Source organism: Watersipora subatra, chromosome 8, assembly GCF_963576615.1.
Source record: "Watersipora subatra chromosome 8, tzWatSuba1.1, whole genome shotgun sequence".
NCBI classification, from domain to species: domain Eukaryota; kingdom Metazoa; phylum Bryozoa; class Gymnolaemata; order Cheilostomatida; family Watersiporidae; genus Watersipora; species Watersipora subatra.
In genome coordinates, this window is record NC_088715.1 from 12619027 (window position 1) to 12763205 (window position 144179).

The following is a 144179-nucleotide window of genomic DNA, read 5'->3' on the forward strand; positions in this document are numbered from 1 at the left end:
TATAATCTTAATATTAAGGTTGTCTTTAAACTGAACAATATATTTCTAACTTAAAGATGAACTTGCACTAAATATTAGTACATCTCATCCAAAGTATCGGTATGTTATATAATCTTAATATTAAGGTTGTCTTTAAACTGAACAATATATTTCTAACTTAAAGATGAACTTGCACTGAATATTAGTACATCTCATCCAAAGTATCGGTATGTTATATAATCTTAATATTAAGGTTGTCTTTAAACTGAACAATATATTTCTAACTTAAAGATGAACTAGCACTTAATATTAGTACATCTCATCCAATGTATCGGTATGTTATATAATCTTAATATTAAGGTTGTCTTTAAACTGAACAATATATTTCTAATTTAAAAATGAACTTGAACTGAATATTAGTACATCTCATCCAAAGTATTGGTATGTTATATAATCTTAATATTAAGGTTGTCTTTAAACTGAACAATATATTTCTAACTTAAAGATGAACTTGCACTAAATATTAGTACATCTCATCCAAAGTATCGGTATGTTATATAATCTTAATATTAAGGATGTCTTTAAACTGAACAATATATTTCTAACTTAAAGATAAACTAGCACTAAATATTAGTACATCTCATCCAAAGTATCGGTATGTTATATAATCTTAATATTAAGGTTGTCTTTAAACTGAACAATATATTTCTAACTTAAAGATGAACTTGCACTAAATATTAGTACATCTCATCCAAAGTATCGGTATGTTATATAATCTTAATATTAAGGTTGTCTTTAAACTGAACAATATATTTCTAACTTAAAGATGAACTTGCACTAAATATTAGTACATCTCATCCAAAGTATCGGTATGTTATATAATCTTAATATTAAGGATGTCTTTAAACTGAACAATATATTTCTAACTTAAAGATAAACTAGCACTAAATATTAGTACATCTCATCCAAAGTATCGGTATGTTATATAATCTTAATATTAAGGTTGTCTTTAAACTGAACAATATATTTCTAACTTAAAGATGAACTTGCACTAAATATTAGTACATCTCATCCAAAGTATCGGTATGTTATATAATCTTAATATTAAGGTTGTCTTTAAACTGAACAATATATTTCTAACTTAAAGATGAACTTGCACTAAATATTAGTACATCTCATCCAAAGTATCGGTATGTTATATAATCTTAATATTAAGGATGTCTTTAAACTGAACAATATATTTCTAACTTAAAGATAAACTAGCACTAAATATTAGTACATCTCATCCAAAGTATCGGTATGTTATATAATCTTAATATTAAGGTTGTCTTTAAACTGAACAATATATTTCTAACTTATAGATGAACTTGCACTAAATATTAGTACATCTCATCCAAAGTATCGGTATGTTATATAATCTTAATATTAAGGTTGTCTTTAAACTGAACAATATATTTCTAACTTAAAGATGAACTTGCACTAAATATTAGTAAATCTCATCCAAAGTATCGGTATGTTATATAATCTTAATATTAAGGATGTCTTTAAACTGAACAATATATTTCTAACTTAAAGATGAACTTGCACTAAATATTAGTACATCTCATCCAAAGTATCGGTATGTTATATAATCTTAATATTAAGGTTGTCTTTAAACTGAACAATATATTTCTAACTTAAAGATAAACTAGCACTAAATATTAGTACATCTCATCCAAAGTATAGGTATGTTATATAATCTTAATATTAAGGTTGTCTTTAAACTGAACAACATATTTCTATCTTAAAGATGAACTAGCACTAAATATTAGTACATCTCATCCAAAGTATCGGTATGTTATATAATCTTATTATTAAGGTTGTCTTTAAACTGAACAATATATTTCTAACTTAAAGATAAACTAGCACTAAATATTAGTACATCTCATCCAAAGTATCGGTATGTTATATAATCTTAATATTAAGGTTGTCTTTAAACTGAACAATATATTTCTAACTTAAAGATGAACTTGCACTAAATATTAGTACATCTCATCCAAAGTATCGGTATGTTATATAATCTTAATATTAAGGTTGCCTTTAAACTGAACAATATATTTCTAACTTAAAGACGAACTAGCACTAAATATTAGTACATCTCATCCAAAGTATTGGTATGTTATATAATCTTAATATTAAGGTTGCCTTTAAACTGAACAATATATTTCTATCTTAAAGATAAACTAGCACTGAATATTAGTGCATCTCATCCAAAGTATCGGTATGTTATATAAGCTTTATATTAAGGTTGTCTTTAAACCGAACAATATATTTCTAACTTAAAGATGAACTTGCACTGAATATTAGTACATCTCATCCAAAGTATCGGTATGTTATATAATCTTAATATTAAGGTTGTCTTTAAACTGAACAATATATTTCTAACTTAAAGATGAACTTGCACTAAATATTAGTACATCTCATCCAAAGTATCGGTATGTTATATAATCTTAATATTAAGGTTGTCTTTAAACTGAACAATATATTTCTAACTTAAAGATGAACTTGCACTGAATATTAGTACATCTCATCCAAAGTATCGGTATGTTATATAATCTTAATATTAAGGTTGTCTTTAAACTGAACAATATATTTCTAACTTAAAGATGAACTTGCACTAAATATTAGTACATCTCATCCAAAGTATCGGTATGTTATATAATCTTAATATTAAGGTTGTCTTTAAACTGAACAATATATTTCTAACTTAAAGATGAACTTGCACTAAATATTAGTACATCTCATCCAAAGTATCGGTATGTTATATAATCTTAATATTAAGGTTGTCTTTAAACTGAACAATATATTTCTAACTTAAAGATAAACTAGCACTAAATATTAGTACATCTCATCCAAAGTATCGGTATGTTATATAATCTTAATATTAAGGTTGTCTTTAAACTGAACAATATATTTCTAACTTAAAGATGAACTTGCACTAAATATTAGTACATCTCATCCAAAGTATCGGTATGTTATATAATCTTAATATTAAGGTTGCCTTTAAACTGAACAATATATTTCTAACTTAAAGACGAACTAGCACTAAATATTAGTACATCTCATCCAAAGTATTGGTATGTTATATAATCTTAATATTAAGGTTGCCTTTAAACTGAACAATATATTTCTATCTTAAAGATGAACTAGCACTAAATATTAGTACATCTCATCCAAAGTATCGTTATGTTATATAATCTTAATATTAAGGTTGCCTTTAAACTGAACAATATATTTCTATCTTAAAGATGAACTAGCACTAAATATTAGTACATCTCATCCAAAGTATCGGTATGTTATATAATCTTAATATTAAGGTTGTCTTTAAACTGAACAATATATTTCTAACTTAAAGATGAACTAGCACTTAATATTAGTACATCTCATCCAATGTATCGGTATGTTATATAATCTTAATATTAAGGTTGTCTTTAAACTGAACAATATATTTCTAATTTAAAAATGAACTTGCACTGAATATTAGTACATCTCATCCAAAGTATTGGTATGTTATATAATCTTAATATTAAGGTTGTCTTTAAACTGAACAATATATTTCTAACTTAAAGATGAACTAGCACTAAATATTAGTACATCTCATCCAAAGTATCGGTATGTTATATAATCCTAATATTAAGGATGTCTTTAAACTGAACAATATATTTCTAACTTAAAGATAAACTAGCACTAAATATTAGTACATCTCATCCAAAGTATCGGTATGTTATATAATCTTAATATTAAGGTTGTCTTTAAACTGAACAATATATTTCTAACTTAAAGATGAACTTGCACTAAATATTAGTACATCTCATCCAAAGTATCGGTATGTTATATAATCTTAATATTAAGGTTGTCTTTAAACTGAACAATATATTTCTAACTTAAAGATGAACTTGCACTAAATATTAGTACATCTCATCCAAAGTATCGGTATGTTATATAATCTTAATATTAAGGTTGTCTTTAAACTGAACAATATATTTCTAACTTAAAGATGAACTTGCACTGAATATTAGTACATCTCATCCAAAGTATCGGTATGTTATATAATCTTAATATTAAGGTTGTCTTTAAACTGAACAATATATTTCTAACTTAAAGATGAACTAGCACTTAATATTAGTACATCTCATCCAATGTATCGGTATGTTATATAATCTTAATATTAAGGTTGTCTTTAAACTGAACAATATATTTCTAATTTAAAAATGAACTTGAACTGAATATTAGTACATCTCATCCAAAGTATTGGTATGTTATATAATCTTAATATTAAGGTTGTCTTTAAACTGAACAATATATTTCTAACTTAAAGATGAACTTGCACTAAATATTAGTACATCTCATCCAAAGTATCGGTATGTTATATAATCTTAATATTAAGGATGTCTTTAAACTGAACAATATATTTCTAACTTAAAGATAAACTAGCACTAAATATTAGTACATCTCATCCAAAGTATCGGTATGTTATATAATCTTAATATTAAGGTTGTCTTTAAACTGAACAATATATTTCTAACTTAAAGATGAACTTGCACTAAATATTAGTACATCTCATCCAAAGTATCGGTATGTTATATAATCTTAATATTAAGGTTGTCTTTAAACTGAACAATATATTTCTAACTTAAAGATGAACTTGCACTAAATATTAGTACATCTCATCCAAAGTATCGGTATGTTATATAATCTTAATATTAAGGATGTCTTTAAACTGAACAATATATTTCTAACTTAAAGATAAACTAGCACTAAATATTAGTACATCTCATCCAAAGTATCGGTATGTTATATAATCTTAATATTAAGGTTGTCTTTAAACTGAACAATATATTTCTAACTTAAAGATGAACTTGCACTAAATATTAGTACATCTCATCCAAAGTATCGGTATGTTATATAATCTTAATATTAAGGTTGTCTTTAAACTGAACAATATATTTCTAACTTAAAGATGAACTTGCACTAAATATTAGTACATCTCATCCAAAGTATCGGTATGTTATATAATCTTAATATTAAGGATGTCTTTAAACTGAACAATATATTTCTAACTTAAAGATAAACTAGCACTAAATATTAGTACATCTCATCCAAAGTATCGGTATGTTATATAATCTTAATATTAAGGTTGTCTTTAAACTGAACAATATATTTCTAACTTATAGATGAACTTGCACTAAATATTAGTACATCTCATCCAAAGTATCGGTATGTTATATAATCTTAATATTAAGGTTGTCTTTAAACTGAACAATATATTTCTAACTTAAAGATGAACTTGCACTAAATATTAGTAAATCTCATCCAAAGTATCGGTATGTTATATAATCTTAATATTAAGGATGTCTTTAAACTGAACAATATATTTCTAACTTAAAGATGAACTTGCACTAAATATTAGTACATCTCATCCAAAGTATCGGTATGTTATATAATCTTAATATTAAGGTTGTCTTTAAACTGAACAATATATTTCTAACTTAAAGATAAACTAGCACTAAATATTAGTACATCTCATCCAAAGTATAGGTATGTTATATAATCTTAATATTAAGGTTGTCTTTAAACTGAACAACATATTTCTATCTTAAAGATGAACTAGCACTAAATATTAGTACATCTCATCCAAAGTATCGGTATGTTATATAATCTTATTATTAAGGTTGTCTTTAAACTGAACAATATATTTCTAACTTAAAGATAAACTAGCACTAAATATTAGTACATCTCATCCAAAGTATCGGTATGTTATATAATCTTAATATTAAGGTTGTCTTTAAACTGAACAATATATTTCTAACTTAAAGATGAACTTGCACTAAATATTAGTACATCTCATCCAAAGTATCGGTATGTTATATAATCTTAATATTAAGGTTGCCTTTAAACTGAACAATATATTTCTAACTTAAAGACGAACTAGCACTAAATATTAGTACATCTCATCCAAAGTATTGGTATGTTATATAATCTTAATATTAAGGTTGCCTTTAAACTGAACAATATATTTCTATCTTAAAGATAAACTAGCACTGAATATTAGTGCATCTCATCCAAAGTATCGGTATGTTATATAAGCTTTATATTAAGGTTGTCTTTAAACCGAACAATATATTTCTAACTTAAAGATGAACTTGCACTGAATATTAGTACATCTCATCCAAAGTATCGGTATGTTATATAATCTTAATATTAAGGTTGTCTTTAAACTGAACAATATATTTCTAACTTAAAGATGAACTTGCACTAAATATTAGTACATCTCATCCAAAGTATCGGTATGTTATATAATCTTAATATTAAGGTTGTCTTTAAACTGAACAATATATTTCTAACTTAAAGATGAACTTGCACTGAATATTAGTACATCTCATCCAAAGTATCGGTATGTTATATAATCTTAATATTAAGGTTGTCTTTAAACTGAACAATATATTTCTAACTTAAAGATGAACTTGCACTAAATATTAGTACATCTCATCCAAAGTATCGGTATGTTATATAATCTTAATATTAAGGTTGTCTTTAAACTGAACAATATATTTCTAACTTAAAGATGAACTTGCACTAAATATTAGTACATCTCATCCAAAGTATCGGTATGTTATATAATCTTAATATTAAGGTTGTCTTTAAACTGAACAATATATTTCTAACTTAAAGATAAACTAGCACTAAATATTAGTACATCTCATCCAAAGTATAGGTATGTTATATAATCTTAATATTAAGGTTGTCTTTAAACTGAACAACATATTTCTATCTTAAAGATGAACTAGCACTGAATATTAGTACATCTCATCCAAAGTATCGGTATGTTATATAATCTTAATATTAAGGTTGTCTTTAAACTGAACAATATATTTCTAACTTAAAGATGAACTTGCACTAAATATTAGTACATATCATCCAAAGTATCGGTATGTTATATAATCTTAATATTAAGGTTGTCTTTAAACTGAACAATATATTTCTAACTTAAAGATAAACTAGCACTAAATATTAGTACATCTCATCCAAAGTATAGGTATGTTATATAATCTTAATATTAAGGTTGTCTTTAAACTGAACAACATATTTCTATCTTAAAGATGAACTAGCACTAAATATTAGTACATCTCAACCAAAATATCGGTATGTTATATAATCTTATTATTAAGGTTGTCTTTAAACTGAACAATATATTTCTAACTTAAAGATAAACTAGCACTAAATATTAGTACATCTCATCCAAAGTATCGGTATGTTATATAATCTTAATATTAAGGTTGTCTTTAAACTGAACAATATATTTCTAACTTAAAGATGAACTTGCACTAAATATTAGTACATCTCATCCAAAGTATCGGTATGTTATATAATCTTAATATTAAGGTTGTCTTTAAACTGAACAATATATTTCTAACTTAAAGATAAACTAGCACTAAATATTAGTACATCTCATCCAAAGTATAGGTATGTTATATAATCTTAATATTAAGGTTGTCTTTAAACTGAACAACATATTTCTATCTTAAAGATGAACTAGCACTAAATATTAGTACATCTCATCCAAAGTATCGGTATGTTATATAATCTTATTATTAAGGTTGTCTTTAAACTGAACAATATATTTCTAACTTAAAGATAAACTAGCACTAAATATTAGTACATCTCATCCAAAGTATCGGTATGTTATATAATCTTAATATTAAGGTTGTCTTTAAACTGAACAATATATTTCTAACTTAAAGATGAACTTGCACTAAATATTAGTACATCTCATCCAAAGTATCGGTATGTTATATAATCTTAATATTAAGGTTGCCTTTAAACTGAACAATATATTTCTAACTTAAAGACGAACTAGCACTAAATATTAGTACATCTCATCCAAAGTATTGGTATGTTATATAATCTTAATATTAAGGTTGCCTTTAAACTGAACAATATATTTCTATCTTAAAGATGAACTAGCACTAAATATTAGTACATCTCATCCAAAGTATCGGTATGTTATATAAGCTTTATATTAAGGTTGTCTTTAAACCGAACAATATATTTCTAACTTAAAGATGAACTTGCACTGAATATTAGTACATCTCATCCAAAGTATCGGTATGTTATATAATCTTAATATTAAGGTTGTCTTTAAACTGAACAATATATTTCTAACTTAAAGATGAACTTGCACTAAATATTAGTACATCTCATCCAAAGTATCGGTATGTTATATAATCTTAATATTAAGGTTGTCTTTAAACTGAACAATATATTTCTAACTTAAAGATAAACTTGCACTAAATATTAGTACATCTCATCCAAAGTATCGGTATGTTATATAATCTTAATATTAAGGTTGTCTTTAAACTGAACAATATATTTCTAACTTAAAGATGAACTTGCACTAAATATTAGTACATCTCATCCAAAGTATCGGTATGTTATATAATCTTAATATTAAGGATGTCTTTAAACTGAACAATATATTTCTAACTTAAAGATAAACTAGCACTAAATATTAGTACATCTCATCCAAAGTATCGGTATGTTATATAATCTTAATATTAAGGTTGTCTTTAAACTGAACAATATATTTCTAGCTTAAAGATGAACTTGCACTAAATATTAGTACATCTCATCCAAAGTATCGGTATGTTATATAATCTTAATATTAAGGTTGTCTTTAAACTGAACAATATATTTCTAACTTAAAGATGAACTTGCACTAAATATTAGTAAATCTCATCCAAAGTATCGGTATGTTATATAATCTTAATATTAAGGATGTCTTTAAACTGAACAATATATTTCTAACTTAAAGATGAACTTGCACTAAATATTAGTACATCTCATCCAAAGTATCGGTATGTTATATAATCTTAATATTAAGGTTGTCTTTAAACTGAACAATATATTTCTAACTTAAAGATAAACTAGCACTAAATATTAGTACATCTCATCCAAAGTATAGGTATGTTATATAATCTTAATATTAAGGTTGTCTTTAAACTGAACAACATATTTCTATCTTAAAGATGAACTAGCACTAAATATTAGTACATCTCATCCAAAGTATCGGTATGTTATATAATCTTATTATTAAGGTTGTCTTTAAACTGAACAATATATTTCTAACTTAAAGATAAACTAGCACTAAATATTAGTACATCTCATCCAAAGTATCGGTATGTTATATAATCTTAATATTAAGGTTGTCTTTAAACTGAACAATATATTTCTAACTTAAAGATGAACTTGCACTAAATATTAGTACATCTCATCCAAAGTATCGGTATGTTATATAATCTTAATATTAAGGTTGCCTTTAAACTGAACAATATATTTCTAACTTAAAGACGAACTAGCACTAAATATTAGTACATCTCATCCAAAGTATTGGTATGTTATATAATCTTAATATTAAGGTTGCCTTTAAACTGAACAATATATTTCTATCTTAAAGATGAACTAGCACTAAATATTAGTGCATCTCATCCAAAGTATCGGTATGTTATATAAGCTTTATATTAAGGTTGTCTTTAAACCGAACAATATATTTCTAACTTAAAGATGAACTTGCACTGAATATTAGTACATCTCATCCAAAGTATCGGTATGTTATATAATCTTAATATTAAGGTTGTCTTTAAACTGAACAATATATTTCTAACTTAAAGATGAACTTGCACTAAATATTAGTACATCTCATCCAAAGTATCGGTATGTTATATAATCTTAATATTAAGGTTGTCTTTAAACTGAACAATATATTTCTAACTTAAAGATGAACTTGCACTGAATATTAGTACATCTCATCCAAAGTATCGGTATGTTATATAATCTTAATATTAAGGTTGTCTTTAAACTGAACAATATATTTCTAACTTAAAGATGAACTTGCACTAAATATTAGTACATCTCATCCAAAGTATCGGTATGTTATATAATCTTAATATTAAGGTTGTCTTTAAACTGAACAATATATTTCTAACTTAAAGATGAACTTGCACTAAATATTAGTACATCTCATCCAAAGTATCGGTATGTTATATAATCTTAATATTAAGGTTGTCTTTAAACTGAACAATATATTTCTAACTTAAAGATAAACTAGCACTAAATATTAGTACATCTCATCCAAAGTATAGGTATGTTATATAATCTTAATATTAAGGTTGTCTTTAAACTGAACAACATATTTCTATCTTAAAGATGAACTAGCACTGAATATTAGTACATCTCATCCAAAGTATCGGTATGTTATATAATCTTAATATTAAGGTTGTCTTTAAACTGAACAATATATTTCTAACTTAAAGATGAACTTGCACTAAATATTAGTACATCTCATCCAAAGTATCGGTATGTTATATAATCTTAATATTAAGGTTGTCTTTAAACTGAACAATATATTTCTAACTTAAAGATAAACTAGCACTAAATATTAGTACATCTCATCCAAAGTATAGGTATGTTATATAATCTTAATATTAAGGTTGTCTTTAAACTGAACAACATATTTCTATCTTAAAGATGAACTAGCACTAAATATTAGTACATCTCATCCAAAGTATCGGTATGTTATATAATCTTATTATTAAGGTTGTCTTTAAACTGAACAATATATTTCTAACTTAAAGATAAACTAGCACTAAATATTAGTACATCTCATCCAAAGTATCGGTATGTTATATAATCTTAATATTAAGGTTGTCTTTAAACTGAACAATATATTTCTAACTTAAAGATGAACTTGCACTAAATATTAGTACATCTCATCCAAAGTATCGGTATGTTATATAATCTTAATATTAAGGTTGCCTTTAAACTGAACAATATATTTCTAACTTAAAGACGAACTAGCACTAAATATTAGTACATCTCATCCAAAGTATTGGTATGTTATATAATCTTAATATTAAGGTTGCCTTTAAACTGAACAATATATTTCTATCTTAAAGATGAACTAGCACTAAATATTAGTACATCTCATCCAAAGTATCGGTATGTTATATAAGCTTTATATTAAGGTTGTCTTTAAACCGAACAATATATTTCTAACTTAAAGATGAACTTGCACTGAATATTAGTACATCTCATCCAAAGTATCGGTATGTTATATAATCTTAATATTAAGGTTGTCTTTAAACTGAACAATATATTTCTAACTTAAAGATGAACTTGCACTAAATATTAGTACATCTCATCCAAAGTATCGGTATGTTATATAATCTTAATATTAAGGTTGTCTTTAAACTGAACAATATATTTCTAACTTAAAGATAAACTTGCACTAAATATTAGTACATCTCATCCAAAGTATCGGTATGTTATATAATCTTAATATTAAGGTTGTCTTTAAACTGAACAATATATTTCTAACTTAAAGATGAACTTGCACTAAATATTAGTACATCTCATCCAAAGTATCGGTATGTTATATAATCTTAATATTAAGGTTGTCTTTAAACTGAACAATATATTTCTAACTTAAAGATGAACTTGCACTAAATATTAGTACATCTCATCCAAAGTATCGGTATGTTATATAATCTTAATATTAAGGTTGTCTTTAAACTGAACAATATATTTCTAACTTAAAGATGAACTTGCACTAAATATTAGTACATCTCATCCAAAGTATCGGTATGTTATATAATCTTAATATTAAGGTTGTCTTTAAACTGAACAATATATTTCTAACTTAAAGATAAACTAGCACTAAATATTAGTACATCTCATCAAAAGTATCGGTATGTTATATAATCTTAATATTAAGGTTGTCTTTAAACTGAACAATATATTTCTAACTTAAAGATGAACTTGCACTAAATATTAGTACATCTCATCCAAAGTATCGGTATGTTATATAATCTTAATATTAAGGTTGCCTTTAAACTGAACAATATATTTCTAACTTAAAGACGAACTAGCACTAAATATTAGTACATCTCATCCAAAGTATTGGTATGTTATATAATCTTAATATTAAGGTTGCCTTTAAACTGAACAATATATTTCTATCTTAAAGATGAACTATCACTAAATATTAGTACATCTCATCCAAAGTATCGGTATGTTATATAATCTTAATATTAAGGTTGCCTTTAAACTGAACAATATATTTCTATCTTAAAGATGAACTAGCACTAAATATTAGTACATCTCATCCAAAGTATCGGTATGTTATATAATCTTAATATTAAGGTTGTCTTTAAACTGAACAATATATTTCTAACTTAAAGATGAACTAGCACTTAATATTAGTACATCTCATCCAATGTATCGGTATGTTATATAATCTTAATATTAAGGTTGTCTTTAAACTGAACAATATATTTCTAATTTAAAAATGAACTTGCACTGAATATTAGTACATCTCATCCAAAGTATTGGTATGTTATATAATCTTAATATTAAGGTTGTCTTTAAACTGAACAATATATTTCTAACTTAAAGATGAACTTGCACTAAATATTAGTACATCTCATCCAAAGTATCGGTATGTTATATAATCTTAATATTAAGGATGTCTTTAAACTGAACAATATATTTCTAACTTAAAGATAAACTAGCACTAAATATTAGTACATCTCATCCAAAGTATCGGTATGTTATATAATCTTAATATTAAGGTTGTCTTTAAACTGAACAATATATTTCTAACTTAAAGATGAACTTGCACTAAATATTAGTACATCTCATCCAAAGTATCGGTATGTTATATAATCTTAATATTAAGGTTGTCTTTAAACTGAACAATATATTTCTAACTTAAAGATGAACTTGCACTAAATATTAGTACATCTCATCCAAAGTATCGGTATGTTATATAATCTTAATATTAAGGTTGTCTCTAAACTGAACAATATATTTCTAACTTAAAGATGAACTTGCACTGAATATTAGTACATCTCATCCAAAGTATCGGTATGTTATATAATCTTAATATTAAGGTTGTCTTTAAACTGAACAATATATTTCTAACTTAAAGATGAACTAGCACTTAATATTAGTACATCTCATCCAATGTATCGGTATGTTATATAATCTTAATATTAAGGTTGTCTTTAAACTGAACAATATATTTCTAATTTAAAAATGAACTTGCACTGAATATTAGTACATCTCATCCAAAGTATTGGTATGTTATATAATCTTAATATTAAGGTTGTCTTTAAACTGAACAATATATTTCTAACTTAAAGATGAACTTGCACTAAATATTAGTACATCTCATCCAAAGTATCGGTATGTTATATAATCTTAATATTAAGGATGTCTTTAAACTGAACAATATATTTCTAACTTAAAGATAAACTAGCACGAAATATTAGTACATCTCATCCAAAGTATCGGTATGTTATATAATCTTAATATTAAGGTTGTCTTTAAACTGAACAATATATTTCTAACTTAAAGATGAACTTGCACTAAATATTAGTACATCTCATCCAAAGTATCGGTATGTTATATAATCTTAATATTAAGGTTGTCTTTAAACTGAACAATATATTTCTAACTTAAAGATGAACTTGCACTAAATATTAGTACATCTCATCCAAAGTATCGGTATGTTATATAATCTTAATATTAAGGATGTCTTTAAACTGAACAATATATTTCTAACTTAAAGATAAACTTGCACTAAATATTAGTACATCTCATCCAAAGTATCGGTATGTTATATAATCTTAATATTAAGGTTGTCTTTAAACTGAACAATATATTTCTAACTTAAAGATGAACTTGCACTAAATATTAGTACATCTCATCCAAAGTATCGGTATGTTATATAATCTTAATATTAAGGTTGTCTTTAAACTGAACAATATATTTCTAACTTAAAGATGAACTTGCACTAAATATTAGTACATCTCATCCAAAGTATCGGTATGTTATATAATCTTAATATTAAGGATGTCTTTAAACTGAACAATATATTTCTAACTTAAAGATAAACTAGCACTAAATATTAGTACATCTCATCCAAAGTATCGGTATGTTATATAATCTTAATATTAAGGTTGTCTTTAAACTGAACAATATATTTCTAACTTAAAGATGAACTTGCACTAAATATTAGTACATCTCATCCAAAGTATCGGTATGTTATATAATCTTAATATTAAGGTTGTCTTTAAACTGAACAATATATTTCTAACTTAAAGATGAACTTGCACTAAATATTAGTACATCTCATCCAAAGTATCGGTATGTTATATAATCTTAATATTAAGGTTGTCTTTAAACTGAACAATATATTTCTAACTTAAAGATGAACTTGCACTGAATATTAGTACATCTCATCCAAGGTATCGGTATGTTATATAATCTTAATATTAAGGTTGTCTTTAAACTGAACAATACATTTCTAACTTAAAGATGAACTAGCACTTAATATTAGTACATCTCATCCAATGTATCGGTATGTTATATAATCTTAATATTAAGGTTGTCTTTAAACTGAACAATATATTTCTAATTTAAAAATGAACTTGCACTGAATATTAGTACATCTCATCCAAAGTATCGGTATGTTATATAATCTTAATATTAAGGTTGTCTTTAAACTGAACAATATATTTCTAACTTAAAGATGAACTTGCACTAAATATTAGTACATCTCATCCAAAGTATCGGTATGTTATATAATCTTAATATTAAGGATGTCTTTAAACTGAACAATATATTTCTAACTTAAAGATAAACTAGCACTAAATATTAGTACATCTCATCCAAAGTATCGGTATGTTATATAATCTTAATATTAAGGTTGTCTTTAAACTGAACAATATATTTCTAACTTATAGATGAACTTGCACTAAATATTAGTACATCTCATCCAAAGTATCGGTATGTTATATAATCTTAATATTAAGGTTGTCTTTAAACTGAACAATATATTTCTAACTTAAAGATGAACTTGCACTAAATATTAGTAAATCTCATCCAAAGTATCGGTATGTTATATAATCTTAATATTAAGGATGTCTTTAAACTGAACAATATATTTCTAACTTAAAGATGAACTTGCACTAAATATTAGTACATCTGATCCAAAGTATTGGTATGTTATATAATCTTAATATTAAGGTTGTCTTTAAACTGAACAATATATTTCTAACTTAAAGATAAACTAGCACTAAATATTAGTACATCTCATCCAAAGTATAGGTATGTTATATAATCTTAATATTAAGGTTGTCTTTAAACTGAACAACATATTTCTATCTTAAAGATGAACTAGCACTAAATATTAGTACATCTCATCCAAAGTATCGGTATGTTATATAATCTTATTATTACGGTTGTCTTTAAACTGAACAATATATTTCTAACTTAAAGATAAACTAGCACTAAATATTAGTACATCTCATCCAAAGTATCGGTATGTTATATAATCTTAATATTAAGGTTGTCTTTAAACTGAACAATATATTTCTAACTTAAAGATGAACTTGCACTAAATATTAGTACATCTCATCCAAAGTATCGGTATGTTATATAATCTTAATATTAAGGTTGCCTTTAAACTGAACAATATATTTCTAACTTAAAGACGAACTAGCACTAAATATTAGTACATCTCATCCAAAGTATTGGTATGTTATATAATCTTAATATTAAGGTTGCCTTTAAACTGAACAATATATTTCTATCTTAAAGATGAACTAGCACTAAATATTAGTGCATCTCATCCAAAGTATCGGTATGTTATATAAGCTTTATATTAAGGTTGTCTTTAAACCGAACAATATATTTCTAACTTAAAGATGAACTTGCACTGAATATTAGTACATCTCATCCAAAGTATCGGTATGTTATATAATCTTAATATTAAGGTTGTCTTTAAACTGAACAATATATTTCTAACTTAAAGATGAACTTGCACTAAATATTAGTACATCTCATCCAAAGTATCGGTATGTTATATAATCTTAATATTAAGGTTGTCTTTAAACCGAACAATATATTTCTAACTTAAAGATGAACTTGCACTGAATATTAGTACATCTCATCCAAAGTATCGGTATGTTATATAATCTTAATATTAAGGTTGTCTTTAAACTGAACAATATATTTCTAACTTAAAGATGAACTTGCACTAAATATTAGTACATCTCATCCAAAGTATCGGTATGTTATATAATCTTAATATTAAGGTTGTCTTTAAACTGAACAATATATTTCTAACTTAAAGATGAACTTGCACTAAATATTAGTACATCTCATCCAAAGTATCGGTATGTTATATAATCTTAATATTAAGGTTGTCTTTAAACTGAACAATATATTTCTAACTTAAAGATAAACTAGCACTAAATATTAGTACATCTCATCCAAAGTATAGGTATGTTATATAATCTTAATATTAAGGTTGTCTTTAAACTGAACAACATATTTCTATCTTAAAGATGAACTAGCACTGAATATTAGTACATCTCATCCAAAGTATCGGTATGTTATATAATCTTAATATTAAGGTTGTCTTTAAACTGAACAATATATTTCTAACTTAAAGATGAACTTGCACTAAATATTAGTACATCTCATCCAAAGTATCGGTATGTTATATAATCTTAATATTAAGGTTGTCTTTAAACTGAACAATATATTTCTAACTTAAAGATAAACTAGCACTAAATATTAGTACATCTCATCCAAAGTATAGGTATGTTATATAATCTTAATATTAAGGTTGTCTTTAAACTGAACAAAATATTTCTATCTTAAAGATGAACTAGCACTAAATATTAGTACATCTCATCCAAAATATCGGTATGTTATATAATCTTATTATTAAGGTTGTCTTTAAACTGAACAATATATTTCTAACTTAAAGATAAACTAGCACTAAATATTAGTACATCTCATCCAAAGTATCGGTATGTTATATAATCTTAATATTAAGGTTGTCTTTAAACTGAACAATATATTTCTAACTTAAAGATGAACTTGCACTAAATATTAGTACATCTCATCCAAAGTATCGGTATGTTATATAATCTTAATATTAAGGTTGCCTTTAAACTGAACAATATTATTCTAACTTAAAGACGAACTAGCACTAAATATTAGTACATCTCATCCAAAGTATTGGTATGTTATATAATCTTAATATTAAGGTTGCCTTTAAACTGAACAATATATTTCTATCTTAAAGATGAACTAGCACTAAATACTAGTACATCTCATCCAAAGTATCGGTATGTTATATAAGCTTTATATTAAGGTTGTCTTTAAACCGAACAATATATTTCTAACTTAAAGATGAACTTGCACTGAATATTAGTACATCTCATCCAAAGTATCGGTATGTTATATAATCTTAATATTAAGGTTGTCTTTAAACTGAACAATATATTTCTAACTTAAAGATGAACTTGCACTAAATATTAGTACATCTCATCCAAAGTATCTGTATGTTATATAATCTTAATATTAAGGTTGTCTTTAAACTGAACAATATATTTCTAACTTAAAGATGAACTTGCACTGAATATTAGTACATCTCATCCAAAGTATCGGTATGTTATATAATCTTAATATTAAGGTTGTCTTTAAACTGAACAATATATTTCTAACTTAAAGATGAACTTGCACTAAATATTAGTACATCTCATCCAAAGTATCGGTATGTTATATAATCTTAATATTAAGGTTGTCTTTAAACTGAACAATATATTTCTAACTTAAAGATGAACTTGCACTAAATATTAGTACATCTCATCCAAAGTATCGGTATGTTATATAATCTTAATATTAAGGTTGTCTTTAAACTGAACAATATATTTCTAACTTAAAGATAAACTAGCACTAAATATTAGTACATCTCATCCAAAGTATCGGTATGTTATATAATCTTAATATTAAGGTTGTCTTTAAACTGAACAATATATTTCTAACTTAAAGATGAACTTGCACTAAATATTAGTACATCTCATCCAAAGTATCGGTATGTTATATAATCTTAATATTAAGGTTGCCTTTAAACTGAACAATATATTTCTAACTTAAAGACGAACTAGCACTAAATATTAGTACATCTCATCCAAAGTATTGGTATGTTATATAATCTTAATATTAAGGTTGCCTTTAAACTGAACAATATATTTCTATCTTAAAGATGAACTAGCACTAAATATTAGTACATCTCATCCAAAGTATCGGTATGTTATATAAGCTTTATATTAAGGTTGTCTTTAAACCGAACAATATATTTCTAACTTAAAGATGAACTTGCACTGAATATTAGTACATCTCATCCAAAGTATCGGTATGTTATATAATCTTAATATTAAGGTTGTCTTTAAACTGAACAATATATTTCTAACTTAAAGATGAACTTGCACTAAATATTAGTACATCTCATCCAAAGTATTGGTATGTTATATAATCTTAATATTAAGGTTGTCTTTAAACTGAACAATATATTTCTAACTTGAAGATGAACTAGCACTAAATATTAGTACATCTCATCCAAAGTATCGGTATGTTATATAATCTTAATATTAAGGTTGTCTTTAAACTGAACAATATATTTCTAACTTATAGATGAACTTGCACTAAATATTAGTACATCTCATCCAAAGTATCGGTGTGTTATATAATCTTAATATTAAGGTTGCCTTTAAACTGAACAATATATATCTAACTTAAAGATAAACTTGCACTGAATATTAGTACATCTCATCCAAAGTATCGGTATGTTATATAATCTTAATATTAATGTTGTCTTTAAACTGAACAATATATATCTAACTTAAAGATGAACTTTCACTGAATATTAGTACATCTCATCCAAAGTATCGGTATGTTATATAATCTTAATATTAAGGTTGTCTTTAAACTGAACAATATATTTCTAACTTAAAGATGAACTTGCACTAAATATTAGTACATCTCATCCAAAGTATCGGTATGTTATATAATCTTAATATTAAGGTTGTCTTTAAACTGAACAATATATTTCTAACTTAAAGATGAACTTGCACTAAATATTAGTACATCTCATCCAAAGTATCGGTATGTTATATAATCTTAATATTAAGGTTGTCTTTAAACTGAACAATATATTTCTAACTTAAAGATGAACTAGCACTGAATATTAGTACATCTCATCCAAAGTATCGGTATGTTATATAATCTTAATATTAAGGTTGTCTTTAAACTGAACAATATATTTCTAACTTAAAGATGAACTTGCACTAAATATTAGTACATCTCATCCAAAGTATCGGTATGTTATATAATCTTAATATTAAGGTTGTCTTTAAACTGAACAATATATTTCTAACTTAAAGATGAACTTGCACTAAATATTAGTACATCTCATCCAAAGTATCGGTATGTTATATAATCTTAATATTAAGGTTGTCTTTAAACTGAACAATATATTTCTAACTTAAAGATGAACTTGCACTAAATATTAGTACATCTCATCCAAAGTATCGGTATGTTATATAATCTTAATATTAAGGTTGTCTTTAAACTGAACAATATATTTCTAACTTAAAGATGAACTTGCACTAAATATTAGTACATCTCATCCAAAGTATCGGTATGTTATATAATCTTAATATTAAGGTTGTCTTTAAACTGAACAATATATTTCTAACTTAAAGATGAACTTGCACTAAATATTAGTACATCTCATCCAAAGTATCGGTATGTTATATAATCTTAATATTAAGGTTGTCTTTAAACTGAACAATATATTTCTAACTTAAAGATGAACTAGCACTGAATATTAGTACATCTCATCCAAAGTATCGGTATGTTATATAATCTTAATATTAAGGTTGTCTTTAAACTGAACAATATATTTCTAACTTAAAGATGAACTTGCACTAAATATTAGTACATCTCATCCAAAGTATCGGTATGTTATATAATCTTAATATTAAGGATGTCTTTAAACTGAACAATATATTTCTAACTTAAAGATGAACTTGCACTAAATATTAGTACATCTCATCCAAAGTATCGGTGTGTTATATAATCTTAATATTAAGGTTGTCTTTAAACTGAACAATATATATCTAACTTAAAGATAAACTTGCACTGAATATTAGTACATCTCATCCAAAGTATCGGTATGTTATATAATCTTAATATTAAGGTTGTCTTTAAACTGAACAATATATTTCTAACTTAAAGATGAACTAGCACTAAATATTAGTACATCTCATCCAAAGTATCGGTATGTTATATAATCTTAATATTAAGGTTGTCTTTAAACTGAACAATATATTTCTAACTTAAAGATGAACTTGCACTGAATATTAGTACATCTCATCCAAAGTGTCGGTATGTTATATAATCTTAATATTAAGGTTGTCTTTAAACTGAACAATATATTTCTAGCTTAAAGATGAACTAGCACTAAATATTAGTACATCTCATCTAAAGTATCGGTATGTTATATAATCTTAATATTAAGGTTGTCTTTAAACTGAACAATATATTTCTAGCTTAAAGATGAACTAGCACTAAATATTAGTACATCTCATCCAAAGTATCGGTATGTTATATAATCTTAATATTAAGGTTTTCTCTAAACTGAACAATATATTTCTAACTTAAAGATGAACTTGCACTAAATATTAGTACATCTCATCCAAAGTATCGGTATGTTATTTAATCTTAATATTAAGGTTGCCTTTAAACTGAACAATATATTTCTAACTTAAAAATAAACTAGCACTAAATATTAGTACATCTCATCCAAAGTATCGGTATGTTATATAATCTTAATATTAAGGTTGCCTTTAAACTGAACAATATATTTCTAACTTAAAGATGAACTTGCACTAAATATTAGTACATCTCAACCAAAGTATTGGTATGTTATATAATCTTAATATTAAGGTTGTCTTTAAACTGAACAATATATTTCTAACTTAAAGATGAACTAGCACTAAATATTAGTACATCTCATCCAAAGTATCGGTATGTTATATAATCTTAATATTAAGGTTTTCTCTAGACTGAACAATATTTTTCTAACTTAAAGATGAACTAGCACTAAATATTAGTACATCTCATCCAAAGTATCGGTATGTTATATAATCTTAATATTAAGGTTGTCTTTAAACTGAACAATATATTTCTAACTTAAAGATGAACTAGCACTGAATATTAGTACATCTCATCCAAAGTATCGGTATGTTATATAATCTTAATATTAAGGTTGTCTTTAAACTGAACAATATATTTCTAACTTAAAGATGAACTTGCACTAAATATTAGTACATCTCATCCAAAGTATCGGTATGTTATATAATCTTAATATTAATGTTGTCTTTAAACTGAACAATATATATCTAACTTAAAGATGAACTTGCACTGAATATTAGTACATCTCATCCAAAGTATCGGTATGTTATATAATCTTAATATTAAGGTTGTCTTTAAACTGAACAATATATTTCTAACTTAAAGATGAACTTGCACTAAATATTAGTACATCTCATCCAAAGTATCGGTATGTTATATAATCTTAATATTAAGGTTGTCTTTAAACTGAACAATATATTTCTAACTTAAAGATGAACTTGCACTAAATATTAGTACATCTCATCCAAAGTATCGGTATGTTATATAATCTTAATATTAAGGTTGTCTTTAAACTGAACAATATATTTCTAACTTAAAGATGAACTTGCACTAAATATTAGTACATCTCATCCAAAGTATCGGTATGTTATATAATCTTAATATTAAGGTTGTCTTTAAACTGAACAATATATTTCTAACTTAAAGATGAACTTGCACTAAATATTAGTACATCTCATCCAAAGTATCGGTATGTTATATAATCTTAATATTAAGGTTGTCTTTAAACTGAACAATATATTTCTAACTTAAAGATGAACTTGCACTAAATATTAGTACATCTCATCCAAAGTATCGGTATGTTATATAATCTTAATATTAAGGTTGTCTTTAAACTGAACAATATATTTCTAACTTAAAGATGAACTAGCACTGAATATTAGTACATCTCATCCAAAGTATCGGTATGTTATATAATCTTAATATTAAGGTTGTCTTTAAACTGAACAATATATTTCTAACTTAAAGATGAACTTGCACTAAATATTAGTACATCTCATCCAAAGTATCGGTATGTTATATAATCTTAATATTAAGGATGTCTTTAAACTGAACAATATATTTCTAACTTAAAGATGAACTTGCACTAAATATTAGTACATCTCATCCAAAGTATCGGTATGTTATATAATCTTAATATTAAGGTTGTCTTTAAACTGAACAATATATTTCTAACTTATAGATGAACTTGCACTAAATATTAGTACATCTCATCCAAAGTATCGGTGTGTTATATAATCTTAATATTAAGGTTGCCTTTAAACTGAACAATATATATCTAACTTAAAGATAAACTTGCACTGAATATTAGTACATCTCATCCAAAGTATCGGTATGTTATATAATCTTAATATTAATGTTGTCTTTAAACTGAACAATATATTTCTAACTTATAGATGAACTTGCACTAAATATTAGTACATCTCATCCAAAGTATCGGTATGTTATATAATCTTAATATTAAGGATGTCTTTAAACTGAACAATATATTTCTAACTTAAAGATGAACTTGCACTAAATATTAGTACATCTCATCCAAAGTATCGGTATGCTATATAATCTTAATATTAAGGTTGTCTTTAAACTGAACAATATATTTCTAACTTATAGATGAACTTGCACTAAATATTAGTACATCTCATCCAAAGTATCGGTGTGTTATATAATCTTAATATTAAGGTTGCCTTTAAACTGAACAATATATATCTAACTTAAAGATAAACTTGCACTGAATATTAGTACATCTCATCCAAAGTATCGGTATGTTATATAATCTTAATATTAAGGTTGTCTTTAAACTGAACAATATATTTCTAACTTGAAGATGAACTAGCACTAAATATTAGTACATCTCATCCAAAGTATCGGTATGTTATATAATCTTAATATTAAGGTTGTCTTTAAACTGAACAATATATTTCTAACTTAAAGATGAACTAGCACTGAATATTAGTACATCTCATCCAAAGTATCGGTATGTTATATAATCTTAATATTAAGGTTGTCTTTAAACTGAACAATATATTTCTAACTTAAAGATGAACTAGCACTAAATATTAGTACATCTCATCCAAAGTATCGGTATGTTATATAATCTTAATATTAAGGTTGTCTTTAAACTGAACAATATATTTCTAACTTAAAGATGAACTTGCACTAAATATTAGTACATCTCATCCAAAGTATCGGTATGTTATATAATCTTAATATTAAGGTTGTCTTTAAACTGAACAATATATTTCTAGCTTAAAGATGAACTAGCACTAAATATTAGTACATCTCATCTAAAGTATCGGTATGTTATATAATCTTAATATTAAGGTTGCCTTTAAACTGAACAATATATTTCTAGCTTAAAGATGAACTAGCACTAAATATTAGTACATCTCATCCAAAGTATCGGTATGTTATATAATCTTAATATTAAGGTTTTCTCTAAACTGAACAATATATTTCTAACTTAAAGATGAACTTGCACTAAATATTAGTACATCTCATCCAAAGTATCGGTATGTTATATAATCTTAATATTAAGGTTGCCTTTAAACTGAACAATATATTTCTAACTTAAAAATAAACTAGCACTAAATATTAGTACATCTCATCCAAAGTATCGGTATGTTATATAATCTTAATATTAAGGTTGCCTTTAAACTGAACAATATATTTCTAACTTAAAGATGAACTTGCACTAAATATTAGTACATCTCAACCAAAGTATTGGTATGTTATATAATCTTAATATTAAGGTTGTCTTTAAACTGAACAATATATTTCTAACTTAAAGATGAACTAGCACTAAATATTAGTACATCTCATCCAAAGTATCGGTATGTTATATAATCTTAATATTAAGGTTTTCTCTAAACTGAACAATATATTTCTAACTTAAAGATGAACTAGCACTAAATATTAGTACATCTCATCCAAAGTATCGGTATGTTATATAATCTTAATATTAAGGTTTTCTTTAAACTGAACAATATATTTCTAACTTAAAGATGAACTTGCACTAAATATTAGTACATCTCATCCAAAGTATCGGTATGTTATATAATCTTAATATTAAGGTTGTCTTTAAACTGAACAATATATTTCTAACTTAAAGATGAACTAGCACTGAATATTAGTACATCTCATCCAAAGTATCGGTATGTTATATAATCTTAATATTAAGGTTGTCTTTAAACTGAACAATATATTTCTAACTTAAAGATGAACTAGCACTAAATATTAGTACATCTCATCCAAAGTATCGGTATGTTATATAATCTTAATATTAAGGTTGTCTTTAAACTGAACAATATATTTCTAACTTAAAGATGAACTTGCACTAAATATTAGTAAATCTCATCCAAAGTATCGGTATGTTATATAATCTTAATATTAAGGATGTCTTTAAACTGAACAATATATTTCTAACTTAAAGATGAACTTGCACTAAATATTAGTACATCTCATCCAAAGTATCGGTATGTTATATAATCTTAATATTAAGGTTGCCTTTAAACTGAACAATATATTTCTAACTTAAAGATAAACTAGCACTAAATATTAGTACATCTCATCCAAAGTATCGGTATGTTATATAATCTTAATATTAAGGTTGCCTTTAAACTGAACAATATATTTCTAACTTAAAGATGAACTTGCACTAAATATTAGTACATCTCATCCAAAGTATCGGTATGTTATATAATCTTAATACTAAGGATGTCTTTAAACTGAACAATATATTTCTAACTTAAAGATGAACTTGCACTAAATATTAGTACATCTCATCCAAAGTATCGGTATGTTATATAATCTTAATATTAAGGTTGTCTTTAAACTGAACAATATATTTCTAACTTATAGATGAACTTGCACTAAATATTAGTACATCTCATCCAAAGTATCGGTGTGTTATATAATCTTAATATTAAGGTTGCCTTTAAACTGAACAATATATATCTAACATAAAGATAAACTTGCACTGAATATTAGTACATCTCATCCAAAGTATCGGTATGTTATATAATCTTAATATTAATGTTGTCTTTAAACTGAACAATATATTTCTAACTTATAGATGAACTTGCACTAAATATTAGTACATCTCATCCAAAGTATCGGTATGTTATATAATCTTAATATTAAGGATGTCTTTAAACTGAACAATATATTTCTAACTTAAAGATGAACTTGCACTAAATATTAGTACATCTCATCCAAAGTATCGGTATGTTATATAATCTTAATATTAAGGTTGTCTTTAAACTGAACAATATATTTCTAACTTAAAGATGAACTTGCACTAAATATTAGTACATCTCAACCAAAGTATTGGTATGTTATATAATCTTAATATTAAGGTTGTCTTTAAACTGAACAATATATTTCTAACTTAAAGATGAACTAGCACTGAATATTAGTACATCTCATCCAAAGTATCGGTATGTTATATAATCTTAATATTAAGGTTGTCTTTAAACTGAACAATATATTTCTAACTTAAAGATGAACTTGCACTAAATATTAGTACATCTCATCCAAAGTATCGGTATGTTATATAATCTTAATATTAATGTTGTCTTTAAACTGAACAATATATATCTAACTTAAAGATGAACTTGCACTGAATATTAGTACATCTCATCCAAAGTATCGGTATGTTATATAATCTTAATATTAAGGTTGTCTTTAAACTGAACAATATATTTCTAACTTAAAGATGAACTTGCACTAAATATTAGTACATCTCATCCAAAGTATCGGTATGTTATATAATCTTAATATTAAGGTTGTCTTTAAACTGAACAATATATTTCTAACTTAAAGATGAACTTGCACTAAATATTAGTACATCTCATCCAAAGTATCGGTATGTTATATAATCTTAATATTAAGGTTGTCTTTAAACTGAACAATATATTTCTAACTTAAAGATGAACTTGCACTAAATATTAGTACCTCTCATCCAAAGTATCGGTATGTTATATAATCTTAATATTAAGGTTGTCTTTAAACTGAACAATATATTTCTAACTTAAAGATGAACTAGCACTGAATATTAGTACATCTCATCCAAAGTATCGGTATGTTATATAATCTTAATATTAAGGTTGTCTTTAAACTGAACAATATATTTCTAACTTAAAGATGAACTTGCACTAAATATTAGTACATCTCATCCAAAGTATCGGTATGTTATATAATCTTAATATTAAGGATGTCTTTAAACTGAACAATATATTTCTAACTTAAAGATGAACTTGCACTAAATATTAGTACATCTCATCCAAAGTATCGGTATGTTATATAATCTTAATATTAAGGTTGTCTTTAAACTGAACAATATATTTCTAACTTATAGATGAACTTGCACTAAATATTAGTACATCTCATCCAAAGTATCGGTGTGTTATATAATCTTAATATTAAGGTTGCCTTTAAACTGAACAATATATATCTAACTTAAAGATAAACTTGCACTGAATATTAGTACATCTCATCCAAAGTATCGGTATGTTATATAATCTTAATATTAATGTTGTCTTTAAACTGAACAATATATTTCTAACTTATAGATGAACTTGCACTAAATATTAGTACATCTCATCCAAAGTATCGGTATGTTATATAATCTTAATATTAAGGATGTCTTTAAACTGAACAATATATTTCTAACTTAAAGATGAACTTGCACTAAATATTAGTACATCTCATCCAAAGTATCGGTATGCTATATAATCTTAATATTAAGGTTGTCTTTAAACTGAACAATATATTTCTAACTTATAGATGAACTTGCACTAAATATTAGTACATCTCATCCAAAGTATCGGTGTGTTATATAATCTTAATATTAAGGTTGCCTTTAAACTGAACAATATATATCTAACTTAAAGATAAACTTGCACTGAATATTAGTACATCTCATCCAAAGTATCGGTATGTTATATAATCTTAATATTAAGGTTGTCTTTAAACTGAACAATATATTTCTAACTTGAAGATGAACTAGCACTAAATATTAGTACATCTCATCCAAAGTATCGGTATGTTATATAATCTTAATATTAAGGTTGTCTTTAAACTGAACAATATATTTCCAACTTAAAGATGAACTAGCACTGAATATTAGTACATCTCATCCAAAGTATCGGTATGTTATATAATCTTAATATTAAGGTTGTCTTTAAACTGAACAATATATTTCTAACTTAAAGATGAACTAGCACTAAATATTAGTACATCTCATCCAAAGTATCGGTATGTTATATAATCTTAATATTAAGGTTGTCTTTAAACTGAACAATATATTTCTAACTTAAAGATGAACTTGCACTGAATATTAGTACATCTCATCCAAAATATCGGTATGTTATATAATCTTAATATTAAGGTTGTCTTTAAACTGAACAATATATTTCTAGCTTAAAGATGAACTAGCACTAAATATTAGTACATCTCATCTAAAGTATCGGTATGTTATATAATCTTAATATTAAGGTTGCCTTTAAACTGAACAATATATTTCTAGCTTAAAGATGAACTAGCACTAAATATTAGTACATCTCATCCAAAGTATCGGTATGTTATATAATCTTAATATTAAGGTTTTCTCTAAACTGAACAATATATTTCTAACTTAAAGATGAACTTGCACTAAATATTAGTACATCTCATCCAAAGTATCGGTATGTTATATAATCTTAATATTAAGGTTGCCTTTAAACTGAACAATATATTTCTAACTTAAAAATAAACTAGCACTAAATATTAGTACATCTCATCCAAAGTATCGGTATGTTATATAATCTTAATATTAAGGTTGCCTTTAAACTGAACAATATATTTCTAACTTAAAGATGAACTTGCACTAAATATTAGTACATCTCAACCAAAGTATTGGTATGTTATATAATCTTAATATTAAGGTTGTCTTTAAACTGAACAATATATTTCTAACTTAAAGATGAACTAGCACTAAATATTAGTACATCTCATCCAAAGTATCGGTATGTTATATAATCTTAATATTAAGGTTTTCTCTAAACTGAACAATATATTTCTAACTTAAAGATGAACTAGCACTAAATATTAGTAAATCTCATCCAAAGTATCGGTATGTTATATAATCTTAATATTAAGGTTTTCTTTAAACTGAACAATATATTTCTAACTTAAAGATGAACTTGCACTAAATATTAGTACATCTCATTCAAAGTATCGGTATGTTATATAATCTTAATATTAAGGTTGTCTTTAAACTGAACAATATATTTCTAACTTAAAGATGAACTAGCACTGAATATTAGTACATCTCATCCAAAGTATCGGTATGTTATATAATCTTAATATTAAGGTTGTCTTTAAACTGAACAATATATTTCTAACTTAAAGATGAACTAGCACTGAATATTAGTACATCTCATCCAAAGTATCGGTATGTTATATAATCTTAATATTAAGGTTGTCTTTAAACTGAACAATATATTTCTAACTTAAAGATGAACTTGCCCTAAATATTAGTAAATCTCATCCAAAGTATCGGTATGTTATATAATCTTAATATTAAGGATGTCTTTAAACTGAACAATATATTTCTAACTTAAAGATGAACTTGCACTAAATATTAGTACATTTCATCCAAAGTATCGGTATGTTATATAATCTTAATATTAAGGTTGCCTTTAAACTGAACAATATATTTCTAACTTAAAGATAAACTAGCACTAAATATTAGTACATCTCATCCAAAGTATCGGTATGTTATATAATCTTAATATTAAGGTTGCCTTTAAACTGAACAATATATTTCTAACTTAAAGATGAACTTGCACTAAATATTAGTACATCTCATCCAAAGTATCGGTATGTTATATAATCTTAATATTAAGGATGTCTTTAAACTGAACAATATATTTCTAACTTAAAGATGAACTTGCACTAAATATTAGTACATCTCATCCAAAGTATCGGTATGTTATATAATCTTAATATTAAGGTTGTCTTTAAACTGAACAATATATTTCTAACTTATAGATGAACTTGCACTAAATATTAGTACATCTCATCCAAAGTATCGGTGTGTTATATAATCTTAATATTAAGGTTGCCTTTAAACTGAACAATATATATCTAACTTAAAGATGAACTTGCACTAAATATTAGTACATCTCATCCAAAGTATCGGTATGTTATATAATCTTAATATTAAGGTTGTCTTTAAACTGAACAATATATTTCTAACTTAAAGATGAACTTGCACTAAATATTAGTACATCTCATCCAAAGTATCGGTATGTTATATAATCTTAATATTAAGGTTGTCTTTAAACTGAACAATATATTTCTAACTTAAAGATGAACTTGCACTAAATATTAGTACATCTCATCCAAAGTATCGGTATGTTATATAATCTTAATATTAAGGTTGTCTTTAAACTGAACAATATATTTCTAACTTAAAGATGAACTTGCACTAAATATTAGTACATCTCATCCAAAGTATCGGTATGTTATATAATCTTAATATTAAGGTTGTCTTTAAACTGAACAATATATTTCTAACTTAAAGATGAACTAGCACTGAATATTAGTACATCTCATCCAAAGTATCGGTATGTTATATAATCTTAATATTAAGGTTGTCTTTAAACTGAACAATATATTTCTAACTTAAAGATGAACTTGCACTAAATATTAGTACATCTCATCCAAAGTATCGGTATGTTATATAATCTTAATATTAAGGATGTCTTTAAACTGAACAATATATTTCTAACTTAAAGATGAACTTGCACTAAATATTAGTACATCTCATCCAAAGTATCGGTATGTTATATAATCTTAATATTAAGGTTGTCTTTAAACTGAACAATATATTTCTAACTTATAGATGAACTTGCACTAAATATTAGTACATCTCATCCAAAGTATCGGTGTGTTATATAATCTTAATATTAAGGTTGCCTTTAAACTGAACAATATATATCTAACTTAAAGATAAACTTGCACTGAATATTAGTACATCTCATCCAAAGTATCGGTATGTTATATAATCTTAATATTAATGTTGTCTTTAAACTGAACAATATATTTCTAACTTATAGATGAACTTGCACTAAATATTAGTACATCTCATCCAAAGTATCGGTATGTTATATAATCTTAATATTAAGGATGTCTTTAAACTGAACAATATATTTCTAACTTAAAGATGAACTTGCACTAAATATTAGTACATCTCATCCAAAGTATCGGTATGCTATATAATCTTAATATTAAGGTTGTCTTTAAACTGAACAATATATTTCTAACTTATAGATGAACTTGCACTAAATATTAGTACATCTCATCCAAAGTATCGGTGTGTTATATAATCTTAATATTAAGGTTGCCTTTAAACTGAACAATATATATCTAACTTAAAGATAAACTTGCACTGAATATTAGTACATCTCATCCAAAGTATCGGTATGTTATATAATCTTAATATTAAGGTTGTCTTTAAACTGAACAATATATTTCTAACTTGAAGATGAACTAGCACTAAATATTAGTACATCTCATCCAAAGTATCGGTATGTTATATAATCTTAATATTAAGGTTGTCTTTAAACTGAACAATATATTTCTAACTTAAAGATGAACTAGCACTGAATATTAGTACATCTCATCCAAAGTATCGGTATGTTATATAATCTTAATATTAAGGTTGTCTTTAAACTGAACAATATATTTCTAACTTAAAGATGAACTAGCACTAAATATTAGTACATCTCATCCAAAGTATCGGTATGTTATATAATCTTAATATTAAGGTTGTCTTTAAACTGAACAATATATTTCTAACTTAAAGATGAACTTGCACTGAATATTAGTACATCTCATCCAAAGTATCGGTATGTTATATAATCTTAATATTAAGGTTGTCTTTAAACTGAACAATATATTTCTAGCTTAAAGATGAACTAGCACTAAATATTAGTACATCTCATCTAAAGTATCGGTATGTTATATAATCTTAATATTAAGGTTGCCTTTAAACTGAACAATATATTTCTAGCTTAAAGATGAACTAGCACTAAATATTAGTACATCTCATCCAAAGTATCGGTATGTTATATAATCTTAATATTAAGGTTTTCTCTAAACTGAACAATATATTTCTAACTTAAAGATGAACTTGCACTAAATATTAGTACATCTCATCCAAAGTATCGGTATGTTATATAATCTTAATATTAAGGTTGCCTTTAAACTGAACAATATATTTCTAACTTAAAAATAAACTAGCACTAAATATTAGTACATCTCATCCAAAGTATCGGTATGTTATATAATCTTAATATTAAGGTTGCCTTTAAACTGAACAATATATTTCTAACTTAAAGATGAACTTGCACTAAATATTAGTACATCTCAACCAAAGTATTGGTATGTTATATAATCTTAATATTAAGGTTGTCTTTAAACTGAACAATATATTTCTAACTTAAAGATGAACTAGCACTAAATATTAGTACATCTCATCCAAAGTATCGGTATGTTATATAATCTTAATATTAAGGTTTTCTCTAAACTGAACAATATATTTCTAACTTAAAGATGAACTAGCACTAAATATTAGTACATCTCATCCAAAGTATCGGTATGTTATATAATCTTAATATTAAGGTTTTCTTTAAACTGAACAATATATTTCTAACTTAAAGATGAACTTGCACTAAATATTAGTACATCTCATCCAAAGTATCGGTATGTTATATAATCTTAATATTAAGGTTGTCTTTAAACTGAACAATATATTTCTAACTTAAAGATGAACTAGCACTGAATATTAGTACATCTCATCCAAAGTATCGGTATGTTATATAATCTTAATATTAAGGTTGTCTTTAAACTGAACAATATATTTCTAACTTAAAGATGAACTAGCACTAAATATTAGTACAACTCATCCAAAGTATCGGTATGTTATATAATCTTAATATTAAGGTTGTCTTTAAACTGAACAATATATTTCTAACTTAAAGATGAACTTGCACTAAATATTAGTAAATCTCATCCAAAGTATCGGTATGTTATATAATCTTAATATTAAGGTTGCCTTTAAACTGAACAATATATTTCTAACTTAAAGATAAACTAGCACTAAATATTAGAACATCTCATCCAAAGTATCGGTATGTTATATAATCTTAATATTAAGGTTGCCTTTAAACTGAACAATATATTTCTAACTTAAAGATGAACTTGCACTAAATATTAGTACATCTCATCCAAAGTATCGGTATGTTATATAATCTTAATATTAAGGATGTCTTTAAACTGAACAATATATTTCTAACTTAAAGATGAACTTGCACTAAATATTAGTACATCTCATCCAAAGTATCGGTATGTTATATAATCTTAATATTAAGGTTGTCTTTAAACTGAACAATATATTTCTAACTTATAGATGAACTTGCACTAAATATTAGTACATCTCATCCAAAGTATCGGTGTGTTATATAATCTTAATATTAAGGTTGCCTTTAAACTGAACAATATATATCTAACTTAAAGATAAACTTGCACTGAATATTAGTACATCTCATCCAAAGTATCGGTATGTTATATAATCTTAATATTAATGTTGTCTTTAAACTGAACAATATATTTCTAACTTATAGATGAACTTGCACTAAATATTAGTACATCTCATCCAAAGTATCGGTATGTTATATAATCTTAATATTAAGGATGTCTTTAAACTGAACAATATATTTCTAACTTAAAGATGAACTTGCACTAAATATTAGTACATCTCATCCAAAGTATCGGTATGTTATATAATCTTAATATTAAGGTTGTCTTTAAACTGAACAATATATTTCTAACTTAAAGATGAACTTGCACTAAATATTAGTACATCTCAACCAAAGTATTGGTATGTTATATAATCTTAATATTAAGGTTGTCTTTAAACTGAACAATATATTTCTAACTTAAAGATGAACTAGCACTGAATATTAGTACATCTCATCCAAAGTATCGGTATGTTATATAATCTTAATATTAAGGTTGTCTTTAAACTGAACAATATATTTCTAACTTAAAGATGAACTTGCACTAAATATTAGTACATCTCATCCAAAGTATCGGTATGTTATATAATCTTAATATTAATGTTGTCTTTAAACTGAACAATATATATCTAACTTAAAGATGAACTTGCACTGAATATTAGTACATCTCATCCAAAGTATCGGTATGTTATATAATCTTAATATTAAGGTTGTCTTTAAACTGAACAATATATTTCTAACTTAAAGATGAACTTGCACTAAATATTAGTACATCTCATCCAAAGTATCGGTATGTTATATAATCTTAATATTAAGGTTGTCTTTAAACTGAACAATATATTTCTAACTTAAAGATGAACTTGCACTAAATATTAGTACATCTCATCCAAAGTATCGGTATGTTATATAATCTTAATATTAAGGTTGTCTTTAAACTGAACAATATATTTCTAACTTAAAGATGAACTTGCACTAAATATTAGTACATCTCATCCAAAGTATCGGTATGTTATATAATCTTAATATTAAGGTTGTCTTTAAACTGAACAATATATTTCTAACTTAAAGATGAACTTGCACTAAATATTAGTACATCTCATCCAAAGTATCGGTATGTTATATAATCTTAATATTAAGGTTGTCTTTAAACTGAACAATATATTTCTAACTTAAAGATGAACTTGCACTAAATATTAGTACATCTCATCCAAAGTATCGGTATGTTATATAATCTTAATATTAAGGATGTCTTTAAACTGAACAATATATTTCTAACTTAAAGATGAACTTGCACTAAATATTAGTACATCTCATCCAAAGTATCGGTATGTTATATAATCTTAATATTAAGGTTGTCTTTAAACTGAACAATATATTTCTAACTTATAGATGAACTTGCACTAAATATTAGTACATCTCATCCAAAGTATCGGTGTGTTATATAATCTTAATATTAAGGTTGCCTTTAAACTGAACAATATATTTCTAACTTATAGATGAACTTGCACTAAATATTAGTACATCTCATCCAAAGTATCGGTGTGTTATATAATCTTAATATTAAGGTTGCCTTTAAACTGAACAATATATATCTAACTTAAAGATAAACTTGCACTGAATATTAGTACATCTCATCCAAAGTATCGGTATGTTATATAATCTTAATATTAATGTTGTCTTTAAACTGAACAATATATTTCTAACTTATAGATGAACTTGCACTAAATATTAGTACATCTCATCCAAAGTATCGGTATGTTATATAATCTTAATATTAAGGATGTCTTTAAACTGAACAATATATTTCTAACTTAAAGATGAACTTGCACTAAATATTAGTACATCTCATCCAAAGTATCGGTATGTTATATAATCTTAATATTAAGGTTGTCTTTAAACTGAACAATATATTTCTAACTTAAAGATGAACTTGCACTAAATATTAGTACATCTCAACCAAAGTATTGGTATGTTATATAATCTTAATATTAAGGTTGTCTTTAAACTGAACAATATATTTCTAACTTAAAGATGAACTAGCACTGAATATTAGTACATCTCATCCAAAGTATCGGTATGTTATATAATCTTAATATTAAGGTTGTCTTTAAACTGAACAATATATTTCTAACTTAAAGATGAACTTGCACTAAATATTAGTACATCTCATCCAAAGTATCGGTATGTTATATAATCTTAATATTAATGTTGTCTTTAAACTGAACAATATATATCTAACTTAAAGATGAACTTGCACTGAATATTAGTACATCTCATCCAAAGTATCGGTATGTTATATAATCTTAATATTAAGGTTGTCTTTAAACTGAACAATATATTTCTAACTTAAAGATGAACTTGCACTAAATATTAGTACATCTCATCCAAAGTATCGGTATGTTATATAATCTTAATATTAAGGTTGTCTTTAAACTGAACAATATATTTCTAACTTAAAGATGAACTTGCACTAAATATTAGTACATCTCATCCAAAGTATCGGTATGTTATATAATCTTAATATTAAGGTTGTCTTTAAACTGAACAATATATTTCTAACTTAAAGATGAACTTGCACTAAATATTAGTACATCTCATCCAAAGTATCGGTATGTTATATAATCTTAATATTAAGGTTGTCTTTAAACTGAACAATATATTTCTAACTTAAAGATGAACTTGCACTAAATATTAGTACATCTCATCCAAAGTATCGGTATGTTATATAATCTTAATATTAAGGTTGTCTTTAAACTGAACAATATATTTCTAACTTAAAGATGAACTTGCACTAAATATTAGTACATCTCATCCAAAGTATCGGTATGTTATATAATCTTAATATTAAGGATGTCTTTAAACTGAACAATATATTTCTAACTTAAAGATGAACTTGCACTAAATATTAGTACATCTCATCCAAAGTATCGGTATGTTATATAATCTTAATATTAAGGTTGTCTTTAAACTGAACAATATATTTCTAACTTATAGATGAACTTGCACTAAATATTAGTACATCTCATCCAAAGTATCGGTGTGTTATATAATCTTAATATTAAGGTTGCCTTTAAACTGAACAATATATATCTAACTTAAAGATAAACTTGCACTGAATATTAGTACATCTCATCCAAAGTATCGGTATGTTATATAATCTTAATATTAATGTTGTCTTTAAACTGAACAATATATTTCTAACTTATAGATGAACTTGCACTAAATATTAGTACATCTCATCCAAAGTATCGGTATGTTATATAATCTTAATATTAAGGATGTCTTTAAACTGAACAATATATTTCTAACTTAAAGATGAACTTGCACTAAATATTAGTACATCTCATCCAAAGTATCGGTATGCTATATAATCTTAATATTAAGGTTGTCTTTAAACTGAACAATATATTTCTAACTTATAGATGAACTTGCACTAAATATTAGTACATCTCATCCAAAGTATCGGTGTGTTATATAATCTTAATATTAAGGTTGCCTTTAAACTGAACAATATATATCTAACTTAAAGATAAACTTGCACTGAATATTAGTACATCTCATCCAAAGTATCGGTATGTTATATAATCTTAATATTAAGGTTGTCTTTAAACTGAACAATATATTTCTAACTTGAAGATGAACTAGCACTAAATATTAGTACATCTCATCCAAAGTGTCGGTATGTTATATAATCTTAATATTAAGGTTGTCTTTAAACTGAACAATATATTTCTAACTTAAAGATGAACTAGCACTGAATATTAGTACATCTCATCCAAAGTATCGGTATGTTATATAATCTTAATATTAAGGTTGTCTTTAAACTGAACAATATATTTCTAACTTAAAGATGAACTAGCACTAAATATTAGTACATCTCATCCAAAGTATCGGTATGTTATATAATCTTAATATTAAGGTTGTCTTTAAACTGAACAATATATTTCTAACTTAAAGATGAACTTGCACTGAATATTAGTACATCTCATCCAAAGTATCGGTATGTTATATAATCTTAATATTAAGGTTGTCTTTAAACTGAACAATATATTTCTAGCTTAAAGATGAACTAGCACTAAATATTAGTACATCTCATCTAAAGTATCGGTATGTTATATAATCTTAATATTAAGGTTGCCTTTAAACTGAACAATATATTTCTAGCTTAAAGATGAACTAGCACTAAATATTAGTACATCTCATCCAAAGTATCGGTATGTTATATAATCTTAATATTAAGGTTTTCTCTAAACTGAACAATATATTTCTAACTTAAAGATGAACTTGCACTAAATATTAGTACATCTCATCCAAAGTATCGGTATGTTATATAATCTTAATATTAAGGTTGCCTTTAAACTGAACAATATATTTCTAACTTAAAAATAAACTAGCACTAAATATTAGTACATCTCATCCAAAGTATCGGTATGTTATATAATCTTAATATTAAGGTTGCCTTTAAACTGAACAATATATTTCTAACTTAAAGATGAACTTGCACTAAATATTAGTACATCTCAACCAAAGTATTGGTATGTTATATAATCTTAATATTAAGGTTGTCTTTAAACTGAACAATATATTTCTAACTTAAAGATGAACTAGCACTAAATATTAGTACATCTCATCCAAAGTATCGGTATGTTATATAATCTTAATATTAAGGTTTTCTCTAAACTGAACAATATATTTCTAACTTAAAGATGAACTAGCACTAAATATTAGTACATCTCATCCAAAGTATCGGTATGTTATATAATCTTAATATTAAGGTTTTCTTTAAACTGAACAATATATTTCTAACTTAAAGATGAACTTGCACTAAATATTAGTACATCTCATCCAAAGTATCGGTATGTTATATAATCTTAATATTAAGGTTGTCTTTAAACTGAACAATATATTTCTAACTTAAAGATGAACTAGCACTGAATATTAGTACATCTCATCCAAAGTATCGGTATGTTATATAATCTTAATATTAAGGTTGTCTTTAAACTGAACAATATATTTCTAACTTAAAGATGAACTAGCACTAAATATTAGTACAACTCATCCAAAGTATCGGTATGTTATATAATCTTAATATTAAGGTTGTCTTTAAACTGAACAATATATTTCTAACTTAAAGATGAACTTGCACTAAATATTAGTAAATCTCATCCAAAGTATCGGTATGTTATATAATCTTAATATTAAGGTTGCCTTTAAACTGAACAATATATTTCTAACTTAAAGATAAACTAGCACTAAATATTAGAACATCTCATCCAAAGTATCGGTATGTTATATAATCTTAATATTAAGGTTGCCTTTAAACTGAACAATATATTTCTAACTTAAAGATGAACTTGCACTAAATATTAGTACATCTCATCCAAAGTATCGGTATGTTATATAATCTTAATATTAAGGATGTCTTTAAACTGAACAATATATTTCTAACTTAAAGATGAACTTGCACTAAATATTAGTACATCTCATCCAAAGTATCGGTATGTTATATAATCTTAATATTAAGGTTGTCTTTAAACTGAACAATATATTTCTAACTTATAGATGAACTTGCACTAAATATTAGTACATCTCATCCAAAGTATCGGTGTGTTATATAATCTTAATATTAAGGTTGCCTTTAAACTGAACAATATATATCTAACTTAAAGATAAACTTGCACTGAATATTAGTACATCTCATCCAAAGTATCGGTATGTTATATAATCTTAATATTAATGTTGTCTTTAAACTGAACAATATATTTCTAACTTATAGATGAACTTGCACTAAATATTAGTACATCTCATCCAAAGTATCGGTATGTTATATAATCTTAATATTAAGGATGTCTTTAAACTGAACAATATATTTCTAACTTAAAGATGAACTTGCACTAAATATTAGTACATCTCATCCAAAGTATCGGTATGTTATATAATCTTAATATTAAGGTTGTCTTTAAACTGAACAATATATTTCTAACTTAAAGATGAACTTGCACTAAATATTAGTACATCTCAACCAAAGTATTGGTATGTTATATAATCTTAATATTAAGGTTGTCTTTAAACTGAACAATATATTTCTAACTTAAAGATGAACTAGCACTGAATATTAGTACATCTCATCCAAAGTATCGGTATGTTATATAATCTTAATATTAAGGTTGTCTTTAAACTGAACAATATATTTCTAACTTAAAGATGAACTTGCACTAAATATTAGTACATCTCATCCAAAGTATCGGTATGTTATATAATCTTAATATTAATGTTGTCTTTAAACTGAACAATATATATCTAACTTAAAGATGAACTTGCACTGAATATTAGTACATCTCATCCAAAGTATCGGTATGTTATATAATCTTAATATTAAGGTTGTCTTTAAACTGAACAATATATTTCTAACTTAAAGATGAACTTGCACTAAATATTAGTACATCTCATCCAAAGTATCGGTATGTTATATAATCTTAATATTAAGGTTGTCTTTAAACTGAACAATATATTTCTAACTTAAAGATGAACTTGCACTAAATATTAGTACATCTCATCCAAAGTATCGGTATGTTATATAATCTTAATATTAAGGTTGTCTTTAAACTGAACAATATATTTCTAACTTAAAGATGAACTTGCACTAAATATTAGTACATCTCATCCAAAGTATCGGTATGTTATATAATCTTAATATTAAGGTTGTCTTTAAACTGAACAATATATTTCTAACTTAAAGATGAACTTGCACTAAATATTAGTACATCTCATCCAAAGTATCGGTATGTTATATAATCTTAATATTAAGGTTGTCTTTAAACTGAACAATATATTTCTAACTTAAAGATGAACTTGCACTAAATATTAGTACATCTCATCCAAAGTATCGGTATGTTATATAATCTTAATATTAAGGTTGTCTTTAAACTGAACAATATATTTCTAACTTAAAGATGAACTAGCACTGAATATTAGTACATCTCATCCAAAGTATCGGTATGTTATATAATCTTAATATTAAGGTTGTCTTTAAACTGAACAATATATTTCTAACTTAAAGATGAACTTGCACTAAATATTAGTACATCTCACCCAAAGTATCGGTATGTTAAATAATCTTAATATTAAGGATGTCTTTAAACTGAACAATATATTTCTAACTTAAAGATGAACTTGCACTAAATATTAGTACATCTCATCCAAAGTATCGGTATGTTATATAATCTTAATATTAAGGTTGTCTTTAAACTGAACAATATATTTCTAACTTATAGATGAACTTGCACTAAATATTAGTACATCTCATCCAAAGTATCGGTGTGTTATATAATCTTAATATTAAGGTTGCCTTTAAACTGAACAATATATATCTAACTTAAAGATAAACTTGCACTGAATATTAGTACATCTCATCCAAAGTATCGGTATGTTATATAATCTTAATATTAATGTTGTCTTTAAACTGAACAATATATTTCTAACTTATAGATGAACTTGCACTAAATATTAGTACATCTCATCCAAAGTATCGGTATGTTATATAATCTTAATATTAAGGATGTCTTTAAACTGAACAATATATTTCTAACTTAAAGATGAACTTGCACTAAATATTAGTACATCTCATCCAAAGTATCGGTATGCTATATAATCTTAATATTAAGGTTGTCTTTAAACTGAACAATATATTTCTAACTTATAGATGAACTTGCACTAAATATTAGTACATCTCATCCAAAGTATCGGTGTGTTATATAATCTTAATATTAAGGTTGCCTTTAAACTGAACAATATATATCTAACTTAAAGATAAACTTGCACTGAATATTAGTACATCTCATCCAAAGTATCGGTATGTTATATAATCTTAATATTAAGGTTGTCTTTAAACTGAACAATATATTTCTAACTTGAAGATGAACTAGCACTAAATATTAGTACATCTCATCCAAAGTATCGGTATGTTATATAATCTTAATATTAAGGTTGTCTTTAAACTGAACAATATATTTCCAACTTAAAGATGAACTAGCACTGAATATTAGTACATCTCATCCAAAGTATCGGTATGTTATATAATCTTAATATTAAGGTTGTCTTTAAACTGAACAATATATTTCTAACTTAAAGATGAACTAGCACTAAATATTAGTACATCTCATCCAAAGTATCGGTATGTTATATAATCTTAATATTAAGGTTGTCTTTAAACTGAACAATATATTTCTAACTTAAAGATGAACTTGCACTGAATATTAGTACATCTCATCCAAAGTATCGGTATGTTATATAATCTTAATATTAAGGTTGTCTTTAAACTGAACAATATATTTCTAGCTTAAAGATGAACTAGCACTAAATATTAGTACATCTCATCTAAAGTATCGGTATGTTATATAATCTTAATATTAAGGTTGCCTTTAAACTGAACAATATATTTCTAGCTTAAAGATGAACTAGCACTAAATATTAGTACATCTCATCCAAAGTATCGGTATGTTATATAATCTTAATATTAAGGTTTTCTCTAAACTGAACAATATATTTCTAACTTAAAGATGAACTTGCACTAAATATTAGTACATCTCATCCAAAGTATCGGTATGTTATATAATCTTAATATTAAGGTTGCCTTTAAACTGAACAATATATTTCTAACTTAAAAATAAACTAGCACTAAATATTAGTACATCTCATCCAAAGTATCGGTATGTTATATAATCTTAATATTAAGGTTGCCTTTAAACTGAACAATATATTTCTAACTTAAAGATGAACTTGCACTAAATATTAGTACATCTCAACCAAAGTATTGGTATGTTATATAATCTTAATATTAAGGTTGTCTTTAAACTGAACAATATATTTCTAACTTAAAGATGAACTAGCACTAAATATTAGTACATCTCATCCAAAGTATCGGTATGTTATATAATCTTAATATTAAGGTTTTCTCTAAACTGAACAATATATTTCTAACTTAAAGATGAACTAGCACTAAATATTAGTACATCTCATCCAAAGTATCGGTATGTTATATAATCTTAATATTAAGGTTTTCTTTAAACTGAACAATATATTTCTAACTTAAAGATGAACTTGCACTAAATATTAGTACATCTCATCCAAAGTATCGGTATGTTATATAATCTTAATATTAAGGTTGTCTTTAAACTGAACAATATATTTCTAACTTAAAGATGAACTAGCACTGAATATTAGTACATCTCATCCAAAGTATCGGTATGTTATATAATCTTAATATTAAGGTTGTCTTTAAACTGAACAATATATTTCTAACTTAAAGATGAACTAGCACTGAATATTAGTACATCTCATCCAAAGTATCGGTATGTTATACAATCTTAATATTAAGGTTGTCTTTAAACTGAACAATATATTTCTAACTTAAAGATGAACTTGCACTAAATATTAGTAAATCTCATCCAAAGTATCGGTATGTTATATAATCTTAATATTAAGGATGTCTTTAAACTGAACAATATATTTCTAACTTAAAGATGAACTTGCACTAAATATTAGTACATTTCATCCAAAGTATCGGTATGTTATATAATCTTAATATTAAGGTTGCCTTTAAACTGAACAATATATTTCTAACTTAAAGATAAACTAGCACTAAATATTAGTACATCTCATCCAAAGTATCGGTATGTTATATAATCTTAATATTAAGGTTGCCTTTAAACTGAACAATATATTTCTAACTTAAAGATGAACTTGCACTAAATATTAGTACATCTCATCCAAAGTATCGGTATGTTATATAATCTTAATATTAAGGATGTCTTTAAACTGAACAATATATTTCTAACTTAAAGATGAACTTGCACTAAATATTAGTACATCTCATCCAAAGTATCGGTATGTTATATAATCTTAATATTAAGGTTGTCTTTAAACTGAACAATATATTTCTAACTTATAGATGAACTTGCACTAAATATTAGTACATCTCATCCAAAGTATCGGTGTGTTATATAATCTTAATATTAAGGTTGCCTTTAAACTGAACAATATATATCTAACTTAAAGATAAACTTGCACTGAATATTAGTACATCTCATCCAAAGTATCGGTATGTTATATAATCTTAATATTAATGTTGTCTTTAAACTGAACAATATATTTCTAACTTATAGATGAACTTGCACTAAATATTAGTACATCTCATCCAAAGTATCGGTATGTTATATAATCTTAATATTAAGGATGTCTTTAAACTGAACAATATATTTCTAACTTAAAGATGAACTTGCACTAAATATTAGTACATCTCATCCAAAGTATCGGTATGTTATATAATCTTAATATTAAGGCTGTCTTTAAACTGAACAATATATTTCTAACTTATAGATGAACTTGCACTAAATATTAGTACATCTCATCCAAAGTATCGGTGTGTTATATAATCTTAATATTAAGGTTGCCTTTAAACTGAACAATATATATCTAACTTAAAGATAAACTTGCACTGAATATTAGTACATCTCATCCAAAGTATCGGTATGTTATATAATCTTAATATTAAGGTTGTCTTTAAACTGAACAATATATTTCTAACTTAAAGATGAACTAGCACTAAATATTAGTACATCTCATCCAAAGTATCGGTATGTTATATAATCTTAATATTAAGGTTGTCTTTAAACTGAACAATATATTTCTAACTTAAAGATGAACTTGCACTGAATATTAGTACATCTCATCCAAAGTATCGGTATGTTATATAATCTTAATATTAAGGTTGTCTTTAAACTGAACAATATATTTCTAGCTTAAAGATGAACTAGCACTAAATATTAGTACATCTCATCTAAAGTATCGGTATGTTATATAATCTTAATATTAAGGTTGTCTTTAAACTGAACAATATATTTCCAGCTTAAAGATGAACTAGAACTAAAAATTAGTACATCTCATCCAAAGTATCGGTATGTTATATAATCTTAATATTAAGGTTTTCTCTAAACTGAACAATATATTTCTAACTTAAAGATGAACTTGCACTAAATATTAGTACATCTCATCCAAAGTATCGGTATGTTATATAATCTTAATATTAAGGTTGCCTTTAAACTGAACAATATATTTCTAACTTAAAAATAAACTAGCACTAAATATTAGTACATCTCATCCAAAGTATCGGTATGTTATATAATCTTAATATTAAGGTTGCCTTTAAACTGAACAATATATTTCTAACTTAAAGATGAACTTGCACTAAATATTAGTACATCTCAACCAAAGTATTGGTATGTTATATAATCTTAATATTAAGGTTGTCTTTAAACTGAACAATATATTTCTAACTTAAAGATGAACTAGCACTAAATATTAGTACATCTCATCCAAAGTATCGGTATGTTATATAATCTTAATATTAAGGTTTTCTCTAAACTGAACAATATATTTCTAACTTAAAGATGAACTAGCACTAAATATTAGTACATCTCATCCAAAGTATCGGTATGTTATATAATCTTAATATTAAGGTTGTCTTTAAACTGAACAATATATTTCTAACTTAAAGATGAACTAGCACTGAATATTAGTACATCTCATCCAAAGTATCGGTATGTTATATAATCTTAATATTAAGGTTGTCTTTAAACTGAACAATATATTTCTAACTTAAAGATGAACTTGCACTAAATATTAGTACATCTCATCCAAAGTATCGGTATGTTATATAATCTTAATATTAATGTTGTCTTTAAACTGAACAATATATATCTAACTTAAAGATGAACTTGCACTGAATATTAGTACATCTCATCCAAAGTATCGGTATGTTATATAATCTTAATATTAAGGTTGTCTTTAAACTGAACAATATATTTCTAACTTAAAGATGAACTTGCACTAAATATTAGTACATCTCATCCAAAGTATCGGTATGTTATATAATCTTAATATTAAGGTTGTCTTTAAACTGAACAATATATTTCTAACTTAAAGATGAACTTGCACTAAATATTAGTACATCTCATCCAAAGTATCGGTATGTTATATAATCTTAATATTAAGGTTGTCTTTAAACTGAACAATATATTTCTAACTTAAAGATGAACTTGCACTAAATATTAGTACATCTCATCCAAAGTATCGGTATGTTATATAATCTTAATATTAAGGTTGTCTTTAAACTGAACAATATATTTCTAACTTAAAGATGAACTTGCACTAAATATTAGTACATCTCATCCAAAGTATCGGTATGTTATATAATCTTAATATTAAGGTTGTCTTTAAACTGAACAATATATTTCTAACTTAAAGATGAACTTGCACTAAATATTAGTACATCTCATCCAAAGTATCGGTATGTTATATAATCTTAATATTAAGGTTGTCTTTAAACTGAACAATATATTTCTAACTTAAAGATGAACTAGCACTGAATATTAGTACATCTCATCCAAAGTATCGGTATGTTATATAATCTTAATATTAAGGTTGTCTTTAAACTGAACAATATATTTCTAACTTAAAGATGAACTTGCACTAAATATTAGTACATCTCATCCAAAGTATCGGTATGTTATATAATCTTAATATTAAGGATGTCTTTAAACTGAACAACATATTTCTAACTTAAAGATGAACTTGCACTAAATATTAGTACATCTCATCCAAAGTATCGGTATGTTATATAATCTTAATATTAAGGTTGTCTTTAAACTGAACAATATATTTCTAACTTATAGATGAACTTGCACTAAATATTAGTACATCTCATCCAAAGTATCGGTGTGTTATATAATCTTAATATTAAGGTTGCCTTTAAACTGAACAATATATATCTAACTTAAAGATAAACTTGCACTGAATATTAGTACATCTCATCCAAAGTATCGGTATGTTATATAATCTTAATATTAATGTTGTCTTTAAACTGAACAATATATTTCTAACTTATAGATGAACTTGCACTAAATATTAGTACATCTCATCCAAAGTATCGGTATGTTATATAATCTTAATATTAAGGATGTCTTTAAACTGAACAATATATTTCTAACTTAAAGATGAACTTGCACTAAATATTAGTACATCTCATCCAAAGTATCGGTATGCTATATAATCTTAATATTAAGGTTGTCTTTAAACTGAACAATATATTTCTAACTTATAGATGAACTTGCACTAAATATTAGTACATCTCATCCAAAGTATCGGTGTGTTATATAATCTTAATATTAAGGTTGCCTTTAAACTGAACAATATATATCTAACTTAAAGATAAACTTGCACTGAATATTAGTACATCTCATCCAAAGTATCGGTATGTTATATAATCTTAATATTAAGGTTGTCTTTAAACTGAACAATATATTTCTAACTTGAAGATGAACTAGCACTAAATATTAGTACATCTCATCCAAAGTATCTGTATGTTATATAATCTTAATATTAAGGTTGTCTTTAAACTGAACAATATATTTCTAACTTAAAGATGAACTAGCACTGAATATTAGTACATCTCATCCAAAGTATCGGTATGTTATATAATCTTAATATTAAGGTTGTCTTTAAACTGAACAATATATTTCTAACTTAAAGATGAACTAGCACTAAATATTAGTACATCTCATCCAAAGTATCGGTATGTTATATAATCTTAATATTAAGGTTGTCTTTAAACTGAACAATATATTTCTAACTTAAAGATGAACTTGCACTGAATATTAGTACATCTCATCCAAAGTATCGGTATGTTATATAATCTTAATATTAAGGTTGTCTTTAAACTGAACAATATATTTCTAGCTTAAAGATGAACTAGCACTAAATATTAGTACATCTCATCTAACGTATCGGTATGTTATATAATCTTAATATTAAGGTTGCCTTTAAACTGAACAATATATTTCTAGCTTAAAGATGAACTAGCACTAAATATTAGTACATCTCATCCAAAGTATCGGTATGTTATATAATCTTAATATTAAGGTTTTCTCTAAACTGAACAATATATTTCTAACTTAAAGATGAACTTGCACTAAATATTAGTACATCTCATCCAAAGTATCGGTATGTTATATAATCTTAATATTAAGGTTGCCTTTAAACTGAACAATATATTTCTAACTTAAAAATAAACTAGCACTAAATATTAGTACATCTCATCCAAAGTATCGGTATGTTATATAATCTTAATATTAAGGTTGCCTTTAAACTGAACAATATATTTCTAACTTAAAGATGAACTTGCACTAAATATTAGTACATCTCAACCAAAGTATCGGTATGTTATATAATCTTAATATTAAGGTTGTCTTTAAACTGAACAATATATTTCTAACTTAAAGATGAACTAGCACTAAATATTAGTACATCTCATCCAAAGTATCGGTATGTTATATAATCTTAATATTAAGGTTTTCTCTAAACTGAACAATATATTTCTAACTTAAAGATGAACTAGCACTAAATATTAGTACATCTCATCCAAAGTATCGGTATGTTATATAATCTTAATATTAAGGTTTTCTTTAAACTGAACAATATATTTCTAACTTAAAGATGAACTTGCACTAAATATTAGTACATCTCATCCAAAGTATTGGTATGTTATATAATCTTAATATTAAGGTTGTCTTTAAACTGAACAATATATTTCTAACTTAAAGATGAACTAGCACTGAATATTAGTACATCTCATCCAAAGTATCGGTATGTTATATAATCTTAATATTAAGGTTGTCTTTAAACTGAACAATATATTTCTAACTTAAAGATGAACTAGCACTGAATATTAGTACATCTCATCCAAAGTATCGGTATGTTATATAATCTTAATATTAAGGTTGTCTTTAAACTGAACAATATATTTCTAACTTAAAGATGAACTTGCACTAAATATTAGTAAATCTCATCCAAAGTATCGGTATGTTATATAATCTTAATATTAAGGATGTCTTTAAACTGAACAATATATTTCTAACTTAAAGATGAACTTGCACTAAATATTAGTACATCTCATCCAAAGTATCGGTATGTTATATAATCTTAATATTAAGGTTGCCTTTAAACTGAACAATATATTTCTAACTTAAAGATAAACTAGCACTAAATATTAGTACATCTCATCCAAAGTATCGGTATGTTATATAATCTTAATATTAAGGTTGCCTTTAAACTGAACAATATATTTCTAACTTAAAGATGAACTTGCACTAAATATTAGTACATCTCATCCAAAGTATCGGTATGTTATATAATCTTTATATTAAGGTTGTCTTTAAACTGAACAATATATTTCTAACTTAAAGATGAACTTGCACTAAATATTAGTACATCTCATCCAAAGTATTGGTATGTTATATAATCTTAATATTAAGGTTGTCTTTAAACTGAACAATATATTTCTAACTTAAAGATAAACTAGCACTAAATATTAGTACATCTCATCCAAAGTATCGGTATGTTATATAATCTTAATATTAAGGTTGTCTTTAAACTGAACAATATATTTCTAACTTAAAGATGAACTTGCACTAAATATTAGTACATCTCATCCAAAGTATCGGTATGTTATATAATCTTAATATTAAGGTTGTCTTTAAACTGAACAATATATTTCTAACTTAAAGATGAACTTGCACTGAATATTAGTACATCTCATCCAAAGTATCGGTATGTTATATAATCTTAATATTAAGGTTGTCTTTAAACTGAACAATATATTTCTAACTTAAAGATGAACTTGCACTAAATATTAGTACATCTCATCCAAAGTATCGGTATGTTATATAATCTTAATATTAAGGTTGTCTTTAAACTGAACAATATATTTCTAACTTAAAGATAAACTAGCACTAAATATTAGTACATCTCATCCAAAGTATAGGTATGTTATATAATCTTAATATTAAGGTTGTCTTTAAACTGAACAACATATTTCTATCTTAAAGATGAACTAGCACTAAATATTAGTACATCTCATCCAAAGTATCGGTATGTTATATAATCTTATTATTAAGGTTGTCTTTAAACTGAACAATATATTTCTAACTTAAAGATAAACTAGCACTAAATATTAGTACATCTCATCCAAAGTATCGGTATGTTATATAATCTTAATATTAAGGTTGTCTTTAAACTGAACAATATATTTCTAACTTAAAGATGAACTTGCACTAAATATTAGTACATCTCATCCAAAGTATCGGTATGTTATATAATCTTAATATTAAGGTTGTCTTTAAACTGAACAATATATTTCTAACTTAAAGATGAACTTGCACTAAATATTAGTACATCTCATCCAAAGTATCGGTATGTTATATAATCTTAATATTAAGGTTGTCTTTAAACTGAACAATATATTTCTAACTTAAAGATGAACTTGCACTAAATATTAGTACATCTCATCCAAAGTATCGGTATGTTATATAATCTTAATATTAAGGTTGTCTTTAAACTGAACAATATATTTCTAACTTAAAGATGAACTTGCACTAAATATTAGTACATCTCATCCAAAGTATCGGTATGTTATATAATCTTAATATTAAGGTTGTCTTTAAACTGAACAATATATTTCTAACTTAAAGATGAACTTGCACTAAATATTAGTACATCTCATCCAAAGTATCGGTATGTTATATAATCTTAATATTAAGGTTGTCTTTAAACTGAACAATATATTTCTAACTTAAAGATGAACTTGCACTAAATATTAGTACATCTCATCCAAAGTATCGGTATGTTATATAATCTTAATATTAAGGTTGTCTTTAAACTGAACAATATATTTCTAACTTAAAGATGAACTAGCACTGAATATTAGTACATCTCATCCAAAGTATCGGTATGTTATATAATCTTAATATTAAGGTTGTCTTTAAACTGAACAATATATTTCTAACTTAAAGATGAACTTGCACTAAATATTAGTACATCTCATCCAAAGTATCGGTATGTTATATAATCTTAATATTAAGGATGTCTCTAAACTGAACAATATATTTCTAACTTAAAGATGAACTTGCACTAAATATTAGTACATCTCATCCAAAGTATCGGTATGTTATATAATCTTAATATTAAGGTTGTCTTTAAACTGAACAATATATATCTAACTTAAAGATAAACTTGCACTGAATATTAGTACATCTCATCCAAAGTATCGGTATGTTATATAATCTTAATATTAATGTTGTCTTTAAACTGAACAATATATTTCTAACTTATAGATGAACTTGCACTAAATATTAGTACATCTCATCCAAAGTATCGGTATGTTATATAATCTTAATATTAAGGATGTCTTTAAACTGAACAATATATTTCTAACTTAAAGATGAACTTGCACTAAATATTAGTACATCTCATCCAAAGTATCGGTATGCTATATAATCTTAATATTAAGGTTGTCTTTAAACTGAACAATATATTTCTAACTTATAGATGAACTTGCACTAAATATTAGTACATCTCATCCAAAGTATCGGTGTGTTATATAATCTTAATATTAAGGTTGCCTTTAAACTGAACAATATATATCTAACTTAAAGATAAACTTGCACTGAATATTAGTACATCTCATCCAAAGTATCGGTATGTTATATAATCTTAATATTAAGGTTGTCTTTAAACTGAACAATATATTTCTAACTTGAAGATGAACTAGCACTAAATATTAGTACATCTCATCCAAAGTATTGGTATGTTATATAATCTTAATATTAAGGTTGTCTTTAAACTGAACAATATATTTCTAACTTAAAGATGAACTAGCACTGAATATTAGTACATCTCATCCAAAGTATCGGTATGTTATATAATCTTAATATTAAGGTTGTCTTTAAACTGAACAATATATTTCTAACTTAAAGATGAACTAGCACTAAATATCAGTACATCTCATCCAAAGTATCGGTATGTTATATAATCTTAATATTAAGGTTGTCTTTTAACTGAACAATATATTTCTAACTTAAAGATGAACTTGCACTGAATATTAGTACATCTCATCCAAAGTATCGGTATGTTATATAATCTTAATATTAAGGTTGTCTTTAAACTGAACAATATATTTCTAGCTTAAAGATGAACTAGCACTAAATATTAGTACATCTCATCTAAAGTATCGGTATGTTATATAATCTTAATATTAAGGTTGCCTTTAAACTGAACAATATATTTCTAGCTTAAAGATGAACTAGCACTAAATATTAGTACATCTCATCCAAAGTATCGGTATGTTATATAATCTTAATATTAAGGTTTTCTCTAAACTGAACAATATATTTCTAACTTAAAGATGAACTTGCACTAAATATTAGTACATCTCATCCAAAGTATCGGTATGTTATATAATCTTAATATTAAGGTTGCCTTTAAACTGAACAATATATTTCTAACTTAAAAATAAACTAGCACTAAATATTAGTACATCTCATCCAAAGTATCGGTATGTTATATAATCTTAATATTAAGGTTGCCTTTAAACTGAACAATATATTTCTAACTTAAAGATGAACTTGCACTAAAAATTAGTACATCTCAACCAAAGTATTGGTATGTTATATAATCTTAATATTAAGGTTGTCTTTAAACTGAACAATATATTTCTAACTTAAAGATGAACTAGCACTAAATATTAGTACATCTCATCCAAAGTATCGGTATGTTATATAATCTTAATATTAAGGTTTTCTCTAAACTGAACAATATATTTCTAACTTAAAGATGAACTAGCACTAAATATTAGTACATCTCATCCAAAGTATCGGTATGTTATATAATCTTAATATTAAGGTTTTCTTTAAACTGAACAATATATTTCTAACTTAAAGATGAACTTGCACTAAATATTAGTACATCTCATCCAAAGTATCGGTATGTTATATAATCTTAATATTAAGGTTGTCTTTAAACTGAACAATATATTTCTAACTTAAAGATGAACTAGCACTGAATATTAGTACATCTCATCCAAAGTATCGGTATGTTATATAATCTTAATATTAAGGTTGTCTTTAAACTGAACAATATATTTCTAACTTAAAGATGAACTAGCACTGAATATTAGTACATCTCATCCAAAGTATCGGTATGTTATATAATCTTAATATTAAGGTTGTCTTTAAACTGAACAATATATTTCTAACTTAAAGATGAACTTGCACTAAATATTAGTAAATCTCATCCAAAGTATCGGTATGTTATATAATCTTAATATTAAGGATGTCTTTAAACTGAACAATATATTTCTAACTTAAAGATGAACTTGCACTAAATATTAGTACATTTCATCCAAAGTATCGGTATGTTATATAATCTTAATATTAAGGATGTCTTTAAACTGAACAATATATTTCTATCTTAAAGATGAACTTGCACTAAATATTAGTACATCTCATCCAAAGTATCGGTATGTTATATAATCTTAATATTAAGGTTGTCTTTAAACTGAACAATATATTTCTAACTTATAGATGAACTTGCACTAAATATTAGTACATCTCATCCAAAGTATCGGTGTGTTATATAATCTTAATATTAAGGTTGCCTTTAAACTGAACAATATATATCTAACTTAAAGATAAACTTGCACTGAATATTAGTACATCTCATCCAAAGTATCGGTATGTTATATAATCTTAATATTAAGGTTGTCTTTAAACTGAACAATATATTTCTAACTTAAAGATGAACTAGCACTAAATATTAGTACATCTCATCCAAAGTATCGGTATGTTATATAATCTTAATATTAAGGTTGTCTTTAAACTGAACAATATATTTCTAACTTAAAGATGAACTTGCACTGAATATTAGTACATCTCATCCAAAGTATCGGTATGTTATATAATCTTAATATTAAGGTTGTCTTTAAACTGAACAAAATATTTCTAGCTTAAAGATGAACTAGCACTAAATATTAGTACATCTCATCTAAAGTATCGGTATGTTATATAATCTTAATATTAAGGTTGTCTTTAAACTGAACAATATATTTCTAGCTTAAAGATGAACTAGAACTAAATATTAGTACATCTCATCCAAAGTATCGGTATGTTATATAATCTTAATATTAAGGTTTTCTCTAAACTGAACAATATATTTCTAACTTAAAGATGAACTTGCACTAAATATTAGTACATCTCATCCAAAGTATCGGTATGTTATATAATCTTAATATTAAGGTTGCCTTTAAACTGAACAATATATTTCTAACTTAAAAATAAACTAGCACTAAATATTAGTACATCTCATCCAAAGTATCGGTATGTTATATAATCTTAATATTAAGGTTGCCTTTAAACTGAACAATATATTTCTAACTTAAAGATGAACTTGCACTAAATATTAGTACATCTCAACCAAAGTATTGGTATGTTATATAATCTTAATATTAAGGTTGTCTTTAAACTGAACAATATATTTCTAACTTAAAGATGAACTAGCACTAAATATTAGTACATCTCATCCAAAGTATCGGTATGTTATATAATCTTAATATTAAGGTTTTCTCTAAACTGAACAATATATTTCTAACTTAAAGATGAACTAGCACTAAATATTAGTACATCTCATCCAAAGTATCGGTATGTTATATAATCTTAATATTAAGGTTGTCTTTAAACTGAACAATATATTTCTAACTTAAAGATGAACTAGCACTGAATATTAGTACATCTCATCCAAAGTATCGGTATGTTATATAATCTTAATATTAAGGTTGTCTTTAAACTGAACAATATATTTCTAACTTAAAGATGAACTTGCACTAAATATTAGTACATCTCATCCAAAGTATCGGTATGTTATATAATCTTAATATTAATGTTGTCTTTAAACTGAACAATATATATCTAACTTAAAGATGAACTTGCACTAAATATTAGTACATCTCATCCAAAGTATCGGTATGTTATATAATCTTAATATTAAGGTTGTCTTTAAACTGAACAATATATTTCTAACTTAAAGATGAACTTGCACTAAATATTAGTACATCTCATCCAAAGTATCGGTATGTTATATAATCTTAATATTAAGGTTGTCTTTAAACTGAACAATATATTTCTAACTTAAAGATGAACTTGCACTAAATATTAGTACATCTCATCCAAAGTATCGGTATGTTATATAATCTTAATATTAAGGTTGTCTTTAAACTGAACAATATATTTCTAACTTAAAGATGAACTTGCACTAAATATTAGTACATCTCATCCAAAGTATCGGTATGTTATATAATCTTAATATTAAGGTTGTCTTTAAACTGAACAATATATTTCTAACTTAAAGATGAGCTAGCACTGAATATTAGTACATCTCATCCAAAGTATCGGTATGTTATATAATCTTAATATTAAGGTTGTCTTTAAACTGAACAATATATTTCTAACTTAAAGATGAACTTGCACTAAATATTAGTACATCTCATCCAAAGTATCGGTATGTTATATAATCTTAATATTAAGGATGTCTCTAAACTGAACAATATATTTCTAACTTAAAGATGAACTTGCACTAAATATTAGTACATCTCATCCAAAGTATCGGTATGTTATATAATCTTAATATTAAGGTTGTCTTTAAACTGAACAATATATATCTAACTTAAAGATAAACTTGCACTGAATATTAGTACATCTCATCCAAAGTATCGGTATGTTATATAATCTTAATATTAATGTTGTCTTTAAACTGAACAATATATTTCTAACTTATAGATGAACTTGCACTAAATATTAGTACATCTCATCCAAAGTATCGGTATGTTATATAATCTTAATATTAAGGATGTCTTTAAACTGAACAATATATTTCTAACTTAAAGATGAACTTGCACTAAATATTAGTACATCTCATCCAAAGTATCGGTATGCTATATAATCTTAATATTAAGGTTGTCTTTAAACTGAACAATATATTTCTAACTTATAGATGAACTTGCACTAAATATTAGTACATCTCATCCAAAGTATCGGTGTGTTATATAATCTTAATATTAAGGTTGCCTTTAAACTGAACAATATATATCTAACTTAAAGATAAACTTGCACTGAATATTAGTACATCTCATCCAAAGTATCGGTATGTTATATAATCTTAATATTAAGGTTGTCTTTAAACTGAACAATATATTTCTAACTTGAAGATGAACTAGCACTAAATATTAGTACATCTCATCCAAAGTATTGGTATGTTATATAATCTTAATATTAAGGTTGTCTTTAAACTGAACAATATATTTCTAACTTAAAGATGAACTAGCACTGAATATTAGTACATCTCATCCAAAGTATCGGTATGTTATATAATCTTAATATTAAGGTTGTCTTTAAACTGAACAATATATTTCTAACTTAAAGATGAACTAGCACTAAATATCAGTACATCTCATCCAAAGTATCGGTATGTTATATAATCTTAATATTAAGGTTGTCTTTTAACTGAACAATATATTTCTAACTTAAAGATGAACTTGCACTGAATATTAGTACATCTCATCCAAAGTATCGGTATGTTATATAATCTTAATATTAAGGTTGTCTTTAAACTGAACAATATATTTCTAGCTTAAAGATGAACTAGCACTAAATATTAGTACATCTCATCTAAAGTATCGGTATGTTATATAATCTTAATATTAAGGTTGCCTTTAAACTGAACAATATATTTCTAGCTTAAAGATGAACTAGCACTAAATATTAGTACATCTCATCCAAAGTATCGGTATGTTATATAATCTTAATATTAAGGTTTTCTCTAAACTGAACAATATATTTCTAACTTAAAGATGAACTTGCACTAAATATTAGTACATCTCATCCAAAGTATCGGTATGTTATATAATCTTAATATTAAGGTTGCCTTTAAACTGAACAATATATTTCTAACTTAAAAATAAACTAGCACTAAATATTAGTACATCTCATCCAAAGTATCGGTATGTTATATAATCTTAATATTAAGGTTGCCTTTAAACTGAACAATATATTTCTAACTTAAAGATGAACTTGCACTAAATATTAGTACATCTCAACCAAAGTATTGGTATGTTATATAATCTTAATATTAAGGTTGTCTTTAAACTGAACAATATATTTCTAACTTAAAGATGAACTAGCACTAAATATTAGTACATCTCATCCAAAGTATCGGTATGTTATATAATCTTAATATTAAGGTTTTCTCTAAACTGAACAATATATTTCTAACTTAAAGATGAACTAGCACTAAATATTAGTACATCTCATCCAAAGTATCGGTATGTTATATAATCTTAATATTAAGGTTTTCTTTAAACTGAACAATATATTTCTAACTTAAAGATGAACTTGCACTAAATATTAGTACATCTCATCCAAAGTATCGGTATGTTATATAATCTTAATATTAAGGTTGTCTTTAAACTGAACAATATATTTCTAACTTAAAGATGAACTAGCACTGAATATTAGTACATCTCATCCAAAGTATCGGTATGTTATATAATCTTAATATTAAGGTTGTCTTTAAACTGAACAATATATTTCTAACTTAAAGATGAACTAGCACTGAATATTAGTACATCTCATCCAAAGTATCGGTATGTTATATAATCTTAATATTAAGGTTGTCTTTAAACTGAACAATATATTTCTAACTTAAAGATGAACTTGCACTAAATATTAGTAAATCTCATCCAAAGTATCGGTATGTTATATAATCTTAATATTAAGGATGTCTTTAAACTGAACAATATATTTCTAACTTAAAGATGAACTTGCACTAAATATTAGTACATTTCATCCAAAGTATCGGTATGTTATATAATCTTAATATTAAGGATGTCTTTAAACTGAACAATATATTTCTATCTTAAAGATGAACTTGCACTAAATATTAGTACATCTCATCCAAAGTATCGGTATGTTATATAATCTTAATATTAAGGTTGTCTTTAAACTGAACAATATATTTCTAACTTATAGATGAACTTGCACTAAATATTAGTACATCTCATCCAAAGTATCGGTGTGTTATATAATCTTAATATTAAGGTTGCCTTTAAACTGAACAATATATATCTAACTTAAAGATAAACTTGCACTGAATATTAGTACATCTCATCCAAAGTATCGGTATGTTATATAATCTTAATATTAAGGTTGTCTTTAAACTGAACAATATATTTCTAACTTAAAGATGAACTAGCACTAAATATTAGTACATCTCATCCAAAGTATCGGTATGTTATATAATCTTAATATTAAGGTTGTCTTTAAACTGAACAATATATTTCTAACTTAAAGATGAACTTGCACTGAATATTAGTACATCTCATCCAAAGTATCGGTATGTTATATAATCTTAATATTAAGGTTGTCTTTAAACTGAACAAAATATTTCTAGCTTAAAGATGAACTAGCACTAAATATTAGTACATCTCATCTAAAGTATCGGTATGTTATATAATCTTAATATTAAGGTTGTCTTTAAACTGAACAATATATTTCTAGCTTAAAGATGAACTAGAACTAAATATTAGTACATCTCATCCAAAGTATCGGTATGTTATATAATCTTAATATTAAGGTTTTCTCTAAACTGAACAATATATTTCTAACTTAAAGATGAACTTGCACTAAATATTAGTACATCTCATCCAAAGTATCGGTATGTTATATAATCTTAATATTAAGGTTGCCTTTAAACTGAACAATATATTTCTAACTTAAAAATAAACTAGCACTAAATATTAGTACATCTCATCCAAAGTATCGGTATGTTATATAATCTTAATATTAAGGTTGCCTTTAAACTGAACAATATATTTCTAACTTAAAGATGAACTTGCACTAAATATTAGTACATCTCAACCAAAGTATTGGTATGTTATATAATCTTAATATTAAGGTTGTCTTTAAACTGAACAATATATTTCTAACTTAAAGATGAACTAGCACTAAATATTAGTACATCTCATCCAAAGTATCGGTATGTTATATAATCTTAATATTAAGGTTTTCTCTAAACTGAACAATATATTTCTAACTTAAAGATGAACTAGCACTAAATATTAGTACATCTCATCCAAAGTATCGGTATGTTATATAATCTTAATATTAAGGTTGTCTTTAAACTGAACAATATATTTCTAACTTAAAGATGAACTAGCACTGAATATTAGTACATCTCATCCAAAGTATCGGTATGTTATATAATCTTAATATTAAGGTTGTCTTTAAACTGAACAATATATTTCTAACTTAAAGATGAACTTGCACTAAATATTAGTACATCTCATCCAAAGTATCGGTATGTTATATAATCTTAATATTAATGTTGTCTTTAAACTGAACAATATATATCTAACTTAAAGATGAACTTGCACTGAATATTAGTACATCTCATCCAAAGTATCGGTATGTTATATAATCTTAATATTAAGGTTGTCTTTAAACTGAACAATATATTTCTAACTTAAAGATGAACTTGCACTAAATATTAGTACATCTCATCCAAAGTATCGGTATGTTATATAATCTTAATATTAAGGTTGTCTTTAAACTGAACAATATATTTCTAACTTAAAGATGAACTTGCACTAAATATTAGTACATCTCATCCAAAGTATCGGTATGTTATATAATCTTAATATTAAGGTTGTCTTTAAACTGAACAATATATTTCTAACTTAAAGATGAACTTGCACTAAATATTAGTACATCTCATCCAAAGTATCGGTATGTTATATAATCTTAATATTAAGGTTGTCTTTAAACTGAACAATATATTTCTAACTTAAAGATGAACTTGCACTAAATATTAGTACATCTCATCCAAAGTATCGGTATGTTATATAATCTTAATATTAAGGTTGTCTTTAAACTGAACAATATATTTCTAACTAAAAGATGAACTTGCACTAAATATTAGTACATCTCATCCAAAGTATCGGTATGTTATATAATCTTAATATTAAGGTTGTCTTTAAACTGAACAATATATTTCTAACTTAAAGATGAACTAGCACTGAATATTAGTACATCTCATCCAAAGTATCGGTATGTTATATAATCTTAATATTAAGGTTGTCTTTAAACTGAACAATATATTTCTAACTTAAAGATGAACTTGCACTAAATATTAGTACATCTCATCCAAAGTATCGGTATGTTATATAATCTTAATATTAAGGATGTCTTTAAACTGAACAATATATTTCTAACTTAAAGATGAACTTGCACTAAATATTAGTACATCTCATCCAAAGTATCGGTATGTTATATAATCTTAATATTAAGGTTGTCTTTAAACTGAACAATATATTTCTAACTTATAGATGAACTTGCACTAAATATTAGTACATCTCATCCAAAGTATCGGTGTGTTATATAATCTTAATATTAAGGTTGCCTTTAAACTGAACAATATATATCTAACTTAAAGATAAACTTGCACTGAATATTAGTACATCTCATCCAAAGTATCGGTATGTTATATAATCTTAATATTAATGTTGTCTTTAAACTGAACAATATATTTCTAACTTATAGATGAACTTGCACTAAATATTAGTACATCTCATCCAAAGTATCGGTATGTTATATAATCTTAATATTAAGGATGTCTTTAAACTGAACAATATATTTCTAACTTAAAGATGAACTTGCACTAAATATTAGTACATCTCATCCAAAGTATCGGTATGCTATATAATCTTAATATTAAGGTTGTCTTTAAACTGAACAATATATTTCTAACTTATAGATGAACTTGCACTAAATATTAGTACATCTCATCCAAAGTATCGGTGTGTTATATAATCTTAATATTAAGGTTGCCTTTAAACTGAACAATATATATCTAACTTAAAGATAAACTTGCACTGAATATTAGTACATCTCATCCAAAGTATCGGTATGTTATATAATCTTAATATTAAGGTTGTCTTTAAACTGAACAATATATTTCTAACTTGAAGATGAACTAGCACTAAATATTAGTACATCTCATCCAAAGTATCGGTATGTTATATAATCTTAATATTAAGGTTGTCTTTAAACTGAACAATATATTTCTAACTTAAAGATGAACTAGCACTGAATATTAGTACATCTCATCCAAAGTATCGGTATGTTATATAATCTTAATATTAAGGTTGTCTTTAAACTGGACAATATATTTCTAACTTAAAGATGAACTAGCACTAAATATTAGTACATCTCATCCAAAGTATCGGTATGTTATATAATCTTAATATTAAGGTTGTCTTTAAACTGAACAATATATTTCTAACTTAAAGATGAACTTGCACTGAATATTAGTACATCTCATCCAAAGTATCGGTATGTTATATAATCTTAATATTAAGGTTGTCTTTAAACTGAACAATATATTTCTAGCTTAAAGATGAACTAGCACTAAATATTAGTACATCTCATCTAAAGTATCGGTATGTTATATAATCTTAATATTAAGGTTGTCTTTAAACTGAACAATATATTTCTAGCTTAAAGATGAACTAGCACTAAATATTAGTACATCTCATCCAAAGTATCGGTATGTTATATAATCTTAATATTAAGGTTTTCTCTAAACTGAACAATATATTTCTAACTTAAAGATGAACTTGCACTAAATATTAGTACATCTCATCCAAAGTATCGGTATGTTATATAATCTTAATATTAAGGTTGCCTTTAAACTTAACAATATATTTCTAACTTAAAAATAAACTAGCACTAAATATTAGTACATCTCATCCAAAGTATCGGTATGTTATATAATCTTAATATTAAGGTTGCCTTTAAACTGAACAATATATTTCTAACTTAAAGATGAACTTGCACTAAATATTAGTACATCTCAACCAAAGTATCGGTATGTTATATAATCTTAATATTAAGGTTGTCTTTAAACTGAACAATATATTTCTAACTTAAAGATGAACTAGCACTAAATATTAGTACATCTCATCCAAAGTATCGGTATGTTATATAATCTTAATATTAAGGTTTTCTCTAAACTGAACAATATATTTCTAACTTAAAGATGAACTAGCACTAAATATTAGTACATCTCATCCAAAGTATCGGTATGTTATATAATCTTAATATTAAGGTTTTCTTTAAACTGAACAATATATTTCTAACTTAAAGATGAACTTGCACTAAATATTAGTACATCTCATCCAAAGTATCGGTATGTTATATAATCTTAATATTAAGGTTGTCTTTAAACTGAACAATATATTTCTAACTTAAAGATGAACTAGCACTGAATATTAGTACATCTCATCCAAAGTATCGGTATGTTATATAATCTTAATATTAAGGTTGTCTTTAAACTGAACAATATATTTCTAACTTAAAGATGAACTAGCACTGAATATTAGTACATCTCATCCAAAGTATCGGTATGTTATATAATCTTAATATTAAGGTTGTCTTTAAACTGAACAATATATTTCTAACTTAAAGATGAACTTGCACTAAATATTAGTACATTTCATCCAAAGTATCGGTATGTTATATAATCTTAATATTAAGGTTGCCTTTAAACTGAACAATATATTTCTAACTTAAAGATAAACTAGCACTAAATATTAGTACATCTCATCCAAAGTATCGGTATGTTATATAATCTTAATATTAAGGTTGCCTTTAAACTGAACAATATATTTCTAACTTAAAGATGAACTTGCACTAAATGATAGTACATCTCATCCAAAGTATCGGTATGTTATATAATCTTAATATTAAGGATGTCTTTAAACTGAACAATATATTTCTAACTTAAAGATGAACTTGCACTAAATATTAGTACATCTCATCCAAAGTATCGGTATGTTATATAATCTTAATATTAAGGTTGTCTTTAAACTGAACAATATATTTCTAACTTATAGATGAACTTGCACTAAATATTAGTACATCTCATCCAAAGTATCGGTGTGTTATATAATCTTAATATTAAGGTTGCCTTCAAACTGAACAATATATATCTAACTTAAAGATAAACTTGCACTGAATATTAGTACATCTCATCCAAAGTATCGGTATGTTATATAATCTTAATATTAATGTTGTCTTTAAACTGAACAATATATTTCTAACTTATAGATGAACTTGCACTAAATATTAGTACATCTCATCCAAAGTATCGGTATGTTATATAATCTTAATATTAAGGATGTCTTTAAACTGAACAATATATTTCTATCTTAAAGATGAACTTGCACTAAATATTAGTACATCTCATCCAAAGTATCGGTATGTTATATAATCTTAATATTAAGGTTGTCTTTAAACTGAACAATATATTTCTAACTTATAGATGAACTTGCACTAAATATTAGTACATCTCATCCAAAGTATCGGTGTGTTATATAATCTTAATATTAAGGTTGCCTTTAAACTGAACAATATATATCTAACTTAAAGATAAACTTGCACTGAATATTAGTACATCTCATCCAAAGTATCGGTATGTTATATAATCTTAATATTAAGGTTGTCTTTAAACTGAACAATATATTTCTAACTTAAAGATGAACTAGCACTAAATATTAGTACATCTCATCCAAAGTATCGGTATGTTATATAATCTTAATATTAAGGTTGTCTTTAAACTGAACAATATATTTCTAACTTAAAGATGAACTTGCACTGAATATTAGTACATCTCATCCAAAGTATCGGTATGTTATATAATCTTAATATTAAGGTTGTCTTTAAACTGAACAAAATATTTCTAGCTTAAAGATGAACTAGCACTAAATATTAGTACATCTCATCTAAAGTATCGGTATGTTATATAATCTTAATATTAAGGTTGTCTTTAAACTGAACAATATATTTCTAGCTTAAAGATGAACTAGAACTAAATATTAGTACATCTCATCCAAAGTATCGGTATGTTATATAATCTTAATATTAAGGTTTTCTCTAAACTGAACAATATATTTCTAACTTAAAGATGAACTTGCACTAAATATTAGTACATCTCATCCAAAGTATCGGTATGTTATATAATCTTAATATTAAGGTTGCCTTTAAACTGAACAATATATTTCTAACTTAAAAATAAACTAGCACTAAATATTAGTACATCTCATCCAAAGTATCGGTATGTTATATAATCTTAATATTAAGGTTGCCTTTAAACTGAACAATATATTTCTAACTTAAAGATGAACTTGCACTAAATATTAGTACATCTCAACCAAAGTATTGGTATGTTATATAATCTTAATATTAAGGTTGTCTTTAAACTGAACAATATATTTCTAACTTAAAGATGAACTAGCACTAAATATTAGTACATCTCATCCAAAGTATCGGTATGTTATATAATCTTAATATTAAGGTTTTCTCTAAACTGAACAATATATTTCTAACTTAAAGATGAACTAGCACTAAATATTAGTACATCTCATCCAAAGTATCGGTATGTTATATAATCTTAATATTAAGGTTGTCTTTAAACTGAACAATATATTTCTAACTTAAAGATGAACTTGCACTGAATATTAGTACATCTCATCCAAAGTATCGGTATGTTATATAATCTTAATATTAAGGTTGTCTTTAAACTGAACAAAATATTTCTAGCTTAAAGATGAACTAGCACTAAATATTAGTACATCTCATCTAAAGTATCGGTATGTTATATAATCTTAATATTAAGGTTGTCTTTAAACTGAACAATATATTTCTAGCTTAAAGATGAACTAGAACTAAATATTAGTACATCTCATCCAAAGTATCGGTATGTTATATAATCTTAATATTAAGGTTTTCTCTAAACTGAACAATATATTTCTAACTTATAGATGAACTTGCACTAAATATTAGTACATCTCATCCAAAGTATCGGTGTGTTATATAATCTTAATATTAAGGTTGCCTTTAAACTGAACAATATATATCTAACTTAAAGATAAACTTGCACTGAATATTAGTACATCTCATCCAAAGTATCGGTATGTTATATAATCTTAATATTAAGGTTGTCTTTAAACTGAACAATATATTTCTAACTTAAAGATGAACTAGCACTAAATATTAGTACATCTCATCCAAAGTATCGGTATGTTATATAATCTTAATATTAAGGTTGTCTTTAAACTGAACAATATATTTCTAACTTAAAGATGAACTTGCACTGAATATTAGTACATCTCATCCAAAGTATCGGTATGTTATATAATCTTAATATTAAGGTTGTCTTTAAACTGAACAAAATATTTCTAGCTTAAAGATGAACTAGCACTAAATATTAGTACATCTCATCTAAAGTATCGGTATGTTATATAATCTTAATATTAAGGTTGTCTTTAAACTGAACAATATATTTCTAGCTTAAAGATGAACTAGAACTAAATATTAGTACATCTCATCCAAAGTATCGGTATGTTATATAATCTTAATATTAAGGTTTTCTCTAAACTGAACAATATATTTCTAACTTAAAGATGAACTTGCACTAAATATTAGTACATCTCATCCAAAGTATCGGTATGTTATATAATCTTAATATTAAGGTTGCCTTTAAACTGAACAATATATTTCTAACTTAAAAATAAACTAGCACTAAATATTAGTACATCTCATCCAAAGTATCGGTATGTTATATAATCTTAATATTAAGGTTGCCTTTAAACTGAACAATATATTTCTAACTTAAAGATGAACTTGCACTAAATATTAGTACATCTCAACCAAAGTATTGGTATGTTATATAATCTTAATATTAAGGTTGTCTTTAAACTGAACAATATATTTCTAACTTAAAGATGAATTAGCACTAAATATTAGTACATCTCATCCAAAGTATCGGTATGTTATATAATCTTAATATTAAGGTTTTCTCTAAACTGAACAATATATTTCTAACTTAAAGATGAACTAGCACTAAATATTAGTACATCTCATCCAAAGTATCGGTATGTTATATAATCTTAATATTAAGGTTGTCTTTAAACTGAACAATATATTTCTAACTTAAAGATGAACTAGCACTGAATATTAGTACATCTCATCCAAAGTATCGGTATGTTATATAATCTTAATATTAAGGTTGTCTTTAAACTGAACAATATATTTCTAACTTAAAGATGAACTTGCACTAAATATTAGTACATCTCATCCAAAGTATCGGTATGTTATATAATCTTAATATTAATGTTGTCTTTAAACTGAACAATATATATCTAACTTAAAGATGAACTTGCACTGAATATTAGTACATCTCATCCAAAGTATCGGTATGTTATATAATCTTAATATTAAGGTTGTCTTTAAACTGAACAATATATTTCTAACTTAAAGATGAACTTGCACTAAATATTAGTACATCTCATCCAAAGTATCGGTATGTTATATAATCTTAATATTAAGGTTGTCTTTAAACTGAACAATATATTTCTAACTTAAAGATGAACTTGCACTAAATATTAGTACATCTCATCCAAAGTATCGGTATGTTATATAATCTTAATATTAAGGTTGTCTTTAAACTGAACAATATATTTCTAACTTAAAGATGAACTTGCACTAAATATTAGTACATCTCATCCAAAGTATCGGTATGTTATATAATCTTAATATTAAGGTTGTCTTTAAACTGAACAATATATTTCTAACTTAAAGATGAACTTGCACTAAATATTAGTACATCTCATCCAAAGTATCGGTATGTTATATAATCTTAATATTAAGGTTGTCTTTAAACTGAACAATATATTTCTAACTTAAAGATGAACTAGCACTAAATATTAGTACATCTCATCCAAAGTATCGGTATGTTATATAATCTTAATATTAAGGTTGTCTTTAAACTGAACAATATATTTCTAACTTAAAGATGAACTTGCACTGAATATTAGTACATCTCATCCAAAGTATCGGTATGTTATATAATCTTAATATTAAGGTTGTCTTTAAACTGAACAAAATATTTCTAGCTTAAAGATGAACTAGCACTAAATATTAGTACATCTCATCTAAAGTATCGGTATGTTATATAATCTTAATATTAAGGTTGTCTTTAAACTGAACAATATATTTCTAGCTTAAAGATGAACTAGAACTAAATATTAGTACATCTCATCCAAAGTATCGGTATGTTATATAATCTTAATATTAAGGTTTTCTCTAAACTGAACAATATATTTCTAACTTAAAGATGAACTTGCACTAAATATTAGTACATCTCATCCAAAGTATCGGTATGTTATATAATCTTAATATTAAGGTTGCCTTTAAACTGAACAATATATTTCTAACTTAAAAATAAACTAGCACTAAATATTAGTACATCTCATCCAAAGTATCGGTATGTTATATAATCTTAATATTAAGGTTGCCTTTAAACTGAACAATATATTTCTAACTTAAAGATGAACTTGCACTAAATATTAGTACATCTCAACCAAAGTATTGGTATGTTATATAATCTTAATATTAAGGTTGTCTTTAAACTGAACAATATATTTCTAACTTAAAGATGAATTAGCACTAAATATTAGTACATCTCATCCAAAGTATCGGTATGTTATATAATCTTAATATTAAGGTTGTCTTTAAACTGAACAATATATTTCTAACTTAAAGATGAACTAGCACTGAATATTAGTACATCTCATCCAAAGTATCGGTATGTTATATAATCTTAATATTAAGGTTGTCTTTAAACTGGACAATATATTTCTAACTTAAAGATGAACTAGCACTAAATATTAGTACATCTCATCCAAAGTATCGGTATGTTATATAATCTTAATATTAAGGTTGTCTTTAAACTGAACAATATATTTCTAACTTAAAGATGAACTTGCACTGAATATTAGTACATCTCATCCAAAGTATCGGTATGTTATATAATCTTAATATTAATGTTGTCTTTAAACTGAACAATATATATCTAACTTAAAGATGAACTTGCACTGAATATTAGTACATCTCATCCAAAGTATCGGTATGTTATATAATCTTAATATTAAGGTTGTCTTTAAACTGAACAATATATTTCTAACTTAAAGATGAACTTGCACTAAATATTAGTACATCTCATCCAAAGTATCGGTATGTTATATAATCTTAATATTAAGGTTGTCTTTAAACTGAACAATATATTTCTAACTTAAAGATGAACTTGCACTAAATATTAGTACATCTCATCCAAAGTATCGGTATGTTATATAATCTTAATATTAAGGTTGTCTTTAAACTGAACAATATATTTCTAACTTAAAGATGAACTTGCACTAAATATTAGTACATCTCATCCAAAGTATCGGTATGTTATATAATCTTAATATTAAGGTTGTCTTTAAACTGAACAATATATTTCTAACTTAAAGATGAACTTGCACTAAATATTAGTACATCTCATCCAAAGTATCGGTATGTTATATAATCTTAATATTAAGGTTGTCTTTAAACTGAACAATATATTTCTAACTTAAAGATGAACTTGCACTAAATATTAGTACATCTCATCCAAAGTATCGGTATGTTATATAATCTTAATATTAAGGTTGTCTTTAAACTGAACAATATATTTCTAACTTAAAGATGAACTAGCACTGAATATTAGTACATCTCATCCAAAGTATCGGTATGTTATATAATCTTAATATTAAGGTTGTCTTTAAACTGAACAATATATTTCTAACTTAAAGATGAACTTGCACTAAATATTAGTACATCTCATCCAAAGTATCGGTATGTTATATAATCTTAATATTAAGGATGTCTTTAAACTGAACAATATATTTCTAACTTAAAGATGAACTTGCACTAAATATTAGTACATCTCATCCAAAGTATCGGCATGTTATATAATCTTAATATTAAGGTTGTCTTTAAACTGAACAATATATTTCTAACTTATAGATGAACTTGCACTAAATATTAGTACATCTCATCCAAAGTATCGGTGTGTTATATAATCTTAATATTAAGGTTGCCTTTAAACTGAACAATATATATCTAACTTAAAGATAAACTTGCACTGAATATTAGTACATCTCATCCAAAGTATCGGTATGTTATATAATCTTAATATTAATGTTGTCTTTAAACTGAACAATATATTTCTAACTTATAGATGAACTTGCACTAAATATTAGTACATCTCATCCAAAGTATCGGTATGTTATATAATCTTAATATTAAGGATGTCTTTAAACTGAACAATATATTTCTAACTTAAAGATGAACTTGCACTAAATATTAGTACATCTCATCCAAAGTATCGGTATGCTATATAATCTTAATATTAAGGTTGTCTTTAAACTGAACAATATATTTCTAACTTATAGATGAAGTTGCACTAAATATTAGTACATCTCATCCAAAGTATCGGTGTGTTATATAATCTTAATATTAAGGTTGCCTTTAAACTGAACAATATATATCTAACTTAAAGATAAACTTGCACTGAATATTAGTACATCTCATCCAAAGTATCGGTATGTTATATAATCTTAATATTAAGGTTGTCTTTAAACTGAACAATATATTTCTAACTTGAAGATGAACTAGCACTAAATATTAGTACATCTCATCCAAAGTATCGGTATGTTATATAATCTTAATATTAAGGTTGTCTTTAAACTGAACAATATATTTCTAACTTAAAGATGAACTAGCACTGAATATTAGTACATCTCATCCAAAGTATCGGTATGTTATATAATCTTAATATTAAGGTTGTCTTTAAACTGAACAATATATTTCTAACTTAAAGATGAACTAGCACTAAATATTAGTACATCTCATCCAAAGTATCGGTATGTTATATAATCTTAATATTAAGGTTGTCTTTAAACTGAACAATATATTTCTAACTTAAAGATGAACTTGCACTGAATATTAGTACATCTCATCCAAAGTATCGGTATGTTATATAATCTTAATATTAAGGTTGTCTTTAAACTGAACAATATATTTCTAGCTTAAAGATGAACTAGCACTAAATATTAGTACATCTCATCTAAAGTATCGGTATGTTATATAATCTTAATATTAAGGTTGCCTTTAAACTGAACAATATATTTCTAGCTTAAAGATGAACTAGCACTAAATATTAGTACATCTCATCCAAAGTATCGGTATGTTATATAATCTTAATATTAAGGTTTTCTCTAAACTGAACAATATATTTCTAACTTAAAGATGAACTTGCACTAAATATTAGTACATCTCATCCAAAGTATCGGTATGTTATATAATCTTAATATTAAGGTTGCCTTTAAACTTAACAATATATTTCTAACTTAAAAATAAACTAGCACTAAATATTAGTACATCTCATCCAAAGTATCGGTATGTTATATAATCTTAATATTAAGGTTGCCTTTAAACTGAACAATATATTTCTAACTTAAAGATGAACTTGCACTAAATATTAGTACATCTCAACCAAAGTATCGGTATGTTATATAATCTTAATATTAAGGTTGTCTTTAAACTGAACAATATATTTCTAACTTAAAGATGAACTAGCACTAAATATTAGTACATCTCATCCAAAGTATCGGTATGTTATATAATCTTAATATTAAGGTTTTCTCTAAACTGAACAATATATTTCTAACTTAAAGATGAACTAGCACTAAATATTAGTACATCTCATCCAAAGTATCGGTATGTTATATAATCTTAATATTAAGGTTTTCTTTAAACTGAACAATATATTTCTAACTTAAAGATGAACTTGCACTAAATATTAGTACATCTCATCCAAAGTATCGGTATGTTATATAATCTTAATATTAAGGTTGTCTTTAAACTGAACAATATATTTCTAACTTAAAGATGAACTAGCACTGAATATTAGTACATCTCATCCAAAGTATCGGTATGTTATATAATCTTAATATTAAGGTTGTCTTTAAACTGAACAATATATTTCTAACTTAAAGATGAACTAGCACTGAATATTAGTACATCTCATCCAAAGTATCGGTATGTTATATAATCTTAATATTAAGGTTGTCTTTAAACTGAACAATATATTTCTAACTTAAAGATGAACTTCCACTAAATATTAGTACATTTCATCCAAAGTATCGGTATGTTATATAATCTTAATATTAAGGTTGCCTTTAAACTGAACAATATATTTCTAACTTAAAGATAAACTAGCACTAAATATTAGTACATCTCATCCAAAGTATCGGTATGTTATATAATCTTAATATTAAGGTTGCCTTTAAACTGAACAATATATTTCTAACTTAAAGATGAACTTGCACTAAATGATAGTACATCTCATCCAAAGTATCGGTATGTTATATAATCTTAATATTAAGGATGTCTTTAAACTGAACAATATATTTCTAACTTAAAGATGAACTTGCACTAAATATTAGTACATCTCATCCAAAGTATCGGTATGTTATATAATCTTAATATTAAGGTTGTCTTTAAACTGAACAATATATTTCTAACTTATAGATGAACTTGCACTAAATATTAGTACATCTCATCCAAAGTATCGGTGTGTTATATAATCTTAATATTAAGGTTGCCTTCAAACTGAACAATATATATCTAACTTAAAGATAAACTTGCACTGAATATTAGTACATCTCATCCAAAGTATCGGTATGTTATATAATCTTAATATTAATGTTGTCTTTAAACTGAACAATATATTTCTAACTTATAGATGAACTTGCACTAAATATTAGTACATCTCATCCAAAGTATCGGTATGTTATATAATCTTAATATTAAGGATGTCTTTAAACTGAACAATATATTTCTATCTTAAAGATGAACTTGCACTAAATATTAGTACATCTCATCCAAAGTATCGGTATGTTATATAATCTTAATATTAAGGTTGTCTTTAAACTGAACAATATATTTCTAACTTATAGATGAACTTGCACTAAATATTAGTACATCTCATCCAAAGTATCGGTGTGTTATATAATCTTAATATTAAGGTTGCCTTTAAACTGAACAATATATATCTAACTTAAAGATAAACTTGCACTGAATATTAGTACATCTCATCCAAAGTATCGGTATGTTATATAATCTTAATATTAAGGTTGTCTTTAAACTGAACAATATATTTCTAACTTAAAGATGAACTAGCACTAAATATTAGTACATCTCATCCAAAGTATCGGTATGTTATATAATCTTAATATTAAGGTTGTCTTTAAACTGAACAATATATTTCTAACTTAAAGATGAACTTGCACTGAATATTAGTACATCTCATCCAAAGTATCGGTATGTTATATAATCTTAATATTAAGGTTGTCTTTAAACTGAACAAAATATTTCTAGCTTAAAGATGAACTAGCACTAAATATTAGTACATCTCATCTAAAGTATCGGTATGTTATATAATCTTAATATTAAGGTTGTCTTTAAACTGAACAATATATTTCTAGCTTAAAGATGAACTAGAACTAAATATTAGTACATCTCATCCAAAGTATCGGTATGTTATATAATCTTAATATTAAGGTTTTCTCTAAACTGAACAATATATTTCTAACTTAAAGATGAACTTGCACTAAATATTAGTACATCTCATCCAAAGTATCGGTATGTTATATAATCTTAATATTAAGGTTGCCTTTAAACTGAACAATATATTTCTAACTTAAAAATAAACTAGCACTAAATATTAGTACATCTCATCCAAAGTATCGGTATGTTATATAATCTTAATATTAAGGTTGCCTTTAAACTGAACAATATATTTCTAACTTAAAGATGAACTTGCACTAAATATTAGTACATCTCAACCAAAGTATTGGTATGTTATATAATCTTAATATTAAGGTTGTCTTTAAACTGAACAATATATTTCTAACTTAAAGATGAACTAGCACTAAATATTAGTACATCTCATCCAAAGTATCGGTATGTTATATAATCTTAATATTAAGGTTTTCTCTAAACTGAACAATATATTTCTAACTTAAAGATGAACTAGCACTAAATATTAGTACATCTCATCCAAAGTATCGGTATGTTATATAATCTTAATATTAAGGTTGTCTTTAAACTGAACAATATATTTCTAACTTAAAGATGAACTAGCACTGAATATTAGTACATCTCATCCAAAGTATCGGTATGTTATATAATCTTAATATTAAGGTTGTCTTTAAACTGAACAATATATTTCTAACTTAAAGATGAACTTGCACTAAATATTAGTACATCTCATCCAAAGTATCGGTATGTTATATAATCTTAATATTAATGTTGTCTTTAAACTGAACAATATATATCTAACTTAAAGATGAACTTGCACTGAATATTAGTACATCTCATCCAAAGTATCGGTATGTTATATAATCTTAATATTAAGGTTGTCTTTAAACTGAACAATATATTTCTAACTTAAAGATGAACTTGCACTAAATATTAGTACATCTCATCCAAAGTATCGGTATGTTATATAATCTTAATATTAAGGTTGTCTTTAAACTGAACAATATATTTCTAACTTAAAGATGAACTTGCACTAAATATTAGTACATCTCATCCAAAGTATCGGTATGTTATATAATCTTAATATTAAGGTTGTCTTTAAACTGAACAATATATTTCTAACTTAAAGATGAACTTGCACTAAATATTAGTACATCTCATCCAAAGTATCGGTATGTTATATAATCTTAATATTAAGGTTGTCTTTAAACTGAACAATATATTTCTAACTTAAAGATGAACTTGCACTAAATATTAGTACATCTCATCCAAAGTATCGGTATGTTATATAATCTTAATATTAAGGTTGTCTTTAAACTGAACAATATATTTCTAACTTAAAGATGAACTTGCACTAAATATTAGTACATCTCATCCAAAGTATCGGTATGTTATATAATCTTAATATTAAGGTTGTCTTTAAACTGAACAATATATTTCTAACTTAAAGATGAACTAGCACTGAATATTAGTACATCTCATCCAAAGTATCGGTATGTTATATAATCTTAATATTAAGGTTGTCTTTAAACTGAACAATATATTTCTAACTTAAAGATGAACTTGCACTAAATATTAGTACATCTCATCCAAAGTATCGGTATGTTATATAATCTTAATATTAAGGATGTCTTTAAACTGAACAATATATTTCTAACTTAAAGATGAACTTGCACTAAATATTAGTACATCTCATCCAAAGTATCGGTATGTTATATAATCTTAATATTAAGGTTGTCTTTAAACTGAACAATATATTTCTAACTTATAGATGAACTTGCACTAAATATTAGTACATCTCATCCAAAGTATCGGTGTGTTATATAATCTTAATATTAAGGTTGCCTTTAAACTGAACAATATATATCTAACTTAAAGATAAACTTGCACTGAATATTAGTACATCTCATCCAAAGTATCGGTATGTTATATAATCTTAATATTAATGTTGTCTTTAAACTGAACAATATATTTCTAACTTATAGATGAACTTGCACTAAATATTAGTACATCTCATCCAAAGTATCGGTATGTTATATAATCTTAATATTAAGGATGTCTTTAAACTGAACAATATATTTCTAACTTAAAGATGAACTTGCACTAAATATTAGTACATCTCATCCAAAGTATCGGTATGCTATATAATCTTAATATTAAGGTTGTCTTTAAACTGAACAATATATTTCTAACTTATAGATGAACTTGCACTAAATATTAGTACATCTCATCCAAAGTATCGGTGTGTTATATAATCTTAATATTAAGGTTGCCTTTAAACTGAACAATATATATCTAACTTAAAGATAAACTTGCACTGAATATTAGTACATCTCATCCAAAGTATCGGTATGTTATATAATCTTAATATTAAGGTTGTCTTTAAACTGAACAATATATTTCTAACTTGAAGATGAACTAGCACTAAATATTAGTACATCTCATCCAAAGTATCGGTATGTTATATAATCTTAATATTAAGGTTGTCTTTAAACTGAACAATATATTTCTAACTTAAAGATGAACTAGCACTGAATATTAGTACATCTCATCCAAAGTATCGGTATGTTATATAATCTTAATATTAAGGTTGTCTTTAAACTGAACAATATATTTCTAACTTAAAGATGAACTAGCACTAAATATTAGTACATCTCATCCAAAGTATCGGTATGTTATATAATCTTAATATTAAGGTTGTCTTTAAACTGAACAATATATTTCTAACTTAAAGATGAACTTGCACTGAATATTAGTACATCTCATCCAAAGTATCGGTATGTTATATAATCTTAATATTAAGGTTGTCTTTAAACTGAACAATATATTTCTAGCTTAAAGATGAACTAGCACTAAATATTAGTACATCTCATCTAAAGTATCGGTATGTTATATAATCTTAATATTAAGGTTGCCTTTAAACTGAACAATATATTTCTAGCTTAAAGATGAACTAGCACTAAATATTAGTACATCTCATCCAAAGTATCGGTATGTTATATAATCTTAATATTAAGGTTTTCTCTAAACTGAACAATATATTTCTAACTTAAAGATGAACTTGCACTAAATATTAGTACATCTCATCCAAAGTATCGGTATGTTATATAATCTTAATATTAAGGTTGCCTTTAAACTGAACAATATATTTCTAACTTAAAAATAAACTAGCACTAAATATTAGTACATCTCATCCAAAGTATCGGTATGTTATATAATCTTAATATTAAGGTTGCCTTTAAACTGAACAATATATTTCTAACTTAAAGATGAACTTGCACTAAATATTAGTACATCTCAACCAAAGTATCGGTATGTTATATAATCTTAATATTAAGGTTGTCTTTAAACTGAACAATATATTTCTAACTTAAAGATGAACTAGCACTAAATATTAGTACATCTCATCCAAAGTATCGGTATGTTATATAATCTTAATATTAAGGTTTTCTCTAAACTGAACAATATATTTCTAACTTAAAGATGAACTAGCACTAAATATTAGTACATCTCATCCAAAGTATCGGTATGTTATATAATCTTAATATTAAGGTTTTCTTTAAACTGAACAATATATTTCTAACTTAAAGATGAACTTGCACTAAATATTAGTACATCTCATCCAAAGTATCGGTATGTTATATAATCTTAATATTAAGGTTGTCTTTAAACTGAACAATATATTTCTAACTTAAAGATGAACTAGCACTGAATATTAGTACATCTCATCCAAAGTATCGGTATGTTATATAATCTTAATATTAAGGTTGTCTTTAAACTGAACAATATATTTCTAACTTAAAGATGAACTAGCACTGAATATTAGTACATCTCATCCAAAGTATCGGTATGTTATATAATCTTAATATTAAGGTTGTCTTTAAACTGAACAATATATTTCTAACTTAAAGATGAACTTGCACTAAATATTAGTAAATCTCATCCAAAGTATCGGTATGTTATATAATCTTAATATTAAGGATGTCTTTAAACTGAACAATATATTTCTAACTTAAAGATGAACTTGCACTAAATATTAGTACATCTCATCCAAAGTATCGGTATGTTATATAATCTTAATATTAAGGTTGCCTTTAAACTGAACAATATATTTCTAACTTAAAGATAAACTAGCACTAAATATTAGTACATCTCATCCAAAGTATCGGTATGTTATATAATCTTAATATTAAGGTTGCCTTTAAACTGAACAATATATTTCTAACTTAAAGATGAACTTGCACTAAGTATTAGTACATCTCATCCAAAGTATCGGTATGTTATATAATCTTTATATTAAGGTTGTCTTTAAACTGAACAATATATTTCTAACTTAAAGATGAACTTGCACTAAATATTAGTACATCTCATCCAAAGTATTGGTATGTTATATAATCTTAATATTAAAGTTGTCTTTAAACTGAACAATATATTTCTAACTTAAAGATAAACTAGCACTAAATATTAGTACATCTCATCCAAAGTATCGGTATGTTATATAATCTTAATATTAAGGTTGTCTTTAAACTGAACAATATATTTCTAACTTAAAGATGAACTTGCACTAAATATTAGTACATCTCATCCAAAGTATCGGTATGTTATTCAATCTTAATATTAAGGTTGTCTTTAAACTGAACAATATATTTCTAACTTAAAGATGAACTTGCACTGAATATTAGTACATCTCATCCAAAGTATCGGTATGTTATATAATCTTAATATTAAGGTTGTCTTTAAACTGAACAATATATTTCTAACTTAAAGATGAACTTGCACTAAATATTAGTACATCTCATCCAAAGTATCGGTATGTTATATAATCTTAATATTAAGGTTGTCTTTAAACTGAACAATATATTTCTAACTTAAAGATAAACTAGCACTAAATATTAGTACATCTCATCCAAAGTATAGGTATGTTATATAATCTTAATATTAAGGTTGTCTTTAAACTGAACAACATATTTCTATCTTAAAGATGAACTAGCACTAAATATTAGTACATCTCATCCAAAGTCTCGGTATGTTATATAATCTTATTATTAAGGTTGTCTTTAAACTGAACAATATATTTCTAACTTAAAGATAAACTAGCACTAAATATTAGTACATCTCCTCCAAAGTATCGGTATGTTATATAATCTTAATATTAAGGTTGCCTTTAAACTGAACAATATATTTCTAACTTAAAGATGAACTTGCACTAAATGATAGTACATCTCATCCAAAGTATCGGTATGTTATATAATCTTAATATTAAGGATGTCTTTAAACTGAACAATATATTTCTAACTTAAAGATGAACTTGCACTAAATATTAGTACATCTCATCCAAAGTATCGGTATGTTATATAATCTTAATATTAAGGTTGTCTTTAAACTGAACAATATATTTCTAACTTATAGATGAACTTGCACTAAATATTAGTACATCTCATCCAAAGTATCGGTGTGTTATATAATCTTAATATTAAGGTTGCCTTCAAACTGAACAATATATATCTAACTTAAAGATAAACTTGCACTGAATATTAGTACATCTCATCCAAAGTATCGGTATGTTATATAATCTTAATATTAATGTTGTCTTTAAACTGAACAATATATTTCTAACTTATAGATGAACTTGCACTAAATATTAGTACATCTCATCCAAAGTATCGGTATGTTATATAATCTTAATATTAAGGATGTCTTTAAACTGAACAATATATTTCTATCTTAAAGATGAACTTGCACTAAATATTAGTACATCTCATCCAAAGTATCGGTATGTTATATAATCTTAATATTAAGGTTGTCTTTAAACTGAACAATATATTTCTAACTTATAGATGAACTTGCACTAAATATTAGTACATCTCATCCAAAGTATCGGTGTGTTATATAATCTTAATATTAAGGTTGCCTTTAAACTGAACAATATATATCTAACTTAAAGATAAACTTGCACTGAATATTAGTACATCTCATCCAAAGTATCGGTATGTTATATAATCTTAATATTAAGGTTGTCTTTAAACTGAACAATATATTTCTAACTTAAAGATGAACTAGCACTAAATATTAGTACATCTCATCCAAAGTATCGGTATGTTATATAATCTTAATATTAAGGTTGTCTTTAAACTGAACAATATATTTCTAACTTAAAGATGAACTTGCACTGAATATTAGTACATCTCATCCAAAGTATCGGTATGTTATATAATCTTAATATTAAGGTTGTCTTTAAACTGAACAAAATATTTCTAGCTTAAAGATGAACTAGCACTAAATATTAGTACATCTCATCTAAAGTATCGGTATGTTATATAATCTTAATATTAAGGTTGTCTTTAAACTGAACAATATATTTCTAGCTTAAAGATGAACTAGAACTAAATATTAGTACATCTCATCCAAAGTATCGGTATGTTATATAATCTTAATATTAAGGTTTTCTCTAAACTGAACAATATATTTCTAACTTAAAGATGAACTTGCACTAAATATTAGTACATCTCATCCAAAGTATCGGTATGTTATATAATCTTAATATTAAGGTTGCCTTTAAACTGAACAATATATTTCTAACTTAAAAATAAACTAGCACTAAATATTAGTACATCTCATCCAAAGTATCGGTATGTTATATAATCTTAATATTAAGGTTGCCTTTAAACTGAACAATATATTTCTAACTTAAAGATGAACTTGCACTAAATATTAGTACATCTCAACCAAAGTATTGGTATGTTATATAATCTTAATATTAAGGTTGTCTTTAAACTGAACAATATATTTCTAACTTAAAGATGAACTAGCACTAAATATTAGTACATCTCATCCAAAGTATCGGTATGTTATATAATCTTAATATTAAGGTTTTCTCTAAACTGAACAATATATTTCTAACTTAAAGATGAACTAGCACTAAATATTAGTACATCTCATCCAAAGTATCGGTATGTTATATAATCTTAATATTAAGGTTGTCTTTAAACTGAACAATATATTTCTAACTTAAAGATGAACTAGCACTGAATATTAGTACATCTCATCCAAAGTATCGGTATGTTATATAATCTTAATATTAAGGTTGTCTTTAAACTGAACAATATATTTCTAACTTAAAGATGAACTTGCACTAAATATTAGTACATCTCATCCAAAGTATCGGTATGTTATATAATCTTAATATTAATGTTGTCTTTAAACTGAACAATATATATCTAACTTAAAGATGAACTTGCACTGAATATTAGTACATCTCATCCAAAGTATCGGTATGTTATATAATCTTAATATTAAGGTTGTCTTTAAACTGAACAATATATTTCTAACTTAAAGATGAACTTGCACTAAATATTAGTACATCTCATCCAAAGTATCGGTATGTTATATAATCTTAATATTAAGGTTGTCTTTAAACTGAACAATATATTTCTAACTTAAAGATGAACTTGCACTAAATATTAGTACATCTCATCCAAAGTATCGGTATGTTATATAATCTTAATATTAAGGTTGTCTTTAAACTGAACAATATATTTCTAACTTAAAGATGAACTTGCACTAAATATTAGTACATCTCATCCAAAGTATCGGTATGTTATATAATCTTAATATTAAGGTTGTCTTTAAACTGAACAATATATTTCTAACTTAAAGATGAACTTGCACTAAATATTAGTACATCTCATCCAAAGTATCGGTATGTTATATAATCTTAATATTAAGGTTGTCTTTAAACTGAACAATATATTTCTAACTTAAAGATGAACTTGCACTAAATATTAGTACATCTCATCCAAAGTATCGGTATGTTATATAATCTTAATATTAAGGTTGTCTTTAAACTGAACAATATATTTCTAACTTAAAGATGAACTAGCACTGAATATTAGTACATCTCATCCAAAGTATCGGTATGTTATATAATCTTAATATTAAGGTTGTCTTTAAACTGAACAATATATTTCTAACTTAAAGATGAACTTGCACTAAATATTAGTACATCTCATCCAAAGTATCGGTATGTTATATAATCTTAATATTAAGGATGTCTTTAAACTGAACAATATATTTCTAACTTAAAGATGAACTTGCACTAAATATTAGTACATCTCATCCAAAGTATCGGTATGTTATATAATCTTAATATTAAGGTTGTCTTTAAACTGAACAATATATTTCTAACTTATAGATGAACTTGCACTAAATATTAGTACATCTCATCCAAAGTATCGGTGTGTTATATAATCTTAATATTAAGGTTGCCTTTAAACTGAACAATATATATCTAACTTAAAGATAAACTTGCACTGAATATTAGTACATCTCATCCAAAGTATCGGTATGTTATATAATCTTAATATTAATGTTGTCTTTAAACTGAACAATATATTTCTAACTTATAGATGAACTTGCACTAAATATTAGTACATCTCATCCAAAGTATCGGTATGTTATATAATCTTAATATTAAGGATGTCTTTAAACTGAACAATATATTTCTAACTTAAAGATGAACTTGCACTAAATATTAGTACATCTCATCCAAAGTATCGGTATGCTATATAATCTTAATATTAAGGTTGTCTTTAAACTGAACAATATATTTCTAACTTATAGATGAACTTGCACTAAATATTAGTACATCTCATCCAAAGTATCGGTGTGTTATATAATCTTAATATTAAGGTTGCCTTTAAACTGAACAATATATATCTAACTTAAAGATAAACTTGCACTGAATATTAGTACATCTCATCCAAAGTATCGGTATGTTATATAATCTTAATATTAAGGTTGTCTTTAAACTGAACAATATATTTCTAACTTGAAGATGAACTAGCACTAAATATTAGTACATCTCATCCAAAGTATCGGTATGTTATATAATCTTAATATTAAGGTTGTCTTTAAACTGAACAATATATTTCTAACTTAAAGATGAACTAGCACTGAATATTAGTACATCTCATCCAAAGTATCGGTATGTTATATAATCTTAATATTAAGGTTGTCTTTAAACTGAACAATATATTTCTAACTTAAAGATGAACTAGCACTAAATATTAGTACATCTCATCCAAAGTATCGGTATGTTATATAATCTTAATATTAAGGTTGTCTTTAAACTGAACAATATATTTCTAACTTAAAGATGAACTTGCACTGAATATTAGTACATCTCATCCAAAGTATCGGTATGTTATATAATCTTAATATTAAGGTTGTCTTTAAACTGAACAATATATTTCTAGCTTAAAGATGAACTAGCACTAAATATTAGTACATCTCATCTAAAGTATCGGTATGTTATATAATCTTAATATTAAGGTTGCCTTTAAACTGAACAATATATTTCTAGCTTAAAGATGAACTAGCACTAAATATTAGTACATCTCATCCAAAGTATCGGTATGTTATATAATCTTAATATTAAGGTTTTCTCTAAACTGAACAATATATTTCTAACTTAAAGATGAACTTGCACTAAATATTAGTACATCTCATCCAAAGTATCGGTATGTTATATAATCTTAATATTAAGGTTGCCTTTAAACTGAACAATATATTTCTAACTTAAAAATAAACTAGCACTAAATATTAGTACATCTCATCCAAAGTATCGGTATGTTATATAATCTTAATATTAAGGTTGCCTTTAAACTGAACAATATATTTCTAACTTAAAGATGAACTTGCACTAAATATTAGTACATCTCAACCAAAGTATCGGTATGTTATATAATCTTAATATTAAGGTTGTCTTTAAACTGAACAATATATTTCTAACTTAAAGATGAACTAGCACTAAATATTAGTACATCTCATCCAAAGTATCGGTATGTTATATAATCTTAATATTAAGGTTTTCTCTAAACTGAACAATATATTTCTAACTTAAAGATGAACTAGCACTAAATATTAGTACATCTCATCCAAAGTATCGGTATGTTATATAATCTTAATATTAAGGTTTTCTTTAAACTGAACAATATATTTCTAACTTAAAGATGAACTTGCACTAAATATTAGTACATCTCATCCAAAGTATCGGTATGTTATATAATCTTAATATTAAGGTTGTCTTTAAACTGAACAATATATTTCTAACTTAAAGATGAACTAGCACTGAATATTAGTACATCTCATCCAAAGTATCGGTATGTTATATAATCTTAATATTAAGGTTGTCTTTAAACTGAACAATATATTTCTAACTTAAAGATGAACTAGCACTGAATATTAGTACATCTCATCCAAAGTATCGGTATGTTATATAATCTTAATATTAAGGTTGTCTTTAAACTGAACAATATATTTCTAACTTAAAGATGAACTTGCACTAAATATTAGTAAATCTCATCCAAAGTATCGGTATGTTATATAATCTTAATATTAAGGATGTCTTTAAACTGAACAATATATTTCTAACTTAAAGATGAACTTGCACTAAATATTAGTACATCTCATCCAAAGTATCGGTATGTTATATAATCTTAATATTAAGGTTGCCTTTAAACTGAACAATATATTTCTAACTTAAAGATAAACTAGCACTAAATATTAGTACATCTCATCCAAAGTATCGGTATGTTATATAATCTTAATATTAAGGTTGCCTTTAAACTGAACAATATATTTCTAACTTAAAGATGAACTTGCACTAAGTATTAGTACATCTCATCCAAAGTATCGGTATGTTATATAATCTTTATATTAAGGTTGTCTTTAAACTGAACAATATATTTCTAACTTAAAGATGAACTTGCACTAAATATTAGTACATCTCATCCAAAGTATTGGTATGTTATATAATCTTAATATTAAAGTTGTCTTTAAACTGAACAATATATTTCTAACTTAAAGATAAACTAGCACTAAATATTAGTACATCTCATCCAAAGTATCGGTATGTTATATAATCTTAATATTAAGGTTGTCTTTAAACTGAACAATATATTTCTAACTTAAAGATGAACTTGCACTAAATATTAGTACATCTCATCCAAAGTATCGGTATGTTATTCAATCTTAATATTAAGGTTGTCTTTAAACTGAACAATATATTTCTAACTTAAAGATGAACTTGCACTGAATATTAGTACATCTCATCCAAAGTATCGGTATGTTATATAATCTTAATATTAAGGTTGTCTTTAAACTGAACAATATATTTCTAACTTAAAGATGAACTTGCACTAAATATTAGTACATCTCATCCAAAGTATCGGTATGTTATATAATCTTAATATTAAGGTTGTCTTTAAACTGAACAATATATTTCTAACTTAAAGATAAACTAGCACTAAATATTAGTACATCTCATCCAAAGTATAGGTATGTTATATAATCTTAATATTAAGGTTGTCTTTAAACTGAACAACATATTTCTATCTTAAAGATGAACTAGCACTAAATATTAGTACATCTCATCCAAAGTCTCGGTATGTTATATAATCTTATTATTAAGGTTGTCTTTAAACTGAACAATATATTTCTAACTTAAAGATAAACTAGCACTAAATATTAGTACATCTCCTCCAAAGTATCGGTATGTTATATAATCTTAATATTAAGGTTGTCTTTAAACTGAACAATATATTTCTAACTTAAAGATGAACTTGCACTAAATATTAGTACATCTCATCCAAAGTATCGGTATGTTATATAATCTTAATATTAAGGTTGCCTTTAAACTGAACAATATATTTCTAACTTAAAGACGAACTAGCACTAAATATTAGTACATCTCATCCAAAGTATTGGTATGTTATATAATCTTAATATTAAGGTTGCCTTTAAACTGAACAATATATTTCTATCTTAAAGATGAACTAGCACTAAATATTAGTACATCTCATCCAAAGTATCGGTATGTTATATAAGCTTTATATTAAGGTTGTCTTTAAACCGAACAATATATTTCTAACTTAAAGATGAACTTGCACTGAATATTAGTACATCTCATCCAAAGTATCGGTATGTTATATAATCTTAATATTAAGGTTGTCTTTAAACTGAACAATATATTTCTAACTTAAAGATGAACTTGCACTAAATATTAGTACATCTCATCCAAAGTATCGGTATGTTATATAATCTTAATATTAAGGTTGTCTTTAAACTGAACAATATATTTCTAACTTAAAGATGAACTTGCACTGAATATTAGTACATCTCATCCAAAGTATCGGTATGTTATATAATCTTAATATTAAGGTTGTCTTTAAACTGAACAATATATTTCTAACTTAAAGATGAACTTGCACTAAATATTAGTACATCTCATCCAAAGTATCGGTATGTTATATAATCTTAATATTAAGGTTGTCTTTAAACTGAACAATATATTTCTAACTTAAAGATGAACTTGCACTAAACATTAGTACATCTCATCCAAAGTATCGGTATGTTATATAATCTTAATATTAAGGTTGTCTTTAAACTGAACAATATATTTCTAACTTAAAGATAAACTAGCACTAAATATTAGTACATCTCATCCAAAGTATTGGTATGTTATATAATCTTAATATTAAGGTTGTCTTTAAACTGAACAATATATTTCTAACTTAAAGATGAACTTGCACTAAATATTAGTACATCTCATCCAAAGTATCGGTATGTTATATAATCTTAATATTAAGGTTGCCTTTAAACTGAACAATATATTTCTAACTTAAAGACGAACTAGCACTAAATATTAGTACATCTCATCCAAAGTATTGGTATGTTATATAATCTTAATATTAAGGTTGCCTTTAAACTGAACAATATATTTCTATCTTAAAGATGAACTAGCACTAAATATTAGTACATCTCATCCATGGTATCGGTATGTTATATAAGCTTTATATTAAGGTTGTCTTTAAACCGAACAATATATTTCTAACTTAAAGATGAACTTGCACTGAATATTAGTACATCTCATCCAAAGTATCGGTATGTTATATAATCTTAATATTAAGGTTGTCTTTAAACTGAACAATATATTTCTAACTTAAAGATGAACTTGCACTAAATATTAGTACATCTCATCCAAAGTATCGGTATGTTATATAATCTTAATATTAAGGTTGTCTTTAAACTGAACAATATATTTCTAACTTATAGATGAACTTGCACTAAATATTAGTACATCTCATCCAAAGTATCGGTGTGTTATATAATCTTAATATTAAGGTTGCCTTTAAACTGAACAATATATATCTAACTTAAAGATAAACTTGCACTGAATATTAGTACATCTCATCCAAAGTATCGGTATGTTATATAATCTTAATATTAATGTTGTCTTTAAACTGAACAATATATATCTAACTTAAAGATGAACTTGCACTGAATATTAGTACATCTCATCCAAAGTATCGGTATGTTATATAATCTTAATATTAAGGTTGTCTTTAAACTGAACAATATATTTCTAACTTAAAGATGAACTTGCACTAAATATTAGTACATCTCATCCAAAGTATCGGTATGTTATATAATCTTAATATTAAGGTTGTCTTTAAACTGAACAATATATTTCTAACTTAAAGATGAACTTGCACTAAATATTAGTACATCTCATCCAAAGTATCGGTATGTTATATAATCTTAATATTAAGGTTGTCTTTAAACTGAACAATATATTTCTAACTTAAAGATGAACTTGCACTAAATATTAGTACATCTCATCCAAAGTATCGGTATGTTATATAATCTTAATATTAAGGTTGTCTTTAAACTGAACAATATATTTCTAACTTAAAGATGAACTTGCACTAAATATTAGTACATCTCATCCAAAGTATCGGTATGTTATATAATCTTAATATTAAGGTTGTCTTTAAACTGAACAATATATTTCTAACTTAAAGATGAACTTGCACTAAATATTAGTACATCTCATCCAAAGTATCGGTATGTTATATAATCTTAATATTAAGGTTGTCTTTAAACTGAACAATATATTTCTAACTTAAAGATGAACTAGCACTGAATATTAGTACATCTCATCCAAAGTATCGGTATGTTATATAATCTTAATATTAAGGTTGTCTTTAAACTGAACAATATATTTCTAACTTAAAGATGAACTTGCACTAAATATTAGTACATCTCATCCAAAGTATCGGTATGTTATATAATCTTAATATTAAGGATGTCTTTAAACTGAACAATATATTTCTAACTTAAAGATGAACTTGCACTAAATATTAGTACATCTCATCCAAAGTATCGGTATGTTATATAATCTTAATATTAAGGTTGTCTTTAAACTGAACAATATATTTCTAACTTATAGATGAACTTGCACTAAATATTAGTACATCTCATCCAAAGTATCGGTGTGTTATATAATCTTAATATTAAGGTTGCCTTTAAACTGAACAATATATATCTAACTTAAAGATGAACTAGCACTGAATATTAGTACATCTCATCCAAAGTATCGGTATGTTATATAATCTTAATATTAAGGTTGTCTTTAAACTGAACAATATATTTCTAACTTAAAGATGAACTTGCACTAAATATTAGTACATCTCATCCAAAGTATCGGTATGTTATATAATCTTAATATTAATGTTGTCTTTAAACTGAACAATATATTTCTAACTTAAAGATGAACTTGCACTAAATATTAGTACATCTCATCCAAAGTATCGGTATGTTATATAATCTTAATATTAATGTTGTCTTTAAACTGAACAATATATATCTAACTTAAAGATGAACTTGCACTGAATATTAGTACATCTCATCCAAAGTATCGGTATGTTATATAATCTTAATATTAAGGTTGTCTTTAAACTGAACAATATACTTCTAACTTAAAGATGAACTTGCACTAAATATTAGTACATCTCATCCAAAGTATCGGTGTGTTATATAATCTTAATATTAAGGTTGTCTTTAAACTGAACAATATATTTCTAACTTAAAGATGAACTAGCACTAAATATTAGTACATCTCATCCAAAGTATCGGTATGTTATATAATCTTAATATTAAGGTTGTCTTTAAACTGAACAATATATTTCTAACTTAAAGATGAACTAGCACTAAATATTAGTACATCTCATCCAAAGTATCGGTATGTTATATAATCTTAATATTAAGGTTGTCTTTAAACCGAACAATATATTTCTAACTTAAAGATGAACTAGCACTAAATATTAGTACATCTCATCCAAAGTATCGGTATGTTATATAATCTTAATATTAAGGTTGTCTTTAAACTGAACAATATATTTCTAACTTAAAAATGAACTAGCACTAAATATTAGTACATCTCATCCAAAGTATCGGTATGTTATATAATCTTAATATTAAGGTTGTCTTTAAACTGAACAATATATATCTAACTTAAAGATGAACTAGCACTGAATATTAGTACATCTCATCCAAAGTATCGGTATGTTATATAATCTTAATATTAAGGTTGTCTTTAAACTGAACAATATATTTCTAACTTAAAGATGAACTTGCACTAAATATTAGTACATCTCATCCAAAGTATCGGTATGTTATATAATCTTAATATTAATGTTGTCTTTAAACTGAACAATATATATCTAACTTAAAGATGAACTTGCACTGAATATTAGTACATCTCATCCAAAGTATCGGTATGTTATATAATCTTAATATTAAGGTTGTCTTTAAACTAAACAATATATTTCTAACTTAAAGATGAACTTGCACTAAATATTAGTACATCTCATCCAAAGTATCGGTATGTTATATAATCTTAATATTAAGGTTGTCTTTAAACTGAACAATATATTTCTAACTTAAAGATGAACTTGCACTAAATATTAGTACATCTCATCCAAAGTATCGGTATGTTATATAATCTTAATATTAAGGTTGTCTTTAAACTGAACAATATATTTCTAACTTAAAGATGAACTTGCACTAAATATTAGTACATCTCATCCAAAGTATCGGTATGTTATATAATCTTAATATTAAGGTTGTCTTTAAACTGAACAATATATTTCTAACTTAAAGATGAACTTGCACTAAATATTAGTACATCTCATCCAAAGTATCGGTATGTTATATAATCTTAATATTAAGGTTGTCTTTAAACTGAACAATATATTTCTAACTTAAAGATGAACTTGCACTAAATATTAGTACATCTCATCCAAAGTATCGGTATGTTATATAATCTTAATATTAAGGTTGTCTTTAAACTGAACAATATATTTCTAACTTAAAGATGAACTAGCACTGAATATTAGTACATCTCATCCAAAGTATCGGTATGTTATATAATCTTAATATTAAGGTTGTCTTTAAACTGAACAATATATTTCTAACTTAAAGATGAACTTGCACTAAATATTAGTACATCTCATCCAAAGTATCGGTATGTTATATAATCTTAATATTAAGGATGTCTTTAAACTGAACAATATATTTCTAACTTAAAGATGAACTTGCACTAAATATTAGTACATCTCATCCAAAGTATCGGTATGTTATATAATCTTAATATTAAGGTTGTCTTTAAACTGAACAATATATTTCTAACTTATAGATGAACTTGCACTAAATATTAGTACATCTCATCCAAAGTATCGGTGTGTTATATAATCTTAATATTAAGGTTGCCTTTAAACTGAACAATATATATCTAACTTAAAGATAAACTTGCACTGAATATTAGTACATCTCATCCAAAGTATCGGTATGTTATATAATCTTAATATTAATGTTGTCTTTAAACTGAACAATATATATCTAACTTAAAGATAAACTTGCACTGAATATTAGTACATCTCATCCAAAGTATCGGTATGTTATATAATCTTAATATTAAGGTTGTCTTTAAACTGAACAATATATTTCTAACTTGAAGATGAACTAGCACTAAATATTAGTACATCTCATCCAAAGTATCGGTGTGTTATATAATCTTAATATTAAGGTTGCCTTTAAACTGAACAATATATATCTAACTTAAAGATAAACTTGCACTGAATATTAGTACATCTCATCCAAAGTATCGGTATGTTATATAATCTTAATATTAAGGTTGTCTTTAAACTGAACAATATATTTCTAACTTGAAGATGAACTAGCACTAAATATTAGTACATCTCATCCAAAGTATCGGTATGTTATATAATCTTAATATTAAGGTTGTCTTTAAACTGAACAATATATTTCTAACTTAAAGATGAACTAGCACTGAATATTAGTACATCTCATCCAAAGTATCGGTATGTTATATAATCTTAATATTAAGGTTGTCTTTAAACTGAACAATATATTTCTAACTTAAAGATGAACTAGCACTAAATATTAGTACATCTCATCCAAAGTATCGGTATGTTATATAATCTTAATATTAAGGTTGTCTTTAAACTGAACAATATATTTCTAACTTAAAGATGAACTTGCACTGAATATTAGTACATCTCATCCAAAGTATCGGTATGTTATATAATCTTAATATTAAGGTTGTCTTTAAACTGAACAATATATTTCTAGCTTAAAGATGAACTAGCACTAAATATTAGTACATCTCATCTAAAGTATCGGTATGTTATATAATCTTAATATTAAGGTTGCCTTTAAACTGAACAATATATTTCTAGCTTAAAGATGAACTAGCACTAAATATTAGTACATCTCATCCAAAGTATCGGTATGTTATATAATCTTAATATTAAGGTTTTCTCTAAACTGAACAATATATTTCTAACTTAAAGATGAACTTGCACTAAATATTAGTACATCTCATCCAAAGTATCGGTATGTTATATAATCTTAATATTAAGGTTGCCTTTAAACTGAACAATATATTTCTAACTTAAAAATAAACTAGCACTAAATATTAGTACATCTCATCCAAAGTATCGGTATGTTATATAATCTTAATATTAAGGTTGCCTTTAAACTGAACAATATATTTCTAACTTAAAGATGAACTTGCACTAAATATTAGTACATCTCAACCAAAGTATCGGTATGTTATATAATCTTAATATTAAGGTTGTCTTTAAACTGAACAATATATTTCTAACTTAAAGATGAACTAGCACTAAATATTAGTACATCTCATCCAAAGTATCGGTATGTTATATAATCTTAATATTAAGGTTTTCTCTAAACTGAACAATATATTTCTAACTTAAAGATGAACTAGCACTAAATATTAGTACATCTCATCCAAAGTATCGGTATGTTATATAATCTTAATATTAAGGTTTTCTTTAAACTGAACAATATATTTCTAACTTAAAGATGAACTTGCACTAAATATTAGTACATCTCATCCAAAGTATCGGTATGTTATATAATCTTAATATTAAGGTTGTCTTTAAACTGAACAATATATTTCTAACTTAAAGATGAACTAGCACTGAATATTAGTACATCTCATCCAAAGTATCGGTATGTTATATAATCTTAATATTAAGGTTGTCTTTAAACTGAACAATATATTTCTAACTTAAAGATGAACTAGCACTGAATATTAGTACATCTCATCCAAAGTATCGGTATGTTATATAATCTTAATATTAAGGTTGTCTTTAAACTGAACAATATATTTCTAACTTAAAGATGAACTTGCACTAAATATTAGTAAATCTCATCCAAAGTATCGGTATGTTATATAATCTTAATATTAAGGATGTCTTTAAACTGAACAATATATATCTAACTTAAAGATGAACTTGCACTAAATATTAGTACATCTCATCCAAAGTATCGGTATGTTATATAATCTTAATATTAAGGTTGCCTTTAAACTGAACAATATATTTCTAACTTAAAGATAAACTAGCACTAAATATTAGTACATCTCATCCAAAGTATCGGTATGTTATATAATCTTAATATTAAGGTTGCCTTTAAACTGAACAATATATTTCTAACTTAAAGATGAACTTGCACTAAATATTAGTACATCTCATCCAAAGTATCGGTATGTTATATAATCTTTATATTAAGGTTGTCTTTAAACTGAACAATATATTTCTAACTTAAAGATGAACTTGCACTAAATATTAGTACATCTCATCCAAAGTATTGGTATGTTATATAATCTTAATATTAAGGTTGTCTTTAAACTGAACAATATATTTCTAACTTAAAGATAAACTAGCACTAAATATTAGTACATCTCATCCAAAGTATCGGTATGTTATATAATCTTAATATTAAGGTTGTCTTTAAACTGAACAATATATTTCTAACTTAAAGATGAACTTGCACTAAATATTAGTACATCTCATCCAAAGTATCGGTATGTTATATAATCTTAATATTAAGGTTGTCTTTAAACTGAACAATATATTTCTAACTTAAAGATGAACTTGCACTGAATATTAGTACATCTCATCCAAAGTATCGGTATGTTATATAATCTTAATATTAAGGTTGTCTTTAAACTGAACAATATATTTCTAACTTAAAGATGAACTTGCACTAAATATTAGTACATCTCATCCAAAGTATCGGTATGTTATATAATCTTAATATTAAGGTTGTCTTTAAACTGAACAATATATTTCTAACTTAAAGATAAACTAGCACTAAATATTAGTACATCTCATCCAAAGTATAGGTATGTTATATAATCTTAATATTAAGGTTGTCTTTAAACTGAACAACATATTTCTATCTTAAAGATGAACTAGCACTAAATATTAGTACATCTCATCCAAAGTATCGGTATGTTATATAATCTTATTATTAAGGTTGTCTTTAAACTGAACAATATATTTCTAACTTAAAGATAAACTAGCACTAAATATTAGTACATCTCCTCCAAAGTATCGGTATGTTATATAATCTTAATATTAAGGTTGTCTTTAAACTGAACAATATATTTCTAACTTAAAGATGAACTTGCACTAAATATTAGTACATCTCATCCAAAGTATCGGTATGTTATATAATCTTAATATTAAGGTTGCCTTTAAACTGAACAATATATTTCTAACTTAAAGACGAACTAGCACTAAATATTAGTACATCTCATCCAAAGTATTGGTATGTTATATAATCTTAATATTAAGGTTGCTTTTAAACTGAACAATATATTTCTATCTTAAAGATGAACTAGCACTAAATATTAGTACATCTCATCCAAAGTATCGGTATGTTATATAAGCTTTATATTAAGGTTGTCTTTAAACCGAACAATATATTTCTAACTTAAAGATGAACTTGCACTGAATATTAGTACATCTCATCCAAAGTATCGGTATGTTATATAATCTTAATATTAAGGTTGTCTTTAAACTGAACAATATATTTCTAACTTAAAGATGAACTTGCACTAAATATTAGTACATCTCATCCAAAGTATCGGTATGTTATATAATCTTAATATTAAGGTTGTCTTTAAACTGAACAATATATTTCTAACTTAAAGATGAACTTGCACTGAATATTAGTACATCTCATCCAAAGTATCGGTATGTTATATAATCTTAATATTAAGGTTGTCTTTAAACTGAACAATATATTTCTAACTTAAAGATGAACTTGCACTAAATATTAGTACATCTCATCCAAAGTATCGGTATGTTATATAATCTTAATATTAAGGTTGTCTTTAAACTGAACAATATATTTCTAACTTAAAGATGAACTTGCACTAAACATTAGTACATCTCATCCAAAGTATCGGTATGTTATATAATCTTAATATTAAGGTTGTCTTTAAACTGAACAATATATTTCTAACTTAAAGATAAACTAGCACTAAATATTAGTACATCTCATCCAAAGTATCGGTATGTTATATAATCTTAATATTAAGGTTGTCTTTAAACTGAACAATATATTTCTAACTTAAAGATGAACTTGCACTAAATATTAGTACATCTCATCCAAAGTATCGGTATGTTATATAATCTTAATATTAAGGTTGCCTTTAAACTGAACAATATATTTCTAACTTAAAGACGAACTAGCACTAAATATTAGTACATCTCATTCAAAGTATCGGTATGTTATATAATCTTAATATTAAGGTTGCCTTTAAACTGAACAATATATTTCTATCTTAAAGATGAACTAGCACTAAATATTAGTACATCTCATCCAAAGTATCGGTATGTTATATAAGCTTTATATTAAGGTTGTCTTTAAACCGAACAATATATTTCTAACTTAAAGATGAACTTGCACTGAATATTAGTACATCTCATCCAAAGTATCGGTATGTTATATAATCTTAATATTAAGGTTGTCTTTAAACTGAACAATATATTTCTAACTTAAAGATGAACTTGCACTAAATATTAGTACATCTCATCCAAAGTATCGGTATGTTATATAATCTTAATATTAAGGTTGTCTTTAAACTGAACAATATATTTCTAACTTATAGATGAACTTGCTCTAAATATTAGTACATCTCATCCAAAGTATCGGTGTGTTATATAATCTTAATATTAAGGTTGCCTTTAAACTGAACAATATATATCTAACTTAAAGATAAACTTGCACTGAATATTAGTACATCTCATCCAAAGTATCGGTATGTTATATAATCTTAATATTAATGTTGTCTTTAAACTGAACAATATATATCTAACTTAAAGATGAACTTGCACTGAATATTAGTACATCTCATCCAAAGTATCGGTATGTTATATAATCTTAATATTAAGGTTGTCTTTAAACTGAACAATATATTTCTAACTTAAAGATGAACTTGCACTAAATATTAGTACATCTCATCCAAAGTATCGGTATGTTATATAATCTTAATATTAAGGTTGTCTTTAAACTGAACAATATATTTCTAACTTAAAGATGAACTTGCACTAAATATTAGTACATCTCATCCAAAGTATCGGTATGTTATATAATCTTAATATTAAGGTTGTCTTTAAACTGAACAATATATTTCTAACTTAAAGATGAACTTGCACTAAATATTAGTACATCTCATCCAAAGTATCGGTATGTTATATAATCTTAATATTAAGGTTGTCTTTAAACTGAACAATATATTTCTAACTTAAAGATGAACTTGCACTAAATATTAGTACATCTCATCCAAAGTATCGGTATGTTATATAATCTTAATATTAAGGTTGTCTTTAAACTGAACAATATATTTCTAACTTAAAGATGAACTTGCACTAAATATTAGTACATCTCATCCAAAGTATCGGTATGTTATATAATCTTAATATTAAGGTTGTCTTTAAACTGAACAATATATTTCTAACTTAAAGATGAACTAGCACTGAATATTAGTACATCTCATCCAAAGTATCGGTATGTTATATAATCTTAATATTAAGGTTGTCTTTAAACTGAACAATATATTTCTAACTTAAAGATGAACTTGCACTAAATATTAGTACATATCATCCAAAGTATCGGTATGTTATATAATCTTAATATTAAGGATGTCTTTAAACTGAACAATATATTTCTAACTTAAAGATGAACTTGCACTAAATATTAGTACATCTCATCCAAAGTATCGGTATGTTATGTAATCTTAATATTAAGGTTGTCTTTAAACTGAACAATATATTTCTAACTTATAGATGAACTTGCACTAAATATTAGTACATCTCATCCAAAGTATCGGTGTGTTATATAATCTTAATATTAAGGTTGCCTTTAAACTGAACAATATATATCTAACTTAAAGATAAACTTGCACTGAATATTAGTACATCTCATCCAAAGTATCGGTATGTTATATAATCTTAATATTAATGTTGTCTTTAAACAGAACAATATATTTCTAACTTATAGATGAACTTGCACTAAATATTAGTACATCTCATCCAAAGTATCGGTATGTTATATAATCTTAATATTAAGGATGTCTTTAAACTGAACAATATATTTCTAACTTAAAGATGAACTTGCACTAAATATTAGTACATCTCATCCAAAGTATCGGTATGTTATATAATCTTAATATTAAGGTTGTCTTTAAACTGAACAATATATTTCTAACTTATAGATGAACTTGCACTAAATATTAGTACATCTCATCCAAAGTATCGGTGTGTTATATAATCTTAATATTAAGGTTGCCTTTAAACTGAACAATATATATCTAACTTAAAGATAAACTTGCACTGAATATTAGTACATCTCATCCAAAGTATCGGTATGTTATATAATCTTAATATTAAGGTTGTCTTTAAACTGAACAATATATTTCTAACTTAAAGATGAACTAGCACTAAATATTAGTACATCTCATCTAAAGTATCGGTATGTTATATAATCTTAATATTAAGGTTGTCTTTAAACTGAACAATATATTTCTAACTTATAGATGAACTTGCACTAAATATTAGTACATCTCATCCAAAGTATCGGTATGTTATATAATCTTAATATTAAGGTTGTCTTTAAACTGAACAATATATTTCTAACTTAAAGATGAACTTGCACTAAATATTAGTACATCTCATCCAAAGTATCGGTATGTTATATAATCTTAATATTAAGGTTGTCTTTAAACTGAACAATATATTTCTAACTTAAAGATGAACTTGCACTAAATATTAGTACATCTCATCCAAAGTATCGGTATGTTATATAATCTTAATATTAAGGTTGTCTTTAAACTGAACAATATATTTCTAACTTAAAGATGAACTTGCACTAAATATTAGTACATCTCATCCAAAGTATCGGTATGTTATATAATCTTAATATTAAGGTTGTCTTTAAACTGAACAATATATTTCTAACTTAAAGATGAACTAGCACTGAATATTAGTACATCTCATCCAAAGTATCGGTATGTTATATAATCTTAATATTAAGGTTGTCTTTAAACTGAACAATATATTTCTAACTTAAAGATGAACTTGCACTAAATATTAGTACATCTCATCCAAAGTATCGGTATGTTATATAATCTTAATATTAAGGATGTCTTTAAACTGAACAATATATTTCTAACTTAAAGATGAACTTGCACTAAATATTAGTACATCTCATCCAAAGTATCGGTATGTTATATAATCTTAATATTAAGGTTGTCTTTAAACTGAACAATATATTTCTAACTTATAGATGAACTTGCACTAAATATTAGTACATCTCATCCAAAGTATCGGTGTGTTATATAATCTTAATATTAAGGTTGCCTTTAAACTGAACAATATATATCTAACTTAAAGATAAACTTGCACTGAATATTAGTACATCTCATCCAAAGTATCGGTATGTTATATAATCTTAATATTAATGTTGTCTTTAAACAGAACAATATATTTCTAACTTATAGATGAACTTGCACTAAATATTAGTACATCTCATCCAAAGTATCGGTATGTTATATAATCTTAATATTAAGGATGTCTTTAAACTGAACAATATATTTCTAACTTAAAGATGAACTTGCACTAAATATTAGTACATCTCATCCAAAGTATCGGTATGTTATATAATCTTAATATTAAGGTTGTCTTTAAACTGAACAATATATTTCTAACTTATAGATGAACTTGCACTAAATATTAGTACATCTCATCCAAAGTATCGGTGTGTTATATAATCTTAATATTAAGGTTGCCTTTAAACTGAACAATATATATCTAACTTAAAGATAAACTTGCACTGAATATTAGTACATCTCATCCAAAGTATCGATATGTTATATAATCTTAATATTAAGGTTGTCTTTAAACTGAACAATATATTTCTAACTTAAAGATGAACTAGCACTAAATATTAGTACATCTCATCTAAAGTATCGGTATGTTATATAATCTTAATATTAAGGTTGTCTTTAAACTGAACAATATATTTCTAACTTAAAGATGAACTTGCACTGAATATTAGTACATCTCATCCAAAGTATCGGTATGTTATATAATCTTAATATTAAGGTTGTCTTTAAACTGAACAATATATTTCTAGCTTAAAGATGAACTAGCACTAAATATTAGCACATCTCATCTAAAGTATCGGTATGTTATATAATCTTAATATTAAGGTTGTCTTTAAACTGAACAATATATTTCTAGCTTAAAGATGAACTAGCACTAAATATTAGTACATCTCATCCAAAGTATCGGTATGTTATATAATCTTAATATTAAGGTTTTCTCTAAACTGAACAATATATTTCTAACTTAAAGATGAACTTGCACTAAATATTAGTACATCTCATCCAAAGTATCGGTATGTTATATAATCTTAATATTAAGGTTGCCTTTAAACTGAACAATATATTTCTAACTTAAAAATAAACTAGCACTAAATATTAGTACATCTCATCCAAAGTATCGGTATGTTATATAATCTTAATATTAAGGTTGCCTTTAAACTGAACAATATATTTCTAACTTAAAGATGAACTTGCACTAAATATTAGTACATCTCAACCAAAGTATTGGTATGTTATATAATCTTAATATTAAGGTTGTCTTTAAACTGAACAATATATTTCTAACTTAAAGATGAACTAGCACTAAATATTAGTACATCTCATCCAAAGTATCGGTATGTTATATAATCTTAATATTAAGGTTTTCTCTAAACTGAACAATATATTTCTAACTTAAAGATGAACTAGCACTAAATATTAGTACATCTCATCCAAAGTATCGGTATGTTATATAATCTTAATATTAAGGTTGTCTTTAAACTGAACAATATATTTCTAACTTAAAGATGAACTAGCACTGAATATTAGTACATCTCATCCAAAGTATCGGTATGTTATATAATCTTAATATTAAGGTTGTCTTTAAACTGAACAATATATTTCTAACATAAAGATGAACTTGCACTAAATATTAGTACATCTCATCCAAAGTATCGGTATGTTATATAATCTTAATATTAATGTTGTCTTTAAACTGAACAATATATATCTAACTTAAAGATGAACTTGCACTGAATATTAGTACATCTCATCCAAAGTATCGGTATGTTATATAATCTTAATATTAAGGTTGTCTTTAAACTGAACAATATATTTCTAACTTAAAGATGAACTTGCACTAAATATTAGTACATCTCATCCAAAGTATCGGTATGTTATATAATCTTAATATTAAGGTTGTCTTTAAACTGAACAATATATTTCTAACTTAAAGATGAACTTGCACTAAATATTAGTACATCTCATCCAAAGTATCGGTATGTTATATAATCTTAATATTAAGGTTGTCTTTAAACTGAACAATATATTTCTAACTTAAAGATGAACTTGCACTAAATATTAGTACATCTCATCCAAAGTATCGGTATGTTATATAATCTTAATATTAAGGTTGTCTTTAAACTGAACAATATATTTCTAACTTAAAGATGAACTTGCACTAAATATTAGTACATCTCATCCAAAGTATCGGTATGTTATATAATCTTAATATTAAGGTTGTCTTTAAACTGAACAATATATTTCTAACTTAAAGATGAACTTGCACTAAATATTAGTACATCTCATCCAAAGTATCGGTATGTTATATAATCTTAATATTAAGGTTGTCTTTAAACTGAACAATATATTTCTAACTTAAAGATGAACTAGCACTGAATATTAGTACATCTCATCCAAAGTATCGGTATGTTATATAATCTTAATATTAAGGTTGTCTTTAAACTGAACAATATATTTCTAACTTAAAGATGAACTTGCACTAATTATTAGTACATCTCATCCAAAGTATCGGTATGTTATATAATCTTAATATTAAGGATGTCTTTAAACTGAACAATATATTTCTAACTTAAAGATGAACTTGCACTAAATATTAGTACATCTCATCCAAAGTATCGGTATGTTATATAATCTTAATATTAAGGTTGTCTTTAAACTGAACAATATATTTCTAACTTATAGATGAACTTGCACTAAATATTAGTACATCTCATCCAAAGTATCGGTGTGTTATATAATCCTAATATTAAGGTTGCCTTTAAACTGAACAATATATATCTAACTTAAAGATAAACTTGCACTGAATATTAGTACATCTCATCCAAAGTATCGGTATGTTATATAATCTTAATATTAATGTTGTCTTTAAACTGAACAATATATTTCTAACTTATAGATGAACTTGCACTAAATATTAGTACATCTCATCCAAAGTATCGGTATGTTATATAATCTTAATATTAAGGATGTCTTTAAACTGAACAATATATTTCTAACTTAAAGATGAACTTGCACTAAATATTAGTACATCTCATCCAAAGTATCGGTATGTTATATAATTTTAATATTAAGGTTGTCTTTAAACTGAACAATATATTTCTAACTTATAGATGAACTTGCACTAAATATTAGTACATCTCATCCAAAGTATCGGTGTGTTATATAATCTTAATATTAAGGTTGCCTTTAAACTGAACAATATATATCTAACTTAAAGATAAACTTGCACTGAACATTAGTACATCTCATCCAAAGTATCGGTATGTTATATAATCTTAATATTAAGGTTGTCTTTAAACTGAACAATATATTTCTAACTTAAAGATGAACTAGCACTAAATATTAGTACATCTCATCCAAATATCGGTATGTTATATAATCTTAATATTAAGGTTGTCTTTAAACTGAACAATATATTTCTAACTTAAAGATGAACTTGCACTGAATATTAGTACATCTCATCCAAAGTATCGGTATGTTATATAATCTTAATATTAAGGTTGTCTTTAAACTGAACAATATATTTCTAGCTTAAAGATGAACTAGCACTAAATATTAGTACATCTCATCTAAAGTATCGGTATGTTATATAATCTTAATATTAAGGTTGCCTTTAAACTGAACAATATATTTCTAGCTTAAAGATGAACTAGCACTAAATATTAGTACATCTCATCCAAAGTATCGGTATGTTATATAATCTTAATATTAAGGTTTTCTCTAAACTGAACAATATATTTCTAACTTAAAGATGAACTTGCACTAAATATTAGTACATCTCATCCAAAGTATCGGTATGTTATATAATCTTAATATTAAGGTTGCCTTTAAACTGAACAATATATTTCTAACTTAAAAATAAACTAGCACTAAATATTAGTACATCTCATCCAAAGTATCGGTATGTTATATAATCTTAATATTAAGGTTGCCTTTAAACTGAACAATATATTTCTAACTTAAAGATGAACTTGCACTAAATATTAGTACATCTCAACCAAAGTATTGGTATGTTATATAATCTTAATATTAAGGTTGTCTTTAAACTGAACAATATATTTCTAACTTAAAGATGAACTAGCACTAAATATTAGTACATCTCATCCAAAGTATCGGTATGTTATATAATCTTAATATTAAGGTTTTCTCTAAACTGAACAATATATTTCTAACTTAAAGATGAACTAGCACTAAATATTAGTACATCTCATCCAAAGTATCGGTATGTTATATAATCTTAATATTAAGGTTTTCTTTAAACTGAACAATATATTTCTAACTTAAAGATGAACTTGCACTAAATATTAGTACATCTCATCCAAAGTATCGGTATGTTATATAATCTTTATATTAAGGTTGTCTTTAAACTGAACAATATATTTCTAACTTAAAGATGAACTTGCACTAAATATTAGTACATCTCATCCAAAGTATTGGTATGTTATATAATCTTAATATTAAGGTTGTCTTTAAACTGAACAATATATTTCTAACTTAAAGATAAACTAGCACTAAATATTAGTACATCTCATCCAAAGTATCGGTATGTTATATAATCTTAATATTAAGGTTGTCTTTAAACTGAACAATATATTTCTAACTTAAAGATGAATTTGCACTAAATATTAGTACATCTCATCCAAAGTATCGGTATGTTATATAATCTTAATATTAAGGTTGTCTTTAAACCGAACAATATATTTCTAACTTAAAGATGAACTTGCACTGAATATTAGTACATCTCATCCAAAGTATCGGTATGTTATATAATCTTAATATTAAGGTTGTCTTTAAACTGAACAATATATTTCTAACTTAAAGATGAACTAGCACTAAATATTAGTACATCTCATCCAAAGTATCGGTATGTTATATAATCTTAATATTAAGGTTGTCTTTAAACTGAACAATATATTTCTAACTTGAAGATGAACTAGCACTGAATATTAGTACATCTCATCCAAAGTATCAGTATGTTATATAATCTTAATATTAAGGTTGTCTTTAAACTGAACAATATATTTCTAACTTAAAGATGAACTTGCACTAAATATTAGTACATCTCATCCAAAGTATCGGTATGTTATATAATCTTAATATTAAGGTTGTCTTTAAACTGAACAATATATTTCTAACTTAAAGATGAACTTGCACTAAATATTAGTACATCTCATCCAAAGTATCGGTATGTTATATAATCTTAATATTAAGGTTGTCTTTAAACTGAACAATATATTTCTAACTTAAAGATGAACTAGCACTGAATATTAGTACATCTCATCCAAAGTATCGGTATGTTATATAATCTTAATATTAAGGTTGTCTTTAAACTGAACAATGTATTTCTAACTTAAAGATGAACTAGCACTGAATATTAGTACATCTCATCCAAAGTATCGGTATGTTATATAATCTTAATATTAAGGTTGTCTTTAAACTGAACAATATATTTCTAACTTAAAGATGAACTTGCACTAAATATTAGTACATCTCATCCAAAGTATCGGTATGTTATATAATCTTAATATTAATGTTGTCTTTAAACTGAACAATATATATCTAACTTAAAGATGAACTTGCACTGAATATTAGTACATCTCATCCAAAGTATCGGTATGTTATATAATCTTAATATTAAGGTTGTCTTTAAACTGAACAATATATTTCTAACTTAAAGATGAACTTGCACTAAATATTAGTACATCTCATCCAAAGTATCGGTATGTTATATAATCTTAATATTAAGGTTGTCTTTAAACCGAACAATATATTTCTAACTTAAAGATGAACTTGCACTAAATATTAGTACATCTCATCCAAAGTATTGGTATGTTATATAATCTTAATATTAAGGTTGTCTTTAAACTGAACAATATATTTCTAGCTTAAAGATGAACTAGCACTGAATATTAGTACATCTCATCCAAAGTATCGGTATGTTATATAATCTTAATATTAAGGTTGTCTTTAAACTGAACAATATATTTCTAACTTAAAGATGAACTTGCACTACATATTAGTACATCTCATCCAAAGTATCGGTATGTTATATAATCTTAATATTAAGGTTGTCTTTAAACTGAACAATATATTTCTAACTTAAAGATGAACTTGCACTAAATATTAGTACATCTCATCCAAAGTATCGGTATGTTATATAATCTTAATATTAAGGTTGTCTTTAAACTGAACAATATATTTCTAACTTAAAGATGAACTTGCACTAAATATTAGTACATCTCATCCAAAGTATCGGTATGTTATATAATCTTAATATTAAGGTTGTCTTTAAACTGAACAATATATTTCTAACTTAAAGATGAACTTGCACTAAATATTAGTACATCTCATCCAAAGTATCGGTATGTTATATAATCTTAATATTAAGGTTGTCTTTAAACTGAACAATATATTTCTAACTTAAAGATGAACTAGCACTAAATATTAGTACATCTCATCCAAAGTATCGGTATGTTATATAATCTTAATATTAAGGTTGTCTTTAAACTGAACAATATATTTCTAACTTAAAGATGAACTTGCACTGAATATTAGTACATCTCATCCAAAGTATCGGTATGTTATATAATCTTAATATTAAGGTTGTCTTTAAACTGAACAATATATTTCTAGCTTAAAGATGAACTAGCACTAAATATTAGTACATCTCATCTAAAGTATCGGTATGTTATATAATCTTAATATTAAGGTTGCCTTTAAACTGAACCAATATATTTCTAACTTAAAGATGAACTAGCACTAAATATTAGTACATCTCATCCAAAGTATCGGTATGTTATATAATCTTAATATTAAGGTTGTCTTTAAACTGAACAATATATTTCTAACTTAAAGATGAACTAGCACTAAATATTAGTACATCTCATCCAAAGTATTGGTATGTTATATAATCTTAATATTAAGGTTGTCTTCAGAGCTACTCAAAAATTGATATGCTTTCTACTACTCAATAAAAACAGGTGCGTCAACACCACAAACCCCGAACCATGTGCACGAACGCCTTTATTAACCCTTGGTTAGACAAGTTTATTTACAGAGTTGAATCGGTGGGTAAATTGATTTAAAAGAAATTTAAAGCTCTAGCCAATGTAAATACATGCAGGAGACAGGCAGCCTTGCAGCTATGCACATAATTTTCTGGCAAGTTGGGACATATCTTTTTCTTCTGAGCGTTTTAACCGCTATTAAGTTTTGTCAATTTTAATCTTGAAACATTTCAGCAGTCAGTTCACTTCAAACATTAAAACATTTGCCAATTATAAAATAATACCTACACTTTATGGTAGAATATACTAAAATTTATTGCAAGTACATCTTGAAGGCTTCCATAAAGTTAGCTGGGAGTTGTCTTACCAGTATTATACGAATAACAGATTGTTGATTATTCAAAAGCAACATACGTACCAATATAGTACTGTTAGAAATCAGCCCTGAAAAACTGCTCGTAATATTCTATGCTCCACATTACTAAGTGAAAACAGGTGAGTCCACACCACAAACCACCAACCAGGTGCAGGAAGGATTTATTAACCCTTTGCTAGACTAGTTTATTTACAGAGTTGAATCGGTGGGTAAATTGATTTAAAAGAAATTGATAGCAATATCCAATGTAAATACAAACAAGAGACAGGCAGTTTTGTGGCTAAGTACATTATTTAGGGTAAGTCTGGACATATGTTTACTTTTGAGCATTTATACCGTGATAAAGTTTTGACAATTTTAATCTTGAAACAGCTTATCAATCAGACCATCTCAAACGTCAAAATCAGTGGCAAATTATAGAATATTACCTATATTTTCTGATAGAGTCAACTAAACTTGGCGCAAGTACATTTTCAAGACTTTTGTGATTATACCTTGGAATTGTCTTACCTTGGAGTATGATGTGACCAACCGCTTGTTGATTATTTAAGAGGAACATTCTAATGAGGTATCTATATTCATTTGATTTATATTTCAAAACAAAATGATTCTAAAGTCTCATAAATCAGTTGCTCCTGTTGCTAATTTAGGGACGTTACGATACTGTTACACAAGATAATAATCTACTTTGAATGCAATCAAAACTTGCAATGATAACACTCATAATAACCATAATTTCAATTAGATATAAATAATTGTTTTATTTAAATATTTTAGCGTAATATTTAAAAAACTGCCAAAATTAACACTGAATTTATTACATGAAAATAGGTGATAGATTTTCATGGTAATTTTATTTTATTTACTGAACTCTTATTTTTGCAACAGTAAATGTCTGAATGACGGATGTGAGAAGTTGTCTCCTCATTGTGCAAATCATAAATGTATCTGTAAAAGCTCAGCACTTTATTCGGTAGATTATCAACTCTTGTTAGCTTTGTGGTTACATTACATACCATTGTCATGTCTACGTCTAGAGATTTCTATGACTGCATCCATATCTATGTATATGACTCATGTAGATGTCCACAAACAAGCTAATGAGCCCGCTCATGTCTTTATTGAATCATATGCCTTAGTTCTGGTTCATGTTCATTTCCACATTAATGCCTGTGAGCAATACCCATTCCCATGTCAGCGCTCATGCCCATACCCTTGTCAACTCCTATGACTATAATAACTTTCATGTATTATAATTTTACATCAAATATAATCTGTTAATATGCAACAGTATTGAAATAAAAAGAGGAGGTAATCACCATACAGAAATCCTATTACAAATCCTCATTATAATGGAATCTGTTTATCAGCCTCATTGTTAATGTATAATTTGATGATCACAAAAGTATATAAACTTCATGTATAAATGTTCATTTAAAGTTGGAACACAGGTATCATGCTTTAACAAAAACCATGATGTAAAACCAAACAATTGACATGTTCTGATAACTTTAAAAAAAAGGCTGTGGCAGCAGAGCAGAAGGTAAAGTTTAATTTCTGACAGCATTATATCTAAATAAGCAGTTTAAGATCATACAGTCAGCCATTTAGCTAAGAAAGTTGATAGAAGATAAAATATGATGATAATAATAATGATACTGTTAGTATAACTTCACTGTAGAGTAGTCAGTCTTGATGAAACCTGATCATGAATATTGTTATATGATGATTACTTGGAATGTGGTCCTTAATCTTCACTCAGTTTATAGAAGAGCAACTTGGGAGGCCCCCACTGAGGTACTACCAAAGTGTTATCGGTAACACTCAGGCTATAGATACTGTTGTAGAAGATTCTACTCGAATGAATAGCATCGCATCTCATCTTTGATACTTTTTCACCTGCAATAAAAGTATATGAATATCTTAATTATTATTACTGTACAATCATCACATCCACTCTTATTATATACTTGTATAGACAATTACTAAACAGAGAGTACCTGACAACATTTTTATCAAAATGCTAATGCAATTCTAATTTATAATAATAGTATTGTGATAAAAACAACCAAACTCGTTTACATCTGCTAAAATAAGTTATGGGTTCCATTTGTGATCAATACATATTTTGCCATGACCACCAATTTGGCAGCAAAGATAAACCATAACTATATTGATACATTTAAAAAAAAAATTTTCGATAAAATATTGCTTATGTAAGAAAATTGTCCCAAAAACCCAACCTCTATTTATTAGAAAGTAGTTGTAACATCAGAAAGCAACAAACAATCTGTGGGTGGGTGTGGTTAGCCACCAGATATTGGGTGTGGCTGAGTCCTTTATAGTAGCTACCATCCCCGGCACACCTTTTGCATGACCACTATATATATATAAAGAGCCTCATTTTACTAGTAAGTAGTCACAGCATCAGAAAGCAACAAACATTGCTACCAAATTGTGGGCGTGGCGGTCATTAACTGTAGCTACCATCCCTGCCACACCTTATGCATGACCACTATAGTTGTTACTGTAACATTCATTTGTATAATTGTTTTATTGCTTTTCAAGACTCTTTTGCGTGTCAAAACCGCCATAAGATGGCGCACATATTCCCATAAGAATTTACTGTATTTTCATTAATTCGATTCACAATAAAAAACTTTATGTTGGCTACATCTGGTAATCATATATAAATCTAAAAGAAAAGCATAAAATGAAACTTCAGCCAAAAGTTACTGTTATTGTACTTACAGTTACTGTAACATTCACTTGTATGATTGTTTTATATAAATTGCAAAAGTTGCTAGAGTAGTGCTCGCTAATAACTGGTTTAGTAGTGGAGAAGCAGCCGAGAGCTATCTTTCATTCTTATTTATATAAATATGGACAAAAAAGTAAGACCAGATTCTTGGCCAGAATTTTATGCTGAGTTTAATGATATAGTTTCTACACCTATAACCGGTCACATTTAGAAGTTCTAAGACGATTTTATTTTGAGAGAGGACAACTCCTAAATTTTCAGAAAATCAATATTTTTCGTTTGAAATTACTGCTACGAGTCAAGTTTTCACGTTTAAACCATAACTGTCACGAACAACTTTTATTGTATTTACTAGGTAAATCAGACACGCTGATTCCAATTTTGTACTCAAAATAAAGATTAGTCCACTAACCTTCAAAGTCATTTAGGCTTTTTTAAAGCGTTTCAATATCCGTTTCGAAAACAACACAATCGGCATTACAAGCTCCGCCCATAAATATGTGATGAAACCTAGCTTTTTCAGAAACGGAAGTTAGGAAAGTTTAGTCCGATTTAGAATAATAGAGATGGGTGTCTTAAAACCCATTATTATCTAAATCTTTTAAAATTTTTGTCACATGACCACTATAGTTGTTACTGCAACATTCTTTTGTATAATTGTTTTAATATTTTTAAGACTCTTTTGCAGCCAAAAATTGCCATAATAACGAACTTGCATTAAGATGATGAGCATACATGATCTTGAGCAAAAAGTATCTATAACAACTAAATGAAAAATAGCATAAAAACCAATGAAATGCTGATAAATTGAACAAGTATTTAATGTCAGTTGACGATATTCATCCCTATAGATATGTTAAAATTTATATTAAGGTGTGAGTCAAGAATTACATGTAACTGTATCCTTTAAAAGTTGACTTGCAAAAAGATTCACATTACAGTTATTTCGTGTCACGAGGTTTAACATGGCTCACTCTGTTGTGTTGTAAGTTCAAAATTGGTGAAAATGTGATTACAAGCTCTTAAAAGCTCAAAAGCAAACAGTTAGCCGCAGCTAGCACAAAAACGCTGTATGTTTGAGTTGTTTTCCAAGATGGCTCATTTTGGACGTAGTTGAACACGATGTGCTTCTGGTTACACTTTCATGCTACCTCATTCATCGAAATATTTTCACAAATATACTTCACACGTTCAATAAAACCATGTCTATTGTCCTTACGCGTCTATTTCATCATCATTGTAATGATGTCACTTTGAGCACTTATACCTCTAACATAGCCTAAAATTAGTTTAATAATTTAACCTTAGCTCGAAGGAGTGCATATCATCCTCTGATAAACATGTGAAGCCTGTTGGTTACCTGTAATAGTCGAAAAATGCTGTAGAAATCGTCGGCGCGGCTTGGCAGGAAGTATTGCTCACATGATCAGATTATGACTACATGATTAGACCAAACCGAAACAGAACTGTAAAGTAGCGAGGCTCTATATTTGATACGGGCTTTTATGTAAAACCCGAAGTGTTTGTCATAAACTAGTGCTACGAGCTGCTTTATATTGAACCTTTTATTGGCCTTTAATTTCCAGCAATAACATAACGTGTCAAAACAATAACCACAATGTTTTAATACATCATTGAAATGAAGAGATTCCAAACTACGGCATTTCCCTCATGGCTGCGATTAACTGTTCGTTTTTGAGCTTTTAAGAGCTTGTAATCACATTTCCACATATTCCATACCTAAAACACAGCAGAGTAAGACATGGTCAACCTTATATCAAATAACTGTAATGTAAATTTTGTTGCAAGTAAACATTTAACAACTTATCTTTAACCACTATTTGTTAACATTAATCTTAACTACAGATATGTTAACACTTTTATTAAGGTCTTATTTATTATGCAACTGCCTAGATGCGCTATTGTTGTTCTCTCTCGTTCGTTCGAACCAACGAGAGAGTTCTTGCCATGGCAAGAACTTATCATCGTGTATCCAGTATTTTCTGTTAGATGTTTTAGAAGCTATAAATTGTTTCTTTTTCAATATTAATAACTTGTTTTTATGCAGCAAAAAGTTCGTCACAGAAACAGTCGCTATCTTTAGCGCATATAGGCAGTTGCATCGTATGTATCAGGTCATATCGCGCTGATACTTTTATTGCGTGTCGCCGTATGTGTCTTGGACTATACCAATTGTCAAAGCTACTAGAAACGTGCTCGCTAAAAAAATTAGTTAGCGAATTAAAAACGTTTCGTGGACGAATTCGGTGTGCATGCACAGCTCAGACAATTGTGATATTCGACCGAATAAATCTGTGAACTCTGTGAAATTCGTGAATTCGGTCGTATTAAACAAATAATTTGTTACTTGTGGCTGGACTTTAATACAAGGATTGACTGTATCTTTTAAGCAACAAGCCTAAAGCTCTACGCCTGAGCCCTGGCCTGCTTTGTTTGATAAAATGTTCGATGAGGCTTTCATTTGGACAGTCGCCAAGTTTACTAGAAGAAAGTTGTAACATTTCTATGTTTACATGTACAACCCTATACGTAGCATAACCTTTCACTACAAGGAACAAGAGGATGGACCAGTCATTAATATACTCTACGTGTTAATATAAGTATTAAAGATAGGATAGAGTGATAAAATACTTTCATGTAATTGAAGAAATCAGAGTTGCAGTGATGATGGATTTAAAGATACTAATAATTCTGGCAAAAACTTCTTAGTAAATTATGAAATACTTTATAAGCTAACATGATACTCTCAATAAATGTTACTAACCAGCACCTTATACATACAACTTACCTGTAGCATAGCTGAGTGTGTAGATGATACTGCTGTTGTATGCAGCTACCAGTATGTAGTCTCCATAGCACACCAGACCTTGTGGAGGACAAGGATGGGTGAAAGTCCACATGACATTCCCAGTGGTGATGTTAAATCTGAAGACTTTCTTTGTCTTACGGTCAGCTATGATGACATCATCACCTTGTCCAGCGCATATCGAGACCTTACCATTACTCAAAAGGGGGCAGCTGACGTTACGCAGAGCCTTACCAGTGAGAAAATAAATAGTTAGTCTCTTGTTAGGAGGATCAGCAACCACTACATTACCTGCTGCTACAGTCAGCATGCTACAGTGATAATCATAATAAGGGTGTTGCCAAGTTGTGATCACTTGTCCTGACAGATCATAGACACTTACTGTGCGAGGCTCACTACCAGACAATATGTATAGTCTGTTCTCATGGAGGCTGATGGACTCAACACGACCAGAAGTAGAGATGAATGAGTCATGCAGCTTGTAGTTGCTATCAATTCTACTGACTGTACCATTATACAGTCCTACATATGTAACTCCTTCATGCTGACATACTGATATAGGTTCTGATGGTAGTTCTATGGATTTGAGTAAAGTTATAGACTTTGGAGGACGGGATAAAAGAAGTTGTGGTTGTTGAGGAACTACATACTGCTGGTTACTGTTAACTACTATGTCATCAGCTGAAACAATCTTCAGCTCAATCTCACGCTTTTCACCTGAAACATTAATAATATAATAACATAATAGCATGCATATAAGGTGTAACAATATATTTGTATGCAAGCAGCACAGTACAACATCCTAGAAAAAAGTCAAAAAAAATTACTTACTCATTTAATTTAAATAATTTGGACTTAATTACTCATTGGCTAAAATCATCTGTTAGAGAAATAAAAAAGTTTAACATATTAAATTGTGTAATATGAAAACAGTAAGAATGAAAATACATATCCTTATTCATATTCTTACATATTCTTACCTAAAATTACAGTCTTTTATCAACTGACTAAAATTTAGAGGTTGTAAATGTATTGAAGTGATAAATATGAGAGTTATATACACAAAGATACTGTAACAGTGCTTCTATGATATTTTAGCCTGAGAGCAGATTATGCATGTAGAGACATGCTAAAATTTACTAGCTCAGCGTACAAATATTTTAACAGTGTGTCTAATATGTCTATTTTAGCCTGAGATTATAGCTTGCATGTAAATGAGACTACAATTTTAACCAGCTATGCGACCAAAGATACTGTAACAATTTATCTTTATGTAATATCATAGCCTGAGAGTAGAGTGTGCATATCCCTGCATTTTCATTGTGTTTATCATTTCTATTAACTTCTAGGCAAATATGGGAAAAAATGTAAAGATTTGTTGATTATGGAAAGATGGGAGAAAAAATATCACCTTTTTTTCGTAATTTCTATTTAATTAATTAGTATGCAAATAGGCTAATTACTGATTTTCTTCTAGTAGTCATTGTTGACTCATCCCTTGTCCTATTTTTAACACCAGCACAATTTACTGCATAATTCGGCTTGTAACGTTGCGCTTGTATAGCTAACATGTCTTTCAACACAGTGCACCTTCAGAGCAATTACTAAAGATCGCTTCTTCACTTGTAAACATAACAATTTAACTCTAGACTTATCTTTAAAGGTTGACTTGCAACAAAATTCACATTACCGTTATTTGATATGAAAATATTCACCATGTCTTACTCTGTTGTGTTGTAGGTGCCAAATATGTGGAAAGGCGATTACAAGCTTTTAAAAGCTCAAAAACCAACAGAAAATTGCAGCCACCGCCGTAGTTTGGATTCCCTTTCCAAAACGGCTCAAATGTGATGTAGTTGTGAGAGATAGTTTCTGTTTACACTTTCTTGCAACCTTATACGTCGAAATATTTTCACAAATATACTTCACGCATTTAATTAAACTATGTCTATTGTTCTTATGCGTCTGTTTTATCGTCATTGTAATGCTGTCACTTTTAGCACTGATATCTTATAACTTACCGTAAGAAATCGTTAAACTTTTCAACCTTAGCTCGAAGGAGTACATATCATTGTCTGATAATCACGATGAGCCTGTTGGCCACCTGTGATAATCAAAAAGTGCTGCAAAAACTATTCGCGAAGTATTGGGTCACATGATCAGATTACGACTTGACAATTGAATAATGCCGAAACAAAACTGTAAAGTAGCCAGCATCTATATTTGATACGGGGTCTTTGGTGAAACCCGAAGTGTTTGTCATAAACTAGTACTACGATAAGTTTTATATTGAGCTTTGTATTGGCCTTTCAATTCACATGAGAACATCATGTGACAAGAAGATAACCGAAATTCGTGGTTACGTCTTCGAAATAAAGATATTCCAATCTACGGCGGCTTTTCGTTTTTTAGCTTTTAGGAGCTTGTAATCACATTTCCACATATTTGGCACTTACAACACAACAGAGTTGGACATGGTGAACCTTTTGATACCAAATAACTGTAATGTGAATTTTGTTGCAAGTCAACTTTTAACATAAATAATATAGTTGAAGTCTTAAGTATAGGCTATAATTACTATTACAGTCATACTTCAACTTACGAGCTTAATGCGTTCCGAGACTGAGCTCGTATGTCAATTTACTCGCATGTTGGTGTAATTTATTTATATATAGAACAATTAAATATATATTGATTGGTCTCCATACACTAAAGAATTCAAACAAAACACTCAAAACAAGATATTGTAACAGAAAGAACGAGTTGGTTATTGTCCTAACTTACCACATGCTTTCAAAAAACAACAAATAAAAAATAATGCAAAGAAATGTGATTAATTAAAATGTAAAATTAAATACCTACAATAGCAGCTAACGCTAGCATTTGCCAGAGAGGGAGATATAAGTTATCCTTCATTACAACAGTTGACTTTGATAAATTTAAATTTAATCAAAGTCTTAAAAGACAAACTTAGAAGCAAACTTAAAAGCAAACTTTCATTTTAACTTAACGGAATTAAAATTTCTTCGGTGTTCATAGTTTAAAGTTTCTCGCTGGTTATCTAATTTTTCCTTTGTTTCGCCTTCACAACTAGCCGGCCGTTTTAAAATAAACCTATCTAAGGTCGTTTGTTTTTGTCGCCCTTTCAACATGTTGCGATTATGGCAAACACAAGTGTCGTCACAAAGTGTTAATGCACGACCACTAGCCAACTTGCCCGAATGTCTATTTTTATTGTTTTGATATAGCACCAGCCTTTTCATATAGCATCGTTTCAGTTACGCTGTTACCGGCCAACTGTTTATCGTTTATCCAATGCTTAAGCAGTCCCTCCATCAGCGGTCGTGAAGATCGCTGCGCCGTTTAGAAACTGGTTAGTCCATTTGCGAACTAAATGCCCTGAATATAATCCTTCCGTTTGATCATTGTGGATATATTTCGGTCACATTGCTGAGCTAGCTCATTCACGCATACACATTTCGCAAATTTTTCAATAATTTTCCGTTTAATATCAATTGTTATCATTTGCTTTTTCTTTGCATTATCTTTCATTTTACTGGCAAACTTTCGGACTACGCACAGTACTTTTAATTCACATACTTCTGCACTGAAAATCGCACACAAAAACACGGTACAAACATATTATAACCTGAGCTATTAAAAAATACAGAGTGATGCTGTTCTCATAAAACACCTACGGCATACTTGGCAACTGACTCACATGCTCGTATCTCAAACATGGCTCGTATGTTAGTGCTAAAACTTGCTTAAAAGCTGGCTCGTATCTCGTTTCTCATAAGTTGGAGCACTCGTAAGTTGAAGATTACTGTATTTATTTTTATTATTTTAACACACCTGTTGGCTTCACTTGGAGTTGTTCTCTCACTTCCAGTTCAGGCAACTTATCCACAATAAATTTGTCCATTTGTTCCTTCAGCTCTTTGAACCCTCTCACAATGTCATCCTACATGTCCAATGTATTAAAAACTGGTATAATCTTGACATAGACCATCAACATGTGTTTAAGCTATTTTGAGAAAGCTAGAAATGTGGTTTATAGCAAACAATACAACGTTTAGGTTTAAAGCCAATTAGCATTCGTACCTGTTAAAAAAGGCTAAACTGTTTATTCAGAAAACTTATCCACTTCCTTTTGATTTCACATAACTGAACTGACTTTTTTTATAATTTACACACATAGATATGTTCAATGGTATTATATTATAACTTTCTGTAGCCTATTAAAAGTGTGTATATGCGTCACAATCTCAGAAACCACGGTTAAAGATGTGGTTGCGTCAAATTTGAGTTGGTCTTAAAAGAAAGCATTATTTTTTCTCAATCAGTTGATATGTTATTTGTTGTGTTAGGCGATCACATTGCTAAGATATATGTAGATTAAAATTGAAAAAATCTGATCGCCGTAAATATGCTCAGGCCACAAAAACGTGCCCAGACTTGTCCAAAATAATGTCACGCGTTATACAACCTGTCTCTATCTCTCGTATTCACATCGGCTATTTGCGATAAAAGTCTCGTCCTACGCGACTCTATTGGCATATATCTTATTTTGTATTTGCTCATGTTGGCTAGAATAAAATTGTAAATGTAGCTACAGATACATTATTATGAATGTTTCAAAGGCGTCAAATAACAAAAATTGAAAATTTGTTCTACTCAATTTCTCCAAATGTTGTGTAAACATTTGGGTACCGACTACCAATTCTACCGGTCTACGGTAATTCTGTCAAGCTAACTATGTTGAATAACATCTTTGTATCAGCACAGTTCTGCTTCTACCCATACTAACGATATACAGCCTCCCATAAGTCCCACCCACCTTATGTCCGTCGCCTATCCTTGGAGCGGGGCTGAATATCATTGCCTACACCGACTACAGTACTATTTTTTACTACCGTAAGTAAGTCGCGTCTTTGGAAAGAATATACATAGGGATAGAGTTTTAAGGATGAGAAGTCTGCTGCAAACTGGATTTGAACTCAGATTCTACAGTTCTGCGGACATCCATATACCATATCCAATTCACTACAATATTCTGCAAATCATGTTTTGCATTATCTTCAACAATTTTATTTTATTATATAATTTTTACAAGCAAAATATTTTCATCTCGGTATAAAGCTTTTATTAAAAATATTCATCAAGTCGTGGCCACTCACATAGTATTAGCTGATACAATAAGACAAATTCATCTACTGCAACAAACTCAAACAAAACATGGTTTATGCAGCACACATTCAAGTCTCTCTTTCCCCTTTATGGCAGTTTCCACACTGACAAAGCTTGTTCGGCTGGTGAAACGACATAAACATTCTGTAATCAGTAAAACCAATGCAATAAATATATGTCATTCATAGATATGTCATTCTAAAGCGTATCTATTGACAGCTTCCAAAATGGGAGTTAAATAGATTGCGAGTGTAATTTGAAAAGCGAATAAACGTTTAACAAAGGCACAAGTACGCCAAGCCAACCATTCGGAGCTTTGGTTCTGGAAATTAAAGATTTGCATTGATCAATCGATCAATGCAAAGTGATTCTTCACTTTCTACAAGTGAAAAGTGAACATCTAATGTCAAATCATAAATCTAATTTACTAGATATAGATGCCACAGAAAACTTGAAGCAAATGTAGCTAGGTCAACCAATAAAAAAATATAAAACGATGATTAGTGATAGCAAAAAGTTGCAATTTTATTAATTAGTACATGTATTAATGAGTACTAAAATATTACCTTTAGTATATTCATCAATCTAAGCCATTGTATGGCTAGATGCTAAAGATTAAAAAGAAGCCGTCAAGAACTTACTATACATACCTATCTCCCACACGCAGGAAATTACATTTGAGCCTCAAACAGAGAAATATAATCTGAATGTAAACTCAACTGGAAACTCTATAGGAGACTCAAAGCAACAGATAAATTTACCTCAATTCTCCGAGCTTCCTCTGTAGAACTTTAACTACCTGATGCTAAGAAAACTCGGAGTCACCTTCGCAGTAAATTTACAGCAATTTTACAATTACATGTATGTTGTTCGCCAAATAAACGTGTCGATCGAGTCATTCATTAAAGTAACGATGTTAATTAATTTAGTAAATGTCGATGTTCATGCCATTTAATAATAGAGTAAAATCCCTAAATTTGAGATCACAGACAACGCGTTTTACGAGTGATAACATTTATTACGGCCTATATAAAAATTTCGCGCTGATGATTGGCTAAGGGATCAACCTCATATTTATCGCTCGTGGTTTCTTTTCAGATATATTGCTTGTGATGTCACGAAAGAAGCACCTGCTGGAACGTGAGCATTTTAAATGAGGGTCTCATTCAAATACATGTGTCTCTGGACAGGGTTGGTCTACAAAGACAAAAATAGCATCAAATTGTAGCTGATGTTTTAGCCTTTAATGGGTCTTAATTTCATTAAATGGAAGTTTTTGACGCAACCCTTCTTTAAGTCGCAAATCACAAATTCGAGTTATCCGACTTTGAAGCTGCACTAATTGAATTTATAAAATCGGTAACGATTTTTGCAACATGTGCCTCTAGACCAATCGAAGAGTGACATTTCTGAATCTGAAGTCAGTTCACCCAATGGAAGTGTCCGAGCCTTAAAAAAAAAACTTGAAACCGTTGCTTCGCTAAACAGGAAGCATTGAAAAATGGTGTCCGATAGAAGTAATCGATTTCTTTTGCCGGTTTTTAAGACAACTCTAACATTTTGGACACTTTTAATGAGTACTTTGGTATTCCTGATGTCGAAAGCAGTGAACGTATCAAGAATGACGATGATATTTTTGAATGACAATTATTAGAATATTATAAGATTTAATTATAAGAATAATTATTCGATTCTACCAGATCGAAGTATGTTGTGTCCAATGGTGTGCAAATGTGTCTGTTATCATCTTTCTAAAAAAATTGTTGGTGATACTATGGCTGTGCCCAAAATCGCGATACTGCCAAGCCATTTTAAACACCTGAAAAATTATTAATAGGTAAAACATTTTCTGATAGATATACAGCTATTTCTATGACAGCTAGATAAAATATGTTTAGACTTTTAAATTCAGGAACATTTTTGTATATAAATCAGGGCTGCCAATTCTCCCAGATTTTGCAGGACCCTGCCAGAAGTGAAATTACCTTCCCGCAACAATAAAATCACCCGGTATACTCCCAGAGTTATGTTTTGTGCTCTAGTATAAACTACCGAGCCATTTATCTATCAGTCGCTATAGCATTAACGTGATGTGTGTAATCTAATGATAACAAAAGACTCGCTGTATCGCCAAAAACATTTTTTTATGACTTCGTGCATGGAATTATCGTTTGGTAACTTTATGGCCTTTGAACTAGACACTCGAATATTTCAGAACAATTGATTTTGTAGGCTTACGAGCCACCTAGGTCCAAGCAAAAGTTCATATGTATAGCCATTTGGGTGGGCTGTTACCACGGGTTCGAAATTTTCTTGTTTCCATGTCGCGAGATACGATCCACCATTCAGTCATGTCCAAAAAACTCAAGTACGCATCAAAGATTTAACCGGAATAAACCAAAGAAGGGCCCTTCATTGCATCAAGCACTAAAGGTTGTTGAGATGTATCGTCTATTCATTATACCTGCTGCTTTGAAACATAGTTGAAAGCTGACCTACTCAAAAGTCTTAAAAGTCAGCCAAAACCTGCAACTTGAAACATCAAGGAGCAGCAGCTACCTCATCTCAAATCAGTGCAGACCTAAATGTACATAGATATGATACAGCATCCCCGTTTAATTACCAAATTCATTTACAGTAACCTTTTGAGAGTTTAATGTTTACGTTATGTTCATCACCACGGATATGATATGTTTTTTTGCAGAACAAAAATGTAGAACATTAAGTTTGTAAAAGTCGCCCTTAACTTGTTTTATATTTTTGTAGTTTACTTAGGCATAATTTTAGAGCTGAAATACAATGTTTACCTGCTTAGGTCTATATTTAAAAACTTTTCAGCTAGTGCGAGGCTATAGAGGCTAATTTCTCGGTCATTTGCGTAGCACCAAGTTGACAGGTCTGATATATATAAATATAAAAATCTAAATAAATCTCACAACATAAAGATATTGGTTGCTAGTTCGTTTTGGATTGTGAACAAAATTGTCCATTGGTTTCGTTTCTCAAATTTTAACACCAGTTCTTTTCAGAACCTGCATTCAGTTTATTAAAAATGAAATCTGCTGTTTTTGAGCTAGAAGCAAAATTCCTTTTGCAAAATAACTCTGAGATTTTCCTCATTTTTATAGTGTCAATAACTCTGAATCTCAGACAATCGACTTAACCATGGCTTCTGAGATGATGACCTATTTACCAAATACAAAACATGTAAACGATGTATATGATGATAGAAATTATATGTGTCAAAACCATATTTTTATTTCACACGTACAACATATAAAATTCTAACTTTTAAGCTTTCTATCAGAAAAAGGTTTTTGTGCAAATTAAATGAATTAAGAAAAAAAAACACAAAAAGGAGTTCATAGAAGTGTGTGTATAAAAAGGTTACTGTTGCAGCAGAAGCTCAATGTATTCAAAGTTTTGATGACCAATACTTGGTCCTCTTGGTACAAACATAGAAATGATATGGTAAATGACTCTACCAGCCCTTTACTTTCTAAAAGACCCATCAAATAAGCCAATAGACCAAACGTATATTCATTAAAATATATAGTCAATAAAACATCTATTTGAACGTCACCTCTATTTGAAGGCTACCTCTATTTGATGGCCACTATGAGAGAAGAATTGAAAAGTAGGGCACCACCCTCTGTTTGAACCCCACCTCCACCTTACCGCCAATTTAACTCTTTTGCTACCACATTAAATTCTGACCGATTAATTATTCTGCTCAAATTAATTCAAACAGAATTTCGAATAAATGATGTACCGTTTGTATTTAAGTAATATCTTGAGAATAAATACACAGATATTGTTTTACTGTAAAATGCATCTTATTCAGAAAAGAACTTTCTACAAGATAAGTACAGTCAAACATGGATAACTCAAACTTCACGGGACCGAGCAAAAGTGTTCGAATTATCAGAGCGTTCAAGTTATCAGAGCACTGTCACAAGTCCATGTATTTACTTATTTATTAGTAGATACATGTACATATACAAACTATAATATAAATCAAAAGCACAAATGGCTTGTTTCGAATTAAATGCTTCTAATGTAAAGTTTAAAACGTTTTTATCAAAAAGTATAGAGATTTTTCTATCACTTGAGATTGGTTCATTGTTTGAGGTGATGTTATTGCCAGGACGTTTTTTAGATTGACATTGGCAAAACTTGATCGCTGTTGAAATGCTCAAAAGAAAAGACATTTTTTTCTTTTGGGGGTTTACCCACGATCAATTTTGCCGTATTTTCTTGAGGTTTATGCAAAGATTACCTTACTTTACCTGGGATTCGTTAAGAGCAACACTCCGAGGCAGTTCAATTAGAAGTTTTACGAGGTTTTACGTACATTCTATATCACTCACGCTTTTTTAATAGATACTTATTGAATGTACACACGTATTCTGTGTTTAGGTCAAACGATGAATAGTGTTTTGTAGCTAAGACAACGTATACGTTTAATTACAACAATCTTTAAGACGTTTTAAACATTCAATATTCCAACGTTGATTCAACATGGAATCAACGTCGGAAAACTATTCATCAAGGGCTAGCTGGGTTACGCCACGCACTCAAGGATTTTCGCCACGCACATACAAAACAAAAACAACATGCGATTTTTGTTTTGTATGTGCGTGGCGAAAATCCTTGCACGCGTGACCCGGCTAGCCCATGCTATCCATCGTATAGCAGTATAAATCAAATTTCACCAAACCTTTAGAAAAGTCGTTGACAAAAATATTTTGCCGATGGTGTTAATAACGACGATTATGAATTACGAAAAGATGAGGTTTAGCTCTATGGCTTTGAATAAAGTGATTTTCTAAAGCGATAACAACCGTTTCGGTAGCCGTTGGGCAAAAAAACAGTTTGAATTAACAGTGTTGAGTTCGAGTTATATATAGCAATTTATCATTACGTGGAACGGACCAAAGAAACCGTTCGAATTAACCATGTGTTTGAGCTATCCGTGGGCGAGTTATCCATGTTTGACTGTATAAAGTTGTTTAGTATATTCTAAGCTGGTACTTTTTCCTAGTTTTGAAAAAATGCGTTGTGTTTCTTATTGCCATGAGAATAACGATCTGGTTTTGCTGTTTTGAAAAATAATTAGAAATGGAGTTGTGGAGCCAAATATCTTCGAATAATTGCACGTGAGTGGCAGCAAGGTTGTTTCGTTGGAAACATAATTTGATTAGCTTAGCTAATGCGTAGGTTTCATATTGAAAAGAAAAGTGATACCTTATTGATAAGCCGATACGTCGCCTTACGGATTGTACTTATATTGCTGCACAAGCCGATACATCGATTTGCCGTAGCGAACGAGTTAACCGCCAGTCTGATCTTTATGAATTCATAAAGTCAAGTGATGCTTAGAGAAGTGTCCACAAAATTGTATTTAAATATATATATATATATATATATATATATATATATATATATATATATATATATATATATATACAATGACTGATATAATATATAACCCGCTAGTCTATATACATGTTTACATACATGTATATATATTTTTTTTTTATTTAGTGAAGCAGCACCCCTATACCAAAGAGCACTCAATGACAGTGGTTATAACCACACACTAAAATTCAAACACATCCCGACCCAGCCAGCGACTAGCAAGAGACAGCGTAAGCGACACCTAACATGGTACAACCCCCCTTTTAACGCCGGCGTACAGACTAATATAGGCAGAACATTTATAAACATTATAGATGTATGCTTCCCGCCTACTCATTCACTGCAAAAATTATTTAACAGACACACACTAAAACTCAGCTACTCTTGCATGCCGAACATGAAACAGCACATAGATTCGCATAACAGACGCCTGTTGAGCAGCCAGCAGAGCACAACTACAAATAGGGCCTGCAATTGTAGAGTAAGGAACAACTGCCCTCTAGATGGAAACTGCCTAACTACGAACATAATATACCAGGCCTTAGTGACTAAAGAAGATACAGGCGTCGAAAGCACCTACATAGGACTATGCACAACGGCCTTCAAATTCAGATTTAGAAACCACAAGACCTCTTTCACACACAGTGACAAACTAAACAGAACAGAACTTAGTAAACACATCTGGAAACTGAAGAATGACAATACAAGCTACAGGGTTAAATGGAAAACTATGCAGAAAACTAGACCTTATTCAAACCAAACAAAGAAATGCCATCTGTGCCTTAAGGAAAAGTATTACACCATTTGTAGGCCAGAAACAGCCACCTTAAACAAAAGAAATGAAATAAACTATACATGCCGACACTCCAAGAAATACCTACTCAGCCAGTACGATCCAGGCAGAGGCGGAGCTACAAACACCACCAACAACACCAGGAGAGGCAATCCCACCCGCCATTTAACACAAGTCGCCTGAAGGGCGCACCAGCATGAAACAGACCTGTCGTGACCCCAGAGTAAAACAACAACCAGGAAGAAAGTTAGGTAACATTAACCTATTCCAACACTCTAATTAGTTATAACACTCCGCACTTTTTAGAGCGTAGAGTGCTGTTAGCAGTAGGCCTGACCACTTATTTATTATACATATATATACATATATATTTATATATATGTATATATATAGACTAGCGAGTTTGTTTTCTCTCGAGTATCGGGTAATAGAAAGTTTGAGCAATTCGATTTGGTGGGTTCGGGTTTTGACTGGCGAGTTCGGGTTTTGGTACACGGATCCATTGAGTAAAGTGAACAAAAACTCGGTCTATGGCGCCCTGCGCTCTTGACTTTTTAACAACCTGCCTTTTAACGTTTCGAGCACAAATTTCAGTAGATAAATTAGTTAAAAAGAATAGATAAATCGATTAGAAATATAATTGCTTCGTAAACTTTAAGATATGTCTAATGTTTAGAAAATTAAAACATAAAATCCGTATCAACAAACCCGATACTCGAAAAACCTGTTGGCCACGAAGTACTCTTGACAAGCACTTCCATCTACCCAATACTCGAAAAACTCGAGCGGAAGGGGACAATTCCAAACTCGTTGGCCAAGAAGTACTTGTGCCCAGCCCTAATAGAGACTATCTGTGCAACCTGGCGTTGCCCGAGTATTGAAAGTCAGCTTATAAACAATGAGAAGTAGTGAGAGTTGACTGCCACCTGCTGGCAGGAAACTCTCCCGCAAGTGGCAGGCCATTGCCAATAGAAAATTTCCGTAAGCTTGCTAAGTGCAAGGCTTCTAATGACTTTACGCCATGATGTTGCGTGCGCGTGGTCCAGCTACAACTATTCTAATAATAGCCATAGCTGGACATGCTGAACAACCACAGAACACAGACGAACTCTGCGAAATATATATATATGTTTCTCAAAAAATGTTGTTGTATATTGTACGTCTGTATGCATTTCGGGTATTGCTGTAGCACACACCGATTATTTTACCAATGCAGCTACGTGTTACGATGCCCCTGTTATGAAACATTTTCGTTCAATTACTATATCTGAGGTCAACGCCGATTCTTTTTGCGCGGACCATTAAAGTGTCTCCATGGAAAAAGTCAACGGTCGTAACTCCTAATATATTGCACATGAAAAGTTAGTTTTGGCTGCAAACTGTAGCGAACACATCAATAAGTGCAATGAAACATTATGCAATGTTAGTAAATATCGATACAAAATAAAAAGATGTCTTCAAAAAGAATGAAATAACAATTGAAAGCTTTAACAAATTGCAAAGCAGGACACAGGCTTTAACCCTTTCTATGCTGTAGACTCATTTATGCGTTTTCTATTGTCGAGTGCCACAGACGCATTTTTGCGACTTTCCCAGCAATTGCGTAGTAGCTTCAATTTATTATTCGTTGACAACATAACCCACGGTCTTTAAGACATTTCTGACATTGACAACTTTGTTCGAAGATATATCTACAAAATTAGCCTAAAATAACGAAGCAATTTAAAACGTTTGTTTGAGAACTACTAACCTAAAATTGAACAATTTTTGTGTAATTGTTCCTGAGTACCGCGTGGGTCAGAAGACGAGTAATTACTTATGTTGGTGAGGTTATTGTCAACTCAGATTTACATGTTTGTGATTATACAAATAATTAAAGTACCAGCAGAGACTCTGATAGGGGTGAAAGTAATAGTTTTGTAAGAGTAAGTAACATTGTGGAGTATCGTCTTAGCTTCGTAGCGATCGCTTCACATAGCTTTATCGTTGCACAAAGTATAGATAAATTGAATTTTTTGCATAGCAGTGTTAGTTAAAATGTTAGTAAAATAAAATATGCTACAAAAATGTTTTAGATAAAGTTTGAAATTAAAAGAATACCGTACACATATCCTGAAGCAATGTTGGCAATTTTTGGTAAAATGGCTGGCACTAGGACGATAGCTAAATTTGTACATGGATGGCTGTGAAAGGTTTAATATCATTGCAGGTTAACTGTAAGCAGCAAATATCAACTGGTAGAGATATTTCTCAGTTTTCAATGCATATTTTCAGGAGATCGTTGACAAATTCGTGGTAAGCTAGCAGAGTTACTGCATCCAAACGGTTTAATATCGCTCCGCCAAAAATGAGGGCAAAAATAAGCAACATTCGCCTCAGCTGTAAAAAAAGGCGAACATTTATCTTCCAAAAAATCTGATGAGCCATTGGCAAAGTACAATTCCAGCCTTTGTTTGAATTCCACCTCCACTATTATAGTTCTTTTATAGATATTCAAATATTTACATACTGGGGGAGAATGTTTGATTTTAGTCTCCAACATTTCTCTGTCGTTTCTGAGACATCTCCATTTATCAAGGACAACATCCTCCAAAAAGTCAGTAATCTGTACTTTAGACTTCTGCCTGTTCTCAAGCACCTTCTTCTCTATTTCATCATACTGTTCCTTCAGTGAGTTTATCTACAGTTATAGTCAACTCTGATACAAAACAAGAACATGAACATTACTGATGAATGTTTCTTTATATATGAAAAGTTATAAACTCACTTTCTGCTCAGGAAATTCACAGGTACATTGAGTTAGAATTAATCCGAATAAAATACATTATTTTGCTTTCTACCTACTCTCTGCTTTCTGCTCACTCAGTTTAAAGTTTTAGCCCTTTGGCTGGGGAAACGACCAAAATGTTGTTTACCAGGAAACGAAATTTATGTCGCTTTCGGTAGATGTTTATAAAGCTGTCGCCTAATAACGTTAAACAAAAGATATTAACACTAGTAAGTTTTAAATATCATCCACAAAATATTGGTCGATGATTTACAATATGAACCGATTACCTGAGAGACGTTGCTTTGCGCTAAAGGCTAAGCAAATCGCACCTCCTTGGAAAAGAATAAAAGTTGGAAAAACTAGTCAACATTGGCTCGACATTCAAAACGGTAAAATAAAAAATGATTGATCCAGCGATGAGCATAAGCATAATTTTCATAATAATCTGCTCAATAATTATGATGCATTATTGTTATGGTCACCTTGATGAAACCAACCGTATACACAGTGGTAACTATAGCATCACAATTGAATATATAATTGTGATGCATTATTGTTATAGTCACCTTGATAATATCAGCCGTATACACAGTGGTAACTATAACATCACAATTTAATATATAATTGTGATGTTATAAAAACCGTCAGCAAGAATATAGAGATAAATTACCCAGTTATGTCTATAGATATATTTAAGATTTAATTTACTGTGTGAGATCGTGTGTTAAGAAGGTTCAGGGAATAGGTACGATCTTTAAGAAATAATATAAGATGATTGATCGGTGCGGATGTCAGAGTGTTGATATACTATACTGAATTTCACAGACGTGAGTTTTAGTCTCGTTACAGACTACATTTTAACCTAACAATAAACGCAGAGTTAGGCAGACACTGCACTTTTGGGTATAGCAAAGAAAGAAAGTAGAAAAAATAAAACTTTTGCTTTATTTTATTTTTGACAGAACAGAAAGTTTTGCTTGTTTCTAATTTGGGTAATAGACCATGATTTCTATAAAAGTTAAATATATGAATTTAATTTGCTATTTTAAGTGTGCGTTCATGTACATCATTGTAGAATTACCATAGCTATAGACCATAAGCTAAGTTAAACTGAGAGAAATGAAAAAAATCTGCTGATACAAACAAGTACTGCTTGTTTTTTCAAAATTTGTTGAAACAAACCAATAGTACTACAGCTACTGTACAGCCACTTGATGAAAAAGTTAAGTCTAGGTTCCCTTTGAAAGTAGTAAAGATGTGAGTTGGGAGACCGTCTTCAAATTTCATAATCTTTAGTTAGACTTCAAATTTTCCAACATTAAAGTTCAAGGTCAGCATATACCATAAAAGGCAACATTTTAGATGTTTGACGTGAGACAACCATACTTCAGCTAGCTGTTGTTCTCTTGAAATAGAGAAAAGTTCATAATGAAACTTCTGTATTGAACCAACTCTTAATTACTAATAATTATAGATCTCTGACTATTCTATGATTGATGTATAACAAAGGAAACAAATATTATTGAGTTGAAAATGCAAATAAAAAGGTGCAGAAAATATTTAAACACAAACATAGACTGAGCTAATTCCCTACCTGCTCATCTCTCTTCTTATAAATCATATTTAGCATATTTTCAGTATGATTGTCATATTCAGAGACCATCTTAGATATTTGCTTGAACAGCGCTTCAAACTGCTCATCTCTATCTGAACTCTCAGCAGATATCGTGCCTGTAAGAAGATCTGATGCCAGGTCCTCTAATGGAAGCAAAGAATGAGTAGAACCTAAATAAAAAAATAACTTTACATACAACAATCACTCATTACAAATAATGACTGTGGTGATTAGTAGAAACATTTAGGCAGTTATTGATGCATTACTTAAATTAATTGCAAACAAAATGAAAAATACAAAATACTCCCACTCGACTCAAAAGCAGATACATTGATACAACTTGAACATGTTACACTGACAAAAGTCTAGCTGATAATATCATCATGATCAATTGATGTTATGAGACATCACACTAAAACTAATATCTTGTCTTTAACCAATCTAATATGTTTGGCGACCTACACGCACACACCTACACTAACCCCACATACCACTGTCACAGGTTGGCAGGTTAGGAACACACTTCAGACAGCTGAGCACATAGCAGACTCCACACCCAAGTACATATTGTTGGTCTTTATGCTTAGGGCAGCTGCTGACTTTAGCTTTTTGTTGTTGAGACAGGTACTCAAGTATTGTTATCTTGTGATGTTCATCCATTGTGTCATCATGGGACTGAAATATAAAAGCAGTGCATAACTGTGACTTTTGACTAATGTCTCATATTTTTAATTTCAGAACATTTCAAAACATGTTATCGGTAAAAAACATATAAAACAATAATAAAGATAGTTTAGAGCATAATCATATCAGTTTGGTTTTAACAAATTAATAGTAATTAGGGACACAGACAATTCTTAATATGAATGACAACACTCCACTGCTTGTTATTTAGTCCTAGACTAAAGTCCATGAATGTTGTCTTGCTGTACACCATACTGGCTAAGTAAGTTATAATTTCAAAACAATAAACCAATTACGGCTTTAATAGGTAAATTGGGCTGCGATCACAGAAACCATGGTTAAGTCGCAAATCCCGTAGTGGAGTTATCCGTCTTCAAAGTTACACTAACTGAATTTATAATATTGGTAATGATTTTTGTAGCACGTGCAACTGGACTAATCAAAGAGTGATCTTTTTGAATCTGAAGTCAGTTTAGATAATAAAAGTATTTAACCCCCGGGTAAAACATTAAAACCGTTGCTATGCTAAACATGAAGTACTGGAAAATGGCGTCCGATAAAGGTAATCGTTTCTTTTTTTGCCAATATTGAAGATAATTCTGACAAAATGGACACTTATAATGAGTACTTTGGTATTCCAACTGATGTCAAAAGCAGTGAGTAAAAGGAATGAAAATTATATTTTCCTAACGATTATTACAAGATTATTACCATATTTAATTATAAGGATAATTATTCGATTTTATAAGATCTAATTATAAGAATAGTCATTCGAATTTACAAGATCGAAGTATATAATGAGTGATGATGCGCAACATGCTACTGTTATTGTTTTTTTAAGCTTTTGTTGATCATACTACAGCTGTGCCCAAAATCGCGGTACTGCCAAGCCGTTTTTAAAGTCTGCAAAGTTAAGAAATACATTTTCTTATAGATATACAGCTATTTCTACAACAACCAGCTAAAATCTGTTTAGATTTTTAAACTCAGCGTAATGTTTTAGATATGAATAAGGAAATCTAGATGAATATCACAACTTGTTGATATTGGTTGCTATGATGCTTTGAAATGTAAAAATAATTGTGCATTGGTTGTCGTTTCTCCAACTTTACCACCAGTTTTTTCGGAACTATGTTTTAGCACTGATGGTGAACATGCATTCAGTTTATTGACCATAATATTTGTTGTAATTAAGCTAGAATCAAGATTTGTTTCACAAAATAACTGTGAGAATTTTCTCCTTCTGCTAGTATAGATAACTCCAAATCTTATAATCCCGAATTCACGATGGTTTTTGCGATCATGACGCAATTATCATTGTTATTAAAATGAAGAACCTTAAATAGCCGTAAAACCCACAATAGACCGAAGTCACCATAGTTACCAAGTATTAAAGATTACTTCACATCCACATTCTAAGTTTTGTAAGAAACAGTAGAGCTGTTCAATGTCTACCCGCACTATGCATTCAATTTCAGAGTTGTTTTCTCCTGAAAACTGAAAGAAAGCTAATATTCAATTGTTACTTCGGTTTACTTATATTGGCATTATGAACCGCATCGAACCGAGAGTTGTATATTTATTAATAAATAGTAAACTAATAATTAATATTTGCAAAAAATGTTTCAGTAATGGTGAAAATTTTAATTATATTAATTAACCAACCCAATTTGAAAAGTTTTATCCTCTTTAAAATTTAATGAATCAACATCAAATTGATTACGTAATTTAAGAACAATTGAATAAATATAATTATAAAAAATACAATATACTCAGGACAAATACAATCAATGAACATTAATAACATAATAAAATATTACAAATATAAGTTTCTTAACTACAAAACATCACATTAGTTTATTTGGCAAGAGTCAAGACTATTACTACAATTTAGATAAAAAAACTCTAAACTCATTTGCTGACCGATCGATGCTCTAACGAAAAATTGCTTAGGAAACTGCTACGTGGGCATGCGCAAACACTGAATCGAATCGTGATGTAAAATTCGGTTCATACGCAGTTGTCTTCTCCTTCTGAATTGATGAACCGAGAGAGAACAACTATCGAAAAACCGAATGCACTCGAATCATTATCCAGCACTAAGAAACAATATTGGTTTGGGAAAAAAGTCCAGCCTATAATATAAATAAGCGTAACATTTTTTCCTGACGAGAAAGCAAGTTTTTATTGCAGTTTTATAGTACCGTCACATTGTACCTTTTTGTAATTGGATCATTCTATAAGGAGTTTGATTACCAACATAAGATCAATTTTTATTAATAATTTACACGAGCAACTTCATACAGAACCAGAGATGACAACCTATTTAAATGATGATCTTACAGATCTGAAAAAGACACACTCGTACCTCCAAATGGGCAGAGCAGAACTTCTTACAACAGTAAGTACAATATCTGATAGCTTTCTGTCTTGGTGAGCTCTTCTTTAGACAAACATCACAGAGTGTCTTGTCTGTACCCAAGTCATAAGATAGTAGATTGTCTGGTGGCATCTCAAACACCTGGCTGCAAAGAATTAGTCATAAATGATAAACTATTTGCTACATGGGCCATACAGTGCTAGATGATGCATTATATGAGTCATTCTATGATGGGCGAGTCTTTTTCTAAGCTTGTATGTCGGTAGTATGTAGATCAATCTATGATTCTGCACCTGTAAAGGGCAGAGTGGGGAGGTTTTATTATCAAAATTAAAGCTGGAACAGCTAATATGTATACATTGTATATGACTACATCATTGAATTAAGAGTCTGGTCTCTGTTTTTCTTAAATACCATTTGAGACAAACATACAGATTATAACATACAGGAATATTAAGGTTGTCTTTAAACTGAACAATATATTTCTACTTAGAAAGAAACTTGCACGAAATTTTGATACATAGTTTTTGTCTCTCTGAAATGTTATTAACTATTCAAATTCTGCTGAAACATGATATGCCTGCTTGCACAGACTAAACATGCTGCATGAATTACATGAAATTGTATGGGAGTTATAGAGCAACTTCTTTAACGTACTAAACCCAGCAGAGGACAATTTTGTACAGCGCAGTATAAACACTTGGAAAGTCAGCAGTGTAAGCTGATCCATAGTATCAACCCCCTACCAAAGCACAGCTGCAGTACATGTGCAGTTTCAGATTTTGAAGATTGTGCATGTGCAGTGCACATGAATTGCTAGGTTCACTTTCATGAGCGTCATGGGAATAAATCTGCGGTGGATCTCAGGAAGAAGTTGCAGCAAGATTGCAGTTCCAGTAGCAATAAAATTCAGCTGGGCATTAGAATGTTGTAACTGATTGCAAAGTTACTGTATACTGCGCTGCAATGGTGCAATGCAGTTTTAATGCATCACAACCTAGGCTATGTGTATTAGTATATAATCTTAGTTTAACCAACAAATAGCAAGACTCACCTGCATCCAGTGTTTCCACACAGCAGCAAGTGTTTGCTCTCATAGTAGGTGGTCAAACAGGTCATACAGTGAATATGACTGCATGGTAGCACTTTGGGGTTGACAATGGTGTCACTTTTACGGCAGCAAAATTCACACTCAACATCTGCTACAACCTCAGCCATTATAATCTAGAAATAAAATGTAGATGTCTGAGATCATTGTACTGCATACAGTGTACAGAAGTACAGAATCATGGCTGAAACTTTCAGGTGCAATCTATAACAACATTTGTGAAAGCATTTGGTTTGAACCAATTACAAAGTTAGATACACTTTCGAACTTTGAGTGGCATTTCATAGCCTAGCAAGCAGCATTAGGAAACAACTAACAAATCACATTATTTATTACACAAATGTATTACGTCTGGCTGCAAATACCCTGCCAATGTAGCGATGAACTCTATTCTGTAACATGGAAGTTATCAAGTGATTATAAATCATAACATCTTAATCTGGAAATGCATGTATCTCTTTCATAGCTATGAGTTATTTAAATCATTTGTAAATTTGGTAAAACCACTAGTCGAGAGACACATATCCCTAAAGTATTGTCCACATGTTTGTCCACTTTTATCAATCACGAGCAACGTAAACTACACACCACATCAGTAGGCCTATTATAAAATCATTGTTATCATGTTATGTAATTGACACTGTGACACTCATGTCAGGCATGCCCTGTCATTATCTCATCAATATAAGCATATTCAATTGCAACCTCTATCGGAGGCATAGAATGTTTTTGTTCATTTTAAACTCGGTTAAAATGAAACATAAATAGTTTTTTGTATAGATTTGACTAGCGGTGATAAGTTCTGATAAAATAATAAAGGTGATATTAATAGTGTGTGTATCATAATACATGATTAGCACACTGTTGTTAGGACTCTCTACTTACTGGATTAATAGTCTGTGTAAGATCGGAGATTCAACTGTTATGGATTAATAACTTTCAGCTTTCGTGAGCAACAAGGAAGTTAGCCCAAGCGTAACGTGGAATAGATCATTGCCTTTATGCGGGTAGCGCTGTCAGTCACTTAGCTAGCCGCTGAGCGCACGGGTGATCAAGCGTAAAACTAGTAAATTAGAACGGGAAAGGCATATATTCCAGACGCTCTAAGTAAAATGTAAAGTACAAGGAAGGGTAACTTCTAAAGGAATCGCTATGCTAGTGCATTATGTGGGTCTCCTTATCAGTCACTTAGCTAATGGTTGAACTCACAATTGATCAGATGTGAAAAAAGTCAAATAGAAAATAATTGGTGTTGAATGGGGGAATATGTGATGCTCAGACTACATTGGTGTCTAAGCTCACAACTGTTACAATTAGTCAAGGCAGTTATGATAAGTAGAGTAAAGCAGAGGATTACATAGTAGGCTACTACACAGTACATAAGTAAATGTTAGTGCAAATGAAAGTTGAGTCCTTCTTTGCTACAACACATTTGTGTATATATCTTCATACATTATTAGGCATAGGTTAAAATTACTTTATAGAGCAAATAAAAGCATAACTTTAAAAATAGTTGCTACGGTATAATTATATGATTATACCCAAATAGAAAATTAATACATGAGCCAAACCACAGTTCAGTCGTATTCTGTTGTACTATTGGACAAAATATATTTGAGAAAATAAAAGCAACAGATAAGAATATCATTCTTATCTGAATGCATAACTTGTTTCTTGCTTGTCACATTTAACAATAACAAACACTGACATAATTATGTTTGTCAGTACTACTTGCTCATCATCCCAACTTATCATATAACTACTAAATGAATAACCAATAGGATAATATGCTGTTAATAATATGAGTTTACTGACCTGTCATAGTTGCATTTGTTTTTACTGGACACGTAATGTATGTTTAACATGGTTAACAACTTATCTTTAGCTACTCTTTGTTTTGGTGTTTTGTGATGAAAGGTATTTATGGTTTGAGGGTCTCTGACTTTTAATATGACAATGAAAAGAGTTTTTTACATTATTTCTGTGGGTCGATAAAATACAAGGTCAGCTTGGTTTAAAAATTAATTTTTTAATAAAACTTTTATATAAGTTTAACTTCTTTTAGATTTTTACAAACGTTCAAAAGAAGTCACACTTTTAACCAAAGTTTTGTAATATCGCATAATATTTTTATTAACAATGGGTATTGATAATAAAAATATATAAGAGCATTATTTAATTTGGTCTCAACTTTATTTGAATTCTAATAAAACAAATCAGGCGGCGTGGACAGAATAAAGCTGTGATACTAACAGTGCTAGTCTGTAATTTTATGAATAAATTTTTGTGATGTGAGGATGTTAAAGATATAAGACAGACATGATGTTTGGTTTGGAGTGTTCAGTTGTTATCTGGTGAAAATTTTGTGATTTTTGTTGCTGCCATTTTTGCTGACTATCATATAAATTACAAACAACATTAAAGTAAGTTATCAAAAGATAACAGAAGTTTAATGTTTTGTTACTATTAAAGTACCCAGATGTGGAGAAACTCAAACCATCTTAAAGGCAGCAGGAACATAAAATGCACAACAAGGTATGTAAAGACAGAAGGAGTCAAGCATCTACAGATCAATTGTGTTTGGATATACTCAGATGGACTTACAATAGTAGAGTGATGGCCACTACTAACCTGTGTACACAACATAGTGAGAGCTACTTATCCTAGCATTAAATATTGGGAGAAATACCCAGATCCGATACATACTGAATTTGAGTTTACTGCGCTAGAGTTATTGTTTCTATTATATGAGCTGAAACTATGTGAGTATCTGTGACGGATGTTTTTAATTAAAACCTTATTAGAACATATTGAATATATCTTAGCCTCGTTGCTACCTGTATCAAAGTCTTTCTGATAGATTGGTTTATGAAACACATAATGAGCTCTATTAACAGATGATCTTGCATAGCTCGACTCAAATCCAACAGACCAAATATTGAGAGTCACTCAAAAAAGTCTATGCTCTTCACTAGTAAAAGAAAATAGGTTAGTCCACACTACAAACTGCCAACCAGGTGTAGAAGTGACTCTATTAACCCCTTTCCCAGAATCACTGGGTTAATTGATTTAAAAGACATTGACTTTCTTTTGCATACATAATTTTTGTCAATTAAAACAATCCATTTGTTTTGTACATAAATCAACTAATCAAATGTAGCTAATAAAATTATTTTTGCAAACTGGTACCAATAATGACTACATAATGTTGAATATGCATGTATTTTTTAGGACCGTAGATGGATTAAGCTATATTCAAATATAATATTTTCGAAGATGTGACTTGCTTATTGTATCTCCTAATCAATTTTCATTTTGAACAGCAACTGAGAACTTTGCTGATACAAAGGCTTCTATGAACTAAGTCAACGCGACGACCTAATTACCGTAGACTGGCAGAATCATAGTGGTTGCTCAAATGCTTACACAACATTTAATCGAAAGCAATATGACAAACTTTTTAAGTAGGTATACTTTTATTTGAGACATTCATAACAATGTTTCTGTAGCTAGATTTAAAATTTTATTCTATAAATCATGGGCAAATAGAAAATAAAATGCATGCCAATACAGCCACGTAGGACTTGACTTTTACCACATTAGCCAATGTGAATAAGAGAGAAAGAGACAGGTTGCCTCCCTACATACATCATTTTGGTCTAAGCACATATTTTGCTTCTGAGCATTTTAGCAGCAATAAACTTTAGTCAATTTCAAAACGATCTTTTATCTCATCAGCACAGTTTATTGTCTGTAATCTCAGACTGCATGATTATTAACAACTTTTAATATCACATTCTCTTTATGAGTATAGACAGTACTAACGCAAGTTATATAGTACATCTCACCAGCACAATTTATCACTGTCTGTAATCTCAGGTAGCGTGAAGAATGATTAGGAGACTAAATTAGCAACATAAAATATTTTATTAATTGTTACTAAATTAATAACCTAATAAAAGCTGTACTTTAAGATTCTTTATTTATTAACTAACTAAAAACAAGAAAATACATGTAATCAACAAATCAATAACTACATAAAGATAGAATAGAATTACTAGCTATTAAATAAAAACACACTCATTAAAGCATGTCTGACATTTCATGAAACTTTTGTCATGTTAATCCTTTTGCAAAATGTAATGTGGCTTTCTCTTAACTTTCCAAGTGCTAAGTTTAGTTATAAATTGTTTAAACACACTTGTTTGTTGTTGTATGGAAATACTTCAAAAACAAGATACCAGCAGGGAATGTAACCAGACCACAGGATAAACGTATAATAACTACAAGCAGCAAGACGCCTAAGTGACATTAAAAGATTCTCTAATTTTAAATGTCAGAATTAGAAGACATCAATCTTGGAAACTGCTGCGTCAACACCACGTCAACACAGCCAAAGGAACTTGGGATACAATTACATCTACCAACCATGACCAAGCACAACCAAAGATAACTGAGCTTACCCTGAGTCAGCACTTTTCCATTACATAACACAGCACCAATCAATGTTATGCAATCCCAGTTTCAAGACACAGATATAGCGCTAATCAGATGACGGCTCAGAGAAAGCGTTCCCTCCAGTAGACTTACTCCTACAACACAAAGATATAATACGAACATTATACGTACCGTCCTCAGGCTATCCTGAATGCCTATAAAAGCTAACAACTTTTATTAGCTCATCTTCTTTTGACAGTGACACTTGTAGACGTACAAGATGAGCTTAAGGGCATTTACAGCGAGCTGTTGGCGTAAGAGATTATCTTTACTTAGTTCTATTGCTTGCTATCTATCTTATATTCTAGAATTTTGCTACTTGTGTATTAGGCTTTGGTTCATAATAATAAAAGATATTTTGATTGCTATACCAAACATCTGAGAGTTAGCATAGTTGAGGCTTGCACAAAGATCTGGGTCAGGTACCATACTCACGCTCTTTGCAACCATTGAATAAGCAAGGCTGCTTGCCTAGCCTAATTAACCACAACAAGCATAGTTTAGATTGAAGTAGAACTCGTGGTTATTAATCATTGATGTTAGTGTGGTATTCAAGTAAGGCAAATTACCTAAATACCCATATAACATTGTAACACACAATAATTCACACAATGACGACTTTTTGTCGCAGTTGAATGGAAACAAAATATTAATTGTGATCCAGCCAGTTGACGCATTGTTTGTGATATAAACACTTCATTACGGTATATATTGTTCAATTGGTTATAAAGAATTATTGTAAAAAAAACATACGCAGCCTTTTGAATTGCGGCTTTCTTTCATGTAGAAAAAACTGCAGACATATCTTAAAATTGATGAAAGCGTCGTCTATTTTCCTCGCGGTAAGTAAGCAAATAAATAAGCTTATTCTTTAATAAGACATCGAGGTAAAAAGTATTGTTATTAAGCATAAAATCTTGCTAAGTTTGCGATGCAAACTGCATCATTTCTGTTTAATTCTTCAATATAAGGTAAAAGCTAAAATATCTGCTTACCGAATGTGTAATAGCTCAAAGGTACCACCAGCTTCGTTACGAACGGGATTGTTGCGTTGCTGGGCAGTCAAGCGGAACTTTAGCCTTAGCGCAAATTCTGGAAAGTATTGAAATAACGGATACGCTGCTGTAGTTTGTCAAATACACTTGCGATTTAAGGTGCTGTTAAGGCGAAGCTAATTAGGAAGCACACAAGTAGGCGTGGCGCGCAATGCCAATGTTGTTTATCAGGATGAGGAGCTACGCTTGATCGGGCTAATTATTATGCTGGGCTATTTGTACCCCTTACAGACCAGGCATAATAATAATAACAGCTTCACTACATCGTAAATAAAGTAATGCCTTTAATCCTTACATCTCACAAATAACTTACCAATTATGACAATAAATGCTAGTTATTTGCTGTAACATGGTATAGACTGTCTACAAGACACGAGATGCAGTGCTGTCAGAAATCAGCCGTGCAAAAATTATGCACATGAGAACCTATCTTGCCCACAAAAAAACCATAAACTACTATGCCCTTTGATGACAACAATGCCTGCAGAAAGGAGATTTAATTGCCTATTCATTTTAGACACAACACACCGGACAGCCCAAAAGGATGTCAGCTGCTAACTGTACTGGAAAATCACAAATTCCTGTACCTCACCATAATTTATACATTGGTTTATACTCTCTTTCAGATTCAACTTATCAAAATATTGCATACACATTGTACAAACATACGTGATAATGGAACAGCTATCCAATCTTGCAAAGAGACTATACATAGTAGAGGAAAGCCTCTATGCGTATGTCTTGGAGTTACAACGAAAGGTTGAGTATGTCCGATATACAAGAATCGTATTGTTTAAGCTTAGATGTTAATTTTTGTATTTCATGCCTTCTACTTTATGTTAATTTTAATTTTTGGGAATTACACTAATTACGTTTTACTTTATACGAGCATTGTCAGTGGTCTTCAGAACCATCAAACTCATGAAAAACAGTCATTTTATTATGTCTCTACGAGACTCCTTTTAATCATTGAATTTCCTAAAAAGCTGGTTTCTAGCGGTAAGCAGACTCTCTGCAAATTAAGCTTTCAAAGCTAAATTTAAAGGGGCTTTTTAATAGCCCCCTCAAGCCGCATTATATTGTTATTTTAGTAAATCAAGACAAAGTTCAAATTTACAGTCTATTTGCTATAAAGTCAAATGTAAATAAGCTAGTCAGCAAATGATCTTAAAGCTGATCAGTTTACCAAAGCTCGCTTCAAAGCTCATGAGAATTTATGTCTTCATATTGATTGATTGCTGCATCTTTTATGCTGCTTCGACTGACTTCAACTTTCAATGTTTCCAACTCTGACCGAAGCTACTAAACACCCATCTTATAGTTTGTTTTTTTACATTGAAATTATTTTATGTGTTCAATCAGCCATGCAGGGAAATGAGAGACATGATGGTCGGCTGCACAAACCATTATATGTGGCATTCAGTTCCTCAGACTGGTTTTATGTGTGCTGCAGTAGTGCAGAAAACTACCGGCCTCATGAAACCAGGTCTATTGAGAAAACCTAATCCATTGAGAGTGGCCTGTCATAACTACCAACACTACCATGGTAGGTTTTGTCGCTAATATTTTGCTGATATTTCACTATGTGTCATATAACTTCTAAGCGGCATTTAATATGTTATCCAAAGATAATGAAAGTTTAATAATTTGTTAGTACTCAGGTATCCAGATGCGGAGAGTCTGGAACCATCTGTAGGGCAGCAGAAACATGAAATGTACGACATGATATGTAAATACAAAAGGAGTCAAGCATCTACAGATCAATTGTATTTTGGACAAATCCAGAAGGACTAACAATATGCCAAATATATACATAGAATATACAAAATAATGTGAGCTACATATCCTAGGATGAGAAATGAGGAGAAATATCCAGATACCATACATTAATAGTATGAGTTTACTGCAGTAGAGTAATTTTTCCTATTATATGAGCTGAAACTATGTGAGTTGTTGGGATGGATGATTTTAATGAAAACCTTCGCTGAGATGAATCTATCTTGACTTGTAAAAATTATATAATAACTAAAGATGTTAAACATAATGCAAAACATACTTTTGCAAATTATCATGCAAATAATCAGTCAAGTAATCATGAATGAAAAATGATTTGTAGAAAATATTCATTACATCTGCACCACTTGTTCTAAAACTTGCCTGATAGATGGGTTAATCAAGCGTAACCAGAGATGTGTTTTACTAGGTAGTTTTCTCAAATCTTGTATTCTCATATCTCGACTCAATTCCATTGAACCCAATATTAAGAGCTATTCGAGAAACTCTATTTGCCACACTGATAAATTACAACATTAGCGTATTAACCTTTGTCAGACAAAGGTATAATGTTATTTAACTCTTTATTTTCAGAGTGGATCCGGTGGGTAAATCTGGGGATTTTAAAAAAGTTGATAGCAATAGACAATGTAAATATGAGCGAGATTCAAACAGCCTCGTGGCTATGTATATTATTTCAGGCAAGTTTTGGCATATTTATTTCTTCGAAGCATTTATATCGACATAAAGTTTGGTTGATTTTAATCTTGAAACATCTTAGCAGTCAGACAACCTCAAACAATAAAAACAATTGCAAATGCTAGAACAATACTTTTACTTTCTGATAGAATCAACAAAAACTTGGTGCAAGTACATCTTTAGAACTTTTGTAAAATCACCTGGGAGTTGTCTTACCACTATTAAGTGATTACCATATTGATTATTTATAAGTAATATACAACCAAGGTTTCTACATTCATTTGATCTATATTTCGAAATAAAATTATTCTTAAGTATTATAAACAGTCAATCCTGTTGCTAAATTAGGGATGTTACAGTATTGGTACTCAAGATAATAATCTACTTTGAATCTAATAAAAACTTGCAATGAGGCAAGCTTGAGACTAACTGACATGCTATTTGGAGCAAATTAGTTGAACTATAGTTGAGTTAATTATTTGAACCTTAGCCAATGTTCTTTGACATTCATAACAATTCTAAGGGTTATGCATGTGGCACTCCTCCTAATTTGAAGGTATAGTATGAAGGGAGTTTAATCAACACCATCTACTATTTACAACATTGTTGACTTTAGTAAATTCCTTTGAACCAAGTCATTTTATATAAATAGAAAACATAGAAAAATTGCCAGAAAAAGAAAAGAACGCTTAATTTTTCTAATTATCTGCCTAAACTGCTTTATTTAAGTTGAGCAAAGCCCAAGGAGATGATGAAGTCATTTATTTGATAAGCTAATAATGAAATGAATAAGCTAGTTGATGGACATGTCAGGCAGGTGCTTTAGGCTGCTATGAATAACAGGAAATACACTGACACCCTTAGGAAGTTTTTAGAAATGCGCGGAACCTTCTATGCTGGTCACATACTAAATCTATTAATATTGTGTGAGGTCTCAGGAACAGTCGATCACACTGAGCAAACTTGCAGGAAAAGACAATTCCTGTCTATCACAATTGTACTTTTCCATTTATAATTTTCTTTATATACTTTTACAAAAAAAATGTGTACAATTTATTTTATTTCCATTCTCTATTATATTTATATTTTTTTGCATTCTTTTGAATTAAGGTGTCTTAAAGCTACTCTTATAATATGTTTTCTCTATTTGTTATTTTAAACAAGTATTCACACTTATTTCATGAATAAAAATGTAAAATCAGCAAAACACCAATTCTTATATTTGTTTAAATGTAAGTGTATAATGAACCTAACACTACTGCTGACCTAATAAATTATACCTAACATAAAACAAGTTCCAAAGATTACTTATAGATGTGTTACATGTACGTATAAGCCAAAGGATCTCAGGCTATTGATAGTAATTGAATTGCCATGTAAAATACAGAAGGCATAATACAATAGGTTGTTGGAAGTTGGTTCTATTTTCTTTCTGGGATCTGATTTTAGATTTAAAGCAAGTTGAATAACATAAGAAATAATAATAATAGTATATTTTGTGTTGCTAACTATGAAAGGCTTGTTTTAAGGTGGATCAGTCAGATTAAAAAATAAAGTCGCATCTGGGTCAATAAATAGATTTAACAAATTAAAGTTTGCCAGAACACTTGTTCATAGATTTGCAGTAGTAGATTTAAAGCAAGTTGAATAGCATAAGAAATAGCAATAGTAATATATTTAGTGTTGCTAACGATCAGACGCTTGTTTTAGATGAGTCAGATTAAAAAACAATGTCGCACCTGGGTCAGATGACAACTACAGTTTGTAGTTCTGTTTCTTTTTTTCAGTTTGTAGTCTGTAGTTTGTCAGTGATAACATTTATTACGACTGGAATAAAAACTATTGCGAATGATTGGCTAAAGAGTAGACTGTATATTTATAATTCCTGGCCTCTTCCACATACACCACTTTATACTCTTAAAATTCGCTACTAGCTAAATACAGAGCATTTTAACCGCAAGCAGGTTTTGTCTATTTTAATCTTGAAACATACTTGCAGTCAGATCAGTTCAAATATCAAAAACTATTGCAAATGATAATAAACAATACCTACACCTTCTGAACAATTAAATATTTATGCCAGCATATACGTGTATTTTTATTGTTTTGAATAGCTAGCTTTATAAGCAAAATGAAAGGGGTTTTTGTAGAAGTTGTCATGTTATGGGTTCAATAGGAGGCAACTTCTGTTAGGTACAACTTCACAATGTGTGAGTCTAAGGAGATATTCTAATTTTTGCAAAACATATTATGCTCGAAATGTTAATAAAATTGTATATATTTTGTTTATGATTGTAACAAAACATAAATATAATGTTAGTTAAATAATTTCTGTTTTCAAGTCCTGTGAATATAAATATGAGAGATATACATGTGAACTTAGAGCAGTGAATATATGGAGTTGCGTTCTTCATAAAAAGGCTACTTCCAAGTTGTTCCATCAGCTTTTTGAATCAGATTATATTGATTGAAAGTTTATGTAAGTATGTCAAGGTTCAAACAGTTCATGATCTAACAAAATAAGTTTCCTGTTGACTCTGCTGTTGCTGAGCTTCCAGTTAAAAATAAAGGTTTGCATACAGTGAAAAAAAAGGATTTTACCCTGTCAATTTATTTTACTTTAAAAAAATAAAAGTTACCTCTTCTTGCTTACATCAGAGAGAAAGTAAGAAAATACCCATAGTCTTATTGCAAGGTACTTGGTATTTTAGGAACTACAAAAATATTGAGCTCAGTGCAAGGCGTCAGTGCTATAAGTTTTGTTATGTTCCAAGTCAACTATAGTTGAAATACAATTAAAACTACTAACGTTAAAGTATGTCAGTTATTCAATGTAATGCAATTTATCCCGGTTGCAGAATTGTGCCAGAGTTGTCACCAAAACCAATCAACAGGAAGGATTTGCACATTGTGGTTTATTTGGCTGCAGAAGGTGCTACTCTTGCTTTAGTACTAGAGTAGTGTAAGTAGGAAAGTGCTTCTCTATTCTGTCTAAAGCATGAGATGTGATAAACATCATCTGTATATATAAGTAAACATATCTTGTGTGATAGCATGAACACAGACTGTAAGCAGTTTATCTTTAGTTAGTTAGCTCTTTTTCACCTTATCCTATTAGGGATCACCACCGCAATTGGTCTCAATCTTAGTATAGAATATATTGATCATGATATATGTTACAAAGACTTGGTTGGGTACCCTTCCTAACACCACCAATGGTTAATGTATGACTTAAAATGTTGACTTACTCATCATAGGTCAGCTGTTACTTTGTTAGTTCACTGTGTTATCCATGTTAATGGTACCTAATCTAGTAATAAGATAAGGAATATGTGTTACAGTTTAACTTATTGAATAAATATTATGATACTAGTATTCTGGTGTGATAGATCATCAGTGTAATGAAATCATTTATATACAAAACCAGTTTTTAATCCTAGAATTTTATTTCGATTTCAAAACAAACAGTTAATGAGTTATTTATGCAAACTTTTGACAAATCTAAGTAGAGAATTTTATTCCATAACAAAAGTTGAAGATATCATATTTATTTGAAAGCTGCAACAACTTATAACTGCATGAGTGAATAGCTATAATTGTTGTTGCAGCTTTTCAACAGTCGCCACAACAATATATACACTGGGTTTCCTTGCTTCGAATAGCTCTGAGGTTGACTTCTGCCGACAAATTGGCACCCTACTGTTTTGATAATTGGGTAGATGTACTTGGTTGTTTTTTTAAAACCAACCTTGTACTCCTCTACACAAAACTTGCTAAAGTGGAATCGCTCGCAGGCTGCAATCACTTTTCAGCTTTGTTGTAATAATTCAGCTATGATACCTGATCAGAATTCTCATCATTAATAATAGTATTACCATACCACAATAATAGCTGCTTTTTAACAGCTGGATAATTTATTCAGGTGATCAGAGAGAACCAAAAGTTTTGAACCACCAAATGTGTTCATGTTAGGATAACTCCACATTTCTGTTATGTTAAGTTAATGCTGCAGGTTGTGTTACTGGGTGTGTGTGTGTGTGTGTCTTGGTGTGTGAGTGTGAGGTGATTCACGTGGTTATGTGTATGCTTGCCCGTGCAGACATGGGCATGCGCTTGTGCGTGCACATTTGCATGCACAGTTCCCAAATACAGGGGTGTGTGTATGGTACGCGTAGTGCTGGGACGATATCAAAAATTCGTTTTGGTACGATATGATGGCATGGCCAACCGATATATCAAAATATCGGGTATTGTATTCGGAGTTGTCTTACTTGCCAGAAAAAGCTGTCATTGGAGAACAACTCCTTAATGAATCCATGTACTAGTATAATTCTATGAAGACTCCAATCGAGTAAAATATATACAGTCAAACGTGGATAACTCAAACTTCACGGGACCGAGCAAAGGTGTTTGCGTTATCAGAGCGTAAAAGTTATCAGAGCACTGTCACAAGTCCATGTATTTATATATTTATTAGTAGATAAATGTAAATGTACAAACTATAATATAAATCAAAAGCATAAATGGCTTGTTTCAAATTAAATGCTAATGTGAAGTTTAAAATTTTGTTCATCAAAATGTATAGTGAATTTTCTATCACTTGAGATTGGTTTGTTGTTTGAAGTGATGTTATTGCCAGGACGTTTTTTAAATTAAAATTGGCAAACAGTTCGCTGTTGAAATGCACAGAAAAGAAGACATCTTTTTCTTTTGAGCGCTTTAACCAAGATCGGTTTTGCCGACTTTTCTTGAAGTATATCCGAAGGTTACCTCACTCTTCCTCGCTTCCGAAGGGCCTTCGCTGAGCGAATGTTTGGTATAAATCAAATTTCACCAAACCTTTAGAAATGTCGTTGACAAAAATATTTTGCCGATGATGGTAATAACGACGCTATGAACTACAAAAAGTTGATGTTTACCTCTATGGCTTGGAATAAAGCGGTTTTTTAAAGCGATAACAACCGTTGGGCAAAAAACTGTTCGAGTTAACAAAGTTGAGTTCGAGTTATCTAAAGCAATTTATCATTATGTGGGAACAGAAAAAAAACCGTTCGAGTTAACCCTATGTTTGAGCTATCCGTGTTTGACTGTATACCCTATATAGTATCGTCGATATCATCCATTATCGATGATATCCAATATTTCGATATGGGCAGAAAGCATTCGGTATGGTCGGCATTAGAAAGTAGTATCGACGGTATACCGAAATATCGTAATATCGGCACAGCACTAGGTACGCGTGAAGACATGTGCATACATCTGTTTGAGTGTTCACACGCTTGACTAATTGAGCGTTTGAATGTGTGTGTGCGTGCGTGCGTGTGTGTGCATGGGTGTGTTTGTACGCGCACACATTTAATGGTAGGTATGCATTATAGTATGCACCTTGTAGTATGCACCCTATAGTATGCACTTTGTGTGTGTGCGTACACACAAAGTGGGTTTTACCAAAGTATAGTTTCAAATCGAAGATTATTTAGCTAGTGCATTTTTCAACAAGAGTAACAGTAAAATATTAACATGATTTTAAAATTAATTGATGAATGAATAGAATGCATAAAAGCTATAAGCTAGTAATTTATATAATAAGTTAGACAGAGTGATTGTTAGCAGGTCTGAATATTTTGTCATGGTACTCACAATTATTGCATAGATTATCTATGAAATAAGTGTGAGTACAATTATCGCTTTAGATTTTAGCTTTGTGCTGAAATTAACTACCATGGCCTTGTTTATGTCTATCAAGATGAGGCTTTGCCAAAAGAAGGCTGTGGCAGCAGAGCAAAAGGTAAAGTATAACTTCTAACAGCACTACATATAAATAAGCAGTTTAAGATCACACAGTCAGTCATTTAACTAAGAAAGTTGATACAAGATAAAATATGATGATAATAATAATGATACTGTTAGTATAACTTCACTGTAGAGTAGTCAGTCTTGATGAAACCTGATCATGAATATTGTTATATGATGATTAATAAGAATGTGGTCCTTATTTCTCACTCAGTTTATACAAGAGCACCTTATTAGTCAGCCACTGAGGTGCAACCAAGGTGTTACCAGTAACACTCAGGCTATAGATAGGGTTGAAGAGACTACCAATACCATTACATCTCATCTCTGATACTTTCTTACCTGTAATAAAAGTATATGAATATCTTTATTATTATTGTACAATCATCACATCTATACTTATTATATACTTGTATGGATAATTACTACACACAGGGTACCTGATAACATTTTTATTAAAAAGCTAATGCAATTCTAATTTATAATAACATTGTAAGTTATAACAAACTAGTTTGCCCATATTTTGCTATAATAAGATACGATAAGTCGCAGGTTCTATTTGTAAGAAGATCAACCAAAGTTTAGCCATGGCCACCATTTGGTCAGCAAAGATAAACCATGATGATATAGTTTGATAAATCTATCAATTTAATAAAATAGAGCTTTTGGAAGGAAGCCGTCTTGAGAAAGCAATTTAATCTTGATAGAAAGTCGTAATGTCAGAAAGCAACAAACATATCCGCCAATCAGTGGGCATCACTAAGTAATTTATTGTAGCTACCTTCCCTGGCACACCTTTTACATGCCCACTATAGATGCTACTGCAACATCCATTTGTATAATTGTTTTATTGCTTCCTAAGACACTTTTGCATGTCAAAATTGCCATAAGATGATGTGCATACTCTCGTTAGATTTTACTGTGATTTTACTAATTTAGTCAACAACCTAAATTTTATTTCTAAATTCAACATCTGGTAATTGTATTGTTGACTGCATCTGTTAATAATATATAAAACTTAAAGGAAATGCTTCAAATGAAACTTTAACCAAGACCATCTATAAAAAATAAATGAAAAATAAGAATAAGACTAATGAAATGCTGATATATAGAACAAGTTTATATTGTCAGTTGTTAATTTTTATCACTGCAGATATGTTAAAGTTTATATTAAGGTGTAAGTCAAGAATTAATTGTATCCTTTGAGCAACAAGCCTAAAGCTGGTACCTGAGCCCTGAGCCCTGGTACTCATCATTATAAGGAGAACTGATCGTGACAGAACATCTTATAACCACTTTGTATTGTATTATTAGGTTAGTGAGCTTTTTACTTATATAAAATTATAAATAGGAAATTATACATCAATATTTAATATATTGTATTGCTTTTAAATGAGTTATAAACAGTAAATTACTTTTTACATATTCAACATTGGAAAACAATGAAAGGAAATTTCAATGATCTTTTACTCAATTTGACTATGATAACATATTATAATTTAATTTTAAAAATCATACATAGAGTTAGGAGGGGTTTAAAGATACTTATACCAGGATTTGAAAAAATTTTCATAATAGAACAATTTCAGGCAGAAATCTTTTACTAGATTATGAAATGCTTCATAAGCTAACATGGCCCTCTCAATAAATATGACTTACCAGCACCTCATACATACAACTTACCTGTAGCATAGCTGAGTGTGTAGATGATACTGCTGCTCCTTGCAGCTACCAGTATGTAGTCTCCATAGCACACCAGACCTTGTGGAGGATCAGAATGGGTGAAACTCCACATGACATTCCCAGTGGTGATGTTAAATCTGAAGACTTTCTTTGTATTATAGTCAGCTATGATGATATCATCACTATGTCCAGCGCTTATCGAGACGTGATGATTACTCAAAAGGGGGCAGTTGATGTTACGCAGAGCCTTACCAGTGAGAGAATAAATAGTTAATCTCTTGTTAGGAGGATCAGCAACCACTACATTACCTGCTGCTACAGTCAACATGCTACAGTAATAGCTGTGAAAACAGTGCTGCCAGGTTGTGATCACTTGCCCTGACAGATAATAGACAATTACTGTGTGAGGTTTAGCTTGAGACAATATGTATAGTCTGTTCTCATGGAGGCTGATGGACTCAACACGAC